The 144,179-nt window shown below is 39.8% G+C and overlaps 1 protein-coding gene and 1 long non-coding RNA gene across 2 annotated transcripts; one reads left to right on the top strand and one right to left on the bottom strand.

Annotated features, from left to right (window-relative positions):
- Positions 1-37,460: 37,460 nt before the first annotated feature.
- Positions 37,461-141,027, bottom strand: Parm1 (prostate androgen-regulated mucin-like protein 1). The gene is made up of 4 exons (XM_046458655.2): positions 140,734-141,027; positions 73,301-74,002; positions 52,144-52,222; positions 37,461-41,206 (listed from the first exon to the last, which is right to left on the bottom strand). The coding sequence occupies exons 1-4, from the start codon at positions 140,774-140,776 to the stop codon at positions 41,122-41,124; spliced, it is 909 nt and encodes a 302-aa protein (XP_046314611.1). The 5' UTR covers positions 140,777-141,027; the 3' UTR covers positions 37,461-41,121.
- LOC131424759 (uncharacterized) lies at positions 117,819-118,520 on the top strand. The gene is made up of 3 exons (XR_009228272.1): positions 117,819-117,878; positions 117,996-118,098; positions 118,360-118,520. It is a non-coding gene; the product is annotated as an uncharacterized LOC131424759 (long non-coding RNA).
- Positions 141,028-144,179: the final 3,152 nt, after the last annotated feature.

The raw sequence follows: 144,179 nt of genomic DNA, 5'->3' as shown, positions 1-144,179 counted from the left end.
GCCAGGAAGCGAAAAAGAGGAAGGAGCTGAAATCTCCATATCCCTTTCAAGGTAAAACCCCCAGTGACCTAATTTCCTTCCACTAGGCCCCACCTCTTAAAGGTTCTACCACCTCTCAAGAGAACCACAGTCTGGGGACCAACCCTTCAACAAATGGGCCTTTGGGGGAACATTCAAAACCCAAACTACAGCAGAAGGGATGAGAAGATGTGACTACATACATAGTGGGAAGAACTGTAGTTATATGCAGGGGATATGGATGCAAGGAACTCCAAACTGGGGAATTTTAATGTAATTTCATTGTATAGTTTGGGTAGGATGTGTCCCCCAAAAGCTCATATGTAAGACAATATAAGAAAGTTCATAAGTGAAATGATTGGGTTATGAGGGTTTTAACCTAATTGGTGTATTACTCCACTGATAGCGAGTCACTGAGTGGTGACTATAGGCAGGTGGGGTGTGGTTAGAGGAGATGGGTCTTTGGGCCATGCCTTTAGGGTCTGTATTCTGTTCCCTTGTGAGTAAAGCTCTCTCTCTGCTTCCTGGTGCCATATTCCCAGCTGCTTTCCTCTGCTACACTCTTCTGCCGTGATGTTCTGCCTTATCCCAGGCAAAGAATGGAGTTGGTCATCTATGAATTGAGACCTCTGAAACTGTGAGCCCCTAAATAAATGTTTTCTCCTCTAATTGTTCTTTTCAATTTGATTACAGCAGTGAAAAAGCTGACTAAAAAACTCATTGTGCTGAGTTAAGCTGACTAAAAAATTCATTGTGCTGAGTTAATACAGATTTGGGTATAAATTTTAGCTCAATTTTATAATAATTAAATGTCTTAGAGAGGTTACTTAGTGTTTTTGAATCTTTATTTACTCATCTCTGAAACCAGAATAATATTCAGATTTTGTTTGTAAAACTTATGGAATTCAAACTAACTTAGCCATGTTTGTTCTTTTCTTTATGTGTATACAGCCATATATCTGCAATCATCAACATCTTGTGGTTATGCCCATATACTACATATATATATATATCTTGCTCAGGGTTGCTTCTATGGCTTTTCAAAGACACGTTTTATACACACACACACACACACACACACACACACACACACCGACTGATGTGGAATTTCTCCCCAGTTATATGTGAAGCCCAACAATGCAAACCTAGATAGGTGGGAACATTTTTCTCTTGGCCTCGGGAATCACAATTACTACCATATTAACATATTTTTTTTCTGGCTCATGCTTTTATTTAAAATTATTAAGGATTTTCTGTGAATAATGAGGGCTTTCCTAATGTACCTCCCAATTATTAACATCAGACTAATCTTTTGTTTTTCTTTTTTAAGAAGGAAAAGCTTATTTTGGTGCTCACAATTTCAGAGATCTCAGTCCAGAAGTGGCCAGCTCCATTACTCTGGGCCCAAGGTGAGGCAGAACATCATGGCACAAGAGTGTGGGAGAGGAAAGCAGGTCAGGACATGGCCACCAAGAAGTGGGGGGAGGGGGGGACAGAGAGGGAGAGAGGGAGAGAGGGAGGGGGGAGGGAGAGAGAGTGAGTGTTAGTTCACCTCCTGGATAAAATGTAAACCCCAAGGGCACACACTCATCATCTGATGTTGACAGTGACATCTTTGTTTTGTTCTTTAGGGAGGGCATCTACAACTTCTTCATGGGGACTGCTTTATGAGGGTATCCTAGAAAGGCAATAACATGAGTTAGGAAGCTAAGTGAGTCATGTCTCTCACCTCTTTTAATCTTCACAATAGCTCTGTGAGGTGTGCACTAATATTTATCCCATTGTACAGACACCTACTTTAAGGCTTTAAACAGTTGGGTATCTTTCTCAAGGTCATGTAAATAATAAGTTGTAGAACCTGGTCTCAAATAAAGATCTAATTCTAAACTTTATATTACTAATCCTTTTTTTTCAAGAGCAAGAGAGTCATAATTGGGAATTGCATTTCTAATTTAAGATTTAGAATCAGATCATAAAATAATGGACTTAATCTTGGCTATCAAAAAATAGAAGTACAACAAAGATATCTAAAATAATTGAAAATATTTTGAGTTTTATAAAATGTATGTATATATTGTACACAGAATTCTCCTACATATTAAAGATATATATTTCAGATAGTAATTCAGGTCTACAGTATATTTGACTTGTTGCCAACCCACTAGTTATAATGAAATGTCACTTAAACATTAGATTCACAATAATTTTTGTTACTTTTAAAAATATTTAAGCTCCTTTTGTAAATTACTTGAGTGGTCTAGCTTCTTTTTTTCTAAAGCAATTTGGAAGATTCTGAATTAACATTTCCCTTTGTGCTTCCTATAGAAAGTGATGGCCCTCTACATTATTTGCTTTATCTGAGATTCTGCTCCCAATTGAGATCATTCTTTTCCAAGGTTGTCTTTGAGCATCTTAAGACTTGAGGTCTGCTTAAAGATTTTAATAATGAGAATCTAATAGAAGAGGCATCCCTCCAAACTTATTCCCTTTTTAAAAAATTATTATTACTGGGGATTGAACCTGGGGTACCACTGAGCAAGCTAAATCTTCAGTCCTTTAATTTTTTGATTTTGAGACCAGGTTTCACAAAATTGATTTGGGCCTCACTAAGTTGCTGAGGCTGGCCTCAACCTTGCCATCTTTCTGCCTGCGTCAGCTTCCCAAGTCTCTGGAATTACAGGTGTGCACCACTATGCCCAGCCAAACTTATTCATTCTTTAAATCTTTCATTCTTTGTGACTCCCCATTCAATGAAGTAAATAAATAAATAAATTTAGGGGTCTAGGTGTGAAGTTATATGAAGGCAGATTTCATGGATATGAGCTTTCTCTTAGACCTACTGGAAGTCCCTTGAGTCTTATCTCCCTTTGCTTTCCTGAACAATTCCCCAACAGGACTCATGTTGCTTGCAATACAACCAAGAAATAAGCAGGCAAAATTAGGGAAACATGAAGATTTATAGGACTGCAGAGTTCAGGGTAATATTAATATCCAGAATAAGCCAAATGTGGGGAGAGTTAACTGCCACAGTTTAGTATCTAAGTTTCCTCTAATCAAATGGGAGAGCAACTGATGTTCTTCTGGAATCTTGTGATATGACCGTCTGGTTTTCATCTATCCGAGACCACTGCCCCTCGATTTTGCATACACCTCCTTGACTCTGCCGTCTAAATGAAGATTTGGGGACTCTTTTGTGGGCTTTTTCTTTTTAGTTCACCCTGATTTTGTTAGCCTATGTTATACTCTAACAAGGCTTTGCATATTATTTATATTCCAACGATGTAAGCTTTTTTTTTTTTTTCCTATTTCTAGCTTGGGTGTCTCTTTTAAGTTTTAGATCTGTATATACAACTGCTGCCTTGACAACCCACCTTGATAGCTCTCTGGCATGGACTTGCTTTTCCCCTTTCAACGGCTCCTTTCAGACTGCACTATCTTAATAAATGCTAACTCCATCCACCTGGTTGCTCCTGTCAGAACCTCAGTGTCATTCTTTTTCTTTATTTCCTCTTTTAAACCAATAATTTAAAGTTTATTTCAGCTATAATGCAGGTTTCCCTGGCATGCTCCAGAGCCCATAGCCAAGACACTCTGTTGTAGTTGTCTGTCTGATTTATGGTTCTGTGCAATTCCTGGCACTAGGACATGATCTGAGTTTGGGCCATATAGCAGTGATAAAATGAGTAGAATAAGTTTAGAAATAGAACAAGAGAACACTGTGATTCTAAGAAAAATGCTCCCATTATTATTTAATATTTAGGTGATAAATTAGAATCATTAAAATCATCTCAATATTATTTAAAATTTAATATTATGCTAATATTGGGATGATGAATTGGTGCAGTAAATGCATTATGATGTCAAAAAGAATATACTGCCTTGATAAGAGCTGTCATTAGGGCCTGTAATTGTGATCTGCCAATCTGTTACAGGCCTAATGGTTAAGTTCCTCATTAGTGGTTTTAATACCATTGTTAGTGCTTTTTTCCCTTGACTTTTCACTCTCCCAATACAGATATCTGGCCAGACTCCAGGACCGGCAAAGAGTGTCCTTGTGCCTCACTCCATCTTTGTTGAACGTGAGTGCTAAATGGATGGCAGATTGCAGGGGAGGATGGGTAAGAGGTGGGTTAGAGCTGAGGACTGAAAAGGGGAAGAAAAATCTTTGTATTTTAGAAGTGGTTTCCCTAATCTCACCCTCCACATCCCACCCATAACTCAGTCTGGCAAAATAAAACTCAAATCTCTAGTCATCTCCATCCCACCAGCCACCATTTTCTCTTCCTGGACCACTGTAACTGCTTTCTAGAGCACCTTCCCACTTTCATTCTTTCCTACCTTGAACCCATGCTTTACAGAGCAGCCTAGGTGAGCAGGAAGCAACTTGTGTTTTCCTTTCTTAGAGCCTTTTGATGGCTTCCCCTTGGACTTATGATGAAATCCAACATTCTTCAGGTGTTTTGCCAGGCAGGCATGGGCCCACCACTTCTTCAGCCTCCTCGGCCATCACTGTCCCTTTTGCTCTTTATCCTTCAGGCATGTTTCTTTTCTTTTCTTTTTTTTTTTAAAGTACCTATTATGGAGATTTCATTCTCATGGTAGCAAACACAAACAAACGAAGAGACTCAAATTTGTGTAGCAGCACTAATTCAGTTCTATGCAATACCCATGCTTCACTTTCCTGTATGCAAAGCAAATTGTATTAATTTTTTTTAATTGATTTTATTATTTTTTTAAATACACAACAGTGGAATGCATTACAATTCTTATTATACATATAGAGCACAATTTTTTGTATCTCTGTATATAAAGTATGATCACATCAATTTATGCCATTATACATGTACTTTTTTTTGCATTACAATTCTTAATACACATATATACCACAATTTTTCATATCTATGTTTGTATATAAGGTGTGTTGACACCCAATTCAAGTCTTCATACATGTACTTTGTGTAATGATGACCATCACATTCCACCATCCTTGCAGCCTTGTTTCTTGAAATCGCAGAGAGCTTTCAACTTCATGGCCCTGGGGCTTTCTGTTCTTTCTGCCCAAAGCTGCCTCCTATGCTCTGATTCTTTCTAGCTAATTAATTCCCACTAATTCTCTAGGTGTAGGCTTCAATGTCACTTTCTCAGAGGAATGGTTTCCAAATTTATTGATCTAAATTATTGTCCTCTTATTAATTGCTTATTAAGATCTGTAACTTTATATTCATTTCCCTAATAGCTGTTTCCTCTATCAGTCAATGAACATTACAGGGCAGGAGCAGTATCCACTTTGTTATTATTAGCCCACATTTCGTATACAGTTGGTTAGCAATAAATATTTTTTGGAATAAAAGTAATATAATTTTTTTAAAGAAATTTTTTAAGTTGTATATAGACACAATGCAACTTTATTTTTATGTGGTGCTGAGGATCGAACCCAATGCCTCACACATGCTAGGCAAGTGCTCTACCTCTGAGCTACAACTCTAGCCCCCAAAGTAACATAATTTTTAATGTAAAATTTAAAATGTACTTTTTTTCTAGAAAATTGAAATTTTAGGGCTGCTAAATTTATTGAAGAATTGATCACATAAATCCTTGCATTAAAGACATCATTAGGTAGTATTACAGATAATTTATTTAAATAATAGATATGAAATATTGATATTAAAATTTAATATTGGCTTAAAATTATAAATATATGGTTAACGTATATATAACTGGCACCTTGAACAAGTACAGATCTTGGAATATATTCGTATTGATTTTTTTAATCTTCCACTATTTGTTTAAAATGCACTCAGTAGAAAAGGTATTTCCCTGTCCCTGTTTACTTCACATTATAATAATGAAAATAATTGTGTAGTTATAACTTAAGTTTTGGTTCAGAAATTAAGATAGCCAGTCTCAAGCAATAATCTAAAGTTTAAACTTGACTCAAAATGTTGCTGTTCCCCTATTTTGTAGTTTTCTCGAGGCATGAAGTCAGCTTTTAAATTCTTAAAACTGTTGTCTTTTTTTAAATTGAATTCTTATATGGACAGAACAATCCAGATGTCTGCCATTATCATTGCTACATCCTTAGCGATCAACCCTATTTAGCTTCTTGTGCACAGATTGCCATACGTTCTATCATATGGTCCACTTTTCCAATGTGGCCGCTGCTGAATGAGTCAGAGGTAGGCATCCATCTGTCCCAATCTGCATGAAACCCAAACTCTAGACTATCAGCTGATGTGCTATGAGGTGGCTTTCCATTACAGCTTTCTCCTAATTGGGAGGATGGGTCAAAGAAATACTTTTTAATAATTAGTCTTGGGATTATAAATAAAAATATGATTGGTTAGCAGTAAAAGAAGCCAAATGATAAACATTTGAGAAAATGTATATAACATTCCCAGGAGACAGAGAAAGCCATGAGAAAGCAGAAGACATGAATAAACAGAAGCTGTAGTGTTTAACCTACCTTGTCATTCTATGGTAAAAGACCCAAGACTGAGTAATTTATAAAGAATAGAAATTTTTCTCCCACAGTTCTGGAGGTTGGGAAGTCCAAGATCAAGTTGCCGGCATTTGGCCTGGTGAGGACCTTCTTGCAGAAGGTAGAAGGGCAAGCTAACTGAATGCTGCATGAAGCCTCTTCAAGAGGATCTTAATCCCACTAATGAATGAGGAGCCTCCAGGGCTTAAGCACTTCTTAAAATTCCTATCTCTTAATATTATCAGATTAGCAACACCTAAATTTCCAAACCACAGACTAGGAACCATAAAGTTCCTAGTTGGTTGATACCATCAGGAGCAAAAACCAGAATGAAATGGTGCAAGGTCATTTGCTGTAGAGTGTTGACAGTAGAATAAACTTAGACACAGAATGACCTTAGGTTGCAAATCCAAAGCCACAACAGACAGCAAGAATTCAATCAGATATCACTTTAATAAGTGTGAGAGTTGTTTGGTCCTATTAAAGAAGAAATAAAAAAATTAGGAATTTATCAAGCTTAAAGTCTTTTACAATATATGGGAATATATTTGCATGTTTCAAAATCCAGACATAGATTGAAGCCTACTGCTTGAGGGGAATGGATTCTAAGGTAACATCAATATTAATAATAACATAAGCAAATCCAGGGGATGTAGGTTATGTGGGCTTCTGCTTTAAATTAAGTAACTATCAATATAGTGACTATAAAAAGAACCCTTCCCATCTCCTAACAGACAAGAATCTGGTCTTATTAGAGACAGATGTCCTCTGGTAAAGAAACTTCAGCAAACTAAGAAGAAAATGCCCTCCCTGTCCCTAATTATTTGAGATGACATATTTACTTTCTTACTGGATGTGGTGGTATTTTCTTTTTCTCTGTTTACTTCTTAAGACTCACTCTACTCCCCTCTCCACCCTCCAGGCTCCTTTCTTCCTGGCTTCTAAAAATTCAAAGGATAAGAGAGTAGACAGAGGTGAGCTATTTATCTCCCCCACCCCCAGGCTTCACGTTGGCAAAGGCTGTACCCACTACCTAAGGCCACAGTTCCTGTTGGGTGACAATCTGATAGCTGCGGGTCTTGCTGCATTCTGATATTTGCTCCACCCCTGCAGACCTATGTAGGGCACCTTACCTACTGTTAAAAAATATATTCGTGCATTTTAGTTGTGTATGACATTAGGCTACATTTTTTAAATATTTTTTAACAGGGAGAGAGAGAGAATGAATGAGAATCTTTTAATATTTATTTTTCAGTTTTCAGCAGACACAACATCTTTATTTGTATGTGGTGCTGAGGATCGAACCCAGGCCGCACGCATGCCAGGCGAGTGCGCTACCGCTTGAGCCACATCCCCAGCCCCATTAGGCTACATTTTGACATAATTATACAAGCATGAAATAGAATTTGCTTTACTTCAGTCCCTAGTACTTTCCCTTTCCCTCACGCCTCCCTGTTCCTTTTCCTCTATTCTACCAGTTGTTCTTCTATTCCTATTTTTTAAATTATTTTTTATTTATATACAACAGCAGAATGCATTACAATTCTTATTACACATATAGAGCATAATTTCTCATATCTCTGGTTGTATACACAATACATTCACACCAATTTGTGTCTTACATGTTCTTTGGACAATAATGATCATCATGTTCCAGCATCATTTTTAACCCCATGCCTCCTCCCTTCCCCTCCAACCCCTCTGCCCTATCTAGAGTTCGTCTATTCCTCCCATTCTCCCCCTCCCTACCCTACTATAAATCAGCCTCCTTATATCAGAGAAAACATTCGGCATTTGTTTTTTTGGGATTGGCTAACTTCACTTCGCATTACCTTCTCTAACTCCATCCATTTACCTGTAAATGCCATGGTTTTATTATCTTTTATTGCTGAGTAATATTATATTGTGCGTGTGTATCTCACATTTTTTATTTCTAATTTTTTAAAAAATTAGTTCATCGTAGATATAAATAAATGCGAAATTCACCATGACATATTCACATATGTACATACGATAGTTGTGTCAGTTTTCTTCTATCCTCCTTCTCTTTCCCTGTCTATCCTTCTTTCCTTCCTCCTCAATCAGCTTCCTCTACTCCACTGATCTCTCTTATATTTTCATGGGATTCTCTCCTATACCCCCCTTATTTTGCTCTAGCTTCTGTATATGAGAGAGAACATTCAACCTTAATTTTCTGAGTTTTGCTTATTTCACTTGGCATGTTATTTCCTAGTTCCATCCATTTGCTAACAAATGCTGTAATTTCATTCTTCTTTATAATATTTTATATATATATATATATATATACACACACACACACACACACACACACGCACACACACACACACACCACATTTTCTTCATCCATTCCTCTGTTGATGGGAACCTACTCCATAATTTGACTATTGTGAATTGTGCTGCTGAAAACATTTTATGTTCTTGTATATCAATAGGATGATGATTTTAGATCTTTTGGATATATACCAGTAAGTGGGATAGCTGGTCATATGATGATTCTGTTTCTAGTTTTTTAAGGAATCTCCACACTGTTTTCCAGAGTGTGGTTCTAATTTTTAGTCCCACCAACAATGTATGAGTGTACCCTTTTTCTCTGCATCCTCACCAGCATTTATTTATTTGCATTCTTGATAATCACCATCCTGACTGAGTTAGGTGAAATCTTAAAAGAGTTTTGATTTGTATTTCCTTGATTTCTAGAGATGTTGAATACTTTTTCATATATTTGTTGACTATTTGTATTTCTTCTTTTAGTTCTTTTGCCCATGTATTAATTGAGTTATTTATTTTTTTAGTTTTGTTTTTGAGTTCTTTATATCTTCTGGATTTTAAACCCCTGTCTGAAGAGCAGGTGGCAAAGACCTTTTCCCATTCTGTAGGCTCTGTCTTCATGCTCGTAATTGTTTCCTTTGCTGTGAAGAAGCTTTTTAATTTGATGGCATCCCACTTATTGATCTAAGTTTTATTTCTTGCACTTTGAAGGTCTAGTTAAGAAAGGCAGTGCCAGCATCAATATGCTGAAGTGTTGACCATATGTTTTCTTAGCAGTTGCAAGGTTTCTGTCTAATTCCTAAGACTTTGATTCACTTTGATTTGACTTTTATGCCGGATGAGAGAGAGGTCAAATTTCGTTCTTCTCCATATGGGCCTACAGTTTTCCCAGCACCATTTATTTAAAAGACTATCTTTTCTCCAGTGTATGTTTTTGACATTTTTATCAAGTATCAGATGATTGTACCTATGTGTATTTGTCTCTGTGTTTTCTATCCCATTGGTCTTCATATCTGTTTTGGTGCCCAAAGCATGATGCTTTTGTTATGATAATTCTTTGGTATCACTTGAGGTTCAATACTGCCATGCCTCTTGCGTCACTCTTCTTGCTCAGGATTGCTTTGGCTATTCTGGGCCTTTCATTCTTCCATATGCATTCTGTTTTTTCTAGTTGTATGAAGAATGTTATTGGTATCTTGATGGGGATTGCATTAAATCTGTGTAACACTTGGTAGTATGGCCATTTTGATAATATTAATTCTGCCTATCCAAGAACATAGGTCTTTCCATATTCTAAGGTCTTTGATACCTTTCTTCAGTGTTCTATAGCTTTCATTTTAGAGGTCTTTCACCTCCTTAGTTAGATTAATCTCTCAGTATCTTATTTTTTATTGTGAATGAGATGGTTTTCCTGATTTCTTTCTCAGCAGAATCACTATTATAGAATAGGAAAGCTACTGATTTATAAATAAACTACTGATTTATAAATGTTGATCTTGTATCCTGCTACTTTGCTGAAGTTATTTATCAGCTCTAGAAATCTTGTGGTGGAGTTTTTTTGGTCTTGTAGTTACAGAAACATGGGTATCAGACCCCTTATTGCTAGCTTTGGAGTTCTTAACCATTCCTATTGGTTTCTACCACATATTTGTCAATAATCTCAACTTTTGCCCATTTCCCTATTTGAATGGTCCACTTATATACTTTCAGCTCTAATGGGTTGCCTAATTTGTACCAGGAGTAATCTCAGAAATGGCTTTTAAAATTGGAATTCTGGCATTGAATCATAATAAATGAATCACAATAAACACATGAGTAATCTTTTTTTTTTTTTTTGCTGGGGGAAACAGGATACTGGTAATTCATGGTATGCAATGACATTGTGATTATACAAATTGCAATACACAGTAGCATCATATAGAATATAAGTAGATGAAAAGTTATCCAATCTTTTACCACTGTCTATTGAATAACCCAATAATAATTTATTTCTTGCAAAATAATATTTTATTCTTTATTAAAACATTTCCTTTGTCAAAACTAAATTCTTTTATAGAGTGAAGACTATTTCTAAGTTATTTTTGTCCTATTTATTTGGATTAGTCTCACATGATTATTTTATTGACCTTTTGTGTAAGTCAGAGACAACACTGACTCATAATAATAATAGCCTCTACTTACATGGAGTTTCTCTGTACCAGGCACTGTTCTAAGTGATTCATATATATATTAACTCATTTCATCCTCACAATCCTATGAATAGAAACTCTTACTATCTATATTTTGCAGATGGGAAATGAGTCAGAGAGAAATAAAATGACTGGCCCCAGATCCCATGGCTAGAAAGCTGAAGAGCTGAGACTTGAACTTAGAAAGTCTGGGTCCAGAGTCTTTGCCATCTTCTAACATGAGACAATGGGGTTATTCCTTCTGAGGACCGAAAACATAATCATCCTGGTACATATCTCCTGATGGTCTAAATGAATCAGATAGAACTTAGATATCCTAGAAAAATTGATAGTTACTATACCCCCCTGGACTGTCTCTTTCAATTATCAGTTTCTCAAGTGACCTTCTAGTTACTGTCAGATTTTATCTGCATCAACTTAGCAAACTGAGTCCAAAACATTTTATACCTGCCCATCTTCTCGACTATTCATATTATTGAGCTAGCCAAATAAATTCAATTCTTTTTCCACTGGGAGTTTCTCACAAATTATGACTGGCATCTGCATTTCTGTGAAGGTTCTACCGTGTTGGTAGATTATCACTGTATTATTGCAGATGGACATGATAAGAAATGAAATACTGGGTCCATTTTGACCTCTTTAATTTCCTGACCTATAAAATGGGGATGAGAAAACTGCTACATAGGGTTGAGGTGAATAGTAAGTTAGAGAAGATCATGCCTGTGAGAGCAATTTGCATTGTCTGGCATGTGTGAGGCACTTAAGTAATGTTGGCCAAATCTGGTGATTGTAGGTTGTGGTTATTTGGCTACCACCAAGGTAGAGGGGAGGTGGGAACTGAGATACTCACTGAGTATTATTATTATTTTCCATTGTCTGCATACAATACTTGGTGGTGACATGCTCATAATTATATGTTGTGGAATTAATAAGTACTATTATAAGATATCATTGCTGTGTGTGGTGTAAGGCCTAAAATTAAGTTTCAATATTATTTGCCGCCTTGACATCTGGTGAAGTCAGGGGTCTCTAATTAACTACACATTCTCCTCCCCACTCTGCTCTTGTGGACAAGGTCCACAAACCAAACACTTCTCCTGATCAAACAGTCCAGGGGCAGTTCCTACTTATCCCTGAGGAGGAGGTTTCGGTCCCTGACAGCCTGCAGATTTATCCAAGGGAGTCAATTATATTCTCCTGCAGGAGTCAGAGGGCAGCTTACCTCTTGATACCACAAAGCCTGCCTGACACAGTTCTTGGTTGTCCCCTCTGTTCAGGCCTCAATGCACATGTGGATCTGAGGATCATGGGATGCCCTTCTCCCCCACTGTAAGCGAACTGGCTAAGAGGCTGTTGCAATCTCAGGGTCCAGTGTTAGACACTGTGTGTTTGCCATTCCTGTAATTCTTGGGTGGGAACCTCCTTTAAACACCAAAGTAAAATATGAGAAGAACCTGAACTGAATAAGTCTCCTCCGGATTCCCTAGATCATTATTTCTCAAATTTAATGTAGAAGGCAATTACTTGGGATCTAGTTAAAACATGTGTTCTGACTCAGTAGGGTGCAGAGTGGGGCCTAAGATGCTGAATTTCCAATAAGCTCGTGGGTGATGCAGTCACTGCTCAGACTACATGCAGAATAACAAGACCCCACAGGACAGAGTCCAAGCTGGGGAGGACTGGAATTAGTGACCTTCCAGGTACCCAAGACTCTGGCATCTCATGGAGTGACTAATGGCACTCTCCAGGAACTGGGACATTCATTCTGAGGGAGAAGAAACCCACCAGGATGTGTAAAATGCTCAGAAAAATCTGCTGGTACTAGAAGAAAGAAAATGCTTTGAGGTCACATTAGCTGGAGGAGAAACATTTAATCTACACCCTGTTTTAGCTGCTCTGTGATCAAAGAATATTACTATCTTAGAGAGAAAGGAGTCTCCATAAAGCTCATCACGGGACTTATTAGAATTGAAGAATTTTGCTTATTTTCGACTTGGTTTTTAGGAAGACTCATGGGAAAAATGACTCCAGGTAAGGATTTATTGCAAAAGCTCTAAAACAAGCAAGAGAAGAACCGGAGGAAGAGGAGAGGAGCAGAAGGTGAGGGGTTGCATGAAATCAAATCTTGTTTCCTCCAGGAAGCCTGGCCTCAGTGAAAATCCAGAGGTAGAAGCCCTGAAGCAGCCCCTGGGCTCCTAGGAGCCAGTGCATATTAGATTGGTCTTATGCCTAGCAGCCAGGCCTTCATGCTAATTTCTCTTGACCTTCTCATGTGATTCTTGTCAGCCTGGCCCTCATTTGTTAAGCTTGCTTTAATTATGTGCATAATGACTCATTATTTTTTATAAAGGAAGCAGCAAAGGAAACAATTATGCAAATGTAAGAGATTTGTTTTTCATTGAGGCCTCATAGGCTAATCTGGCACTGGCACACGTAAAGCCCTGGCCAAGCAATGCTGCGGAGAAAAGAATCCCACCAACCCTTATTTCAGATTAAGCACATCATCAGTACCTACTAGACAAATTTAAAGCCAGGTGCTGTGGCACATGCCTGTAATCTCAGCTATTCAGGAGACTGAGGTAGCAGGATCACAAGTTCAAGGCCAGACAAGGCAATTTAGCAAGACCATGTCTCAGAAAAAGAAGAAGAAGAAAGTGTGTGTGTGTGTGTGTGTTTGTGTGTGTGTGATATGCATGTGATGCATGTGTGTGGAGTGGAAAGTGGTGGATTTAAGGCATAAGAACAAAGATGAAATGTTAGAACTAAGCTGAGGCCAGCATTGTTTCTTGCTAAGGTTGAAGGCTTATTTCAATTGACCAAGGCCAACTTTTTCCAAGCAGTATCTCCTTTTTAAAAAGGATGGCTTCTGGTTGTTGCCAAATGGAAAAGATCTGTGTGTTTGAGCCTTATATTATTTTCTCTGGTCTCTCTTTTGGAATGTATCATTCATTCATTCATTTTGCCTGTTTTAGTTCTGTTTAGTTAAAAATCTTCTCCTGCGAGGCACTGTGTGAGTTGGCCCTCTCTTACCTTAACTAATGTTGCCTTGTCTGACACAGTTCCTTCATCACAGGTAGCCTTCTTTTAGCTTTAAATATTACAAATTCCTTTGGTCTTTTGTCTACTATGGACCCCCCACCATGTAATCCCCTATTGTGCTGTATTAGAGTAGATGAGGAATAGCTGTCCATGTTACCCTGTACAGCTACCGGAGGGCATTTATACTTGTAATTAGTTGCTGTTCTAAGATGACCTAAGCCAGCTTGGTCATTTACAGTTATTACATCTTCTCCAGAAATTGCCATCAGCTGGGATATTTACACTGAAGGCAAGTTTCAAAACAGATCTGCATAAAATATATCAACAAGCAAGCAGGAAAACTGTCACATAGCCTACTCGGTTAGCTCATTGAAGACCTAGCTTTGTCTTTATGTTCACCCAGAAAGGCCATTAATGAAAGGGTTCATCTGAGGCAAATGCAAAAATATTCTAGCAGCAGGCTTCAGCGAAATTTCTAATCAGGATCAAGCTATGCCTAGGTAGCATGATATAAGTCTGAAAGAAGTACCAAGGCTTAGTGCATCATTTCAAAAGATATAATGCTGTTAGGTTTTCTAGATTCCTGTATTCTTTTATGCAAGGATGGGTATGCCTATACAATATTTTCAGTCAGTCTATATAGCTCTAAGATCCAACTAAAGAAAAATCATCCATTGTAAAGTAACAAACTTACTATTGATTAGATATTAAGGTACCCATGAACTTATGGTAGCTACTCCTGGATTATGGATTTTATTGTCTTAAATGCTGACTACCGCCATGGAATGGGTATTTCTGATTAGGGTAGCTCAAATGTTAAACAACTACCTCTAGGATATAAATTAAAATGCCCACCTATATATCACACAGTCTATAGTTTGCAGACACTATAACAATTGTTAAAAATGCACATTAAAGTCTGTTGTACTTACTGAGATCTAAGCCACGTGGAGAGGGTGGAGACATATTTATATCACATACCCAGAGACTGCACAGTTCCAGACCTGGAGCATATGACTCAAGGATGTTTTTAGATAAATAGAGTCATCTGCTGACTTTCCCCCTTCCTTCTTAATTTTGCCTTTCTTTTTCTTCTATCATTCTTCCTTCTTCTTTCTGTTATTCTGTCATTTTTTCTTCTCCTTTTCTCTTCTTATTAATATATTACAGTTTGGGTGTTGAGTGTACAAGCTCATGAGTTAAAGTCTTGGGCCCCAGGGTGGTGCTGTTGGGCAGTGGTGGAAGCTCTGGAAGGTGTGGCCTTGTGGAAGGTCCTTAGGCCACTGAAGCATGCCCTCAAATGGGATTGTGTCCCCCTCTTTCTCTTTTGCTTTCTGGCCATGCGTTTTGGTTCTGCCATGTGCTCCTGCCATAATGTGATGCCTCATCACAGACCCCAGAGCAATGAGTTGATTGATCATGGACTCAAACCTCCAAAACTGTGAGTTCAAATAAAACTTTTATTTATGCAAGTTGATTATCTCAGGTGTTTCATTTTAGTGACAGAAAGCTGACTAATGCATGTGGGAAAGTTATGTGGCTTTTTTAGAATTCTGGTTCCATACTCTGCTGTTAAAAGAACTAGGAATGCTGAAGACCGACTTTATCCTGATTTAGTCACTTGGAGGCTTTATACTTTCTTTTCCTCATCTATAAAAGAGGGAGAGCAGTAATGCCAACCTCAGATGGTGGTGAGCATTTGTGGAGTGTGTCCAGCATGCTTAATTCTTCGGCTCCCTCCTCTTTAATTTAGCCCTAGACCCAGTTCACTAGTATTTGATTCATTTTCTGAGTCATGATACCACCCATTTCTTTCTCTTACTGGTCTTGAGATTGTGCCAATGGAGCATCTTCTTTGTTGGATGTGTATATATGTGTGTGGGGCAGGTGAGTGAGTAGTGGGTGGCAGGCCAAGGGAATGCTTTGCATCACTCATCTTTCTTTTCTACCTGGTTCTTTTAAAGAAGCCAGCTCACCTCCTTCAGTTTTTGTTTTCCTATCTACAAGTGGAGGTTATGATGTTAATCTCATATTGACATCATAAGGATAACATGAGTTTTTATATGTGGAAGACACTTGACCCAGGTACTGGATCTGAATTATCCTTTCTAACTAATTGTAACATCAGAGTTCAACTAGGAAGCTGACTTCTGTGAGCTGTGGAAATGAGATTTATTATAGGAATTATACTATACAGTTGCAAGAGGCTGGGAAAAACACAGGTCTGAAGGGTGAGTTAGTTGGAAGATCAGGGATAATACCAGCCTATGAATCTGAAAGTCAGGCACATTCACTCTCCAACATGAGACCAAAGGGAGAGCTGATAGTAGAAGTCTATGGGGAACCACTTATTAATGAATCTTGGAATCTCTGTTAAGCAATAGGGTGCTGTCAGGGTTTAGATGTGAGGTATCCCCCAAAAGCTCATGTGTAAGACAATTCAAGAGGATTTAGAGATGAAATGATTGGGTTTTGAAAGCCTTAATGTGATCAGTGCATTAATTTGCAGATAGTGACTAACCATAGGCAGGTAGAGCGTGGCTGGAGATGGTGAGTCACTGTGGGGTTTATATTCTTGTTGAGGAGAGTGGTCTCTCTGCTTCCTGATACCATGTCCTGAAGGGCTTTCAATGGCCACAAACTTCCACCATGATGTTTTGCCTCTTCTCAGGCATAGAGCAATGGAGTTGGCTGTGACGGATTGAGACCTCTGAAACTGTGAGCTCCCCAGATAAATATTTTCTCTTCTAAAATTGTTCTTGTCATATCATGTGGTTGTAGCAACAGAAAAGCTGACTAACACAGGTGAGCAGTCAGGAATAAGAGCCTGTTATTCTCCTCTTTGAACAGAGGAGAATGACAAAAATGTGGACCCATCTGGCCCCTGTATCTGTCACCATAGCTAAACATGACCTTCAGAGAACAATGGCTGCTATTTCATTTTGATCTTCCAGAGCCATGCAAATTCTACTTTTACCTAACTCTAAGTCTACATGAGGCATAAGGTTTCTGGGAAAATTTTAAACTTTACCAAGTGGACAAGACAACCACCATGCCAATATTTTCCATTTTAGAGTTGACTACTTTTGACTTTGATTTAATCTACTACCCACCCCCTGAAGTTTCCCAAAGACTTTTAACTATGATCTTAAATTTATGGAGTTATATAAAATAATATTTCAAAAGGGTCAGGTCCCTTATTCACACTTGAAATGCATGTAATCCTACATTGATTTCCTTACAAATGGAAAAGGGATATTTTATTGATGATAATAGATGTTTAAAATTTAAATATTTAAATGTGGGCACACCTGTAATCCCAGCAGCTGAGTCAGAAGGGTTGATTGCAAGTTCAAAGCTAGCCTCAGATAATTAGGTCCTACATAACTTACTAAGACCATGTCTCAAAATAAGAAAAAATAAAAACGGCTGGGGATGTGGTTCAGTGGTTAAGTGGCCATAGGTTCAATCTCCAGTACAAAAAAAAAAAAAAAAAAAAAGAATTACAATATACACCATCCCTTACCATATTCAGATATTCATTTATTGGTTGGTTGTCTCATCTAGAAACATTGTTTCTCTTGCCATCTCTGAGCCCCTTGGGACTGTGGTGTGTGAGAGTCCCTTTCAGGTGTAGGCCTGTCCATGCCTGTGCTTCTTGTCAGTGGGCCCAGAGTGCCCATGGCTGAAGACTGAGATAATAAGTAATGTCTCCAATGTGTTGAGGAGAAATTTAGTGTTAAGGTAATTGGGCTCTTGAGACAAAGTCCTTAAAATTTTCTTAATTTTAATAAAGTTTGATTCCCTTTCTTGAAGCTTTTAGGACAATGGTGATACTGCTTATTTCAGAATTTCAGGGTGGCTTGAGAGCATTATGAACCTGTTTGTTAAACAGTAGGGGAGGAAAGATGAATAAGATGTTGGCACTGCTTTCAAGGAATTTAAAGTTTAGTGTCTCTGTGGGGAGGGGAGACAACATTTATAACTTCACACTAGGCAGAAAACCATGGTAAATTCTTGGGGAGAAGCAGGAAGAAATCTGGGGAATCAAACTCATGGGGATGTCTTCAATTGTCAGCCTGCTAAGATTTCATTAAGCAAAGAAAGGGGGCAGGATGTTTTCCCACAGAGGACATTCAGTGGGATCTGAACATCTGATCAATCTGTTGGCAGTCCTGGTTGAATGAGATGAGAAGCTTAATTTTTATTTTAACAAGCTCAAATCTGACAAGAATAGATATTGGAGAAGATAGAGAGCAAGCAAAATAGAATGAGTTTATGATTACAAACAGGTAAATGGTTAACGGGATAAAGGTCATTTTTAGCATCTCTATCTCCTGGGGACCCTTTGCACTCAGGATCTCACTGACCTTATGCTAGTCATAGTAATTCCCTACTTCAAGGCTGTATCTGGCTTGGCAGACAATTTCTCCTGTTGAAGCTTACTTGATTTCTTAATCTGTTTTGTTTATCAAAGTACTGTAAACTAAATGGCTTATTAACAGAAGATTTATTTCTCTCTTTTCTGGGAGCTGGGAAATCCAAAATTTCTAGGCACTGGCAAATTGGGTTTCTGTTAAGGGCCCACTTTCCTCTAAGATGGTAGTCTACTTACATGATAGAAAGAGCCAGGATCTTTCTGGGACCTCTTCTATAAGGGCATTAATCCAATTCCTAAAATTCCTGCTCCCATGACCTAATCACTTCCCCAAAGCCCCAACTCCTAATACCATCATTTTGGGGTGGAGATTCTGAGACATGAATTTTGGTAGGAGTTTAAATATTCTGATCACTGCATCTGTCTTCATCTTATTCTATTGGGGCTCTGTTGTATATTGTATACATATGTGCTATCATCATTTGAATGACTAACATTCCTAGAATTCTTTCAAGTTTGCTAAGTGCTTTTAAGTATATCATGTCAATTAGTCAACTTATTAGAATGAGTTAATATGTTAATAAGTTGGTCCCTTTGAGTAACACACTGATATGTTAACTCCTGGAAATAGTACCATATTCCTCAAAATATCTGAGGTTTTCACAGTTCTTTATATTTTTCAAAGTGTTTTCATATCTTTTATTGCAGGGGCTCTAGAGTAATGGGAATTGTGTACTGGGGTAGATCGGAGGGGATGATGTCTTAAGGGAGATAGGCCGTTTGGGCCAGGGTCAACATACTATGCAGTTCCAGGGAGTCCAGTGATACTATGGATACTGGAATGGACCTGGCAGCTATGCACCTTACACCATCTGTGAGCAGCCAGACATAGCAACTCTGTTTGTGGCCATCAATTCATTCCCCTTATTCTTCTGCCCAGGGCTAGGAAGAGGGCTTAACTCTTCTACCCAGAAATAACTAGGAGGAGGCTGGACAGACACAGTGTTGATCCTAATACTTCCTAGGAAGGAATAACTAAAGGACCAACAACACACCCTTTCCCCCAGCCTAGGGGTAGTCATAATGCTATGCTCAATGGAGAAAGTCTTCTCTGAATACGCAGGATAAAAGTCCTTGGAGTTAGGATTAGAGTAGATGTGAGGTGTAGAATCATCTAAAGCATAGTAGACTGTTTTGTGGTTGTGGTTAATACACAATCCCCTCTCTAGGCAACTGCCATCACAGCTCAGTTACTCTGCTCATGCTGCTGAGGACCTGAAGGACTGCTGCAAACTTCACTTGTCCAAATGAACTCTGAAGATGCTCTGGGTTTGGGCACAGTTTGTATGTGTGCTGTTCTTATCAATCTCTGCCACCAAGATGGTACTTTGTGGACACTGTGGTTCTTCTGCTATAAACTCAGTCTCTCATAGTGATGGTTCTACTTCCAAGGCCCAGGAGAGCTGAACGGGCTCCCAAGACCTCTGGTTGTCCCACTGGTTTGTGAAGAAGTCCTTGAAAAGTGTGGCAATTTTACAGCAAAAAGCAATGACCAGTTTGTTCATATCTGTTTCACATATTTGCAATGTAAGGTTAATTACAGACTTCAGAGGAATTCTGCTGTATTTCTAACAAATCCAAATGTTTCATAAGTGTCCTTTGTATCAAAGGACCATGAGGGTCAATTGTTTGGTTTATCTTCATTACTGTATTCAAATTGGGTTGGAATTTCAAAAAGTTCATGGTGGATCTTGTAGATACAGACAAGATCCCCAACTATCCAACTATCCATGTCCCAAACTATCCATGGGAAAGAATAGATGGCAGAAACAAGATTCCTTTAAACCTGTAGATATTCTGTACTCCCCAGGCCACTATCTGCCTGGGTAAGGAATGCAAAACTTGTGACTTTCTTCAGAGTTTTGCTGGAAGTATGGAGACCCACAGTGGTAACCAACACATTTCAGTAGCCATGAGGGGCTTGTGACAAATGAATACACAAGGGGCAGAAGCTCCTCAAAAAATCTTAAGTGGAAGCTCTCCATGCCACTTTATTTTAAGGTGGTTTTGAGAATCTAAAGGGAGTAGAATCTGTGGGCCATAGGAGGTGTACCCTCCAGTCCCAGATGCCACTTTCTTGGTCCGATGGCCATTTCATCCCCCTTCTATTAGTCCACAGCTATTTTCTTTGAACTGTATCTCCACATTCAATTCCTGCCAAAGTTTAACAAATAGGTTTTGCTCAATATTATAGATTTTTAAAATAGATGGGTATTGCTGGGTGTGGTGGTGCATGCCTGTAATACCAGTGGCTCAGGAGGCAGAGGCAGGAGAATCACAAGTTCAAAGCCAGCCTGAGCAACTTGGCAAGGCCCTGAGCACCTTAGTAAGACTCTGTCTGTCTGTCTGCTCTCTCTCTCTCTCTCTCTCTCTCTCTCTCTATATATATATATATATATATATATATATATATATATATATATATGGATATGACTCAGTGGCTAAGTGACGTTGGGTTCAATCCCCAGTACCAAATATAGATGAGTTTATTTTAGCCTTCAATTTATGCTCAACATCCTGATATCATTCTTTGTCATCATTTTAGGTACTTTACAAAGACAACCTTATACGTATACACATGCATACCTTTGAATTCCCAATAACTATTTTATGGATATAAAATGTAAATCATCAAGTGATGATAGGAACTAATACTCTATCCCCTTTACACCTGAACTGGAGGTGAGGCCACTACAGGATATTGTGCATAGAAAATCTGGCAATTGGGTATTTTTCTCCAACTCTTCTCTATCATTGTATTTTATTTGATGTTATAATTTATGCTTGTTATTTTTGATTTTTTCATTGCAGGATACCCTGATTTCATCAGAATGATTTAAAACCTTAAAAGTATTTACTGAATTATAAACATAACAATAGTGACATAAGTATTTTAACTTGATTCACAAACTTCCACAGTATAGACCATGAATATGACTAAATACTGAATTTCCATGAATTGGGACAAATAAATCCACTGTATCACTAGAGTGTATAAGAAAAAATAATATTAGAAAGGATAACAATAAATACCTAAAATTTGAGTGCTATTGACTGACAACTTAATTTTTCCTAATAGTGTATTGTCTATTGTAAAATGTTGTGAAATAGAGGCATGAAGCTGTGATAGCTTTTGCAAAATACAATAACATACTCACAAGGAATAATTTCAGCTGCTTAAAAGAATTAAACCCCAAATAACAGTGACTAAAATAAGAGAGAGACTAACTTCTTTTTCTTATAGAAGTCGTGGAGAAAGGGGATCCTGGGATGGAATGTAACTCCATGGGGTCATTAGAGCCGAGGTTATTTCACTTTATTCCACCATCTTAGTGTGTAGCATCTGTTTTTCTGGTTACTTCCTGGTCAAAGGTGACTGCTGGGGTTCCAGACATCACAATCCTTCTCTAGTCATCAGGGTGAAGTAAGGGTGGACATACTCATTCTCTCAAGGAGACTTCTCAGAAGTCCCTCACAAATACCTATGAATGTATCACTGACCATAACTTTTGATGACTCTAACTGTGAAGAAAGTGAACCAGTAGTCTTCTATTTGAGCACCATAGTGTCCATCTAAATTTTGAGGTTCTGGTATTAAAGAGAAAGGGGGAAAATAATTTTTTTTTACACTATTAGCAATTTGTTCCACAAATGATCTCCATAGAAAACTAATCAGTTTTGCAGTAGTCAGACAAAATGATACCTTCTAGTAGAATAGCAACAAATTCTTTTGCTAAAGGTAAGGAAGTGTCCAAAGTAGAAGAAGAATCACTTAAAGTGGTGTTACCTATAATAAAAAATGAGTATCACACAAATCATAAAGATCTTGAAAATTAGTCACTAAGTTAATAATAAATATCACTTTTGAAGGTTACTGGGAAAGTTCCCTTATGAAATGGCTCTGTTGTGCATTGCCTAATATCAGCAAAATATAATGTGAAGGGTCAATTACTATTGCAAGTGCATAAAAGTAATAAATATTGTTCTTTGCAGTTCTAAAAAATTTACTGAGATTCAGAGTTTTAAATTAGTTCCTGACATTTGTCAAGTTCTATATAAAGGAAAATTGCTTCACAAGTGTTTACAAATTTATTCCTAAAAACCCATGATACAGGATTTCTTCATTTAGCAAATAACTTTGTAAGTCATGATGTAGATAGGAAACACATTGGAAATTAGTACTAAAGGCAAGTGTTTATAGAAAGTAAAAGAGATTCCATTGAAATGCAAAAATCACTAGCTGTTTCATTTATACAAAAAGTTGGTGGGCAAGTAGGGCTCAGGTTTTAATTTGGGAGGGAATAATGGAGGCTGTAAACACAAATAGTGGCTACTTAGTGGATTATGTTCCATGTATTATTTTAAAAAGTAGACAACAAGAGTAGTTGCTAGGTAAGTAAGTACTGATGTTGAGTATAACATAGATAGTTTGTGGCATGTGGTAGTGGTATAGTTATTAAACTTTTTACAGCGGTGAACTGCATGATTTACAGCCCACACCTTAACTTTGGCCTTGTGAGATCTTAAACAGAGAATCCAGTTGAACCCACCTAAACTTCTGACCTCTAGGACTTCGAGGTAATAAATGGGTGTGGCTTTATCTAAGTTTGTGGTAATGTTTCATGTAACAACATGTAATTAACACATTGTGTTGCAGGGGGTTGGAAATAAAGCCTACTAAGATTCAGGAGCCCACAATTCAACACAATTTTTAGTCTGGACATTCTCTCCAAAGTTAGGAGAAAATTATTGCATATTGCACTTCCTATCACCAGGAGGGAGCACTATACTTGTGTCTTTGATTTATGAAAGCAGTATATTGCTATGTTAGTTATGTGTCCTTGTGTTGAAAATACCTTACAAGAACAACTTGGAGAAGGAAAAGTTTATTTTGGCTCATAGTTTCAGAGGTTCAGACTGTGGTTGGCTGATTCCATTGCTCTGGGTCCCAAATAAGGTAGAATATCATGGCAGAAGGGCATATTAGAGGGAAACCAGTAATTGGAAAGCTGAGAAAGGGCGGGGGGGAGGGAGGGAGAAGGAGGGAGGGGAGGGGTGTGAAAAAGGCCAGCAGGGAAGAAGCGTGTTCTATGACACACTCCCAGTGAGCCACCTCTTCCAGCCACATTCCACCTGCCCATCATTAACACCAAGTCAGTCCATTCAATCTTGGATGGACTGATTAGGTTATAGTCCTCACAATCCAATCATTTCACCTCCAAACATTCTTGCATTAATTTGGGGGGACAGCTCATATCCAAACCATAACAATTGGGAATATTCCTTCAACCCTTATACTGGGTAATACATAAAACTACCTATTCTGTGGCGTCCAGGACAGAAACTGTCTGCAGGATATTGAGGCTAGGGGACCCTTTCCATCCTGGATGTGACATCTATTCCAAATATGCAGTTGCCTTTTTTTTTTTTTTTTTTTGGTTATGTTGATCTTCAGTGAACAAACTAACCAAAGCTTACAGAGAGTTTCTTCCTTAGTATGGGGTCCCCACATAAAAATGAGAGGAACCAAAAGTCTCATTATATGGCAAAGGAGGTGCAGTGGTGAGCACATGACCATGACATCCACTGATCCTATCTTATGCCCCCAAAACCTGAGGCTACTGGACCAATAGATATTGGAACAGTCTGTGGAAGGTCCAGGTGAGGTGCTATCTTGAAGAGGATGCTCTGTGTAGATGGGACACTACCTCAGGGATGTAATACTCCAAATCAATAACCTGTCTTATTATCAGTCCAGGGGATTTAAAAAATTTTTTTTGTAGTTGTAGATGAACAGTGTGCCTTTATTTTATTTGTTTACTTTTATGTGGTGCTGAGGATCAAACCTAGGGTCTCACGCCTGCTAGGCAAATGCTCTGCCACTGAGCTACAGCCCCAGCCCCACCAGGGACATTTTTAGGAAACTTATGCTTCTCTTTTCTGCAACTCAGAGTTCTGACATCTTAGTAGTCTTGGTTCATAGAGGAAGAATAGTTCTACCAACGAGCACTTCATGATTATATTAATGCAAAGTTGCTGCTCAGTCACATCAAAGCTCTTAACCAAAGACTCCAGGAGGCGAAGACGGTAATCACCATGCTGGTAGAAATCATTTGTTCTACCCAGGTAATCTTTCAGGTTGTTCTTGGTTACTATTCACCCAATTTTGACAGTAAATGCATAGGTATAGCTACCGTGACCCGAGGACTGACCCTAAGGGAGTGTGCCATCTTAGCCACCTGGACAGCAGAGACACTAGTTGAAGGCAAAGAGACTCCAGAATTGGTGATAGAAGACAGACAAGATAAGTGTCTGTTACTGCCTCAAGATTAGCTACAATGGCTGGGACTGTAGTTCTTATTAACCTTCCTCTCATAAGATTCCCCCAGAATTCTAGAGGAGCTTCTCCCAGAATGTTAGTAATATGAAGCAAGTAGATCTAAACAGTGCAAGCAGTTATGGTGCACCACCTGGATGCCCCTCAGGTCTGTACATTCATCCCCCCAGCTGGTGGGAGTGTTGGTGACAGAAAACTCCCAGTCGAATCCTCTTTCTAGAGTTGCCATGGGCTGGACAGTGCTGCCTTGCCCAAAGGTATGGCCCTGCAGGGTGAGGAGGCAGGGGCACCTGCAATACTCACCAATTTGAGCATGAAGAAGGGCCACAGCCCCAGAGCTCCTTGCAAGCTTGGCTGAGGCTTTTGCTGCAACTGTATTGCAATACCAATACTACTTCCTTCCCTCCCTCTCAGGTGTTAATTCCCAAATCACTCCTGGATAAGCCTCTTGCACACAAATCTCTTATTTTGGAGTATAATTCTCAGGTTTCTTACCTGTAGCAGATTTGTGCCAGTTTATATCCCACTAGAAATATATGAAGTTTCTTTGGCATTGGATATCTTAGTTTCTAAAATTGGGTATTTATTTTTGGTTGTCTAAACTTATTATGCAAAATGGTACATCAGTTATATTTAAACTTTTAAACATTACTAGCAGGGTTGAAAATAGTTTTACATGTCTATTTATTAGTTGTACTTTTTCTTTTAAAAAATGTCTGTAGGCATTTTTGGACCTAGCTACATTTTTTTTCCTCCAGACCAATGACTACTTTTTTCATCTAGACTAATACCTATTTATTTTTCACCCTTCCTACTTCTTTCACATGAATAACAGCAGAAAATTTTGAAGTAGGCTGGTCTAGTTTACTGTCAGAGTTTAAGGCATTATTCTGTCCACCAATCTCCCAAATTCCTAGAAGGACTAATTAATGAAATGGGGCAGAGTATTTGGTTGGAAATATTCTCAGTATGAATTGGTTTTTATTAGGGGCTATAAACATACTTCATGACTCCTCTTTGTTTGTTTAAGCTTTTCAAGCGTGTGACTTCAGCTTTTCCAAGGCTGGTCTATTTTCCCTGGGTGCAGAGCTTCCTGTTTCAGGACTAAATGTGCAGACATAACTTCAGCTTCCATGGCCCTGCTTTGGGATCCTCTTCAAGTGATGAAAACTGACAAAAAGCTCCAGCTTTTATTTGACTTCTTAGAAAAGATTAAACAGACTTAAATGTATTTGGAAGCCTTTCAAAATCTAGAAACTTTAATATCACTCCAAACTACTACTGACATTTTAAAACTTGATTATGCAAAGAACTTCATCTCTGGGACATGGAATTACCTACTGCCAAAAATAACTCAACTGAGACCTGGAATCTTTTTCTAACTCTGAGAGATTTGATGTGAGTCTAATTAGTTAACAAGCCAGAATTCCTATCTTAAGCAAAGACATGATACATGATTTATGATATATTTGGAATTAGGCCCCACCTGAATTGATGTTTAACTTGAGAAGAAAGTTTTTCATCAGTAGGACTTTAACCTTAAAATGAATAAACTTTGTATTGTTACCTCCCCGCTTGGACAAATGTGCTCTTAGAATGAAGTCAATGTGAGTTAGTGATAAGACAATATGATGACTGATTTGAGAGGTGAAAAAATATTTATATCAAACTAAGGTATACATTTTGGCAAAGATGTTAATTGCCTCTTACAAATAGAGCTTGGGAAACTATCAAGAAAAGATCATAAGAGAAGTAAAGGATGGTTCAATCTTCAATCCTTCAGACAGAGAATTTGTAGGCAGATTGTCAGATTCCAGGGGGAAGCTAAAAGGTGAAGGCTACTGTTGTGTTCAAGATGGGTCCTTAATGTTTTTGAAAAGGGAGCATATCATTCTATGAGAAGCCACCTTTGAAACTCTTCCCATGAAATTAATCAATTTGCTTGCTCACGGGCTCATCAGTGGAAAATTTCAGGTGCTCCAAATATTGAACATGTCCAGATTCCTTGAGCAATGAAAATGGCTGACTCATCTGAACATACCAGGAAACAAAAACATCTTTAATCCACTGGACTCACATTTTCAGGAACCAAACAATTAGCCAAGACCCACAACCCCCATTCCAAATATTTTTAAATGTAGATTTTTATATTACATGTCTGCTTTTACATATTATAAATATGAATCTGTCAAAGTATGTATTGAAATGTGGGGGTTTTCTTTTCATGATCATTTGGCATCTTAATTGTGTGAAGAAATCAAACTCCAATTTGTAAAACATCAAGTCTTCTAGCTGACATGCAGAAACATTATTGTAAATCACGTGTCAACATTATCTGCATTTCTAGTACCAGTTTCTCATTCTTCTAAGCCCAGTGAAAGGAAAAGAGGAGCCAAGGTTAATGCTTACTGAGCACTGTGCAAAAAAGATCTTATTTAGTCTTTATAAACAATATTGCTGAGTGTGTGTTACTATCTACTTTTTTTTTTAAGTGAGAAATCTGAGACCGAGGGAGCTTCTATAATGTACCCAAGGTCATCAGTACTAGTGATTGGCAGAACTGAGACTTAACTACAGGTTTATTTTCACATGCTACTTTGCCAAAAATCTATCCAACCAGAAAACAAGACATGGCAGGAAATTAGAAATTTGAAAATAAACAATGTGATTCTTTTTTTTTTAATTCTAAAGTCTGCCTTTCTCAGTGCTAGGCACATAGTTGGGGATCCAACAAGTAAGGAAATGGATAGGCAAGGCATGAACTTTGCAATGGTAGCACACTGGATCCATGCCAAACCTTCTGGCTCAAATCCTGGATTCACTACTAACTAAATACATGACCTCAGGTTAGTCTCTGTTACTTTCTCATTATTTCTCAGTTTCCACATATGGTAAAGTTGCAATGATAATATGTATCTTTTAGGGTAATTGTGAGAGTCAGGTTGATACTAATAAAACAATTAGAACAGCATCTAACACATGATAAGTGCTGAGTGAATATTAGTTTCTATTATGATTGATCAAACAGATTTCACCATATATAGCTATATCCTACTTGAGTAAGCCTCAGTTTTTTCTCTAAAATGGTGAAATAATTTATCTTACATGGCTATTTTACTTAGCAATAACATACTTTTATAGTCTTTGTTCTGTGACAGCTACTGTTTCTAAGCATTCTGCAGGTATTAATTTTTTAAACCTTTGTAGTACTCTCATAATGGAGGTACATTCTGATTCCATTTGATAAATGAAAAAAACTGAGAAACTGAGAAGTTAATTAAATTTTTCAGGGTCACACAACTAGTGATGAGTTAAGCTCATATTCAAACCCAGACACAAATAGACCAACCCCAGAGACTAGGTGTATGATAACTACTCCCTGCAATAGATCCAATGAAATAATATTTGTGAAGAATTTGTCGAGTTCCTGACACATAACTGAAGCTTCGAAGATGTCAGCTCTTCTTCCATCTTACCAATAAAATCCTTTTGATGTTCTCATGGAATGCAAAATGATAGAAATTTATCAGCTGGCCTGCAGGCATTCCTAAATAACCCAAGTTTGTGTGATAGCAAACATCCTTGTCTCTCTGAGAGCACCAAGAAATCGGTGAACACACCTTTCTGTGATTAGGCCCGTCTTGGATCATCTTTTCTGTTGATACCTTGCAGTTCCCCGGAGCAAGACATCAACATGCACTCATGTGAGCACAGTGATATCCTATGAAGCAGCTGTCAGCGATGACAGTTGGGAGCAGAACAGCTGGAGGGCAGAGCTGATGTTTCTAATGATTGAGAACAAGTAACAGAAGAAAGGCAGCCAAGAGGAAGACAACTGGCAGCCGTGTGCACCTCCCCGAGCTACTGTGCTGAGTTCCTTGACAGGTTGCTGAAGGATTTTAGGTGGCGCAGTTCTTGCTGTGCAAGGCTGTCCTGAGTAACTCAACCTGGACTATTTCATACACTGTAAAATTTGCAGCATTCTCAATTCGTAGATACTGAAGGCCAGTGACTCTACTATCACAGCAACAAGTAAAAAAAGAAAATCAAAATATGTTGCCACATTTTGCTGCTCTGGAGGAAAAGGTGGTGACATCATCTGTTGAGTACTGGGCCCTTGGGGGGCCTTTGAGTTTTCCTTAGGCTTACGAGAAGAAGGTTGTATTACTACTCAAAATCTGAGATAGAGAGTGGAACTCGGCATCAGCAACATCTGGAAGCATATTACAAATGCAGAATCTCAGTCCCCACTGAGACCTATGAATTAAAATTTGTGTTTTAGTAAGATCCTAAGTGATTTGAATGTGTACTGAAGCTTAAGAAGTATTTCCACGGGAGAGAAAATGGGGTTTAGAGTACAAAGGTCCAGGGTTCAGATCCAGACTGCCTCCTACTAGCTGTGTAACCACAGGAAAGTCATTTAACCTTTTTGAGCCTCAGTTTATTGCTCTCTAAAAAGATCTTTGTACCATCCTCATGGAGTAGGCATTTGTCAAATGCCATTTCCCTTCTCCTCTTCAACATTGTCAGAAAAATCGGTTTAGTTCTTTGGATATCATTAGGGAATTATAACCATAGGAGAGTATGGCAAGATAAAGAGAAATGATGCCCCCCTTCCTCCACATTTAGAGGTATAATACATATCAAGTTCCATTCAGGGCATTGCTGGGGCATGACAAATAGTGGAAGAGGAGTGGTTAGATTCAATTCAAACAGGGCAGTTAGGAGGAATAAATCAAATTTCCAAGATGAAATCTGCGACTGATGACAAAGAATGGATGTATATTGGGACAGCCCAGCAAGCAAGTTCAGACCCAGCAGGTTGATTAAGAAGAACGTGATGGTAGGAGAATCAAAGATGTCTGGGAGTATGGAAGAGGGATGGAAACTTGTCACTGCCTGGCACTCTGGCCACATCCTGTGCTCTTCGAGTGTCCTGCACATTGCTTCACCTGGGTGCCTATCCCTCTACAGACTCATAGATTAGGCTGCTTTGGTTTTAGACTGAAAACATTTTTGAGGATGGAGACTCTCTGAGGGGTTATATCTCATTTCACTGTTTCTAGAATGTATAAATGAATGCTGTTTGTTGAGTGGATAGATAGATGGATAGATAAACAAATGAATAAATGTTTTGCTTCCAATGCTATAATTTCTGGTTGACTTTGAGGTTCTCTGTGAGCAAATGACCCCTGTGGGTTTCAGTTCCCATATGCCTCTAATCAGGTAGAATTTTGGATTTCCTATTCCTCTTCTCTTCTTTCCTCTAGTGTCTCTAGCATAGAGAAGGAACCAAGGGGGAAGGGATATAAAGCTGTCAGAATTTGCAGCCTACTAGTTCTCCTTTGCTCATGGTTTGACTATAGTTAGATTGACAGCTTGTTACTTTCCAAGGAACCAGCTGACTCATTTTCTAAGAGATCAGGAGGTTTAGGAAAGAATGACTATGCACTCCCCCCAGATTTTTTTTTTAAAACCAAAGAGCCACCTGCTAGCTTCTTGAAATGGCTGAGGAGGTCAGTGCCCAAGAATCTAGGCTCAAGGATTTACCTGATTTCTGGTGGATGAAGCATTAAATCTTACCTATGGGAGACAGACATAAAATCCAGCCTGTGCACACTGGAAGAGAAAAGGCTAACATCCAGGTTATGCTGAGAACCCTTAAAAGGGACACGCAAGACCTACGTCTGTGACCCTTTGAGTGGGGTGCTTGATGAGTTTGGCTGCTTTCCAGGAATGGATTTTCAGGGAGGAAATGGGACAATCCCTCCAATAGTCCCTAAGCCTCAGGACCTGAGATTAATTGCCACTGGGGATTACTCATCCTATCACAGTTAAACGTATTTGATTCAACCGCACATCAGCACCAGAGCAGGTTATCAGCAGCTCAGCAAAACCATCTGCAACCCAGAATTTCCTCACGAGAAGAAATGACGGGGGATTTGTGGGATGTGGTGGGGGTGTGTGGAATGGTTCATGGCACTTCTAAGTTGAAAGTGAATAAATTAAAGGAAACCCTGCTCTTGCTCTGCCCCTGCTCTCCCTAGAAACTCTTCTCCTTCTTTTCACTTTCTCCTCTTTCTTCTTCCTCTCCATCCTCTCCTTCAAGTGAAGTCAAATCAAAGTCCAATTCTGGCTTTCTGAAGAATGCATAGTTCTCCCCAGAGGCCTAAGAGCAGAGATGGGGGGAACGGAGAAGGTTTTGTGGGAGCACGAGAGAGTGGAATGAACCACAGCTCTGCACATAGCACACTAAATGCTGAGAATGGTTTTGAACCTATTCTTTATTTTCACTTCTCACATATTTTTTAGGGGAGAGTGAGGTGGGCTAGATCCTGGGGGAGGAGAGAGAGAAGAACAAGGAAAACAGAGAGGAGAGAGTATTTGGCACATTATGCACAATGTGAGCTGGCCCCTTTTCAAATTTCTTTTTCTTTTGATCAATTTTTTTTTAAAAAACTTCAATAATTGGAACCTTATTCAGCTCAGCAGCTCCCTCTCTCTTTTCCTGTCCCTAGGTTTTCCTTTAGCTGTTTGAGTCACTCTACCAAGGAAAGAGCCATGGCCAGGTGAGATGTTGACCTAGGTCAAGAGGGTCCTGCAGTGGTTACTGGAAGAGAAAAGGTATAATTAGCAATATAGTCATATGACTGAGACAAAAAGGAAAATTTCAGTAACTGTGTATGTTCTCCTCCATGCTTTGATATACATGTTTGTACATATACCTATATAGGTATATATGGTCTGTCTTTTCTCATTCCCCTGTATTTGATATAAAGGTGTGTTACAGTAGTTAACCCTATCATTTGGAATCAAAGGAACATTAAACTAGGAAAGCAACATATATTCCCAGAGATTCAGAGACACATGGAGCAATGAAGTCTTTTGTTGCATACTTAGTCATGTAAGGGACAATTGTGTCCTGGTAGGGCTAACATATTGCTGTTATTGAATTTCTTGGGAAGTTCTAATCTGGGATAAGAGGGATGGGATTGTGATTGCTTTGAGCTCAGCACTGTTATCACTATTTTCTAAGATCTCCCTTGCAATACAGAAGAGAAACTATAAACAACATTTCTTGAGATCCCCTTTCCTGTGTGGTTCTGGCTGGAGTTTATAAGAGGTTCTGAGACAAAACATGGAACTGAAAAAAGGCAAAGCCATTCCTCTTTAGAAAGGGTTGTGTTGGATGTGTGGGCAGCAGAAGCTACTTAGTGGTTTCTTGAGAACCAGTTGCTTTCCTGTTGCAGCCTGAGATGGTGGCAAATCCCCAGAAACCCTAGGATTTGAGCACTTACCAGCTGGTGGCTTTTCTAACCATTTCTCTCCTGTTCTTTTAAAGTCTGTGTAAGACTCTAAGGTCTACATGAAATCCTTTGTTAAATGTTGAACACATGCTGGGCATGATGGTGCACACCTGTAATTCCAGAGGCTTGGGAGGCTGAGGCAGGAGGATAAGCAAAACTGAGGTGCTAAACAACTCAGTGAGACCCTGTCTCTAAATAAAATATAAAACAGGGCTAGGGATGAGACTCAGTGGTCAAGTGCCCCTGAGTTCAATCCCTAGTACCAAAAAAAAAAAGTTTAACACACATTCAAGGAGTAAATGGGATGAGAAGGCTTGTCTCTCACACTTCCTTACAACAGCTCACTTACATCTGACTTGAACTTTTAGATTCTCTGCTCAGCATTGTTGCAGTGAATTCTATCCAAATGCCTATGATTAGTCATGTAAGGGACAATTTCATGACAGCTACTGTGTGGATCTGGTAACAAGGGAAAGGTCAGCCTGGGGGAAACCTCTGATGTTGAGTTGGCAGGGATTGAGTGGGTGAATCCTATAGTTTGACTATGGGTCATTCTCCTGTGTTAGTCAGATTTCTAGTACTGTAATGAAATACCTGAGATAATCAACTTACAAGAGAAAAGGTTTGTTTTGGCTCACAGTATGGAAGGTTCCTGACCATGACTGGTTGGCCCCATTGCTTTGGGCCTATGGCAAGGTAGCACATCACGGTGTGAATACATAGTAGAGCAAAACCATTCACCTCACAGGAGCAAAGAAGAGAAGAAGGAGGCCAGAGTTCCATGATTCTGCTCAAAAACATGCCCCCAGTGACCTCTCTCTCACTAGGCCTTACCTCTTAAAGGATCTACCATCTCTCAGTAGTGCCACTCTGGTGAATAAGCCTTTAACATGTGGGCTTCTGACATTCAATATCCAATATGATTTGTACCCCAAACTCATGCTAAAATTGAGTGCTCACTGTGAAGTATAAAGAGGGTAAAAACACTCAATCTTATAGTGTTTAGAGGTGGGACTTTTGGGAAGTGATTGGGAATAGTTAATTTTATTAGGATAAAGCCGCAGTGATTGAAGACTGGTGGTTTTTTTAAGAAGAAACCAGAACACACACACACACACACACACACACACACTCTCTCTCTCTCTCTCTCTCTCTCTCTCTCCCTCCCTCCCTCCCTCCCTGTCTCTGGCCATGTGATACCCTGTGTCACCTTGGAATTCTGTCAGCAAGAAGTTCATCACCAGACATAGGCCCCTGACCTATAAGCAAAAACTATAAGCAAAAATAAACTTCCTTTATCTATAACTTACCCAGTTGATGGTATTGTATTATTAGCAGCAGAAAATGGACTAATACAGTGATTTGTAAGTACCAGGATTTAGATAGAAGCTGCTCACAGCTTGCCAGTTCTGGGCCCCTGCTATTTCCAAAACATTACAAACTATTGCAATGATAAGCCTTACTACACAGGTATTTGTCCACAGATCTACCCAGTTGTGGACACCATTAGAGTGGGTCACTCTAGGACCTTCCTTTAGCAAAGACATTTTAATCAGTTTTCTCATTGCTGCAACCAAAAGACCCAACAAGAAGTATTAGAGGAGGAAAATTTTATTTTGGGGCTCACAGTTTCAGAGATCTAAGTCTATAGATGGCTGATTCCATTCTTTGGCGTCTGAGGTAAGGCAGGACATCATGGCAGAAGTGTGTGGCAGAATAAAGAAGCTGGGGATGTGGCACCAGGAAGAGAGGGGAGAGGGAGGGACACACTCTAGCTCATCATGGACACATTGTAAACTTCAAGAACACACCTCCAGCTACCCACCTTCCTCTAGCCACATCCTACCTGTCTATACTTACCACTCAGTTAATCACTATTAGAGGATTAATCCACTGATTAGGTTAAGACTTTCATAACACAATCATTTCACCTCTAAACTTTCTTGCATTTTCTTACACAAGAGCTTTGGGGGGACATCTAATATCTAAGCCATAACAGAAGACCTCATCTCTGCATTGAGTGCCTCAGATTGTCCCATATGGATGGTCCTGTCTGATGGCTGTAGAGTATATGTGGTAGGGATTTCTAGCACGGAGTAAGTATTCTCCAAAGCATAGACCTTGGAGACCAACTGTTGGCATTTGAATTCTACCCTTGACCCAGTTTGTGACCTTGGGCAAATCTCTTACCACTTTTAGCCCTTAATTCCTCATCTATGCTATAGAAATATCAATAATATGTAACTCATGTAAGGTACTTGGAATAGTATCTGGCTCATAGTAGGTGCTATGTGAGAGTTAGCTATGATCATTACTACTCCAAGGAAAGTCAAGGTGGCCCAATGATGGAGCCTCAGGGTAATAGCATGGAATGATTCCCAGGGGAGCATCTCTAGGCTGCTGTGGTCATTTGATTCCTATGAAGAGCAAGGAGATCACAAGCAGAAACTAAGAGTGGTTTTCACTGAAATTCCATGAGACCATGGGGCCCTGTGCTGATGTCCTAACAGGAAAGGAGGGAAGACAGTCTCCCTCTTGGTAGTGTACACAGCCCAGCAGCAGCAGGAGTCAGCAGAAAGGTAACAGTGCCTAGCAAGGAACATGTGCTTGGGAGCTGACTGGGCTTGCTCAGCTACATGCCAGACACCCTTGAGACTGCCTGAAATAGCTGAGGGGGCCTTTGCAAGGGGTGGAAAGTCCCATATTAGCAGGAGGTGGGAGGGTCTTACGATCCAGGATATATTTTCATCAGATCCCAGTCCCTTGGGTGGAAAAAGACTAAGGGCTCTGATGACAGATAGAGTCCCACCCTTGCCACTTACTAAACTGAAAATACTTGGAGATTTATTCATCTTATTCATTTTTGGGTACATAGGTTCAGCATGCAGATGAATGAATTTAATATCCTAGAACCTCAGCTTCCACATCTGTAAGATGGAAGGCACCTAAGCTTCCTAATGAATATTTGGTTCATTTCTTTTTATAGCAAATTAAATTAAAATATTTAATTTCTTGTTTAAGGTAGAAACTCAATACATTTGTTGACTCCACTTGATGAATGGTGCTTTAGTGAAGTCAATAGAGTCCATTCTACATTTCTTAGACTACATCCTTTAAGGAAGAGATCCTGTCTCTTAATAAATATTCTTCAATTTCAAGAGTTATTTTTGATTCACTGCTTTTTGTCAAAGAACAAAATATTAGCTAGGTATTGGTGAGTGGTATTGAATTTTAGGAGAGTTAGAGATCTCAGGTCACTAAATAATTGAAACAGATAATCATCTGACACAGAAAAGCTATACTATAGGAAAAATGTTGAATTGAACCTAAGAATTTATAATGTGTTAACACCACACATTCCTATTAAGTCTTTTGTTTATGTGCACATTTAAAGTGCTTTCTGACCAATTCTGTTCATGCAAAGTTGAAATAATGTGGTCTTTGTGACATGACCTGCATGGCTGAACCCTATAAACCAGTGAGGGGTGATGGTTGATTAAGAAAGACACACACACACATAGAAAAGCGGGATCAGGTGGGACACTGATCTCTGATAGAAAAACAGTGACCCAGAGCTGGCTCCACATGTTTATTATATATGGTCTCACAACTAGGAAGTTAAAGACTATAGAAGGATTGTTCTTTGTGCACTAGAAAGTTATAGGACTAGAAACATTTTTGTAGCTATTCCACCATTGCAATGCTAGGAGCTTCCTGTGGCACCCAGGAAGCCAATTGTCCAAAGTTTCTATTAAGCAGGCAGGCTTGGAGGTCATAGCATTGGTAAAACATTGTGGTTATCTGGCTATGCTCAGAATCCTCTCTCCCTGGGAGCTGGTATCTGAGATCAAGGCCAATACTGATACAGCTTCTGTGCTTTACACAGAGCCTTCATGGGCAGGGTATCACCACATAAACTGGGCAATCTTGACCTGTACTTTTTGCATAGGAAGTTCCCAGCATTTGCAGGTGCACCACAACCACAAGAAAATCACTAACTCGGATCTAGATCACTGCACTCTATTTTAGTTCTTTTTGTGTCCATAGCTGGTCCTCAAGAAATAGCTGAATGTATCAGTCAACTTTCTGTTACTGTGACAAAGTACTTGAGATAATAAACTTATAAGGAGACAAGATTTATTTTGACTGCAAGTTTCAGAAGTTTCAGTCCATGGTCAGTTTGCCTGTTGCTCTTGAGCCTGTTGGTGAGGCAACGTACCAGGGCAGAAGCAAGTAGCAGAGGAAGTTGCTCACCTCACAGAAGCTAGGAAATAATGAGAGGAAAGAGGAGGGGCCAGAGTCCTAATATCTCCTTTAAGGGTATTCCCCCCAAAACTTAACTTCTTTTCATCATGCCCCATCTCCTAATGATTCCACCATCTCTCACTAGCAGGACAGTAAATGGTGACCAAATTTTAACACATGAGCCAGTGGTGGATCCTTATCCAAACTATAGCACTGGAAAATCAATTGAAAGTTCTCCTTTCATGCTTGGTCCTCCTTTTTTTTTTCTTCTTCTATTTTTGTTACTGGGGACTGAACCCAGGGGCATTTTACCACTGAACTATGTCCTTAATCCAATCTTAGTTTTTACTTTGAGACAAGGTCTCACTCAATCATCAAGTCTGGCCTTGAACTTGTGATCCTCATGCCTCAGCCTCCCAAGATGCTGGGATTACAAGTGTGGGCCACCCGTGCTCTGATTTGTCCTCATTCTTTATCTTCACTTTTCCCAGTCAGTCTTCCATGCGATGTCACTGGAAGCTAGGTAATTAAACTTACTAAACCTGGCTTTAACTTTACATCCATCATTTAATCAACAATTTCTAGTTTGCAGGTGGTCCATTACCATACAGCAAAATGATGGATATGCTGTTGCTGTTTTCTTCAAAATCAGAATAATATTTGGTTAGCTTCTTGGAGTTACAATTTTATTTTGGATGGCTGAGGCTGCTCAATACTTACATGTCAGGTGAGAATGAATATTCTGAATTTAATTTTTTAAAGGGGAATGAAGGAAGTATCACATGTATTGCTAATGCCAATATTCCTTAATATGACTTGATTATGTATTGCCATTCAACTCAGTGAATCAAAGCACTTATTTTTACATCTATTTTATAAGGCATGCAGAATATTTGAGCATGAAATCACTGCTTGGAAAGTTTCTTCAATGCTGACATGCTTCAATTCTGTTTTAAGATCAGAGAGAACTTCCTGCCCTGCAGAAAATATAATTTATTGATGATGGATAAATTTTCTTTAAGAACAAGTTAGAGCTTCTTAATATGAGCAGCATTAAGCCTGTCAACTGAATAACTCAAATAACAAAATCTATCAAAATGTCAATCACTCCAACCAGACACAAGCTTTTAACAACTTTAATTGATATAATTGGTATGCAATATGTCTTACAACAAATGTAGATACAATGACATCAAATATCAAAGAAGTTGCACATCTTTCCATCTTTCAATTATGTGGGTTAACTTACCCCAAGAAAGAAATCTGGCAATGTACTCTTGGTTAGCACTAATACCCATACCAACTAGCACTTTCAAGATCAAAGTTGAAATGGTACATTCATTTGCCCTCCCCTCCAAGGGAAAAAATAAAAGGGCAAAGGCAAAGAAGGTGAATCAACGTGCAAATTAGCATCTGGCCCAGTTGCAAAATTCATTTCCCAGATGCGAGGGATTGAACCATGCACCTTTGCAAGCAAGATGAAGAGCAAACAGATTACATCAAACCACAATTGACCCCCACAAAGAATCCAGAAGACCTTGGGATAGTGAAGGACAGAGGTCTACTGCTGCTAGAGCTCAGGTATACATTCTGTGTTACCCTAACCTCATGGATCCTGACTCAAGAATCTGTGAGACCTATGTCCTGGGTTGTCCCTTCTTTTAGAGATGGAAACCATCATTTTTGATCCCAGGCACAGTTAACCCTGCTGACTTTCAGCTGCACTGGGGCAGCAGAGCTATAATCACTGTCTGATGTGGCTATGACATAATTGCAGTTTTACAGAATATGTAAAACAACACATCAGTATAACAGCAAACAGGAAACTGAGATCACTTATATATCTATGTAATACTTAAAATGTCTATAAATATTTTTTTCTCCAGAAACTGAAAACACTGTAGACATGATTTCATTGATCCTCACAACACATCTGTGAGGTAGTATGGGGTGAGGTCAATATGAAAGCATCAACCCCATTTCAGAAACGAAGACGCAGACGTGCAGGGAGGGCAGGAGACTTCATTAGGGCTATAGGAAAAAAAAATACCAAGTTGAATCACACTCTTTGATCATTTGCAATCCATCAAAGAGAGGCTGCTTGTCTCCCTCCTGCTCTGACATTCTCTTTAAAGCATTAGGACCAGTCCTACCTACAGATGGGATGTGGTTGTATAAGATCTACTGGGGCCATTTCCTTTGAGTGGACCTGAACAGACTCTCCCTGAGGTGAAAGACATTAGTTATTGGCATATATTTCAGATATGTTATGTGTGTGTTTTCAATAACATTTTTAGAATAAACTTGCTAAAATATTTTGGCCAATTCAAAAGCAGAAAGTATACATTTGGCAAAATAAGTTTCTACCTTTGGGCATTTCACACTGAGTGTTCTGGATTAAAAGGGAAGTTGTCATCTTGCTGAATTCATCTGCTTTAGGCCCTGTCTTTGCTAGAAGCATTTGGAAGTAATCAGTTAGTTGTGCAGGTGCTCTTCTTGCATGACAGCAGCTTTCAGTGTGGAAAAATGCTTGTTGCTTCAGTGACTTATAATAGGCCAGGGTACCAGGGAAGAGGCTGGTGCCTCTGACCCAGTGCATATGACAAAAGCAAGGTCCAGAAGTATACTTCTCCAAAGTTGTTTCATGGACATTGTGTCAAAATGTTTTTGGTTGAGGGGGGAAAAATAATATGGAATATCTGTTTTTTATGGGCTTGTTCTTTGCCAAACTGAAAGCCCTGTCATGGGATTGGAAGTGGGAAGAGGGACAATTATTCAGGCCAAATACAGTCAGAGGGGAGGCTATTGCTCTTGGTCATTCTTTGCCATTTTTCTGAGAAGGTCCATGTCTTTTTGTTTTTTTTATGTTTAATGTTCAGAGAACTTGAATTCCTGGAAGCTTAATACTCATCTGGTCATAGAAGACCTTTAGGGTTGCCCCTTTGGCACCTAAAGAGTTCAGGAACAGATTTTTTTTTTTTCAGAGAGTAGGTTGTGGGAAGTGGCACTGCTCTTGGTCTCTGACACCTGAGGGGGTCAGAAAAGCACAGCAATAGTGGTTTTCCTAAAAAGAGCCATGGTGTCAAGGTCCATATTGAGAAATATGAATCGATGCAGTTTTGAGTTTTCTATGATGTTATGGGATGACACATTTTGAAATGTATGTTTTCTGCTACATGAAATCAGGACAGAAGATGCCAATTGCTAATATCAGATGTTAGAGGAGGACATAGGTGGAGCCCTGAAATAAAACTCTCCAGAAACACAAAAAAATAAAAAGGTAACCATCATGCCAAGAAATTATCAGCCAACAGACACAACATTTTGAAGATAAAAATGATACATTGCTTCATTTTGTTGAAAATAAAAGAGCATTACTAATCTGTGAGTGTCTCCTTCTGCCACGGGGTGATTTTAATACATCAGGGCTTTCCAATCACAACACTACTGATGTTTTGGGTCAGTTCATTCTTTGTTGTAAAGGGTTGTCCTGTGCACGGTAGGAGGTTTAGCTGTGTCCCTGGCTTCTACCCACTGGTGGTACTCCCAAATCATGGCAATAAAAAATGTCAGCAGACATTTTCAAATGTCCCTAGGGTGGGGAGGCAAAGTCACCTGCTGGTTGAGAATGACTGAAATAAATGGGTACCTTCAAAGATGACCAATAGTTCCCCCAAATATGTTGAGCAGGATTTTAGGACTAGATAACCAATAGGCGGGTGTTCATATTAAAGAGAAGAAGAACTAAGGTAAGTAAATGGGACAATAAATGAATTTGTCGTGTCTATTACCTATGGTAATGCTTCATAATGCAACTGTGGAGAGAACAGTGCCTCTTTAAAAAAAAATTTTTTTTTTAAAGTTTGCAGTCATTATGTAAAAGACAGTAAGGCAGTGAACCAGTTGCTTTATGGGCATGAGGCAAGGACCATATGGGTTCCTCCAAGCCTTAGTGGATATTTCTGACAATTATGGAGACCTGATTCCCCCTTATCCCAAGGAAGTCCTCAATGATGCTGGCTCCCCCCACCTGCACATGCCTCTCCTTTCTCTTCTTTAACTAAGCTCATCTCATAGCCTTCTCTTTTGGAACACATCTTGTCTGAGAGCTTGTGAGCTGGGATCCCAGGTGCATTTGAGCCACCTGGAAGAGAACAGGTAGAAGGCATGCTGACATCCAACAGCAGCCTGCTACTTTGCCTCTAGACCCCCTGACCTCCTCTGGGGAACTTCCCATTTTCATTGTTCATTAATGCAGCTAAGAATCAGCTAGCCAGCTTGTAGAGACAACTAGAAAAAAGAGAGATTAAAAAGAATCTGAGAAACCCCTGCTTCCTCACATTAGGGTGAAATCCTCCTAGGACTTCTTTCTTTTTTCCACATTGATACATAATGTAGAGAAAGTAAAGGAATAACCCAAAAAGTTCCCCTAAACATAACCCCAACAAAACAGCTCACTCCCTCTTCCTTCATCCTTCTTGAAGTAGGTCCTCAGTGGTGCTGAAGCCTCCACCATGGTGGTCTACCCTGGCCAGTGCAAGTCTGGCCCATTTTTGGTGGCAAACTGGCCTCCACTCACTTTTAAATCATGGTTCTTTTGTACCAAAAAAAGGGGGAAGTTGTAGCAGCCAGAGGAGAGGGATAAAAACAAAACAACCATACCAACAAAACAGGGCTTAAGATTGTCGTTCAGTGTGCATCAGGTACTTGTTATGAATTCTACTGGATAAGCACTTATAAATAAAGAACAGTTAGTCCTCAGCCCAGGTCACAGTCCTTTGTTAGGAGTCGTCATAGAGAGGGTTGTTGTAGTTTCCCCAGGACCCGTAGTCATGGTCATCCAAAAGCCTTCCATAGGAGGAATGCCTGGTGAGAAAGAAGACAGGGTTATGGTCACTTGGAGAAGTCACCCACCTAAGGACAGCCTAATATCATGCCACCTGAACCTGAGAGGCCTATATGCCAGCTACAGGGAGAGACATGATGTTCCCACTAAGACAGCACCTTGGCAATGGACCAATCCACTACCTAAGACTGGGAAGGCCCCAATTTACCAACACCCTGTAAGTTACGACCGGTCCACCTGGGAGCCTAATTAGCACTTTCTGTTGAGATCAACTGGGTCCTTGTCTTTCTCCTCTACCTCCAATACAGGAGAAGGAGGAGGAAGTGCCATTTCCATAGCTATTTCATAAGAAGCAATGGGAGAGGGAAGCTTGCATCCGGCCTTTTGATTTAGTCCTTGCAGTTAATTTTCCCTGAAATAATATTGACTACCATTGTTGTCATCACCCCTCCTGACATCTATATTGTGTTTTATAATTTCACAAAGTGCTTCCATGTTCAGGTTTTACTTGACCTTCAAAATAAAGCCAAAGGGAAAGGAATAGTTTATCCTTATTCCTCTAATGAGGCGTATGGGGTTCATAAATGACTGTGATGTGCTCACAGTCATTTGACTGAGCTGTGAGTCAAACCCCTGCCTCCTGGATCTAAGTCCAGTGCTTAGAGCTCAGGTCCCCAGGGTATGATGAGCACTTGAGTTCTATGGCAGTGAGGGTTAAACAGGCTTTGGTGGGTCATTCTGGAAAGCCATCACGCAGTCATTATTTCTATAAGAAACCAAAGTCATATGCTGTCACTCTTCTATACAAAAGCCTTTGAATGGCTCCTCATTTCACACAGAATAAAGGCCAGAGTTATTACAATGGTTTGAAAAGCCCTAAAGGATCTGACCCTTGATGGGATCTTTAGCCAGGCACTGTGGTGTACAACTGTAATCCCAGCACCTTGGGAGGCTGAGGCAGGAGGATCGAAAGTTCAAAGCCAGCCTCAGCAAAAGTGAAGCATTAAGCAACTAACTCAGTGAGATCCTGTCTCTAAATAAAATACAAAATAGGGCTGGGGGGCAAATCAGTGGTGGAGTGCTCTGCGTTCTATCCCCGGCAAACAGCCCCCCCCCCACACACAAAGAGGTCTTCAATACTAGCTCAACTCCAACCATAGCGGCCTCCTCTTCATTCCCATGCCCAGGAGAGCCTTGTGTCAGGGCGTCATATACTGTTCCCTAGCTTGTTCTCTAACATACTGATTATTTGGTTTGCCATCGCCCCTTTTTTTCTCACCAGACTATGAGCTCCACAGAGTTCTGTTTATTCTTTGCTCTGTCTCAAGCACCACAAAGAATACCTGGCATATAGTAAATCATCAGTAAATACTGGTAGAAGAAGCAGTGTTTGGAAAAAATACATCCTCAGTTCTCCAAAAAGCTAATTTGTCCACAAGATGGGAGCTTCCTGATGAGGGATATGGTCATTTTAAGACTAAAATTAATAATAGGATTGGAAGTACACCACAAAATGAGCATCTGGTGCCTCAGAGGTTCATGCTAGCAGGTGAATTATTGTATTTTGTGACTGGAAACCACATATCCTAGAGTGCAGAAAAGCATGCTAACTCCTCCTAATCTTTCTCTTAGCTAGATATGAAAATTAAACAACTAACATTTGCCAATAAATGGTTGGAGTTGGAGAATATTATGCTAAGCAAAATAAGCCAATCCCACAAAACCAAGGGCTGAATGTTTTCTCTAATATGCAGATGCTAATTCACAATAAGGCGAGGGGCACTAGGGAAGAATAGCATTACCTTAGATTAGATAGAGGGAAGTGATGGGAGGGAGGGATGTGGGGATAGGAAAGACAGCAGAATGAAACAGACATTATTACTGTATGTATATATGTGACTGCATGACCAATATGATTCTGCAACATGTACACTCAGAAAAATGAGAAATTACATCCCATCTATGTATGATATATAAAAGTGAATAAATGCATTCTACTGTCATGTAAAACTAATTAAAACAAATAAAAATATTAAAATACAATCTGATACACACAAAAATATTTGCTCTACTTATATCTATTGCTAAAATAATTGCTTTTGCTTTTCTGAGGTTCAGTTTCATTGGCCAGGGATTTGCAGAGATGACTTCCTGCAAAGGATCAGGCCCTTGCTGTGCTCATTTCAAACTCTTTGCCTTCAAAATTCTGATTTATGCTCAATCTATATACCTGGAAACCTGGAGACGTTCCACAATAGACGCTGCCCAGCACAACTGAGTTGCTGATACTGACCAAGCCAACTCCAAGTACACTATTCATATGCTACTAGATATAAACAGTTAAATATCATAAAATTATAAAATAGCCTTTGCATCAAGAGCAAAATATTAAGTGTTTAGATAGAAGAAAAGGACTTAAGGACCTACACTCAAATTCTTTGGATGTGGGAAGGCAGAGGCACCACAAACAGCAACCCAGACACTTGATCTATAGGAATAGGGGAAGTAGTTTTGATAAATGAAGGTCAGTGGATTATCTATGGCTGGCACTCCCCCAGACTGAAACCTCCAGCTCCAAACAGTCCTTTAACAGGATAGTTGAGAAATGGAAGCTGTAGGATGCGCGAGTGAAATCCTGAGCATTATAACATTGGAGCCCAGCCCAAATTTTCCGCATGACAAACCTGGCAAACATTTATCTGATAAACATGCTCTTTTATTGATGAGGCACTACAGCTTCACCTTTATAAGGGAACTTAATTTATCATAGCATTTTTATTTCTATCATATCAATTTACTCCCATAAAATGTCAGTTCAGTCATAGATATATGTCTTGAATGTGTTTTTAAATCCCTTTTCCTTCATCTATAAAATGGAGAATTAAAAAAAATCGCATTAGGGTTATTGGGAGAATTAAATGAGGTAATGCATATTAAAAGGCTTGGCACACAGTAAATACACAGAAAGTACTGGCCAATACTGCTTCTTAATTTTTATTATAAGGAAACTTGTACAAGAACATGCTAAATCTGAAAACAGTAAGAAGAGAACTCTGAATGAAAAGTGACTCTCCTTCCCACCAGGAATGCCTAAAACTATACCCCAGGCACAGTTATAAAATCAGCTTCTTATATTATTGTTATTTGAATTTTACAAATTATTATTATATGAAAGTGGGATCAGAGGATTAAATACCTTCTGGCTATCAGGTTTTGTTTTTTTATGGTTATTTTAGGCAAGATTATTTGGTCAATACTGTACCTGAGTCTGTTGTATTGTCATAATAGTAATCTACTATGCAAATACTAGTAAAATAAAAAGACTGATCTTTGCTTTTATTTTTCTTTTCCTTCCCACTTGAATGAACAGTGAGTTGAGAAAATGCTGACAAACGAGGAAAAAATTGCAAGAGATATAGATAAACCAAAATAGGGAGTTGCTGAAATTGTAGGGCTTGTTTTAATACATTCATGAGCTTAATCAAGAAGAATTGGGTGTGTTGGGATTCAAGCCAGGTTTGGATAAATCCAATACTACTGTAGAAATAGGAAGACTTTTGTGCATATGTGATGAAGGGAAAATAAATAGAAAGTGAACTTCTCTCTCTAGGTCAGAACTTCTTAAAACATGGCACATTTTGGATGAAAATGAGAAGGTTTTCAGATTGGCATTTGGAGAGTCTAAGAAGTTAGAACAACATAACAAACAAAAACCCCTCCCACTCCCAATTTTAAGAAAGTGGAACCCAAGAAATTTAGATTTTGTCAGTGTTATTTAATGGTATAACTGCTACTGAAACCAAGGTTTCCTGACTCTATAAGGCAGCATTACTTCATCTAATTTTAATCTGAACAACAAGCTGTAGAAATGATGTCATTGTCAGGTCAAGGCAATCTTGTCTACTTGTTTTCTTAATAGTGACTGGCACCCCTCCAACACAGCTAGGTTTTCTGTCACTGTGTCTTGCTCTTCTTGGATGGCAAAGTCTTGGGGGGAGAGTAGGTGTTGCTTTTCTTTTATGTGAACACCTACTATTTTGCTCTTGGTGCAATGGCTATTTTATAATTTTTATGTTATGTTAATTTTTATGATAACATAAAATTATAAAATACAAATAGTGTATTTGGAATTGGCTTTGTCAGTATCAGTGGCAATTCATATGTCCGTAGCAACTCGTTGTACAATATAACTAGAGTGAAGTGAAAAAAATTCATTAAAGAATGGCAAAGGTCAAAGCCACCATTATGACTTTAAGGTTAGAAAGGGGAAAAATAATTAGGGTTAAATTCCCATGTGATGGTGTGGTTTTAAAGCACTCAGCCAGTGTCCATGGTCCCCATCAATGGCACTGCACTTCTCAGTTTGTGATTCTACTCTATTAGTTAGCTAAAAGCAGAACCTGAGAGGGTAAAATAAGAATGGTTCCTTTTCCACCCTTCCCTCTGTTCTCCCCTTCTCTATTAGCTTTTCTCTAATGAACAGCAACACTCCCACTCCTAGCCCTAATTGGTGACACTTTGCTGGTGACAAATGGTAAATGTGGTAACATCTGTTTGAGGCCTCCTCCACTGCTGTAAAAACAGCACCTATGTTAAGATAATGATAATATTAATACTTAATTGTCCTTAAAAATGAGAGAGATGTTTCACCTGTGTTGAAACAATGTATTTTAGAAAACATCTCCTTTACTAGGGTTTAACCTCAGTTCTCTGAGTCTCTACCTCAGATGGCTACCACCACTCCCCCACTCCACCTTGGAAGTCCTCTCCTTTTTCATCAAGCAAGTCTTGCCTTTCAGTCATGAGTGCTTGTCATGGCCTAAGAAGGAGGGATGCAGAGATGATTAAGACATGGCTTAGTGCTGGGAAAACACAGCTGAACTTGCAACTCATTAGCCATTAGTAATTAGCCTTAGACTCTTATCATCCATTAGCAAAGCTGTTTGGTGCAGCTGTCACTGTCTCCTCTTTGTTTTCATTGGTGGCTCTCTCTTCCTGATTGTCATTTCCCTGCCTGGCTCCTTTCATGTAACTGTTCACTGAAAACTTACCATCTAAGAAGGAAGCTCTATTCTGGGACTTTGGAACTAAAGAGACCCAAATCCCCATCCTCAGGAAGCTTAGATCCTAGCTGGCGGGGGAGGGGGGGGACACAAAATATAAGTGACCAATATGAATAATATGGTGGATGGTAATAAGGGTGGTGGAAAAGAATTAAAGCAAGGAAAGGGGTTGAGGAATTCCAAATGGGAGGGAGGGATTGTGATTTTGAATATGGTGACCAGGGAAGGTGTCATGAAGATGTCATTTGAGTGGACCTAGAGGAGATGGAGGGATGAGCCACATGGATATCTGAGATACATCCTACAGACAGAGGAAGCAGCAGGAGCAAAGGCCTGTGCCAGGGGCAGACAACACATCTGTGTCACAACTCAGGATCCTATTGATTTCGTTTCCAAAATCACAATGATGGACACATATCCAAACATTATTTTCAAAATCCTCTTGCCATAGTGTGGGTTTTTTTTTTCAAGCTATTACATTTACACTGATGTTTAAATAAGCAACTTTACTCTAAAGAGCAAAAATGTTTATTTTAAAAAAAATTATCTGCCAGATTCCACACTACAGGCAGACACTTATCACAGAGGGGTCTGCACACTGGCTCATCTACCTATCTGTAAACAACTCCCGAGTCACGTGGTGACCAGTGAATGTGTGTGGTATAATAGATGCCCATGGCTTCCCCTTCCCCAAACCTGTTTCTTCATGATTTGAAATAAATATTCACCCCCATACTTCCCTACCCAGAATCATTCTCTCATCCAATAAGTGTTTAAAGGAACTATGAAATGTCAGGTAGTTCCAGGGATTTGTACTGTTCTAGTGGAGGACACTGGCAGAGAGTGCACGGGTTCAAGAACAGGGAAGTAAGTGGAATCAAGGAGGCCTGTGCGTGCAGCAAGGAGCTCCTTGTGGAGAGGTGTGAGGAGGCTCCCCAAAGAGATTTCCAGACAACTTGGAATCAGATCAAAAGGGGTGAATCAAATACCTCTGACAGGTGGGACAGCATGTCCGTAGTTACAGAGGCATGAAACAACAGGGCAGTTTTCTGGGAAACTCAACAGCACAGTGGCCGTTAAGAGTGTCAGGAGATGAGGATGAAGCAGGGGAATCCAGAGTGTGCACTCTGGGCCAGCAGCATCGGCATCCCCTGTGTGCTGGTTAGACATGCAGATGCATGGGCCTTGCCTGAATCTACTAAATTGGAGTCTAGGGAGAGAAGATCCAGGAAACTGTGTTGTCTCATAAGGTCTCCCCCTAATTCTCAGGTACAAAAAACCTTGAGAGCTGTTGAATTTGAAAATTAAACTACGTCTACAGAACTCCAAAAGCTGATCTGAGAAAAGCCTGTGGATAACACGTTCTAGAAGATCTTAGTTTTTGTGGCTGGCTGGGCCTACTTTCTAAACACAGCAACAATCAGAAGGAATCAGTTGTATGAAATGTAATCACTATAAGGCATAAAGCGAAACAGGTGACTTTTCACAAAAATGCCTTAAAGGCTAGGCCCTGTTGTGTCTATAAATCAAGATCACATTTATTTTTGTGAAGGGAACAGCTGTGCTGTCTGTCTGGGTTACTGGCATACCTAATTATAGCAGGGTCCACTTCTCTGGCCACGGCAGACTTAGTCTGTTGCACAGGGAGATTATCTCGTGGACAAACACTTTTGAACCAACTTCAACAAAATGGACTTACCTCATTCTTTAATCATGGCTAATTAAAGACACCCTTCTGGAACAGATAGGCAGGAACTTTGCTTTCTTTTAAAGTTGCAAACAAGCCCTAGAATAAACACTTCCCAGAGAACGTTTCTATTTATGAACATATAACATGAATGCAACTGTGCAGGCATTTCAGAACCTCCCCACTGCCAAAGTGGAACATGGAAGCCTGCCACGCCAATACACAATTAGAAAACCGGGCTGCTGTGCCATCTTCTTCCTCCTTCTCTCCCCCTCTTTGAATCCCTGATACCTACTGAATGCAAATGACAAGGATGGGGTTGTTCTTCCAAACCCATGAGCCACAACTGGCAGCCTCCGTCTCATAGGGCACCTATGTGCCAAGTGGTTCTGACAGCAGTCACTGTGCCATAACGTCAGCCAGTCCTTCCACCACTCACATCACACCAGGCACTAAACGTGTGTGTGTCATAATTTAATCCACTATTTTGAGTTAGACATTGTTATTGTGCTAGTGCCATTTTTACAGAAGAAGAAACTGGGCACAGAGTCATTAAGACCTCAGGGTTCACGCTATGGTCTTTCCATGTTCTCTACATCCATTACTTCCTTTCACCTCGAAACAACCTTGAAAGAGATGTACTATTAGCTCTATTTTTGTACTTCGTAAAAATCGAGGATGGGGGGGGATGATAATTTGCCCAAGGCTACCTAAGGAATCAGTAGGAAGGTCAGTGCAGCACTGAATTTGACTTCAAAGCTCACTTTCCTCCGTCTACACCATACTGCTATTGGCTAAAAGAAGGATTACTGGCACAGGAGGGCTCTGGTAGGTTTAGGGCAGTTCAATTTTATAAGCCACATCCTAAAGTGTCTCAGGCTATAAAAAGATACAGTTCTCCTGGCAGGGGACACTGGAACAAAACTAGAGGTCAAAGGTCCCTGGAGAACAGGAGTGTGAAAATCATGGTTAATGAGTCTACCAAAGCCTTTGGAAGAAATGAGATGGGGAGAAAGGTAAAAGGACTGAGCCATGGTTGGCAGGTCGTGCAAGGAGCATGGTGTCCTGGTGGTGAGGCCGCCTTTTCCAGTGGCCTCTCCCCTTGCATTTTCAGGGACATTGGCTGGGTCAGGGCCATAGCCCATGGTTGTAGCCAGAAGCTAATGTGTTCCCTTATGAGATGTGATCTCAGTCACTTGTTGCTCCGGCCAAGTGAGCTAAAAGACCATAGATAATAGAACCCTTGTCATGTTGTTTTCCTCAGAATTCTGGGATGAAAGAAAAAGGTAAATTAGAAAACCGGGCTGCTGTGCCATCTTCAGCCAAGGTAAAGCCTAACCTTGTGCGCGCGCGCGCGCGCACACACACACACACACACACACACACACACACACACACACACACACACACACACACCACATACAGCACATACACAACAATGAAGCCAACTATATTTTTGATGAATGCTTGGTGGGGTTTTCCAAGAATCTGACAAAATAACACTTGAAAGGGGTTTAGCATAGCCTTAAGATTCATGAGAACTATTAATCTCCCCATGCTATCATTTCACCAAATTAATTAACAGAGGTGCAGAAAGGGGGTTTCCTTAGGGGGTTTCCAAACCAGGGGTGTGATTATCCATCCTTAAGTTTATAGTGACACACTTAAATAGCACAGTAGATAAACAGCAACCTTATATTTAAACCATGTGGAGCTTTCTATTTTTAGGAGAGAGAACCTACATGGGGGAAAGAAACAATGATTAATTCAATTTAATAATTCATTGAGGGGCTGGGGTTGTGGCTAGCATGTGTGAGGCACTGGGTTCGATTCTCAGCACCACATATAAATAAATACATAAAAAAATAAAAACCCATCTACAACTGTATATATATATATATATATATATATATATATATATATATATATATTTTTTTTTTTTTTTTTTTTTTTTATTGAATTTTCTGGCGTTAGGGCCTTGGGGAAAGGTAGTTTAAAATAAAATTTTACGTAATTTTAATCAGCCATCATTAGAACAGGTTTGTAATGGCCTGCTAATAACATTTCCTAAGTGCAGTAAGTTTTATGATGGCAGGACTGTGTCTCATCAGTCAAGTGGTCAGTGTTTAAAGAAATGCCCAGCCCATGCTCAACATCCACCTGTCTGTGTCTGTCTGTCTATCTGTCTATCTATCTATCTATGCTTATGGTTCCTCCCTGTTTACTGTTATGATATTGATGGTGATGATGATGTTGGTGGCAGTGCTATGTACTTGGGAAACGATATCCATTATTCTCTCAATAATGCTACCAGGTAGTAACCTTATTTCACAGGAGAGGGAAATCAGGATTAGTGACTCACTGTAACATGGTCAGGCCACACTGCTAGAAAGTGATAGAGCTGGGATTCAAACTAAAGTCTCCCTGCTTCTGGAGTCTGAACCTTTATTGCTGTTCCAGACTGCCTGCCTATAGCCAGTGTTGGATTGCTATGGAAAATTTGAATTCTTGCCTCAAGTCAAGAGAACACATTTTTGTAGGGGAAAAGAAACTATAAACCAGCCAACAAATAAATGAAAAAGAAAACATAATAGTAGACATTGATAACAGCCAGGATGAAAATAATAAAGATACCATGAGAATAAATAACATCCAGGTGTGGTGGTGCTTGCCTGTAATCCCAGTGGCTCAGGAGGCTGAGACAGGAGAACCACAAGCTCAAAGCCAGCCTCAGCAATGTCAAGGCACTAAGCAACTCAGTGAGACCCTGTCTCTACATAAAATACAAAATAGGGCTGGGGGTGTGGCTCAGTGGTTGAATGCCCCTAAGTTCAATCCCTGGTACCATGCCCCGCTCCCCCCAAAAAGAATAAATAACAGAGGCATCAAACTGGAAAGAAGTCTGTCAGAGATTTAAGTCGACATTTGCCATGTGAGAAAGAGCTAGAAGCAAAGCAGTTCAGGGTGGGGGCTAGGGAGAGCTAAGGGCCTTGGAAGGCAAGAACCCGGTGAGTCCTAAGAATTGGGAAGGGAGCCAGTCTGCAAAGCTCAGTGGTCTGGAGGGAGGCATTGGTGTGCTGAGCCAGAACAGGTAGGCAGGGGAAGGTCTGTGAATGACCTCTAGGGCCACTGTGAGAGTTGAAATTCAATTCTGAATGCAGAAGGGAGCCAGCTGCTGGGGGATTTTAAGGGAAGGAGTGATGGGTTAGAGCAGCTTCCATAAAGATGGTACCTGTGGCTGGGAGGGGAATGTGTTCGAGGTCACTGAGTGGCTGTGTTCACCATGGCAAAACATGTCCTTCTGTCCCTTGTTACAGGCACTGAACAGACTGGCAAATAAGACTGCCACTTGCCATCTGGTGTTTTACAGCTGGAAGGACACTCAGAGAGTGTGAATAATGTGGTTTTGAGACTTTTGGATTTCACAGAGCAATAGAAAAAATGATGGATTCACAGTACAGCAGCTTTCAGTTAGAGATGGAAAGTAAAATCTCAGCTGTCATTGATGATCATCTTCATTTTGTGGAAGAAAACGCTTTTTAGAACTAAAAATGTAAGGACATAATCTTAGAGAAACAAAAAAGCCCAGTTCTGGGGGGTCATACCAGGGATTGAACTCAAGGGCACTTGACCGCTGAGCCACATCCCCAGCCCTATTTTGTATTTTATTTAGAGACAGGGTCTCACTGAGTTGCTTGCTTTTGCTAAAGCTGCTTTGAACTCATGATCCTCCTGCCTCAGCCTCCCAAGCTGCTGGGATTACAGGTGAATGATGGAAAATGCTACACTTTCCCTTCATTTTCCACATTTTGCTCTAAAACCAGTGAACACCTCATTAACAGATCAGGTACAAATCCACAGATGAGTGTGTAGAGCATCATACTTAGGAACCACTGATCCCACTCCCGCAGCATGTAGCTCCCCTAGGGTGGTGACAAGGTTGAAAGGCAGAGACTGCAGGTTCATCTCATCCCATGACACCATCAGGCTGCATATTTCAGCTTATTAGCTTTGCTTTGCAAGCTTCAGACACTGGACTGACTGCTCTTGACTAGTGTGGTATACACCACCGCATTTATCTCTCTGCCCATGTTTCTGAGCACTATGACATCAATTAAGAAAAAAGACCTCAGTGAAACAGTTCTTGGCCTGGAGCCCCACAAAATGGAATCATCTTCTTTTTAAAGAGGATTGAGGTGTATCTCACCTGATCTTCAGATACGCTGCAACCCCAAACACCAACAACACCACGGCAATGACGGTCACTGTAATGGCGGCAATGCTGCCTGCAAAGGAGGAAAGGCAGAGAACAGAAAATAAAGGGAGAACATGATGACCACGGTGGCTAATACCCACTTTCACCTGACCCCATTTTTCCTCTTTAATACCCACCCTTACCTGACTCCATTTTTTCCTTTGGAAGAGAAAAGAGTTATTTACTTGAATCATTCTTAAGGGAAGTCAGAACTGGGACAAAACCCAAGATCTTTATTTTTCTTTTCAGTTGTAGATAGACAAAATACCTTTATTTCTGTTTGTTTATTTTTATGTGGTGCTGAGGATTGTACCCAGTGCCTCACACATGCTAGGCAAGTGCTCTACCACTGAGCCACAACCCCAGCCCCCAAAACTCAAGATCTTAATTCTGTTACTAGAATACTTTTTTTAAATACCAACTGAAGTTTGGTAAATGGTCTATATTATTTTGGTATTTATTAAGAACTTCTGGTTAGCTTGGAATTCAGAGAACAGTATACAGCTATATTTGATTATTTTTTTAAGAATGACAGTGGTCAGCTACTGCTGCTGTTGTTCACAGGGACAGTGGATTTTAAATCTCTTGATGTCTTCTTTTATAGGCTCTGGCTCATCTTCCATCATTTTTGAGATATTGGAAGATAGGATGTTTTATTCAAAGGTCACTACAAGTAATCTGATTGTTTCTTTAAATAAACCAAAACCATGAAGTTATATTTTTAGTGTCCACTTTAAAGGGTCACTTTGATATGAGATGCACCCATTTGAATGATGCCAGCATATCAAAATGTTTTGTAAAACTTCCTTTTGGGAAGGGTGTCCAGCTTTCAGCCTTAAACAGTAAGAAAAAGTCCAGTTTGGTGGACAAAATAAGGTCAAGCCTAGTAAGTAACACAATTTTTTTGTTGTTTGTTTAAGTAACCAGATACAATTATAAAGTAACATGAATGCTTTATTCTGTAGTTTGAAATCTGGTTCCAAAAGCAACTATTAATGGGCAGTTAAAAAAAATCCTTTGAGCACATTGCCTTGTAAGAATAACCATACTGCCTCTGAATACTACTCCAGAGCACAATACCCCCTTTGTGTGAGCCTTGGCCTAATGTATAAACTGCAGTTTTATTCCACCTTAGAAATGCCAAGAATCAGGCTTTTGTCCCTAATACTTCAAGTAACAGTTTGGCATTAAAGCTAGTGTTAGGGACCCACTGATTATTTCAGTCCACTGGGAAATCATTTACTACTTCAACCAATGAATGGGAGCATAAGAGATTTGAAGTCGGACATGTGGATTGATGTGTGGTCCAGCCATAATTAGCTGTGTGACCATAACTGTTTACTTAACCCTACCTGCTTTTGCATTACTCACCTGCAGGAAGAGAGAAATGAGAGTGTTCTACTTACCTCACATAGCTTTAAGGGAATTGAATGAGATGTCACAACTACCCAAATGCACAATCCCAGGCCAACTCCTGACTCTCACATATTAGGTAGGTCTCAAAGGTGATGGCACTCCTCCACATTTCTAGAGGTTTATCATTCTAGGTTGTTTTGCCATCCATCCTTTTATTTTTTTCCCTTGATATGAATGGTTTTATTTATTGTTCTTTTCATTATCCCTTCCACCAAAAGATTTAGAGTATAGTTAAGAAGCAAAGCTACTTATTAGCACTTTAGTAACTCCCCAAAAGCTTTTGATGGAAGAAGGCTATATCAGGCACCCATATTTTCAGTGGTTCATAATTTCTTAAGGAGAACCAAAGGGGATCATTGCTAACATAAAGCCAAAGACTAGCTCTTGATGTCTCTATGGAGACTGACCACATTCAACCATTGCAATGAGTAAGACCCTTCTGGACACTCATGTATTTATTTCTTTGCTCCTGAAGTCCTTTTGAGTTAGATTAGTATAATTATCAGTATAATTCTCTTTACCTTTTTATTATGTAAAGAAAAAATAATGGCACTGAATGCTCAGCTGTGCAGATGGTGTCAAGCAGAGAAAGTCTGAGGTCGGATCCTTTTATGAAACCTCCATTCCTACTTTGTGAGGCGGCTCTTAGCTTCTTGGCCTCCAAACTGTGCTGAAATCGGAACAATTCAAAGTTCACTGAAGCCTCATAAGAGCTCTTTTAAGAGCTTGTGAAAGGATTATAACCACAAGGTAAAGTAATGGGGGTATTTTAAGATTGAAAAAAATACAGTCATTGCAATTAGGAGCAGTAAAGAAATTGACCTTTTAATTTCTCCCTTTTAGAAAAAGGGAGAAGAGAAGGAATACAGTTGATTTGCCTATAAGACTTTTCTTTCTTGCCCCAGGGATAGTTTCATACAGGAAATCCTGGGGTTGACCTTTTTCAAAGTTTCTTCCCTAACTCTATGCAGTTGGGTCTCCTCCAACTCTTGAGATTTACTGGATTTATTTATATACCACTTCTAACTAAAGATAAATCGGGCAGTTTCTAACTCCAGCACTGTTTTTTTTTTTGTTGTTGTTGAGACAGCAAGTGATAAAGTGACCTGCTTCTCCTTCATGTGACATGGGACTTTCTAACTCTGGGTGTAACCTGTCTTTCAAATGGGGCTCAGCAAGGCTACCCTTCCTTGTCCATAGAGGACATCATCGAGTATGAACAGAGCTGGAAATTGCAAGTGACTGCCCACCTGATAAGCACTTGGGGGCAGCTGGGCAAAGGGACACTTCTGAGAGTTGATATGAAGCCAAAAGGTCTGAGGTAAAATAGTTCAAATATTTGGACTTCTTTTTTAAGCATTCTGCCATCCACTGGCTTGTCTGAGAGGGTGCTAGCCATGGGAGCCAGAATCTTCTGGAAGTAGACCTTTGCCAGCCCTGAGTCTAGAAGATCCTGTGTCCTGAACTTGCTCCCAGTTCCTCAGCAGCTGATGCCTCAGAAGTTTCTGGTAACCTCAGCTCTGGGAAGTTCCACACCTGAGGGCTTCATGATTTGAGCATAAGAGGGTTGCTGAGCCAAGATTAGCAACGGTAACTGAAAAGGCTTTATTTCCTCCTTGTGAAAACAAATGTCATTTCCCCTGAGTTTTGTTTAAACTAATCTGGAATTTCCCTTGTCCTCCTCCTCTCTCTTTTTTCAAGGTGTGGCAGGGACAAGAAAAATGAAGATAGTGTGGCTGGAGGCAGGGGAGGCTTTGCCCCAAGAGGAAGGTGTTGAGTCCTTGGTGGGCTGTGTCCTGGGAGTGGAAGGATGGGACAGGTGGCTGGCATTTCAGTTCTTCCTCATTGGGGTTTGTGAGTTACAGGCTGGATATGACTCATGGTGCACAGCTCTGGAATGAACAGAAACTAACAGAGAATTGGAGACACTTTTCTTTCTATTTTATAAGCCAAGATACAAGAATATTACACTGTGCTAGAACATTCCATTGTGCCAACATGTTCTGCCTCACTGAAGAGCTGTTAAAGATCCATAAACCAAAGCCTCCTTGAATTTTGTGCTTCCTGGAAGCCTGGCATCTCTCTATGTGCCTTTCTGCCACTTTCCAAATGGCTCAGAACAAGAATAAATGGGTTCAAGAATAACCATAACTGCTTACATGTTACAGGTGATTACTTTGGACTGGCACTGTGCCAAAAGCTTTACAGCTCTTCCCTTGTTTAATATTCTTTATGAGATGAGGGGACTTATTCCCATTTTATAGATGAGGAAGTTAAGGGCCAGGGTGTTTAAAATTTGATTGAGGTTTTCCATCTGGTAAATGATTGATCTAGCAACTGAACCTAGCACTATGCATCCAGCGTTTGCATTTTAAACATCAGTACACTTCCCTCCTCTGGCCCTTCCTCAGCTTGTTAGCTCTTACTCTTACTTCAAGACCTATCTATCAGTGCTTCTGAGAAGCGTTCTCTTACCCTCCCAGGCAAGCAACAGAGCTGCTGTGTTCTCCAGCCTGTTTCCTTCTTCATCCATCTTGTGGCTCTTTCCATCTCTTTGTATGCTGTTAGCACCAGGCACAGTGTCTATATAATGTCTTTTATTTAATATTAAACAAATGAATGTATTGGTGGGAAAAAGTGATAACTTGAACTTTTCTGACCCCAGTCACTGTGCTAAGAAAGTTCTCAAGCAGCAGGCTCTCTACCTGTTCATTTTGGAATCCTCTGTTCCAGGTCTTGTCTGAGTCTTTAGTCCTGTGATTATATCTGTGGTTCTACCATACCAGTCCCTTCCCCGCCACACTGTACCTGTGAGTCCCCAGGGATGAATGGAGGGGTATTAATTTAGGAATATCCAAGTGGAGTCAGATGGTACCCAGGAAGCAGCCCCAGCAAACTCCAAGAAGGCCTTGTTGCTAGTCAGATCCGGTCAAGCACCACACTGAGGCACTGCTGGGATAAGCTGCAGGATCATCTTAAGGAGCCTCTCTCCCCATGTCTACAACTCACCCAGAGACAGGTATGCCTTCTCTTTATCACACCCTCAGAGAGACTCTGCTCCTGTCCACTCAATATCCCCCACACTCACTGAATGTGCTCTCTGGTCTTTAGGGGCTTAGCAATATTCCCAAGTTCCTCTGGGGACTCTTCTCATTGAGGGATTTCTTCCCTGCCCTCACCTTTAAACATGAAAGTAATATTGCATCTGAACTCTTTGGCAGAAATGCTTGCAATAATATCCAAAATGAATATATTTAGGATGTTCTGGGGTGAAGCTAAATAGCCTGTGAAAGAAAGAACATAACTAGACTCTTTTTTTTTTAAGCTGTTGCTTTTTCTGTGAGAACTGGGAGCAAAGGAGGTGCTGGTAGAGTTTCCAGGGTGAATAAAAGGTGTGTGCCTTACTCTTGCCCATAGTTCCTAGTCCTGACCTGCATGCTGCTGGTGAATTCATCAGATCAACATGCATGCCAGTGCTTGACCAAGGTCGTGGGTGCATGTGCACGCCTCTGTGATCTATTTTGAGAAGAGTGTTGAACAAACCTCTTGACTGTTCATCATTATTCTTGCTCTTTTCTTCCTTATTCCTGGTCCAGATATTCAGGAAAAAAAATGGAGAAAAGGAGCAGGTGGCCACTTCAGAGTGTGCAGCGGCTCTTTCAGTCAAGGTCACCAAGAGGAAAGGAATATTTGTCTCAAAGGAATTCTTTCCCTTTCAAAGTCTGTCTGTCAATATGCTGGAGGATGGAAGTGGGTGACTAGTAAGGAAAGGGGCTTGATAGACTTTGTGTGCCTGAAACTCTATTATTATGCGAGGCTTTTCCATATTTAACACAATACTGTCCTTCCTTCCAAGAACGACAATGATAATAACAGTAATAATCAACAAGAAATCTCTATTTCTCACCATCACTCAACTCAAAGTGGATCAAGGACCTAGGAACTGACCAGAGACCTTGCACCTAATGGAAGAAAAAGTAGGACCAAATATCCATCATGTTGGTTTTGGCCCCAACTTTCTTCATAAAACTCCTGTAGCACAAGAATTAAAACCAAGAATCAATAAATGGGATGGATTCAAACTGAAAAGCTTCTTTTCAGCAAAAGAAACAATCTGTGAGGTGAATGGAGAGCCTACAGGACAGGAGTAGATCTTTACCACAAGCACATCAGATAGAGCACTGATCTCTAGGGTATATAAAGCACTCAAAAACCTTAACACTAAAAAAAAACCCAAAAAAACAAAAATCAAAAAACAAATAACCTAGTCACTAAATGGGCCAAGGAACTGAACAGGCACTTCTCAGAAGAGGATATACAATCAATCAACAAACATATGAAAAAAATGTTCAACATCTTTAGCAATTAGAGAAATGCAAAACTACTCTAAGATTTCATCTCACTCCAGTCAGAATGGTAGCTATTATGAAGACAAACAACAATAAGTGTTGGCGAGGATATGAGGAAAAAGGTACACTCATAAATTGCTGGTGGGTCTGCAAATTGGTGCAGCCAATATGGAAAGCAGTATGGAGATTCCTTGGAAAACTGGGAATGGAACCACATTTGACTGAGCTATTCCTCTTCTCGGACTAGACCCAAAGGACCTAAAAACAGCATACTACAGGGACACAGCCACATCAATGTTTATAGCAGCACAATTCACAATAGCTAAATTATGGAACCAACCTAGATGTCCTTCAGTAGATGAATGGATAGGGAAACTTTGGTATATATACACAATGGAACATTACTCAGCAATAAAATAAAATAAAATCATGACATTTGCAGGTAAATGGATAAAGTTGGAGAATATAATGCTAAGTGAAGAAAGCCAATCCCAACAAAACAAAAGCTGAATGTTTTCTTTGATATGAGGACAAAGACTCATAATGGTGATTAGTGGTGGTGGGGGGATGGATGGAATGGAGGAACTTTAGATGGGGCATAGGGGTGGGAGGGGAAAGGAGGGAGCAAGAGGGTAGGAATGATGGTGAAATGAGTTAGACATCATTACCCTAAGTACATGAAGAAGACATGAATGGTGTGCAAATATTCTGTGTACAATCAGTGTCTTGAAAAATTGTGTTCTATATGTATAATATGAAATGAATTGTATTCTGCCATCATGTACAATAAATCAGAATATTATATATATATATATATATATATATATATATATATATATATATATATAAAATATAAGGATATTAAAAGAATAACAATAGTAACTAACACTTTCTTGTTGCTTACTCTATGCAGGGATTTTCTATGGGCTTCACGTAATCTAACTCATTTAAATCTCCCAAGCACTGAAGTGTTCTCCTTACAGAATCCTGCTATCTCCATTTTACAGCTGGGGAAACTGAGGCATGGAGATGGGAAGGGTCAAACTACACAGCTGGTACTTAGAAGGGCAGGGGTGCAAGTGCTGTTTAGAGTCTGTGCTGCTGCCCACTGGGCTCTCCCACTCCTTTGGGCTTTAGTGCTTGATCCAGGTGCACTTTGAGATAAAACCGCAGCTCTGGTCATCCTGTCTGCTTTTCGTTGGATGTTCAGGAGTCAAGGCCTGAGTGGTGGTTGGGGTCCTCTTGTAGGAACGACTGAAGGTGGGTCAGAGCTGAACAATTGAAGTTCATTGAGAAGAGGACTAATTAGAACCAGACAGAAGTCACAGAACAGCCACCTAAACAAGGTCCACGTCATTGTTTCTAGAATGTATTGTGGCCTGAAAGAGCTGCTTAGAGTGCTGCCAGAGGCAGTTCAGTCGTTCCTCTGTTCTACAAGCGATTGGTTCTAAAACTCCCTGTGGAGACCCACACCCAAGGATGCTAAAGTCCCTTATTAAAAAAATGGCATGGTATTTACATACAACTATTTATATGCTTTAAATCATCTTTGGATTACTTATAATATCCAATGCCTTATAAATGCTATACAAATTCTTGTAGTACTGTTTTATTTGGGACATAATAACAGGAAAATGTCTGTACATATTTAGTACACATGTAATTTATTTTGTTCAAATATTTTTGATGGGAGATGAGAGAATACAGAGGACTAAGTAACTCAGGATATATGGTAACTGATGGTGATGGTGTGTGTGTGTGTGTGTGTGTGTGTATGTTTTTCTCCCCAGTCTTATGACTGGGGAGAAAAGGTGAAAAAAGAAAACTTTAGTTCTCAAATACTACCACCTAGGCAAATACTGATTTTTCTATTATTGAAGGTGCTTTGACTTTTGGCCTTGGGTTCTGCTTGAATTTCACTTCTGTTCTTCCTCCTTCTCTATTCCAAGCCAAGGAAAGCTAAATTTGTCTCCTCCTCTTTTTAAGCCCAGTCAATCCCACAAGCCTGTTCTAAATGAGCTCATGGGCTCCTCTTGAGCTGGGACAGTATGTGATACAGAGAATAACAGGCCATAGCTCTGAGGTTTCCCTACCCCAATGCAGTGACAAGCATCAGACCCTGGGAGCCAAATAGGAGAATGTAGGATTGGATGGAAAGACATACAGGAAGATAAGTAGAGACATGGGTGGCACCAAACTGTATTTCTATTGGTAACAGAAGTAAAGCTAAGGGTGTATTAAAACTGGGTCTTGGGAAGAGATAGGAGTGAACTGTTCAGACAACAACGAAGGCTCCAGTGGCAAGCGGCTAGGAGAAGAGACACCTGATGTTTCTGGGCTTGAAGCATCAGCACTGGGCATGGAAACTGAAACACCTTGACAGGAGTCCTTATCTTAAAAATGGGCTAATCCCTGCCCTTTCCAGTTCCTAGGGATACTGGGAGGAGCAGATGAGATGGAGTGCTTTGTGAACTAGCACAAATGTTGATTGTAGGGTGGAGGCGTGTTGACATCTTTGTATAGCTCAGCCTCTTTACTTTATGGATTAACAGAATGAAATACCAAAGGAATGACTTAGTGACTTTCCAAAGTTCACATGTTTTACAGAAATGACAGAGTTAGAACCAAAGTCTACATAAGAAGGTATCAAAAAAATGAATAGGGAGCATGAAAAGGGTTGGGTCTTCAGGTCCAAGTCACAGGGAACTCTGAGAGCCAGTCATTGTGTTGGGTCTTGACAGTGTGGGGAGCAGGATCTATGGATGTGATTTGGGGAGAGAGATGCACCATTTTTTTTTTTTTTTTGCAGAACCTTCTATAGTACAACTATCTCTGAGAGATCATTCCTGATGATAGATGAACGCTGCTACTTTGAGTCTTCTTTTTCTAGATGTTTGCTTTTACTCTGTATGGCACAATTTAGTGAATTTATTCTAGAATACAACTGATACTGACATCTGTAGCTGTTGGTAGTTATGCATACCATGCATACAAGATAGAGATGTATGAAATACACTGTTAAACTAATGATTTCATGTGAACACATTTGGCCTGCTTTCCAGATTGGAAGTCCCTGAAAGTTACAAATACCAAATTATGCTTCTTTATTTATCTAGGCTCAAAATAAGTAATTCATAAAAAAAACTCATGTCTTCTGAAATGCAGCTATTTTTAAAAATTGAACTTTACTAGTAGCTATGATGTAAGGGGAAAACAACTTCTTTTGAAGCATATAGCTTGCAATTCAAATATGCTACAGAAGTGTTTTTAATTAACACAACCTAAGCCTGTCTCTCTCTTTTTTTTTATTTTTTAGTTATAGATGGACACAATATCTTCATTTCACCTTCATGTGGAGCTGAGGCTCAAACCCAGCACCACATATGTGCTAGATGAGCACTCTACCACTGAGCCACAACCCCAGCCTCTAAGCCTGTCTCTTTAAGTTATACCCTTTCCCAAAAAAAAGTCTTCCCTAAAAATAAATCATTAAAAACTATTTAGTCATTTCTTCACACAGAATGTAAGAGGCAAACTTTATCAATTAGCCAAATGTTATCACAATTGGAATCTTTTGCTTCATGTTTCTACTCTGACTAGAAGCTAGTTAGTGGGAAAGATTGGTTAGTGGGCAGAATTGGGATCCAAACTTTGGGCTAGGATCAATATCCGGTTCTATTTCATGTAACCAGAAGACCTAATTTGGAGACTGGCTTTAGTTTTATCTAAAAAGCACTTGGCTTATTTAAAGCTCATGATGGGCAGAATAGAAATATTAATCTTGGTTGAGATAATGAAAGATGTGCACTCATAGAAGCCAAGTGCTTACCTCCTCTTCCTTCATATCCTTCTCTTGAGGACACATCAGCTGTACTTTAAGGAGTTGGCGGGGAGGGTATGGAGCACAGGTTTGCAACTAATGCAGACCAGGGTACACACAGTCAGGACAGATCTCAGTTACCATGGTTTTTAAAGTTTCTCAACACGAATGAGATCGTTTTCTCACTTGGAATTGATTTTAAGTACCTCTTTAGGTCACCTAGCATCAGTTCTCCTTTGACATGTGTAATGCAGTCTATATGAGGTTTCCAAGAATGGCAGATGTTCCTCATCCCCTTTCTCAAAGCACAGTGACTGTCTTTCATGTTGCACAAGCTGGGTATCCCACAGCAGCTCCTGCTCGGTGGTACCTGGGAGCATTGATCTTACCCAGTTGGCCTGAGGTCTCTCTGCACCAAAACTACAGGGAAGTAGGGACGTTAGGGCCGGGTTAGGTATCTCAACTCCTCAATCATCTTTTGTGAATGACGCCTGGGGGAGAATAATGTATTACCAAAAGTTTGCCTTTGTCATGAGCTGTCATTTATCTCCACGGATGCCAAGAGAGAAGTTTTTGTCATTGTTACCTCCTTCTCCATCTCTTTATTACTTCAGTGATGAAAATCCTATTATCTCAATGATTACTTCAAAGTCTGACTATAGATAAAACAATTCTGAGGAAAGAAATAAGCCAGATTTTTAAAATAAGGATGATATTTTTTTGGATTGCTCTCCATTTATTATTTCATTATTTTCTACCCATTTTTTATTGGTTCTTTTTAGTTATACATGACAGTGGAATCCATTTTGATATAATTATATAAGCATGGAATATATCTTACTCTAATTAGTACCCCATTCTTTTTTTTTAAAGATATTTTTTTAGTTGTAGATGGACACAATATCTTTATCATTTTTTAATCTATTTTTATGTGGTGCTGAGGATCAAACCCAGGGCCTTATGCATGCAAGGCAAGGGTGCTACGGTTGAGCCACAACCCCAGCCGCACCCCCCACCCCCATTCTTGTGGATATGCATGATGGTGGGATTCATTGTGGAGTATTTATATATGTATGTAAGACAGTAATGTCAGATTCATTACACTGTCTTTCCAATAAGGATGACTTTTGAGAATCATCCAGTCCATAGGGGAAGGCCCATTTTCTCTGGGGCTAGGCAGCCTTACAAGCAAGACCTTCTACACTGCCTGCCTCTCTTGGTTCAAAGAACATAAGCAAGAAGGAAGGGTGGAACTCTCAGAGGTAGAGTATTTACTCTGTTTGCCAAATAATGTACAAAGTATTATTTTTATCATGGAATCTGGGTGGGGAGCAGAGAGTTACAGTTTCAGGTCACCTGTCCCAACACTTTCTTGGAAGCAACTTTGGTATATTTACTATAGTCCCAAGGACTGGAGAATCTCCTAGGAACTATTAGCTAAATTTAGCCTTGTCCTCATGTAATAATCACAAAGGCCATGTAGGAACCTGCTTTTGGACACTGTATTTACCAAATTTTAATTTCTCCCAGATTCCGACCCTGAAAGTTTAAGAGATAAAATACTGGAAAGAAAAAAAAAATCCAAATTCTAATGCAAGTTTTGGGAAGAGTACAATTTCTAGGTCTTAATTGTTGACTCTTGGAAGCAGGTGGGGCCTAGACTCAATTCTTCTGCTCAGCTTTATTTGCCTCAGGTCCCGCAGACCATTTTTATTTCCAGTTAGAAATCTCTAGTTGTTCCAACTTTCTAGCCCTTGCCTTTGAATTTCCCAAGTTTTCTGAAAGTGTTACTGTTCCAAACATGAACAGAGTTATTTTTCTCCTTCACACTTTTTGGATTATCCTTTTCTGTATTGTGCTGTTGGTAGGTACTTAAATGGACTTTTATTGCCTAATATGCACAGTAAGTATCCTTTTGGGAGTCTTAAAGTGTTTTACAAACATTCTAAGTTTTCAAGTTAAGAAAATCAAAGTCTAGAGGAGTCAAAGCTCTTGCTAGTATCCACCTGAGGATTAAGGACCCAACTGTAATAACAATAGCTAACATTTATTTAGTGCTAACTATGTAAGAGGGACTTTATATACTTGTCTAATTTAATCCTAATAAGAATCCTGTAGAACAGGTACAGTATTATACTTGTACCCTCATCTTATAGATTAAGGAAACATGATACCCAATGATAAATGAACTTGCCCTTTGGCCTCCCAACTAGCAAATGGCTCTGGTGAGATTTGAGCCAGGCAGTCTGATACAGAGCCTGCCTTTGGAATTACTCCACAATTTCTCCAAATGGAAATATGATAAAGTATTTCTGATGCCCATGCTCATGAATACACTGAGATTTTATGATTTAATATAAGTTCACCTTCATTTTTGAGCCTGTGGTCTATCCCTGTAGGCTATGAGTTTAACAGTGAAAGCAAGATACTACAAAATAAAAGGCCATCTTTTATTGGCCAACGTTTTTCTTTCCTGAGAAAGAAGTCATGCTAAGGACAGTATCAATTTAGTATTTTTTTAATGTGATTTCCTGATATACTACTCTTCACTCAATTCTCTGGGGTGGGATTTTTAGACCCTTTTTTTGATAAGTTGAGGGCTTGTTGTTGATCTGTTCTCACTTCTCTGACCAGTTACCTTGTAACTAAAAAAGGCATGCTTTTTGAGTTGGAAGGTGATGGTAAAGTTTTGCTCTGTATGTGGAATCCAGCACATTCCAATCAATTTTCCCAATGAGCCAATAAGCTGTAGATTCATTGACATTATTAGCTGTGCTTGTAAGCTAAACCTCTCTTTCTCAGGAAGCATTTCCAAAATCACTTTAGTCATATATTATTGGTGAAAGTATTTGAAAAAGAAAAATTGTTCCAGGGGGACAGAAACTCTCCAAATGTAATAAAAGGTGACATTGGTACAATTAAAATGTATGATGGAGTTGTCTTGCTGCTAGATGACAACATAAATGGTAAATAGTTGACTTTATTACCTTGACATATATTTTTCAAAGGGCATTCTGGAAATATTTCAAAAGTAGATGAAGATTTAGGTAGTAAAAGTAAGCCATAGGAGAAATATAAGTACAGAGAAGAATTCAGAATAATTTTTAACTAAAATAAAACCTGACAGTTGGAGTTCCTTATAGGAGTTTGCTTTGCTTTCGCTAGCTTTATGGTTTAGCATAAGTTTAAAGAATTGGGCAAAAAAGAAAAAAAAATGTGACTGCAGGCTTATAACAGTAACCATGGCAGCCCATGGGAAAGCCAAAAGTAGGAATCAGAATGATGGGAACAGAAAGGTGTGATGGGAAATGGGGAGCGAGGGGAGAAGCCCAGTGTGGCTGCAAAAATCCCTTGACACTCTCTACAGTGATGAGTGTCAGAGGAGTCTTTGTATGCATAGTGGGACACTTCAATTTTTCTTTATTTTCAATTTAAAGGTCAGGATTTATTAGGCTAAGAAAATAAGTGGGTTTATGACCTTACTCTTGATATTTCATCACCAAAATTCACTCATTTATTGACTGATTGATTTATTGAACATTTATTGAGCACCTACTGAGCTAGACACTCTTGAGTGCTGAGAACACATTTGTGAGCCCAAACAGACAAAGGCCCATCCTTGAAAATCAGTTGAAGGTGTGAACCAGGAGCCACACTGCTAGGTATATAAGCACACACCATGAAGAAGAGATGTGACTGAAGTGTGGCAGTGTATAACAGAGAGGCCAGAGATAGATCGGGAGGCCCACAGGAAACAACCAGAGCAAGTGACGTTTGAGCTGAGATCTGAGGAATGAATCGGAATTAACCAGGCAAAGTGCTGGGTCATGAGAGGATTTCAGGCAGAAGCATCCCAACAAATGAAGGCCTTAAGTCAGAGAGCAGCAGGTGGGTGAACCAGAGAGGCAGCCAGCATGGGTGGTGCTGAGAGGGAGAGGCAGGAGTGTGGCTGACCCAGGGTTGGCAGATAGAGGCCAACTAGAGGCTGAGGGCTTCACCCTAACAGCAGGGGATACCCTCAAGGGGCTGGGATGTAGGTGATGGCATGTTATGTATGATCTGATCAGAGTTGTATTTTATCATCATTCTGGCTGCTGTATGGAGAATGTCAGACTGGGGAGACCGGTGCAGAGGAGGAGAGGAGGGCCTGGTTAAGGGGTTGATGCTGTGGGATTATGGGAGTTTTGACTTGAGAATGAGCGTAAAGAGAAGTGAATGAGAGTGGTACCTACTAACAATTCAAAATCAATAGACCTAGTGATAGAAAGGGGATAGGAAGTGGAACAGAGAGACCTGGAAAGATGTGTCATTCACTGTAAGAGGCCCAGGCCTGAACATGTACAATGATGCGGTATTTGTAAACCAGAGCCTACCGATTATTGCTTTCTGATACATTCTGGGCTTTTACATGATCTTCTTACAACTATATTTTATATGAGATCATTGTTTATGCCATGTTTAACTTATTTTTTAATGTTTTTAAATATGATCATTAACTCACTAGAATACAATTTTTTCACTCCTAAACATTTTCTAGGCATACTTTAAAACTATTCTTTCTTCTTTCCTATCATCTTATTCTTTTATCAAATCTATATTTGTCATGAATGATATGGATGTATGGTTGAGCAAATGTCCCTCACAGGTGCAGAGAGGTGTTTTGATGTCTGTGATGCTCAATGACCTTGATTTAAGGTACTTACTTATTAGCATAGTTCATACTAAATAAATGCTGGAGTTCAACCAGCAATTCAAAGTTCAAAGATTTCACCAATTCCCACAACTGCATATCCTCTTTGTAATGGAAAACACAGGGCTGTATAAGACCAGTGGACACATGGATCTTATGAACAAAAGAGAACATACACTTCGCAGAGAGAAGATTGGATATAATTTTAAAGTTTGCATGTGTCAGAACTGATGACATTTTGAAAGTAACTTGATTTGCAATGTCAGCTCATCCTTCAAGTAAGCATTCACTGAGTCCTGAACTATGCTCAGAACCACTCAATTTCATTCACGGGATAAAAAGCAAACTGGAGTCATAGTTTCCACACATGAAGAGTTCTCATTTAATAACACAAGATCACCCACATTTAACTCATCATGTCTTTCTGTCATCCTTTAAAAGTCAAAGGCTGAAAAATAAAAACCAATCAAAACTAGTTTCTTCTGCTATGGCCACCTGCTTCTCCTCCCATGGAGCAGCTCTACCCCTTAGACCCAGCTGGTGACATCTGACAATATCCCATATAACTCATTTGCATAGTAATGCTAGGGGCTGTAAGTCCTTCCTTGACTTTGTATCTCTACTGCTTCACGCAAGATAGGTACAGTGGGGCAAAACGACTTAGCATTAGTGGATCCCGGCCTGATCACTTATCGGAGAATATAAGACATTTAAACTCTTTGGATCTATTCTATCACCTGCAGAATAGACACTACTGAGTTCCCCTCAATGGATGATTCCATGGATCAGATGAAGGGCTACCTGTTAGGGATGAGCCCAATTTTCAAGTAAGCCTCTTATGAATATAACTGCCATTTCTTCACAGGATAAATGTTGTAGGCAATTGTCATAGTTTGATAAGCCCAAAGGACTTGAAAGATTGCTGTTTTATTCAGTTTACATCTGAGAGTCCTTAATGTTAGAGTAGTTAAGTGACATAGCCTGTCATCGACAATGACAAATCAGAAACCAGGTATAAACTGCTCTATGTGTTTTAAGTCCTGAATTGTCTGCAACTTGCCCTAGCTATTTCTCCTGTCTGTTGAAGGCAATTAAGACAGACTCAGAAAATCAGGGATTGAACGTTTTATCTCATATGTGGAAGTTAAAGCAAAATACAAAAGTTAAAGCAAAATAAAGCAAAGAAGGAAGTGGACTAGGGGTGGGGGATTGGATCATAAATATACAGGGAAGATCAGTGGAGTAGAAGGTAGAAAATGAGAGGGGGAGAGGAAGGATGGGAAAGGGGAGGAAATAATGTTATATGCATATATAAATATACCAAAGGGAATTTCAACTTTGTGCCTATGTAAAAAGTACCAATTAAAATTAAATAAATAAAGGAGTGAAAGGAAGATCAGTAGAGCAGAGAGAGGAGAACAGGAAGGGTGGAAAAAGTGGGGATTTAAATAAAATTCCTTGTAGGTACTGGTAATAAACCCAACTATTATGTATAACTATAATTATTTAATTTAAAAATATATAGATATATAATTCTTAGCAAGTCCTGATTCAAAGCTTTTGGTGACTATCAGTGGCTTGCTGAGTGTAGCTCATTACCTTATCCTACTCTTTCTCTATTTTTTTAAAAAGATGGTAGAATGAGATGGACATCATTACCTTATCATACTCCCAATGGTTCTCCAGCACAAGTCGTGAGGTCTTCCTTCCTGCTATATTTGCAATGTCTCCCTCCATGCAGCCTGGGTCTGTCAAACTATGCTACTTTCTATGCCCTGTACATGCTACACTGCAAACTCCAGGAGAGAAGTGACTGTATTATTCATGGCTATACCCCTACTACTTAGCCAGATGCTCAGCTCATAGTGAAAGTTCAGTGTTAAAGATGGAGGGTATTTCTCTTCATGGTGAATATAATAATGATGATAACTGCTACAACAAAATAGCAGCAACAATAATAACAGTGAATAGTAGTAAAATATGAATCACAGTCATTGATTAAACCACTGCTTAATAGTGAAATTTATTATCTCATCCAAACCTTAGAATAACTCCATCATGCTGATGCTGGCCCTATTCTGTCTGACTGATAAAATAGGTTCAGAGAGATTAAACAACTTCCCTGATACTAGCTGATAGATTCTTCAATTCATTGATTCAACGAATGTTACTGAAAGCCTACCGTGGGTCAGGCTGTGTTCTAGAAGCTGAGGATATAAGTTACATCTTCCTCTTTGTGAACAGGCCACTGCTTTCATGGACCTGACAGTCCAGTGATAGAAAACAGGCACTTATCTTATAAAGGAGATGAAGTCAGAAAATAGCAAGCAATTAAAAGATAAATAAAATGAGGCAGAGGGACCAACAATGATGGGGTTCCTATTTCAGATAAGGAAGTGAATAAAGGCTTGTTAAACAGAGTCCTGACAATGAATAGGAGAGAGCCATTAAAGGCCTGGAGAGACAGAATGTTTAAGGCAGGGGCAACAATAAATGCAAAGGCCCAGGCAGGAGTATTATTTGTATGTTCAATAAACAGAAAGATTGCCAGCATGTTTGAGAGTGGAAGAAGAGGCCATGCAGGTTCAGATCATGCTGAGCATTGTGGGCACAAAACAGACTTTGCCCTTTACTCTGATTCAGAGGGGAAGCAATTATAGAAGTTATAGCCAAGGAGCAGCAGAATCTGTTCTGAGTTTTTTATTAAAAAAAAGTTTTTATTTACCCCAATGTTATTATTTCAACATGCAACCAATCTAAAAATTATTGTTTCCATTCTTCTTTTAGTACTAGGTCTTGGAAATCCAGTGTGTATTTTCCTATTACAGAACATCTCAAATGGGACTACACATTTCATATGTTCAAAAGCCACATCTGGATATTGGCTGCTGAATTGGCCACACAGGCATCAGCCTAACAAGGCAGCCCTCCCTTCACTTTTGACCTTGTAGAGCTCAGATATGAAGATTGACATGAGTACCAGCCACATCCTTGGAAAAAGAGGTCAAGGTCAGAGGAGCATTTGGATTCTGAACTCTTCCTCTGACTAGGAGGCAGCTGAGGCTGGTTATCAGACAGCAATGCAGAGTTCAGGACAAACATCAAACAGACCCTAAAGTCCTGTGAGTTTTAAAAGGCTCTCTCTGACAGGGTGTGGTGAGTGGTGAGACCAGTTACAGGAATGATAGAGTAATCCACTTGAGAGATAATGGAAGGGTGAGGAGTGATCCGTGCAGAGCTGATGGGTTAGATGGGGAGTATGTGAGAAAGAAAGGAGTCTAGGATCACTGCCAGGGTTTTGGCCTAAGGAACTGAAAGAAAAAAGGGCAAGAGAGAGGGAGGAGCACACTGAGAGGTGAGGAACTCATTTCATATGATTTCAATGATATAAAACAGGGAATCAGCATACAGATGTCATTTAAAGTCATGGACCAGGGTGCAATCATCTCAAGAATGAGTGTGGAGAGAGGAGAGGGAGGGAAACTCTAAGATGAAGAGATCGTGGAGGGAAGAAGACAGTGGTGGCCCTGGACTGCTCAACCTGGACGGTGCAGCAGGGTGAGGGGGAGAAGTGAGGCAGAGGTCAGAATAGGTAAAGGACCAAGACAGAACTTGTCCAGGACTTTAGTGGAGGCAGTGCTTTAAAGATGAGGGCAGTCACCATAACTGTCCTGGTCCATGGCTGCTGACAGGTCTGCTGAAACCAGGCCTGAGAATTAACCACCGGAACTGGAAATGTGGAAGGCATTGATTCCTCACCAAGGGTGGTTACAGGCTGACAACTGGCAGGGGGCGGGGGTGGTGGATTCTCTGTAGCACTGTGTGTGCAGAATTACCTGTCATGCCCCTGAGCCTCACCTTCACACACAAGCACAAGAAATACCCTTGCTAAAATCCCCTTTTGCTCTCCTTAAGCCCTAATTCCCTTTATCTCCTGCAGCTCAGCTCCTAGCTCCCTCCACTAGGGAGCCTTCCCAATCCCTGTAGTCAGGCTTAGCATCCAAAGCATTTGTCTTGCTTCAAAATTATTCACTGATGACCATGTTCTGGTATTTGTTGAGAAGATGAGTCCTTGGTTAAGAGAAATATGTTGTGTGAACCCACTTGGAATAAGCCAGATGATCATGCAAAAGTTTGGTCTTACGCTGCCCCTACCAGAGACAGCACTCAAGTCACTGAATAAGAACATCCCCAGATCCTGGAGGCAGATTCTCAGGGGGAGCAGTGCAGCAATGCTGCGTGGTGACAGTGACTTGACTGTGGGTTAGGGATCTGGCTCTAGGGCCATCTCTGCCACTGAACTGTGTGACCTTGAACAAGACACTTCAGACTTCCGGGACACAGTTTGAAGAAACTTTGAAATGAACAGATTGTACCACTTTGTCCCAAAGATCCTTCCACCCATCTCAGTTCATTGTCAGAAACTAAGGAAGTGTCAAGAGTTCCTTGTGCTTGTGTCCTTTCTCTCCTTAAACTATGGAAAACTCAAAAACTCAAAGATCAGGACTTATACTCTGCATCAAGCACAATAAGCTTTCTTTTCTTTACTATATCATAAGGGATAAATCTTCTCTGGGCTGTGAAATGCACACTGATCCATGCTCAGTTATCTCCCCTTCACCTGCCATGATGATCTCTTTCCCATCCATGCAAGCATTCCTTTATTCATTTTCTCTGGAGTTCCTGCTGTGTGCAAGTTCTCTAGAACTACAGAGATTCCTGGCCCAATCCTGCCACTAAGTTTGTGCCTCATGACCCAGCTGAGTTGGAGATATCAAGATGTGTGGCCTAAAAATCAAGATGAAATATTAGAACAGAGCTCTTAAAAAAAATTCAAGAAACCAGAGTACTTGTAGAAAGGAATGGATGTGTCAGATTATGAGGATTTGAATATGCCAAGCTCAGACTTTTTGTTCAGGACTATTGATCTTCCATGTCTAGACTATGTTGGAGGGGACAGAGAGTGGAACGAGGGAGAGGGAGACCAGTTGGAAAATGGAAGTAGTACACACAGGTGGTAGTAGAAGACTGAACCAGGAAAGAGAATAGCGATGGGGAGGAGCATGTCTACAAGGCCATACTTGGATGCCCACTTTGTTAGAGTCTTTAAGACTCCCACTCTGCTCCAGGCACCCCTCTAAGCCACAGATGTTACTGGCATGATGAGAGGGAGGGTGGGGGTGGGGTCATGGTGGTGGGGGTTGGGGGTAGGATAGAGACAGAGACGGAAGGCACACATTCATGGTAGTGCTCTAAGTGCTGGCCTGCAGGTATAAACAGGGTACCAAGGGGATGGGAACTAGATGACCTCCTTTGGCCTCTGCAGTTCTACCCCCAACCCTTCTGTGAGCAGTCATCTAGGAGGCTGACCTGTTGGGACTACTAATAGCTTTCTTGGTTTCTGTATCCAAATCAGAGAGGGAGAGGGAGAGCAGAGTGCTCCCTTCACAGGCAGTTGACCTTGGAACAGAGGTGTCCTTCAACCAGGAGTCACTGCTCCCATCAAGACAGTCTTCTACAGGCCTCTCCCCTTCTGGGTTCTGGTCACTACTCCCTTCTTCCCTCTCAGGCCTGATTGTCCTGTGATCAAGACCCCCTGTGGGTCCCTTGTTCCCCTGCCAGATTTTGTAATTCGTTCCTTTATCTCAGTTTGAGTGTCTCTCTTGTTGGGACCCTCACTGATATTCTGAGCCTTTTGAAATACGAATTTACAATTCTTTGGGACTTTTCCCTTACCGCAGTGTGGACTCTTCCAGGAGGAATCAGGTCTTTGTTAATCTTAGTTCTGTCTTCATGCCACACTGTCTAGCTTGGTTTTTATTCATAGTGCTCATTTATTGTTAAAAGCTGTGGATTTCTTCTCAGTGACAGCCTTTCATTTGACCCTCGCCTGTCCAGAATATTCTGGGTAGCTGTGCCTGTTACGGGCCCACCCAGGGGAAGCTGCTGCTCCATTGCCCCCTTCACCTTCTGGCTGTTCTCGCCTCACTCTATCTCAGCCAAACAACCAAGCCCTTGCTCCCATGAAAGCCTTTTCCCATCCCACACCCTAAAATTTACAGTTTCACATTGGTGGCAGATACATGTAGCCTCAGAAAAGACCCTAAATATTGCTCATCAGAATTTCCAAGATTGCAAAATGAAGATAAAAATAATAACTTTACAGTGTTGCTGGGAGAACAAAAACAAATGTGATTCCCTGTAAAATTTATTGCCTTTCCCATGAACTACATCAGTGACAATAAAGAATAAGCAAGTTCTCTCCATCTCTACCCTACTTCGACTCGTTTCCAAGAGGTAAACAGTTCTTTAAAACACTGAGCGGAATAATAACTGATATTTCCTGAGCACTTACTCCCTGCCAGGAACTATTCTAAGCACTTTATATGTCAAAAACTCATTTTATCTCCTCAAGAACATTATGCAGTAGAATCTATTCTGTGCCCATTTTACATGTGAGAAAAGACAAAGGCACAAAGAGATGAAGTCACTTGCTCAAGGTCCAGAGTCAGAGTGGAAATCTAGGAAGCTTGACCCAAGGTCATGTCGTTAATCCTCTCTACAGCGTCACTCATTTATAATCTCTGTGACATTGTAAGAAGACAAGAAGACAAAACAGGTAGGTGACCATCAGCTCTAATGCATAATATGTCATGTGGAAATTATCAAGTGACAAAAATTAACATTTGCATTCTTGTGGAAATTCTTGCAAGTTATCATTACCTTCAGGTGTCACACTCCAAAACTCCAATGGAGTCATGTTTGGGTAACAGAATGGGTTCTTAACATCTCAGCATGGGCAAGAACACTTGTGTTTTCTAGATGGAGACTCACCTGAACTTAACGCATGTTCTACCTCCTGCATGATCAGGAAGGTGGTGGTAGTCTCGGACTCGCATATCACTGTTTTGGGCTCAGTTTCCTGCTGTGTTTTCTCCTTGGGCACTGGCTCCATTGTGGCCCCGGAAGTAGGTGTGTGACCAGAGCTGTGCTCCTCTGTTGGGGACTCTGATGTAGCTGGAGCTCCTGTGGTCTGGATGCTGGTCACAGTGGTGCTGTGGTTGGAGGTGACAGAGGCAGAAAGGATCTCAGGTGGTAAGGTGGATGAGGAGGAGGAGGGTGAAGAGGCCAGAGTTTGAGGGGAGAGGGATGTAGGGGACTGTGACCCTTCAGCTGGCACGCTTACTTCAGGACTGCTGGAGTTGTGTTCCTCGGGCGTGGGTGTCACGTGTACCACACTGCTGGTTGATAAGAACCCAGGAAGCGAGGGGCCTGGGTTTGTGCCTTCCCAGCTCGAGGATGGGCTGGTGATTGCTTCTTCTGTGGGTTCAATGGACACATGCTTGGGCAGTGCAGATGTCGGGGCTATGTCTGTGACTGGGAATACCAAGGTATTGTGAACGCCACTGGCTAGGGACGCAGTGAGGGCCACAGGGTTCTGTGCAGAGCTGGTCCAGGTGGAGGCCGGTGGGGTTATTTTTGCCGGAAGAGAAACAGGTAAGGAGGTTGATGTAGGCAGGCTCTGTACCCTCAAACCTGTGAAAGAGCCAGTACAAAAGCAGTTAATATGTGAAAACCACATAATATGTGAAATAGCAGTGAGGTGCTTGCCCCACAGCTGTTTTACAGTACTGCCACAGGTATTTCTCATTTTACACTGTGCCCTCCATGATTGTGAAGGTGACTTTTAAAAAGTATTCTTCCCACTAATTGCTCTCCTCTTGCTTTGTGACTCTCTGTAGGAACCAGCCTGAAGGCTCTGTAAGAGCAATTAGTGGGTCAGTCAGCTCAAGTAAGTGGAGTGAACTAGTCTCATCCCCTTCTTGCTTAAACCAGTGTTCTTCAGGGGTGAGACTGTCCCTCCCAGTCAGCTGACTTGCTGGAATTTATCTGGATGGCTGGGGCATTGGCTTCACAACAACTGGAGGGATGCTGAGGTGCATATAGTGGGAAGAGAGGTGCGGTCAGACCTGTGTGCTGACTGGCAGTAAAGGAAGCTGTGTCTGCAGAGGGACTTCAGTTCTGCCCCACCTGCAGCAAAAGTAGAGGACCTCCCTGATTGGCTGTTCGCTGGTCCTTGGCACTTAGCACAGGGAAGCAGAACCTGGTGTCTGTGATGAATACATATGTGAGCACTTTTCCAACAGAGGAGGAAAGAGGCGGGAGGTCCCAGAACAGAAGCTAGCAGGAGTGATCTGAGGTTTGGAAATATATTCTGAGCCTGGAACCCAGTTTGTTGAAATCCGAGCCTGGGGTTTTCACCATCATATCATTCTGCCAAGTGTTCTTCGTATTTTATAGAATTTTAAATTCCTTTTCTGTCTCTCCCTTCCATCCTTCATTTACCCATCTGTTTTATCCATTCATTTATTGTTTAATGAGCGGCTTCTATGTGCTAGTTAATACTCTGGTAGACACAGGTTTAGGATCTCACCTTCTAGGTAATACTTCTCTTGCTTGCCTCCCCACCTCCTTTTCCTCCCCCAAGTAGCTTTTCCCTACTCATTTCCATCTTGGTAGGTGGGACCCCCATTCACAAATTTACTCATTAAAAACTGGGACACCATCCTTCATGCCTCTCTGTCCCTCACACACCACATCAAATCCAGTAGTGAGATCTGAGGACACTACTCTGGAAATATCTGGTGCTATCAGAGGGTAAGTTTCTTGTCTAACTAACTCTTTGTTATTTCACCATGACATATGCCCACTGCTGATGTCTTGTTAGGTTTCAACTATTTAACCTTACATACCCCTGGGAGATTTCCTTGAAGCATGCACATAGATAAAGGCCAACCAAGATCAAGACTCAGAAGGAGGAGAACATAGGCTAGATATCAGAATAGAAGAACAGATAAAAGACCAATGGGGAAGCATTCACATAAAATCTGCTGACTTATCATTCTACCCCATGCAACAGATTTGGGAGTTGATAGAAAACTGTGCTACAGAGTCTATATTCAACTTAACATTTGGATTTTCATCAAAATAATAGATTTTATTTAAAAGGAGTTGGTGGATGTTGGGGTATAACTCAGTGGTAGAGTACTTGGAGTACTTGCATTGCATGTGTGTGGCCCTGAGTTCAATAACCCACACTGATTAAAGATTCTAAGGGCAAAAAGATGACTCTGTTTAACTTCTGTTCATTAGAATCATATATGGGCAGATGGAGGCAGAGACCCTCTGTCTGGTATCCCAGTCAAAGTATCTCTGGAAGTCTGAGACAAACAAGAGATCTTTAAAGAAGCATCTATTCATTCATTCATTCAAGTTTTTATTGAGCAGATTCTATGTCCATGGCTTTGCCATTGGGGAGTTCTCCATCTAGCAGGACAGAAAGGATATTCAACTTCCTATAGCATGATGTGGAAAGTACTTTATAAAAGTAAAACTGACTTGCAATGAGAGCCCTGAGAAAAGATTAATAAATTCTATTAGGAGAATACAGAATGTAAAATATACAAATGTCCTTTTCAAATGACATTTAAAAAAGTCATTAGAAGAGGTGACATTTGAATCGGTTCTGAAAGGAGAAGAATGTACATGATGCTGCTTCAGATCTATGTTGTTCAGGGTGACACTTACACTGTCATTTCCAGTGGAGCTAAAAACTTCACTATGGAAATCCTTACAGTACTACAGATGACATGCTCCAAGAATGAGTTTTGTTGCTGCAGACTCCCATTTTCTGGTTTAATTCTTATTAATATACTTTCATACTCTACCTTGCCTTCTTTCAAAGAGGACTGGAAATGGTCATTCATTTCCCATGATTACCTACTATGTAATTATTTAGAGTATTTTGTGGTCTAGTTCAGGCAGTTTCTACTCCTAACAAACCAATGATGCATGAAATTGTGTGACAGTATAGGTTATTATCACTTGAATGAGACACTCGAATCCTCTGCTTTGCCATCTTTGATGGGACCTTCCATGCTGCCCTGACTGCCTGGGGGTAAGTCCTCCTTCTGCATGAAGACAGCCAAGGCTAAGACACCATGGATCTCCTAGAAAATGCTGGCTGTCGCAGTCCACTTGGACGACTATAACTAAGTACTGCAGATTGAGTGCTTAACAATAAACTTATTTCTTACAATTCTGGAGGCTTGAAAATCCAAGATCAAGGTGCTAGTCAATTCAGTTTCTGGCACGGGTCCACTTCCAGGCTTGAAGATGGTCACCTGCCAGCTATTTCTCTCATAGCCTTTCCTTGGGAAAGTTGGATGTGGGGAGGAAGGGAAGAGAAAGAGACAGTACAGATGCTCTGGTGTGTTTTATGAGGGCAATGATCCCATCATGAGGGCCCCACTCTCATTACCTCATCAAAATGTAATTACCTCCCAAAGGCCACATCTCTAAACCATCACTCGCAGGCTAAGGCTTCAACATTTCAAAACCCTAAGACATTCTGAAATATGGTTTCTGCTTTCTTATATGTACAGCTTGTGTTTCCTGAAGGATATAAAACTTAATAAGTCTAACAGGGAAGAATAAATGTTTTCTTAGGATTTCCAAAAACAATTTCCGGGCTGGAGAGGGCCTAAGGGATAAGTGGGTATAACCTTTTATTCGCAAATAGGGGGACAGATGCAGCAAGGAAAAGTGATGTGAACAGGCAGTGTCTGCCTAGAAAGAACTGTGTAAAGACAGAGTCAGAACTGGACCTTCCACCTTCTGCCCCCATGAACATATTGTGCCCCAGCCTCAAGAAGGCTGGTAAATCTTACTGCAGCAGGCTTCATTACAGAGTAAGCAAGTGGGAGCCCATGGAAGACTGAAAACTGAAGGAGGTAAAACAAATATAGTGCCCCCATACTCCTTCCCACCCACAGGAAAGCCATTTTCCTTTGGGCTGGGGTGGGGGGAATAATCAGTTTTAATATTTCCTTAAGAAAAATGGCAGTTAATAGAATGAAGAGATCAAACCCATGAATTTCTCATGTAGAGGTGAATAAGCATTGTTTAAAAAACAGGATGACAATGCTGGGCATGGTGGGCCCTGCCTAGCCATGGACAGGCCCACATACATGAAATGGAATGATTCCAGAAAGATATCTCTTGAGAATTAGCCCAATGTGAGGTCAAAGGGCATGAGTGCAACCCAATCTGAAGTTCCTCCTTGGGGGTTTACAAATGGTGATCTTGGCTGGAGTTCACTCTGACTCAAGCCTCCATGTTGCAGGAACTGCTGACAGATTGTTGCTCTGAAGAAAAGGCATCCAGATTCTTAGTTGGATAGAAAATTATTTGTTTCTATGTGCATTGTCTTTTATGGGGGAGACCAATAGCATTGTTTACATCTCTCTGTATTTGAAAGAGCTTCATTTTGGCTTCCTCCCTGTTTCTGGCCTTATTAGGAATAGGGATGTAGGGGCTGAGGGCTGGGACATGCAGGCAAATCCTCCTAGTGCTGAGAGGAGTTACACGACACTCCAGGCTGGAGAGTCTGCATTCTGCACCTCCTGACCCACCTGAGTATCAGGAATGCAGGTCAGTGAATGGCCTGAACTCTGTCACCTTTCCTGGATTCCATGAACAGCAACCTGGGCCAGTGTCAAAGTCCTAGGCTGCCTGATTATCTGCACTGCTCACTCTATTTCTTTTTTCCCTTTATGCCTTCTCCTTTCTTGCCCCAGGCTTGTCAAGTACCTGATAAAACATGTGACAAAGCTTTTTGCCAATTTGGTGAAACTTGATTGAAACACAGTTAAGCCCTCCCCTGCTGTTGCCAAGTCAGCCAGGTGTTGCCTGTGCCCTCCTGGCTGAGGCCCTAAGGCTGCTGGAGGTCTGCGTGCTGAGTGATTGCTAACAGTGACTCCACACAGCACCACAGGGGACTTCTGAAAAGGCCAAGGGGACACACACACACACACACACACACAGTGAGTAAAGGAGCTGAATGCTCTATTGAGTGCTTTACGAGTGTCACCTCATTTTGTCGTCACATAACCTCTACAAGGTAGGCACCTTTGTTATCTCAGTTTCACAGATAATTAGACGCTCAAAAATGTTAAACCATTCCTAAGTTTACCTGGCTAATAGGCAGCACAGCTGAAGCTTGAACCCCAAATTGTCTTGCTCCAGGTCCAGCCTGCCAATCATTCTGTGGTATTGAACTGGGAAATGTAAGGGTGTTTTTGAAGTCTAGGCCCTATGTTTGCAAGGTAATCAACCCTCAATTTTCATCAGTCTCCCCTAATAAAGTCTATAATAAGGACCCGTGGAGTGATCTTAAGAACACTGTCTGGCTGTAGGAACCTTCCCTTCTCTTAATCCTATCACAGGATTGTACATGTCCTGGGGATAAATCCTGAGCTCTCTGGCACAACACAACACTTTTTGTGGTCTCTCCACTCCACCCCCATGGGCCCTGAGATCTTGTCAATCTGAATCACGGTGAATGCTTGAAATATTCTAGAACCATCTGCCTCCCTGCTTTTGCACCTGCTGCTCTTCCTATCCTGACTGTTCCTCCCTGACTCCCCTTTTGCCATTCCAGTTCTGAGTAATGACAACTGGATGGAGCCCTTCTCGGTGTGGATGCAGCACTTGACTCACTGTGGCGCACAGTATCATGAAGCATCATTTCTTGCTGCACTTGTTTCGGATCACGTCGGGAGCCCTGATAACAAGGGCTGTGACTTGCCTTTCTTGCCTTAGTGCCTGGCATAGAGAAGGTGCTTGATACATATTGAGTGAAAACATGGATTTTCTACCCCTTGAAAAACAGGAATGTTGTTTGGCTTATATGCTGAGTCACCATCGCAGGAATAAATCCTCTCTTGGATTAACTTTTAAGTTCCATAAAAATGATCAACTAACATGCAATTTTGGATGGGCCTCCAAATAGGCTGTTATTTTTATTTGCTTTCTTCCAGAGACTGCAGTCATTTCTTGTCTTTATGCATGTTATAGAGTCATCAGCTCTTGAAATACTGTGTGTGTGTGTGTATACACTTTTTTTTTTTTTCAATATCAAAGCTGGGTCTTAGTGTCTAAAAGGTAGAGTGAGACATGCCCCCACAAGTTTCCCATGTTGTCTGCTTGGGGATGCTGAGGACACCCAATACTCTAGAAAGTTCATCTAACATCTGCAAAAGCATTACTCATCAGAGTGTGGTCCAACCATATGGTATCTGAAAGCATATGTCTAGACAGAATGTGTATGCCCCAAAGTCATCCAACTGTGTTTAAGAAGATACTTGTTTCAAGTAGAAAAGCTGTATTCTCCGGAGTGTTTTGTTTATGGAAATGAGATATAATTCATTCCAAAAAGAGGAAAGAGCTTCTGTTTTCTGGCCACCAAATCAGAACCTGCAGACCTGGCATATGACTCAATTTCTCCATCCTTTAAATCAGTACTAATGATATTACCAGGCTCCCTGTGGGTGCTATGAATGCTAATGAGAAAATAACATTGTGAATAATCTTGTGCTTCCTGGGGAAAAAAAATATGCCATTTTCTTTCTTTTTCTTAGGAGCAACATCTGTCTTTGTCAGTCAAATGCTTCCCAATACTTGCTGCTGCATCCAGGCTGGGTGGTTGGCCCCTGGGGAGGCTGTGTGAGCAAGGATGCTGACAGATTCCTAAAATTCTGAGGGTGCCATATTGAAGCTTTTCAGATGGGACAGTGGAGAGAAGGAATGGCAATGGAGGAGGGTGAATAACTTTTTAGAAATCATGGTTGACAGGGAATATAGCCTCCTGTAGTGGGTAGTAGCAAGGGAGAAAGGCCATGTTCAGTTATTGGGGGATTTCCTGAAGGACAATGTCATGATCTCTGTTTCTTCCCTTTCATAGGCTCAACCCTAATATTTGTGGGGTCCAGAGAAAGAGTATACACAGAATCCCACACAGAAAATATCAAATATGCAACTGTTATACATTAAGATGTGGCTGTAGCCATGGCCTGGTCTGTGCCCCATCCAGGTCTCTGAAGACCATTAACAAGGGATCTCTGGGGATTCTGAAGCTAAGGGACCAGGATCTGCTAGGGCAGTGGAAGCCAAAACTGCACCTCAGTCCACCCAAACCCAGGATGGAGGTGACTTGGACAGGTTGCCCTAAGCATCTTTATGTGCAGTTTCTTCTTCCCCATGCCTCACTTTTCTCAGGAGGATATTTAGACATTCCCATGCAGAAGGGAAGGAGCAGATGCAGGCCACACTTCAGGTGATTTGCCAGTGACCAGCTTTTAACAGAGGCAGCGGCTATGGTTCACAGAGTGATTCTCTCCTTCCTCCCCTCCCTGTGTGCTGCAGGCCACGCCCTCTGCCCTGCCAGCCCAGGTCACCTCCCAGGTCCCTTTCCTGTTTGCTCAATGACTTCCCTAAACTTAAAATGCCTCATGGGATTAAAAAGAAACATGCTTTTGTGTGTGGATGTTTGTAAAATTCAGGGGTCTCTTGCGGAGTTGAGGAGTGGTAATCTGTTTCACTCACCCACCTCTTTCAATCCCAAGTCCCAATCTAGTCATTTCTTATCCCTGAGACCCTGTAAATAATCAGAATTTAACAAAGCCCATACAATCACTCTGCACTGAGTTTCTTTCTTCAAGGGTCTTTTTTTCAGGCTTCCGATGGCCCAGATAGCTGAGGTGGCCCACAGGCACTTGTCCACTTCTTTTCCCATATGGCTTCCAGCTCAACTGCCGGCACCCTCCATGACTTCTTGATTCACAGAGAACAGGAACCCACTGAGTGGTCAGCTCCCTGCAATCTGCCTTTAGAGGGGAAGGTCTCTGGGACACCCAGGCAGATGCACTCCAACATTTTTGTTGGTGAGTTAGCAGGCAATCTGACTGCTCACAGAATGACATCTATGAAGTAAGCCAGGCCTTGTATTGCTGTTGGCTTCACCTCCAAAGTCCACACTGGCCATCAATGGGCAGGCAAGAGACTGGGGATGGCTTCAGGGCAAAAACTAAGAAAATGACTGAGGATGTTTTCTCTGATCCTGGAGAGGGCAGCAGGGACCTTCTGAAAGAAGATCAATAGCTTGTGACACTGGTATGTCCCTTTCTCTCTCTGCAACCAATTCTTCTAAGGTTTTCTATTAAAGAGGCCAGTCATGAATGTTTCATGGTTTCTTTCTTTATTTTTAAAATGAAAATAGAACTTACATGTGATAAAATGCCTACATCTTAAGTATCCAGCTCAATAAAGTTTTATATGTGTCCACACCTGTGTTACCACCACCCAGATTGGGACTCAGAATCCTTCCAGAACCCCAGAAAGTTCCCAGTGTCCTCTCATAATGTGCCTCTATGACTCTTGTCACTTAGCTTTGTTTTGCCTGCACTTGAACTCTACATAAGTGGAAGCTTTCAGTGTGTGCTCTTTATATCTCTGTTCTTTCAGTCATTCTGAGACTCACTTATGTTGTGTGTATTTCCAGCTCAGCCTTTTTTCACCAAAGGACTGTGCTCAATTGTATTGTAAATGTGTTCAAATATACCACAATTTCTTTGTCCATTCCACTAATGATGGAAACTTGGGCTGTTTTCAGATTAGGGCTATTACAAATAAAGCTTCTTGCTTCATAGCTTCTCACTGAACATTTTTTAAATGTGCCATATTCTGTGCAATTTGCAAGTATTGAATCATTAATCTTCACAATATACTTAGGGTGAGTGTTATTGATATTTTCTTTTCATAAGTGAGCAAACAGAGACATGAAGGATTTAAACAGCTTTGCAGGATATACAATTAGAAAAGAATACACCTAGGATTCAAACTCTAGAAAGAAAGTAGGCTACCTTTAGACTTGCCCTCTTAACTACCATGCTATACAGTCACCTGCAATGATTAAAACTAGAAGCCAAACCATTTATTTTCTGTGTGACCTTGCATAAGTTTCTTAATCACTCTGCTTCCTCATCTACAAACTTGGGATAATAATACTATCTTTATTCAAAGAGTTATTGTGAAGATTAAATAAATAATTCATGTAAGGATAATGCTATTGTTTGGCTAGTCCAGCAGCCATTTCCAATCCCTTCTTGCTATCTTTAAATAGAGAATATGAAAGCTAAATGCTACCTTCTTACAGTCCTTTGCAGCTAAAGGGTATCAATGTACTTCAGTTCTATGCAATAAAATTGTTAGAATATTAGGCTAAGAGACTCCTGGAAAAGTTCTGTCTCCTTATAAAAGGAATATGTAGGAAGGGGAACTCTCTCGAGCTTATCTTTAATGCTTGTCTGTCCTGCTCGTCTTTAAAGCAGATGTGATGTCTGGCACAGTGGCACTCATCTTGTGAAGACAAGGATGAAAGTCAATCCACTAAGGATAAAGAAAATGAAAGAGAAAAAGAGCCTTTCCCCTTAACCTGAAAAGTCTATGTCTAGACTTCCTATTAAATAGACAGTATATACTTGGGAATTAAGATACTGCTGATCAGGTTTTCCATTGCATGGAATATCAACAGTATAAAGTAAAAAGTTTATCACAATGTTTGCCACAAAATAAGAGCTCATCAAATATTAGGCTATTATGTTGACTTCTATTGGAACCTGAGCCCAAATGCCTTCACCTCTTTAATTAGTTAATGATTTTCAAAAGGCATTTTTAGGCATTATTGGAGGGATGCTCCTGATGGCATTAGCTGTGAGCCTCAGGGATGCAGTAGTTTCACACATCCTTCAACAAAGTAATGGGCAGCTGGACCCGTCAGTCCCCAAGGTACTCTCTGGGCTGTTGCCTAATGAAAGCCAAGCTGCCTCACACACCACAGAACATACCAAAAAGACAAAACAACAACAACAACAAAAAAAACACTAGCTAAATGTAATTTGTATTTTTCTACCTCATTAAAAGAAAAATTCAGAAACTTCTGGGGCAGTTTTCAAAATGAGTCTTGATATGACATGCATCATGTTGAGTGCCTCCAGGCACGGAAGAAGCAGAGAAAGAGCACTCAACAGCCACCAGGGACCAGGCCTTGTTATTTTTAGGCAAGCTGGCCTGCCTTTATCAGTGCTATGAGGTACAAGCTAGAACACACTCACCAGAATGCCATCCTACTATCATTTCTAAATTTTAAGCATCGCTTTGCAGTTTATGTTTTTAAAATTCTATTCAATCTTTGTTCAGGTCCAATCTGACAACTAGGTACCAGGTTCCTGCTCTGAGCAGGGCACCTAGGCATCTGAATGGGATGGAGGAAGGCATTCTGGAAGAGGCTTGCATTCACTCATATTTCACAGTCTGACCTTTGACCGCTGCAAGTCAGCTCTGTCTCCTCCTCATGTATGGGGACACTTATTATCTCCTGGACTTGGCCTGATATTGGGAGAGTGATGTTTCCTCCTCTACCACCTTTTCTTTACATAGATTATTTATTTGGTCAAATATGCTGAGAGGACAGGGATAAACAAATAGGTAAAAGGCATTAGTAAGTGATTAAGTAAAACACCAATGAAAGATACTCAGAGAAATTAGGATTTCTCTCCTTCAGTTGTTTTTTTCTGCTTCCTAAACTGCGTCCTAAACTGCAAGTTCTAGAACTTACTGGTCAGGATCTAGTTCTTGGAACCTGGAGATTACTGTCCCTTACAGATGTTTAGATGAGAATGAGGTTTGTCACTCACTGGTGTGTTCCGGGCTGGTAGGGCTTGGGTTTCAAGGACAAACCTCTAGGATGAGTAGATTCCTCTAAGACATCTGGTTCCCTTCATAATTAACCCTCTTTCCCATCAGGGCCCCTCACTATTGTACTTGATTTCTCTGTTGTGAGGGGTCATTTTGGAAAGTAAACTTGGTTGGAGGATGGACGCCACGGACAGAACCACACTATACAGTAGACCCAGCCCATCACCAGAGACTCCAGAAGAAGGCTTTGTGGTTTTTTTTCCCCTCATGGAATGTTTCGAAGTCCTGACATGCTGTTAAAGACAGGCAGACCATCCTAGGGAAGCAGGGATATTGTACCCCTGCTTTCCCTGAATGAAGAGAGGAGCTGGGGATCAGAAACTCAGTCATTGAGAGGTTACAGGAGCATGCACATGTTTGTGGCTCACATCAAAGTACCAAGGACATAAAGTAGGGAAAATGTGACTTCCGGTTTAGGTGTGCTATGGTTTGAATGTGGCTCCTGAAGTCCATGTGTTGTAACCTAATCCCTAGTGCAAGAGTTGTGAGGTGGGGTCATTAAAAGCTGATGAGGTCGTGGGGGCTCTGCCTCCATGAATGGTCTGTTAATGCTGTCATTTCAGGAGTGAGTTAGTTACTGTGGGGGTGCGGGCCCTGAGGAAAGGGTGAGTCTGGTTCCCTTCTCATGTGCTTTCTCCCTCTTGTATGCAGGCACGCTATCTTGCCATACCACCTTCTGCCATGGGATAATGTAGCAGGAAGGCCCTTGCCAGATGCCAACCCCTTCATTGTAGACTTCCTAGCCTCCAGAACTGTCAGAAATAAATCTCTACTCTTCATACAATGCCTAGTCTGTGGTATTCAGTTATAGTAGTACAAAACAGAGTAAGATAAGGTAGTATTAAGGTCACATATTAATTTTGTAGGAGAGAACCCCTCTACAAAAATGAACTAAATCAGATGAAATCAACACAACGAATCATGCTTTATGCAAGAGATGTTGTGGGTAATAAATTTTAATCACATACTTTAAGTGGCAAGGGGAAATGGCTGTGTGAAGAAATTCCATGACAAATCCTCATTTGATGTGATTAATTATCTCCCAATTTGTCACCCTGGAAGACACTTTCAGAGTTTTAATTTGCCTAAAATTCTAGACCTGTGCTTTTGCTACCTAACACATTCACTACTCCAGAAAGATGGAGCTTGTTCTTCTTACTCACCAGACTTTGCATCTCTGCTTAAAATAACTTAAATCCCTACTGGGACACACATAGCCACACAAATATCTTCAGCGCCCCATTTGTTAAACAGCCCCCAACTGCTGCTACCCCCAGCATCTCATGAATGCCTGCAGCAGAGCCACCTATGCTAAGGGGAGTGTCAGCAACGCCATCTGGGGAGGTGTCTCTGGCACTGTGATTGGAGTACATCATATTCTGATGAAAATCTTTGGGATCCATTAAAATGCTACTCTGCAGCCATTGCTGACAGATACTATTAAATATACCAGTTTGGAAGGACAGGATCTGGCACTGTGAGCTAACTCAGGAGAATTATGGAAACTGTAGAAAAAATGGCTCTGTTGATAGTGCAATGCAAAGAATAATTTTGCTTTTGGTAGACTTCTTTAGAATAAATGTAAATTGTTGCTTAGAAAAAATTATTCCAAAAATAACTACCCATTTTAAATCTCATAAACCATTTCTTTGATATATTCCTACGTTCTCTCTGGCAGTGCTTGTATTACACAGTGACACCCCCAAACACACAAGTGTAATTTAAAGCCGAGTCCACTCTACTTCATGGCTGTCTTTTAAAGGTGACCCCCAGATCTAAATATCCAGCTTTGTGTTATCTCTTGCATTCTAGTCCTCTAACTCCAAATGCCTTTTGGGTTTTATACCCTAAGTCAGTAGGTCTAATATATGGTTTATCTTTACTCATCAAACCAGCTCCTCTGGGCTTCCCTTCTTTACATAATTGCCCTCCCTACTTACTGAAGTTCTAATCCAAAGTCAAATAGTTTGTAAGAGGCAAAGCTGGGTTTGGGCCCAGATATATCAGACTATTGTGTGTAATAAATCCTGTAGGTCTTTTTGTAATGAGGAATATAGATACGGAAGCTACTAAGGGGAAATCATTTGTTTGTAGTAGAGTGAAATATTATACACTTTAACACCCAATACACACAACTTTTTTTGCCCAGCCAAACATACAAATTCCTCACATAATTACCCAGAAATAAAGCAGTGGGTCATTCTTTAGGCCATAGAATAGATGCTCACCTGTCCTTTGGCAGGAATACTTGCCAGCCATGCTATTGACATGCCTCTGCTCTAGTTCAGAGGCTGCTTTTAGCACCACAGATTCACATTTTGCTCTAAAAGCACTTAATAACTATTAGTCAGGACTCTGCAGGCTGAAGCTCAAGCGCTCCAGCGTGGTATGGCTATGGGACTGTAATTGCATTCACAAGTCTTCATGCAGAAAATGTACCTTTTACTAAGTCCTTATCAAATAATGATGTATGGAAAAGCCAAAATTATTCTTTGCAAGATAAGAAATAGCATTTCTACTCGCTGTATAATTGAATCAAGAGTATTTTAGCTTTGGCTCCTATCACAAACCAACCTTCATTCACTATCTAAGCAAGAAACAGCACACTATAAGACATACAAGCAAACTTTCTGAAAGATGCAGAGAAAATTAATTCTCCTTCCATGTAATGATTGCACACATAACATGGAAAGGAGTATGTCTGGTAATAATTTTTATTTGTTTTGCTGTAACAATCTAGGTAAATGCAATTGAGCAAGGGGAGGAAAAAAGAATTCTCTAAAGGAAAAGTGGTAAAATCACTAGGAATTAACATGTCTAGATCTCCAACCTCATCCTCAAATAAGCCCAGATCCTATCACTCCTGCTGCACACAGGGCATTTCTTTTTGAATGACATCTTAGCACCATATTCAACAGGTCAATCTAAACTGAGTGATTTCTTGCCACCTTTGTGCCTCAAAAACACGTTTCCTAAGTGCTGGTTGATTCTGTCACTAGTACTAGTCAGATTTAAAGTATTCTAAGAAAGTTTGATTTCTTTCTCACTTTTGTTTTCTATAACCTATCAAAACCAATCCTTATTTATTCTTTAATTTAAAAACTAACTAGAGCCCACCAAGTACTGTATACTATGCTAATGTTTGGAACAAAAATCACAAAATCACCACCCTCATGCAACCACTATGGAAAGCAGTATGGAGAGTCTTCAGAAAAATTGGAATAGAACCACCATTTGACCCAGCTATCCCACTCCTTGGTTTATACCCAAAGGACTCAAAATCAGCATACTACAGTAATACAGTAATGATGTTTATAGAAGCTCAATTTACAATAGCTAAACTATGGAACCATCCTAGATGTCCTTCAATAGATGAATGAATAAAGAAAATATGGTATATATAGTCAATGGAATATTACTTCAGTTTTAAAGAAGAATGAAATTATGGCATTTGCCAGTAAATGGATGGAGCCAGAGAATATCATGCTAAGCAAAATAAGCCAATCCCCCAAAACCAAAACCGAATGTTTTCTCTAATATGTGGATGCTAATTCATAATAAAGTGGGAGGCACTAGAGAAGAATAACATTATCTTAATTAGGTAGAGGGAAGTGAAGGGAGGAGAGAGGAGGGGATGTGGGGATAGGAAAGACAGTAGAACAAAACAGACATTATTAGTTTATGTATATATGTAAATGCATGAGCAATGTGACTCTGCAACATGTACACTCAGAAAAATGAGAAATTACATCTCATCTATGTATATCAAAGTGCATAAATGCATTCTACTGTCATGTATAACCAATTAAAACAAGTTTAAAAATTATATAATTAACTTTTTAAAAAATCACCACCTAAGAGAGTTTAATATTCAATGGAACAAACCAATTATTAAGTTCAGGGCTAGAATGCAGTGTATTTAATGATGGCACTGTCCAGGCACATTGGAGGGGCCTAAGGCAGGTGCAGGATAGGGTATCAGAGAAGATTTTCTGAAAGAAGTCACCTTTCAGATTAGATGTGGGAGGTGGGTCAAAGTTAGTTCATGAAGAATGAAGAGTGGGGTGTGGACAGAGGGAGAACAACATTTCCAACTTCAAGAGGGCTGTGTCACAAACCCCAGAATTGAGAGAGGATTCAGTCTTATGTCTGGAAACTAGAATGTAAAATGAGAAGAGCAAGAGAGAAGAGGCTAGAGAAATCCTCAGGGACTGGATCGTAGAGGATCTTGTAAGGTACATATAATAGCTTTGGACTTTATCCCAGTGATTTTGAATGGCTGGGAGGTATGATCATCTCTATGCTCTTGGAAGATCACTCTGGTAAGAGTGGAGAATCAACTGGAGGTTGGTATGGCTGGAGGCAGAGAAAGTGGCTAGAAGCTCATGCAGAGGGAAGACACCTTCTAGGACTAGGAGCTGAGTAAATGCACTCAGGATCTCTCTCTTGGGGTTGGCTGTTTCTTTAACAGCGCTCCCAGTGGCTTATCACAAGGCCCATCTGCAGTGAATGCTAGAGGGACTGCAGAGGTCATGCAGAATTCTGGAGCAAGACTGCCCCATTGGAACCCCGACTCTGCTCTTCACTAGCTCTGGGACCATGGACAAGCTATGGAATCTCTTTGTGCCTCTGTTTTCTAGGATACAATATATGGGCAATATGGTATACATTCCACCATAAATATATAGCAATTAGATAGTCACCACATGTAAGCACTCAGATCAGTGCTAGCCATGTGAGAAGCATTCTGCACATGTTATTATGTTATATTAAATATGTTTGGAATTATACTGCCATTTCTTTTCTTCACAGTCTAATCACATCTTACCCAATCTATTCCATGATGGCAACTTAAATATCCTTCCCATCTCACTCTTTTCCAGCCCAATTTTACACTGCATATGATTTCTAGGTTAATACTTTTGTAGATCTTAAAAGCTTCCTCGTTAAGTTCAAAATCCTTAATTAACGTTCAAAAAACCCTTCTTTCACTTGATCTTATTTACTCTTCTCAAAATTTATTTCTCATCACAGCTATGTCTTAAGGTATGCCCTTTTAGTTTCCAAGAACTTAAATTTTAAAAAGGTTTCAGGTAATATCTGCATTGGCTTATGAGAGCTATTTTGGATTGTGTTGTATTGTGTGTACTTCTCAAATATCTGAGCACCAGGAAATGATAGGTCCTAGGAGGTCAGCTTCTGAGGGGTGAAGAATTCCCAGTATTTTTGATTAGCATGTTTATAATAGTGGCAATCTTATGCATCATTTGCATTGCTTTTATTGATTTATTTTATCTTTTGTGGGCTAAAAAGGAACAGCAAAGGTTTAAGTATATAATATGCAGTAGCCAATGATGAATAGAACTAAAGCATTTGGTCTTGTCTTAGAAAAATTAATGTAGGGAAACTGCCTTGGAAAGCTAAACCCTGACAATTAGTGTCACCTACTAAAGGGATAGTGTCCATTTTAAGAAGATTTGGTGTTTTTTTGGTAGAAGTGGCTTAATTTTAGAGCTCAGGATGCATCAACATCTCTTGAAACTAATAGCAATTATGTTTTAGATTTATAGGATTTTGCTTCATCAGTTTTCAATAAGAAATTACCCTTGAAAGGCAGAGGAAGAACATTTCTCTGCTCAGTCAGTTGGGCACTGACTTCCTCATCCCTTCCACACACCAGAACAATTCCTGCTTCTTGGCTCTCCAGTGCTCTGCCCTCTGCATTAATTACCTCTCCACATTTCTCTGCCATTTCATCAAAGCCTAACCTAATTGCTAGGTCCCCTGTGCAGTCTTTGTAATAATTACAACCCTCTCTGAACTTTCTCTTCTCTAAAACTCTGCTATTTGTTCTTTATACTTTTCCCTTTTTGAAGTATAATTGACATAATAAGCAACATGTACTCAAAGTGCACAAAACTGCTAAAAGTTGACATTTGCGTGCTCCCATGAAACCATGACCAATTACCAACTGAGAGAACCAACAGACCCTTCACCCCAGATGTTTCCTTCTGCCCCTTTGTAATCCCTCCCTTCACACCCAGCCCAGTCTCCAGACAACCACTGGTCTTCCTGTCATTAAAAATCAAAAACTGTCATACATTTCACTTCTTCATTTGCTATAAAATCACAATTGATTGTTGTTATTTTTCAACACTTTTTACATATATTTTGAAGAAACATAAAAAATAAGGAAAAAGGGTATTTTATATTTATTACCACACATACTTCCATTTCCTCTTCCTGTTGTAGCAATAATACGTTGCTGCATAACAACCCCCCCAAACCAAACAGCTTAAAAATAACAATATTCCTCAGTTTCTGTGGGTAAAGAGTTTGGATGCAGCTTAGCTGGGTCCTTTCTCCACATCTCTCATAATGCTGCAAGTAAGGTGCTGGCCAGGGGGCCAGGCATCTCAAGACTCAACCAGGGAAGGAACTACTTCACAGCATACTCACATGGAGGTTGGTAGGATTCAAGTCCTGGAGCGCTTTTGAACTGGAGACTTCTCTTTCTCTATGGCTCTTGGCTAGTCTACTCTCAGTTCTTTGTCCTATGGGGCTTCCCCATAGGGCAACACAAGACATGACAGACAGTTTTTTTCTGAGTAAGCAAGTGAGGACAAAGAGCGAGCAAGATGGAAGTCAGTGTGTACAAACTCATCCCTGGATGCCATCCTATCTGTCTTGCTGTATTGTATCCATTAGTATCAAGTCTCTGGGGCTCTCCTCTTACAAGGCCAAGGGATTGCACCAGGAAGTGTGGATCAGTCAGCTATTCAGATACAAATAAGATGGTATCATATCTTATTGTTACAAAGCTCATAACACCATGTTATTATTTCTGTTTTAAAAAGAAAACCTAATTCCTAGAGCCCTTCATTCCTTTGTTTAGATTCAGATTCAGATTTCTATCTGGTACCATTTTCTTCTGCCTGAAGGAACTCTTATTTATTGGTGGAACATTCTGATTTTTCTGTCTGAAGAAGTCTTTACTGTGCCTTTGTTTTCTAAAAGATAATTTTTTGCTGGGTACAGAATTCTAAATTGAACATTTCTTTTCTTTCAGTGCTATAAAGATGCTATTTTATTGTCTTCTCACTCATTTTTTTCCAATGAGAATTTTGTTACTATTTTGATCTTTGTTGATGGCCACTAATTGTGTTTCTTTTTCCTTCTGGATGTTTTAAAGTCTTTTTAAAAAATTTTTCATTGATGTTAAACAATTTGATTAACATGTGCTTTGATGTTCTTCATGTTCTTTTGTTTGGATTTATTGAGCTTTTTGGATTTCCAAGTTTATAGTTTTCCACACATTTGGAAAAATTTTAGACATTAGGTCTTCAAATATTTTATCGGTACTCCTCCTTTACTTTGTGGTACTTAGCTCTACCACAACTCATTGTTCCTCTGTCAGTTTATTTATTTATTTATTTTGCCCTGCCTCCCCCCCCCCCCCCCATTTTATTTTGAAATTTTCTATTGCTTTGTCTTCAAATTCACTATTTTTGATGATATATATATATATATATATATATATATATATATATATAGAGAGAGAGAGAGAGAGAGAGAGAGAGAGAGAGAGAGAGAGAGATATTGTACTGAATGTATCTAACAGACCATATCTATATCTATATCTATATATCTATATCTATATATAGTCTGTTAGTTACATTTAGTGCATTTTTTTTCTTTTTTACTAGACAATGTAATTTTCTTCTCTAGAGCTTTGATTTGGCTCTTTAAAAAAATCTTCTACACCTTGTACTTAACATGTTCCTACTTTATCTCCTTGAACATATGGAGTATATTTATCATAGTTACTTTAATGTTCTTTTCTACTGATTCTATCATGTTTATCATTTCTGGATCAGGCTCCACTGTCTGAGTTTTCTTCTCATTATGAGTCAATTTTTATTGCTTCTTTACATGCCTGGTAATTTTTAATTAGGTTGTAGACATTGTGATGATTGACGCCATTCGGGTGTTGTTATTATTTTTGCATTATTTTTTAAACTTTGTCCTGGGAAATAGTTAAATTATTTGGAAACATTTTGATACTTTCAGCTTGCATTTGAGCTGTGCTATGGTTACTTTGGCTCTGGAGCTCCCTTGCTATGAAGCTCTAGTACCCTGCCTGGGGACTCCTAGAAGTTTGGTCTTCCTCTGAAATTCTCAATTCTGCTCTCTCAGTTCAGGGATACTGCCTGGATCTACTTAAGTTCTAGTAAACTCAGTCTAGGTAGCAAGCTGAAGAAGTGCAGGACTTACTTTGGTTGCTTCCCTTCTCCTACAGATTACTGCTCATTTTCCAATGTCAAAAAGCTATTGATTGATTTAGTTTGTTTTTCTAGTTTTTTTTTTTTTAACCATGGAAAGTTAAATCTGTTATCACTCCATGTTCAGAAGTGGAAATCTGTTCTACCTGCTTCAATAATATTTAAGAGTTGACTCCCATAACTTTTCATATATCCCTTATGTTAGTGAGAAAGTGCCCTTGGAGGTCAGACTCAGATTAGCTGACTTCTTTTACACCTAGCACAGTGCTATGATGTGCATGTTGAAAAATATGCAACACTGTTCACATGATCTCTTGGAAAAGTTACATGTGAAGTCTTCCCTTTGCCTGCAAAATGGTATATTCTTTTGATCCTTTCCTAGCTCAGTCTTTTCTGTATCTAACTTCTCAGACCACTCTATAAATACAGGAGATTCCCTTCATGACATCCAATCTGATGGCTTCAGTTATTATCTTTGTTAAAATCTGAGTGGCATCTTTGCAATACCAGATGGCTTCAAACCTGCATTTATGTGCCAAATATTTTAAAGGTGAACTCAGGTGAAAAATTCTGCCATCTGGCAAAATTAATCTGATTATCTTAATTATAGTACTAAGCTTGGTTGACAATCGCTGTTTTGACCCACTTCTTACCTCCTGATCCTAGTCTTCTATTCCCCACTTAGGTTCTTGGTCCAGTAGCAGTTTGTAACTTTCTAAGACTTTCCCTGGATGGTCCTAAGTCCTTGTGTTTTGGATCACAAACAGAACCTGAACTATATTTGCTGTTTCTGATACTGTGTTGAGGCCAACAGTATTTTGGAGGAACTCACTAATCCCTATTTATACTGTAGCTACAAAACTCTTTCTCCTTCCAGCTGGAAAAACTGATTTTATAGATGAAGATGTCAATGAAATAATTTCACATATGAAAGTCTCTCTCTCTCTCTCTCTCTCTCTCTCTCTCTCTCTCTCTCTCTCTCACACACACACACACACACACACACACACACACACACTTTGCTCTCACTTCAAGGAGAGCATATCCAAAATTCATCTTCCCTGCCAATCTGATCCTTCTCTGTGGTCCCTGTTTTCATTAGTTATGCCTTCTATCTCCTAATGAGGTAAACTCGAACTAGAGTTATCTTTGACATCTTGATTTTTTACTCTTTTCATCTTGTGTGCTTACAAGTTCCAAATGTTCCCCTTCTTCTGCAATCTTACATGTACTATGTCACAAGAATGTTACAGATTTTAATATTCTGATATTTTTCATATTTGTCTTTTCCTCTGCATTCCCATTATTACTCCCTTGCTACTAGACTTTATCCACCATGCACCTGCTTCTAGCACCACTAATCCATCCTACACAGCATGGCTATGTGAATCTTTCTGTGATATTATAAGACATATAATATCTTATAATATTGGTTTTTCATTTCTTGACATTCAGTTCCTAAAGCCTTTGGAATCTCTAGAGCGATAAGAATATCTTTGTTATTTTAAATGTATGCTTGGTAGCTGATGGGGCCTGGTCACCAGAAAGACAAAGGTACTATTAAAAGGTTGAGAGTTTCAGCTCTATCCCTCAACCCCCAACTTCCAGGGCTGAAGGTTGAGTTGATCACCAATGGTCAATGATTTAATTAATCATGTCTACATAACAAAGCCTCCATAAATACTCAGAAAGGACAGATAAGTTCTCAGATAAGTGAACATGTGGAGGTCTCTAGAGGGTGGTATGCCCAGAGAGGGCCTAAAGGTGACTCTCTGTGACCATTCCCACTTGACTTGTTCAATGCATCTTTTTCATTTTGCTGTTCATCTGCCTTTTTTTTTTTTTTTTTTTTTTTTTTGGTACAAGAGATTGAATCCAGGGCTACATAACTGGTGGGCCACACCTCCAGCTCTTTTTACATTTTATTTTGAGACAGGATGTCTCTAAATTGCTTAGGCCTTGCTAAATTGTGAGGCTGGTTTGAACTCCCCATCCTCTTGCCTCAGCCTTCCAAGCTGCTGGGATTACAGGGATGCACCATCATTTAAGCCATCTACATCTTCTGTAATAAACTTTGTAATAACCTGATGACTTTACGTGTTTCCCTGAGTTCTGTGAGCCACTCTAGCAAATTAATCAAACCTGAAGAGGTAATCATGAGAACTCCCAACAGATAGCCAGTTGGTCAGACGTGTAAGTGACAACCCTCTTCTTGAAACTGGTGTCTGAAGCAGAATGGAGTCCTGTTAGACCTAGCTCATAGCCTGTGGAACCTGGCACTTCTTCCAGGAAGATGATATCAGAGTTGAACTGAACTGATTCCACCCAGCTGGGGTAAGGCTATTCTCTCACAGTCACAGTGAGTAAGTCTCCTATATCAGTAAAGGTCTGCACTGCTTGTGGCCATTTCTCTCACCATTGTATAAATGTGCCACTTCTCCAACAACAAGGTCTTCAAGGAAACAGACCACATCTCACTCCTCCTGACTTTACTCTCTGATTCTGGCCCAGGATCTCACATGACACACAGTAAATGCTGAATTGAGCAGAGATGAATTCTTCTCTGATTTAATGAAATAATACAATCAAGCAAGAATCAGAAGGATACTTATGATCTGTTTATGTCTTGAATAATTGAAAGGAGGGCATAGATCTTTTAATATCCCCAGAAGTAGGTGTTGTCTTGCTTCTTCGTATTTGACCTTAATACTTCTCAAAGCAGAAACTAATTCTTTTCTTATTGATCAACCACAAAAGTACAGAATCCAACAAGTTTGGTTTCTTCAAAACGTAATCAAGCTGAGTGGCAAACTTTAATAAAACTTCACACTTTCATCTATTGACCCTGTCTTAACACCTCAAATACTTTAATTTTCAATAAACAATATGAATATTTAATGTACCTATTATTTCAAATCTAAAAGAAGTCTTTACAAGAGATTTTACTTCATAATTCCATTTAACAACAAAATAGGGTTTGGTTTACATTCATCCTTCCTTAATAAAACTGTTTACAGATATGACTGTTAAAATATTCAGTTTCTCATTCACAACTATTTTATTTATAATTAGTAAAATATTATGATTGTGCTAAGTCATCTTTGAGAACTCACACTTCAGACTAGTAAAAGAATGGGTCTCTGTGGTCACACCCAGACACTGATCCCGTCCTCCAACAACACTTGATTGGACCAGAGGTGAATATCTTACTCAAGATTGGCCAATCAGGTTTCTTTTTAGAAGAAATCATATTTGGGACTGAAACACTAGGGCATCAGTAGGAATTAAAATTCTTACTGATTTGTAAAGAATGTCTTTAAGTTGTAAGGGCATCTTTCCATGTGCATAGAGAATGAAGGATGCAAATTTGCAGATGGGAATAAAGGAAGCAAATATGAAAGAGAAGCCCAAAGAATTTCAAGAATTTAGTGTTAGGTACTACCTCATTAAATTCTCACAGATTTCAAATCACTCAAGTGTTTGTAGTTAAGGAAACTGAGGCAAAGAGAGATTAATGGAAGAGGCACAGGAAGGATGTGAATCCAGCAGTCCAACTCCAGAGCCCAGCTTATTAATCATGGCATGGTCTTCCCCTGGAGCAGCTGAGCAGGGGTGAGAGAACACATTATTCCAGAGTGTAGAAATGGCGAGGCTTCCTTAGTGAAATGTTCTGATTGTGCCTGGGACTTATCTGAATTCTCTGTTCTTGGATATTATGAGAAAGACCACTTTCTTGCTTTTAATTCTTCCACATTTGCATAAACCATTTCAGGGATTTAGTTACCTACATCGTTAACATCCCTATAACTGCCCTGACCCTTCATGTTAGGGCTATCAATGGCCACTGCTGTTGAGCTTCATGTGCAAGCTCACACTCCTATTTCCAGCAGTCTCTTCTCTTGTTTGTGTTCATTTTCCACACATATGCACACTGTATACAACACATCTTGCACCTGCTTCTATGCTATCCATAGAAATCAGTCCTTTGTAACATGGAGAGAATAATGCAAAGGGTTTGGAGGAAAATGTTTGGGACTTTCTTTCATGGATGAGCCTGGTTAAATCATGAGGTAATATTTTATTATGAGCTGCTTTTCGTAATATCTACAATTAATGCTTTTAGTGTAATTAGGCAGTTCAAACATTAGCTAGAGGAAGATAATTGAATCTGTGTTTCATGTTTCATACTGCAAAGGAAACTTTTTTCAAGATAACTGGGAAAGGTAAAACTTAAGCCAAATCCATTTTTTTAATCAGGGAAAGTCTTGGCAGGCTTTGCTGGCATTGAAACCTAACATAAATCTTAAAATGGGTTATTATGCATCATAGGCCCTATGCACTCTAAAAAAATGCCATCTCTTGGAATTATTGTTATTAAAAAGAGGGCAAAACAATGAATTGCTTTCTCGGGTATATTAAGTCTAGTCCTGTAGTTCTTGACTTCCTGCTAAATGAACTGAAGCAATCGTATGTTGTTTGTGCTCTGCAGACAGATCAGGATTAAGTCACTGCTCCCCTCATACTGATTTTGCAACCTTAGGCAAGTTACTTTTGACCTTAAGCAAGTTATTCTGTTACTTTCCTTTCTCTGAATCTGTCTCCAATCACAAGATAGGGTAATAGTAGTACCTCCTTCTCAGGACTGTAATGTGGATGAAAGGGACAACTTTGTTGATCAGGAAAGTCTGCCAGGGGCCCAGGCATCTGTGCCTGTCCTTGCTGAGTGTGCCAGGTGGTTCTAGATGCCAAGCCACTTCTGTAGCCAGTCACATAGTCAGCAAAGCAGGTTGAGGTGACACAGGTCACAATGGTATGACTATGAACTCCCCAGGGGATGGAGTCTGGGTTGCTCCCTACTCACTGTAAAAGGTGCTGAGCCCCTGGTCCTAGATTCTTAAGCACAACTGCTTGCACAGCTGCCAGCTGGGCCTCCACATCATGGGGAATTAGTGGCTGAGGAACCAGCACTATCATCTGATGCTCCTGCACTTTCTGTGCTGTAAACTGCCTTGTTCTATCTGCGGACTCTTACTGTCTCCTTCTGCACTGTCTGGACTTGGGCAGGCCAGCCTACTCATGTCTTTGGGATCTTTTCTGGAGTCCTCTTGCCATCCTCTGGTCACGGGTTGGCAACCTTTTTCTTTGAAGAGCCAGATAGTAAGTATCTTAAGCTTTGGGGTCACATAAGGTCTCCACTGCATATTCTTCCTTGTGCATTTTTTTTCTTTAAAAACCTTTAAAAAGGTAAGAACTACTTTCAACTAATGGGTTGAGCACAACTAGACTGAATTTGACCTTAAGTCTCATGAGGCTGGGGTTCTTTCCTGGTATGCATGTAAAGAACTTAAAACAGTATGTACTATATTAATGAAAGATTTTTAAATTATCAATTTTTGTTTTGTTAATCTCTAAGCCCAAGGAAACTCCACTAAAACTCCAAGGAATGCTTTCAAATAATAAGGGAATTTTCTGGTATACATAAAATGCAGTGTTCTTCCTACTCCTCCAAGTGAGTTCTGTTTCTTTGGAAACAGGACAGTCTTTTTTTTTTTATATATGTATATACCTTTATTTTATTCATTTATTTTTATGTGGTGCTGAGGATTGAACCCAGTACCTCACATGTGCTAGGCAAGCACTCTACCACTGAGCCTACAACCTCAACCCCAGAACAGTCTTTTATGTCAGGCTTCTCAACACAGTGCCCGGAGTAGGTTTCGGGTGTAAGTGTAGACATTGAACCCCCAGCCTCCAGGGTAGCTGGTCTTCCTCATCTCTTTACTCCAGTGTGCTGCACAAATGTGATAATTTTCTATGTGTGCCAAGGTATGAAGAAGGTTGTTAAACCTGGCTTCAGGTCATTAAGCTACTGTTCATTAAAGTAAAGCTTTGGTCTATAATACAAGGTGGTTTTCAGTTTTTACATCATCATTTTCAAATATACTGTGGTTGGTATGGAAGCCAAAGGGGCACACAGATCCTCTACTGATCCCAGATGACTGCAGAATGGTTTTTTCCTCAAAGGACAAGAGACACTAATAATTCATACTAAGTGGTTAACTGCACAAATATGATAATTTTTGGTCCAAGACATTTCTGAGGAGATGAACAAAAATAGCCAAGAAGACATTAGGGACAAAAGGGAATGAAGGGAAGGAAGGAGGAAGGGAATAGGAAAGACAGAATGAATCGGACATAGCTTTCCTATGTTCATATATGAATACAGGACCAACGTAATACTACATCACGTACAACCAGAAGAATGGGAAGTTGTACTCTCTGTATAACATGTCAATACCTTCTACTGTCATGTATAACTAAAAAGAACAAGTTAAAAAAAGGAAAAAATACATCAATGACATAACAAATAAAGACTACAAGAGGTCTCCCAAGTACTGCTTTACTGGGAGATGAAGGGGTGAGGGAGAAAGGGAACTGATAATTGAATGTCCACAAGTGCCCAGTATGGGTTAGAGTTGAAAAGCAAACTCTCCAGGACCAACCTGAGAAGAAAAGTAGTGGGATAGAGAAGTAAATGGTGGGAGTCGGGGAAGGGGAGTGTGACATCATTGCATCATGGAAGTTCTGTGATCGTGACCTCAAGTCATCCTGAAAATCAAGAATGATGTAGTCTGTTTTATTTTCTGAGTCGGGAAAGTACATGTTTCAAAGATATCCCTCAAATACAGTTTTGAGCTATGATTTTTTAAAAATCCCTCAGGAAAAGGAATAAAGATTTTAGTTTTCCATAAAACCTTATTCTCAGACTGAAGTCAGTGACCAAAGCCACAAGAGTCTACCATGTACTGAGATCTACAATGGATATAAAGGTGTGAGGGGGCAGAGAAGACTAATGCTCTGGATGGACCTGGTGACACCTCTCCTGGTCCTGGGCTGTAGGAAATTCCTCTGGTTTCCCCTCTAACTTAGTGTAAGATTCTGAGTTATTATTGTAGATACATGGCATTGTCTAGTCCCTGGATTTTTTTTTTAAATGGTGTCAGTGGTGAGGTATGGCATTGAGGACCTGAGGTTAATTTTTTCCTTTACAGGGAAAGGAAACCTTTACAGAGACCCCTTACAGGGTTAATGGAAAAGTCAGACAAGGAATGCATGAGACTAACAACTGTACTTTATAGGGTCAGAACAGAATCCTCTGAATAGTGAGCTGATTGACTCAAGGGGTGATAGTGATTTTCTGTATGAAGGGAATTAGAACTAAACTGTATGTGTCTCAGAATAATGGCAACTTAATTCAGGCATATCTTTGGAGAAATTGCTTTGGATTTTTTTTTCCTTTAAAGTTAGACTGAAGTTCTCTAAAAATGTTCCCAGAGGGAACTGTTTCTGAAAGTTATCCTGTAAATGCAGGGCCGTTGCCTCTAGAGCAAATTCACATTTGCCAATGGTAGCAGGCTTCAAACCTTAATTTCAGGAGTCATTGACTTCATTTGAAAAATATACTCAAGAATTAGTGTTGAACAGTGATGATCTTTGGGTAGTGGGAAGAGGAAGTTTCTATTAGATTCGTGCTTGTCTGAGTCTTCCAATTTTCTACAATTCCTACATATTGCAAATAAATAGAACCACCATTTGATCCAGCTACCCTACTCCTTGGTCTATACCCAAAGGACTTAAAAACAGCATACTATAGGGACACAGCCAATTCAATGTTTATAGCAGCATAATTCACAATAGCTAAACAGTGGAACCAACCTAGATGCCCGTCAGTAGATGAATGAATAAAGAAAATGTGGTATATATACACAATGGAATATTATTCAGAATTAATAGAGAATAAGATTGTGGCACTTGCAGGTAAATGGATGGCGTTGGAGAAGATAATGCTAAGTGAAGTTAGCCAATTTCAAAAAACCAAATGCAGAATGTTTTTTCTGATATAAGGAAGATGATTCATAATGGGGTTTGGGGGGGCACAGGAGGATTAGATAAATTCAAGATAGGGCAAGGGGTGGGAGGGGTAGGGAGGGGCCTGGGGGTAGGAAAGACAGTGGAATGAGATGGACATCATTACCCTAAATACATGTATAAAGACAGGAATGGTGTGACTATACTTTGTGTACAACCAGAGACATGAAAAATTATGTTCTATATGTGTAATATAAACTGTAATGCATTCTACTGTCATATATAACAAATTAGAATTTAAAAAATTAATTAGGAAAAATAAAAATGGAAAATTTATTTAAAAAAATAATACTTAGCCATTGGGAGGACTAATTATATGATAATACAGAGTTTGCTGAATTACTAATTTACTTGTCTAATCTAACCAAGACAAGGAACTAATTAACTGACACAATTAAAGGAATTAAAGGCAAGTCATTGTGAGTCTTTTACAAACTTCTCTGGAACTTAGATTCCTGTAAAGTTTCAGGAAATGTTAAAACCTAGCAAGGAATATGCTTTCCCTTGTGTTTACAGCTACTATTATATATATCTTTTGACTCCTCCAAAACTCATAAAGTCAATGAAGGAAACTGAGACCATTAAACTGCTTCTGGGTGGAACTTCACGTTGCATGCTTTTGTTTTGTTTAAAAAAAAGTCACAATGTAGCATGACTAGGAAATGCAAAATTCTCATTAACTAAATTCTCTGGTTGTGTGTCATCAGAACTTTTAACTCCAATATTCCGCTAACTAATCAGGTGTTTCCTATGTTTGTTTTAAAAATGATACATAAGAATTTAAGGTATCAAACAGGGACAACAATTCTCAGTGACCCATCCTTCCCAGTATCTTTGCTGTATCAGAAGGGAGCTGGTGATCTGTGATGACTAATTTTATGTGTCAAGAACCCATTGTTTGTGGGTGGGTCTGTAAGGGTTCTTCCAGGTGAAATTAATATTTGGATCCGTGGACTCAGTAAAATAGATTGCCTTCCTCAAAGTGGGGAGGCATCATACAATCCACTGACATCCAAAGAGAACAAAAACTAGAGGAAGAAAGAATTCACCCCTTCGTTTTCTGCCTCACTGCTTAATCTGAGACATCTCATCTTCTCCAGGCCTTAAACTGAATTATATGATTGACTTTCCTGATTGTGAGGCTTCAGATTTGGACTGAATTACACCACTGGTTCTCAAGTTTCTCAAGCTCTCAGTGGCAGATGGTGGGATTACTTAGCTTCCATAATCTCATGAACCAATTCTTCGTTACAAATCCCCCCTCTACACACACACACACACACACACACACACACACACAATCTATTGTTTTCCTAATACAGAAGCCCAGTATCCTGAAATCTGAGGGTGATGACCTGGATTTCCCTGCCAACACCATCAGAACTTGTGTCAGGAGAGAGGACAGAGTTGGGAATCTGCATAGTGTGGATAATATGGTCACTATCTCTGAAGAATGTACATTCAACTTCATGCCCATCCTGAGGCCTGTGCAAGAATGTTCCTAGGGACGATCAGAGGTTATCCATATCCTCAGGACACAATGCTGTATTCAGTTTGGACATTTCCAGAAACTACATGCAGACAAGGAACCTGACTCTCCAGTAACCTCCACAAGGCAGATGGCCCCAGTCTGCCCCTGGAATGTGCTGTAATCCTAGGGGACAGTGAGAATCCTTGGCTGTTTATAAGATGCTGAAATCTTTATAAATCATATAAAAGTGCTTTATATGCTGAGATTGTTTATTCTTTTGAATATTTTGAAAGTCTGTTCATATTTTGGGGGAAGAAATGTGACTCTCTTCCACATATATTCTCCAGCACTTCCTAGATGAGAGGTTTCATTAATTTTTCTATTTAAAGTTTGTGTTCTGTACAATTTGTATATGTGAAAACATTTTACACTTTGTTGGTTGAAAAAAAAACAAAAAACCTAAAACCAAAATTCAAACCAAGAAAAAATTTAAGGCTTCCAAAAGTAGTATAGAAATGGGAAGGAGTAAATTTAAATACCTATTATGTGATGGGATTTTAGAATGCACATTTTATATTATTTTGTATAATTTTCAGAATAATACTTCAAGATATGATTGTCTCCTTATTTACAAATGAGGAAAAAAGAGGTTCCAAGAACTAGAGATCATATGGCACTTCAGGGACAAAGCTTATGACTTGATTTGTCATTTGACTGAAACAAAACCCATACCTTGTTTACCATACTGTGAGCTTCTAGCTGTCCTTAGACTTCTAGTTCCCAAATTATAAATTTTCATCTCACCTTACTTCTGGGTACATGAGAGCACCATCAAGGCAGACACCATCAAGGACTTAATACTTCAAATAAAAGAACCTTGAGAATTTAGAGTTACCTGTTAGATTGTGCCTAGACCATGTTCTTCGGGTCTCTGCTGATCCTAAGAAGTGGTGGAGTACTACTTTTTGTATTTGCCAGGAGAATTTTCACAAGTGTGTTAAAGTAAATGACAAGCCTCTCAAATATAACTCTTGATTCTAAGAAGCTATTTATGGCAGAATGCCAGAGCTTGCATAATGCTACTGAAGAACTGCACTAAAAGACAGAATTTTGAGATCATTCAGAGTCATTGGTGAATGTTTAAAAAAGGCAAAGGTTTCAGAAAGGTTTTAATTGAGACTTGTGCTTCTTTATGAAGCCTCCTTATTGCTATGAAACATAAAAATATACAACTCAGTGGTAAGTGGAGGTTCTGAAGGAACAAAGAGAGGTTCCAAAGCCAAATGAAGAATATGGTTGAAAGGAGAGGGATGTCACAGACATTTAAAAATATTGTTAAAAACAAAATTAAATAAATCTAATGTTTAGGGCAACAAGCAGTGACCCCCAGATCAAGAGCTTGCAGATACTCAGGTGATTCCAGAGCCATGTGGCGCTGTCTCCAGCTCATGTTTGCTCGGTCTCTCTGATCCATGGGAAGGTGATGCAGGCAGAATTGCCCCACCAGGGACAACTTGGGAATTTAGTGTTTTCATCCCTGCTCTGCTCGGAGACAGGGCCCACATGTCTACATTCTTGCTCACCCTTGTACAACCCCAGTCACATCCTTCCAGTGACCTTGAGAATCACTACCAGTGACCTTAAGGTACTACCTGGGAATGAAAAAGTATCTATGACAGAAAATCATTATGTTTGTGGCTATAAAATATGTCCTGGGTCCCCTGGTATGGGCAGATGCCACTCAGCAAATTGGAGCTGGAGAAAGAATGTGTTTCAATACCTCAGACTTTTCAAAAACTCTGAGAATTATCTCCTGGAAAGAAGAGTCTAGACTAGGTTGGGAGATTAGGATCAGAGGCAAGGTCATTTGAAGGTTAAGTCAGCTCTTCATTTGCCCCACCACAGAAGGAGGTGATGGAATAGACAGTTCAGCAAATCAGAATTCAGAACATCAAAGAGAAAAGAGGCCTGGGAACTTGCTTAGCTCACCTGCTTTCCTTTCTGATTAGCAATCCCGGTTCAGAAAACAAATCTAAAAAGTGCCTATTATCAGACACACTGTTATTTTATGTATCATTAAGAACAGAGACAAAAGGCTTCTCATAAACTATAATCTATGGTGTTGTGAGTTGCATCTTAGTTCCAAGGGGTGGTGGATGTAAAAACAAAGATAAAAAAAAAAGAAAAGAAGAAGAAGAAAAAAAGAAAAGATGAAAAGAACGAACAGGCTTAGAATTGATGAGCTATACGCTATCATAAGCAACTTGCCCCCAAATGCTCATTACTCAGTTGTTAGGTCTCTTTTTGTATCCCACTACTATGCAGTTTTATTTCACAGGTGAGAAACCTGAAGTCCAGCAGTTGGATGACTTACTCCAATTCACACAGCTAATAATTAGGATCAGAGCCAGGGATCGGATGAGGCCCCTGCCTTCTGTGAACTGGCTCCCACAACTCTATATGGCCTCTCACTCCAAGGGATTTATCTCTGGCTCTGAAAAACAGAACGAAATTAGTCTGTGGAACATTTGCCTCCTGATTAGGTTTTGCTTAGGATAACATAAAAATTAAATTGCTGCTCTGCACACACGCAGGCAGGTTGGAAGCCGCTTGGGTAGCTGTCTGCCAATCTGAGATCTAGCATCTTTAGATTGGAAATGTGCTCAGTAAAACATATAAAGTAGGCAATCCATGAGCCAGGCAGTGGGATAGCTTTGTCATGGTTGGATTTAATGTTTTACTACCTCTACACCTACTGGAATGTTGGGACGGGATGAAGATGATCTTATTTTTCCCATAAGCCTGGCCTTTCTTTCTACCACATAGCAAGAACTTTAAGATTCCTCAACAACTCCTAAGCCACTGCTGAAATGGTGGAAGTCTGCCATGCTCAGAATTATGTCCCTTAATGGCTGACATGAGTCCCGGTTGGCCCAGAAACCCCTCAGACTTGAGAAGAGGGACAGAGTCACACAAAGGGCAGTTCCCTCTATAGTCCTTCCTCTGTCCAGGGTGGCATCGAGTCACAAGTTATGCTTGGAAGAGAATGATCTGGAATGTCTCATCTGGCTGAGGTCCCAGAAAATTCCAGATAAAGTATCTTTCCTGTTCACACATTATCACTTCAAAGTCTAGCTTGGGAGGTATGACCTCTAACTCTTCATATGGAATATACTTCCTTAAACTCAGAGCAGTAGCATACATGCATAGAAACATTGTCACTGCCTACTCCGCTATGCTGCTCATCTGGCTATAAATTGCCTTTATTTTTTCTGAATGAGCCCTTGACTTTGACAACAACTAAGGTGGCCCCCAGACTCACTGGGCCCCTGTGAGGAGGCCTGGCAGCTCAGCTGACCTTAAAATGAGAGTGCTCTGCACATCCATTTTTATTATCTCAAAAACAGAAGCAAACAACACTCTTGCTGCTCCTGGGCTACTTTATTGCGGCCTGCTGGCTGATAACAAGCTATTGAAGGGCAACCAAAGGAGAAGGAGTCGCCACGTTGCCCATGCTGGGACAGGAACAAAGGCATCCACCTTTTCATGAGGGATTCGGTTCCATCACGCGGCCACTTAGTGTTTTGACCTTTCTTTTCTTCGCCTTCCTGGTGAAAAAAGGACAGCCTCAGAACTGTGTCCAGACCAGTGCTTGAGAAACACCTCATTCCTCTGGAGACACTGTTTCTGCAGCAGGATAGCACTTGAGCCCTCATGATGAAACATGAGGACATGCCTCCTCTCTGTTTCCTCTGGCTGTAGAGGGCCACCATGTGAGTCTGCATAGCAGGACACACATGCTAGCATTGAGAAAGAGGGAGGGCAACTGCACCCACATTGGGTGTTTGCTTGCCTGCAACTTGCAGGTTACAACATTCTCAGTGCTGCGCTGTCTGCCTGGTATTTAAGTCCGTTCTTACATGTTAAGTAGGAGTTCAGGTTTGTTCTTTCCCTCTGTGTGCCTGCAAACCCTCCTTAAACACCAGCAACCAGGAGGGGTTCTCGGATCCCCCAACACCACTGCCAGGGTCCTGTGAGCTTGGCTCCTAGGAAACTTCTAAAAGGGACAGAGAGCAGCAGGAGGACCCCAGTGGCTCCTCCTCACTCATCATTAGGAGAAGCCCTTCATTCTCACCATGATCTGTACTCACCATAGTCAACCACAAGGAGTGACTGGCCACCAAGCATGCTTACCTGCCTGCCTATATTCAGCCCAGAATGGTTTTCTGTCTGAAAGGTTGTTTCTATTTTTGAACATGAACCACTTTGGCAAACCAGCAGCCCATAATCTATTATTGTCTTTCAAAGCATTTCTTCAGTGTGGGAACATACCACAATTCTCAGAATGACTAGAAATAAAAAATCGTATAGATTTGCCTGTATTTTTAGAATTCTGTATTGATAGCTTCGCCAAATCAAGCTTCATTTAATTTTTTCCCAAAGAAATTATACCATGTATTTTTCTACTTTTGGGTAATGAGGAAACAGAAGTAAATGATTAAGAAGGAAATGTTCCTCCTTCTAGAACAAACCAATGAATAAATAAACAAGATGATTACTGACCAAAGAAAACACAATAGACAACTGAGCCAAACTTCTTTTTCTGCAGTCAATAGGCTCATGTCAGGGGATCATGGCTAATTTCACAGTTAATTTCTGTTTCAATTAATTCACAAGCTAGCATTATATTTTCTTCCTCTTCAAACTTTTATGAACACCAACAAATAATCTGGGTGTGGTCTATAAACATATCAAATTTTATTTGAAGTTAAGATGGCATAGAATTCAGGAAAGGCTAAGGACTTATTATTAAATTCATCACCCACACAAAGGGTAAAACTTAAAACCAGAATAAATCAACTTTCTTATTTCCTGACCTGTATAAACTCAATTATCTAGACCTGATATTTTAGTAATCTAATTTTCAAATGATACAATGTTCTTTTCTCTTAATTTTGTCTTGAGACAAATGTTTATAATTTTATTTGCTGTGGTTGGGGGAAAGCAAAGTTCAATGTCTAATTTCTCTGATATATTTAGATCTCTTTTCCACTGCTTTCCAGGAGACAAATAGGGAAACAGAAATGGGATCAAATTCTATAAATAAATTATAGTTGGCTTGTCCTTAAATATTATAAACTGCTGAAGTGAAATGAAGTCATAGACATACATTAATTTTATTTTGAAAGCTGGCTAAGAGATGGTGTTAAAATTAAAGAGCTTTGTAAGGAGAAAAATGAAAGGAGGGGAGAAAACCTATAGTACTTCAGAAATAATGAAACACCTATATTTTCTTGACAGTCTCTTCCAAGACAACAGAATTCTGTGTTTGGGGCTTTATCCTCTTAAGTAATTCACCAAAGCACTGGGGTAGTGGCTGACAATCTGTCCATATGTTGCTTGTTAATAATGGTTACATTTTGCCCGATATTCTGGCCACAGTTTCACCTTCTCCTTCTCCATATATTAAAGTAGCCCCTAGGGAAAAATCACAAGTTAAATAACAGTAGAACAAGAAGACCTCACAGGTAGACATGTATTTGGTTGGATTTTAAGACCTTCTTTCATGTCCCTTCAGAATATTTATGAAGTTGGAAGAGTCAGACTGTGTTAGAGTATGAATTTTTTTTTGAACTGAAACTGAGAGAGAGAGAGAGAGAGAGAGAGAGAGAGAGAGAGAGAGAGAGAGAGAGAGAGGTGTGTGTGTGTGTGGGGGGGGAGAACCACCTTCAAATTTGATTTTTCAGCAGCCAATGTCAACCTATGCTGGCCTGCTGGCCCTCCCTAACAAGCCTTAATGCTCCTGGTGATACAATCCATCTCTTTGCAGACAGGATCCTAGGGTATCTCCACAGCCAAAGCTAGGCTCAGAAATGGGGCTATTATGCACATGCTTTTAGGTCAGAATACAGGGTGAAATCAAAACTGGTTCTGTTTGGAATTGCCTGACTGTTCTCATTTAATCTTTTTGGCTTTGCATGGCAGGCACTGCTCCAGGAATTACCCAAATGACAAACAACCCATGACATTCTGCCCCAAGAGAAATGCAAAGCAGAGACTGAATTGATCAATTTTGTTTTTAAGCTCTCCACACCTGGATATGTTAATTTGAATGGATGTATTAGACTGGCATAGAAGAAAATCAAAGTCCTCCTGTTGTTTATCTTCTTTACCTAAAGTGGCAGATTTATGAAGAATTTGTTTGTACTAAATATAAAATTCTTACATCTAAGAAAGCATCTTTGGACTAGAAATATCAGCATCTTTCAAGGCTTTTGGCCCCAGGAGAGGACTACTTGGGGGATGCTAGGTACCAAGTCATCTGCAAAATCATATGCCTAATCCCAAAGTTTGCCGCCTCCAGGCCCCCAAACCAATCATTTTGGGAGGAAATTGACCAACCCTACAATCCCAATAGCCAAGATCTAGACTCTGGATGTGAAGTCACAGGTGGAATCTGCTTCCAGGCTGTATCATGCCAAGACTACGATTGCAACTAAATCATATGGAGAGGAGTCAAGCTATCAGGTAAATGCTGGTAGGCGCCACTCAAATTGGAGTCAGAGGGTATTAATGTGACTGACCATGAAATAGACTGTCTCTTCCACCCAAATTTAGTCAGGCTTCTCTCAGCCATCTTCTCAATAGGCCTCTGCCTGGGGCCCTGTCCTGCTTGGCTCAAGTCTTATCATGAATTCTCCTAAGTCAGTTTAGTGAGAATCCCTCTCAAGTTTTTCTAGCAAATCGCACTCACCTCCTCTCCCCACCACCAGCTCCCTTTGCTGTGTAAGTCATTGGACTGCCTTGAAGACAAATTCTGTTAAGTTGATTTGGCAAGAATCTTCCTAATCTTGATGTCAGCTCTCAGTGATTTTTCCATCCACCAACACACATATTGACTATAAATCCCCACTTTTCCTTATTGCTATATCCAGAGTTACGCTTGATCTTTTCCCTATTATGGTTACCTTGACACAATTGCAATAATCCTGAATAAAGTCTTCCTAATCATTTTAACAAATGTCAGAACAGTTCTATCTTTAACAATTATGACCTTGCTACAATAGCAAAGGTTCAAGGCACTTTGGTGACAATAAATGTCATTATCCACTAGCAGGGACCTTAATTTAAAATGTAAGCTATTTTTAAACTTTGATTATTTATTTTACTTATTTCTGCTACTAGTTTAACCAGGGGCCACATTGACTATTTAAAACTACTATAAGTTTTAAGGTTTTATTTATTTTATTGATATTGGGAATTGAACTCAGGAGTGCTTAACCACTGAACTACATCTCTAGAACTTTTTTATTTTTAAATTTTGAAATAGGGTCTTGCTAAACATCTTAGGACCTCACTAAATTTCTGAGGCTAGCCTTGAACTTGCACCCCTCTTGCCTCAGCCTCCCGAGTCTCTGGGATTGCAGTATGTGCCAGTATGCCTGGCTAAGTTTTGACCTATAAATGATCTATTTCTTTTGGAATAATCTTATATCTACAGAGAAGTTATAGCTATAATACAGAGAGTTACTGTTTTTTTCTCCATTGTTAATACCTTATTTTTCTCAAAACTAAAAAAAAAAGTGGATTTTATTTGGACTTCATTAATTTTTCAACTATTCTCTTTCTGTTCTAAGATTCAATCTAGGTACCACATTGCATTCATCTGTCATGCCAGTCTCCTCTGGTCTGTGACAATTTTCTAATTTTTCCTTGTTTTTATCACTTGTCAGTCCTGAGAATACTGGGAGGTATCTAGGAGAATGTCACCCAATATGGGATAGTTTGATGTCCTCTTAATTCGACTGGGTGTATAGTTTTTGGAAAGAACACTGTGGAAGTGCAGGGACCTTCTTATCACATGATCATGTTTCCGTGGTGACTTGTGATTGTTGTGCACATTGCAAATGTGGCAGACTTTGCTCACTAATCTCAGAGGCATGACTCCTCATATCCCATCACTGTCCAAAGTGAAACCCAGTACCCAAGACATTAGGGAGGAATTTTACCAATAATTTCATGGTGGAAGGGAGGGGAGGGGAGGGGAAGGAGGAAACAGTTACATTGCATGTATTATAACACAGATTAATGGAATTTCCTGTTAAAAGTTATTTCCCCTTTAAAAAAAAAATCAGCCCTTGTATTCTCCACTCGCCTAGCTTCTAAAATCCACCATCTCCAAACCACAGGCACCTCATTACCTAACCTCCCAACTCTTTTTTGCACCTGCACAACAATTATCCAGTTCAAAAAGGCCCTTCTAAAATCATCTACCCAGAAGGCACATAGGGACAGTAAACAAGAAATATTCTTTCAATCATAAAAAAACTTATTTATTTAACATAAAGTGAGGTTGATTTTTAAAAAAAGTTTTGTACCCACAATATGTTAGTGAGAAGTGACTCTGAGATGGTGTCCACTCATCCAAAATGAACTAGAGGATTGAGGCCAATTGTTTTTCTCCTAGTTTCTGAGTAGTGGAATTGGTAAGAGCTTACTTTGTCCAAATGTTTAGCATTGTACATTCTTTTTTTTTTTAATAGACACATTTGTTAAGTGTAGGTAATCACAAATTCACTAATAACTTTGCTTTAGCTGTTTGCCACTTATTCCTTATCTGTGTGTCCTAAGTTGTCTTTAGTCAAAACCAGCCCTAGACTTCTCAGAGAAGTAGAGTTAACCTAGAATTCTCAGAAGAAAAGCCAAGGTATTCATTCACTCACTCAACTAAAAATAATTCCTTGTATTTAGCTCTAAGTAGCTAGTTTCTGCCCATTAATAGTTATTCTCTTATTGAATTATATTTTAATTGAACCAGTATTTACTAAGTTCTACTAAGTATCTGGGACTGAACAAGATCCTAGGGATAGGGTAGTAAATGAAACAGACCCAATCTCTACTCTCATAGAATCTGTAGTCTAAGTAGGAGATAGATGGATACTAAACACTGAATTATAAAGTATCATCACCCACTGTGATGAAAGTCATAAAGAAAACATGAAAGAAGAATTCAGTGAGTCTATTTGTGTGTGTGTGTGTGTGTGTGTGTTTTGTGGGGTAGGAGGAAACTGATTTTCTTGAGTGGGGTTAGGGAATACTTATCCCAGGAACAATATTTGCAAGAGACCTGAAGAATAAATAACAGCTTAACTAGCCAACAAAGAAAGTGAAAGCAAGGCCTCCTTGAATATTCTGGGAACAATAGACCACAGCAGGTTTGGTGTGGAGAGACTGAAGTGACCTCAGCAATTATGCAGGGCCAGGTTAAGATCAAGTTCAAGATGGTGAATGTCGTCCTTCATGCAGGGCACAGTGGGAAGTGTTCAGGAAAGCAAAAGTTAAGTACTTCCTTGATGTCATAGAATAGTGCTGTTTGTACTATGAACAAAATGCTAACTGACTTGTCCTTACTTCCCCTAGCCACCAATCCTTGCTCCTTCTACACCAATACCTCTGTTGAGGAAAGGAGGGGAATGAGTCAGCAAATCTGAAGTACCTACTCAAAGTCCCTGACACCACCTGCCACATCTTAACTAGGGTCTTTTGCAACTAACGGTTGAGATTTCTATCTGCAGAAGGAAACAAATACATTTATGTAGATTAGATACAACAATAGTGCCATCAGCACCTCTGCCTCTTAGTTCAAGGATAATTAACTACATGGGATGCTTCGAAGACTTATGTTTGTATTTGGTTACCTCTCTGTCTCTATTTTTGGTGGAAAGATATACTATATATATATAAAATATACTTTGGGGAAATAAAAAAACATTTAAATATATATGTATACACACACATAGTATGAATGTATACATACATACTATAAGATTTGCCAATTTAGCCATTTATAAGTGTGAAATTTGGTAATAATATTTATATTCACAATGCTGTTCTACCATCGCCACTATTTCCATAATTTTTCACCTCTCCAAATAGAAATTCTGAACCCAGTAAGCAATCACTCACATCCCCTGGCAATAACAAATCCGCTTTCTGCCTTTATGGATTTGACTACCCCAGATACCTTTTATAGGAGGAATCATTCAGTATTTGTCTTTTTGTGGCTGACTTAATTATAGACACCTCTGTTCTCTTCTCGGGACCACTTGCTTGGAATATCTTTTCCCATTCTTTCATGTTCAATCTATTTGTGTCTTTAATAAATCTAAAGTAAGTGTCTTTGTAGTTAGCATATAGTTGAATCATTTTTCAAAGTCCATTCTTTCAATCTCTGTCTTTTGTTTGGACAGTTTAATCCATTTACATTTAAAGTAATTACTAGTAAAGGGTCCTTTACTTCTGTCATTTTGCTTTTTTAAAAAAAAATATTTATTTTTTAGGTGTAGATGGACACAACACAATGCCTTTATTTTTATGTGGTGCTGAGGATTGAACCCAGGTCCCACCCGTGCTAGGCGAGCGCTCTACCGCTGGCTGAGCCACAATCCCAGCCCCTCATTTTGCTTTTTCTTTTCTATATGCTTTAGAGCTTTTTGTCCCTTATTTCCTGCATTATAGTTTTCTTTTGTGTTATTTGATTTTTTATTTTTGTCCCCAGTTATTTAGTTCCTTTAATGAGGTACCACCTCCCAGTAGCCCACTCAGCCATCAAAGGATTAATCCACAGATGAGATCAGAGGCTTCATGATCTAATCACTTCCCAAAATTGACTTTCCGGACATTCCAGATCCAAACTACAACAGTGTCCCAAAGCAAAACTAACAACTTTATACACAAATCTCTTAAATATGTAGAGGACTAAATGTGAAGTTACAAGCCAAAGTTACAAGAATATTAGCTGCTATTCTCTGGATGTTGAATGTTGCCCAAAGTGCAAGATGTTAAAGGGTTGGTCCCCAGGGTTGTGATTTTGGGAGGTTTGTGTAATTTTAGAAGGTAGGGCTTTATAAGAGATACTTAGGTTACTAGGAGTGTGTCCTTAAAGGGGACTATAGGATTTCCCCTCTTCCTCCCTCTCTTTCTGCTTCCTGGGTTATGATGCAAGCAGTTTGCTTTGGCACATGATCCTACCATGATATGCTGCCTTTACCAGAGACCCAAAGCAAAGGGGCACTTATTTTGAACTGAAATCTCCAGAACTGTGAGATCAAATCAACCTTTCCTTGCTGAAAGTTAATTGCCTCAAGAATTTCATTATAGTGATGAAAAGCTGACTAATACATAATAATATTAATATTTAAAAATTAGTATTTTTAAGTCTCTTAAATAACGTAGAATGCAAAAAGTAAAGTTAAAATCAAAGTTAATATGATACTAACTTTTAAATTGTCCATGTATTTATCTATACTGGGATCTTTATCTCTTCATATGGTTTCAAGTTACTATCTAATATTCTTTCATTTCAGCTCAGAGAACTCTCAGTACTCAGAGTAGATTTAATGAACTTCCTTGTTAGAGTCTGTAAACAAGTCAGGATGGCGCCTGTCAAAATGCCAGAGGGAGTGGTTTGTGAAGTAATGCCAGCAAGCCATTAAGTGTGGAGATTCCTTATTGGTTGACTGCTGTATCTAGTTTATGTTAATTAAGATAAGCTGTGTGGAATGTATAAATACCCCTCCTGTCCTACAATAAACGGCTCCCACTCCTGCTGTATCAATATACACAAGTTGTTCGTCACCCCCCGGCTAGTTTGCTGTAGCCGGACTGCGGCACTTCCTCAGATTTTTGTTTATTTGGGAATGTCTTAATTTCTGCTTCATTTTGGAGGTTTAGTTTTTCTGCATATAATCTTTTGTTTGTTTTTGTTTTTCTTTCAGCACTCTGTATATATCAGACCACTGCCTTCTGATCTCCAAATTTTCTGATGAAAATCTTATGACATTCCCTGCATGTAATGAGACACTTCTCTCATTGCTTTTAAGATTCTCTTATCTTTGTCGCTTACAGTTTAATTACAATCTTTTTTTTTTTTTTTTTGGTGTGGGCTTCTCTTGAGTTCATCCTACTTGGAGTTCAGTGAGGTTCTTGAATGTTTATGTTCATATTTTTTCATCAAATTTGGGTAGTTTGGGGCCATTACTTTCTTGAATAATATCTTTTTTCATCTTTGTCTCCCATCTCCTCCGGAGACTCCCATAATATGTATGTTGGTCTACTAGATGGAGGTCTCACAAATCCATTATACTCTCTGCTTTTCTTCAGTATTTTTCTATCTTTCTCAGTTTGAATAATTTCTATTGTTTGAACTTCAAGGTCACTGATTCTTTATTCATTATGCCTTAAACTGCCTTTGAATCCCTGAAGTTTTCACTTCAATTATCTTCTTTTCAGCTCCAAACTTTTTGTTTATTTTTAGGCTTTCTTTCTCTTTATTGCTATTATCATTTTGCTCATACTTTATTTCTTTGACTTTCTACACATCTTCCTTAGTTCATTGAGCATCATTAAGATTGTCATTTTAAAGTCTTTGTCTAATAAAGCCTTTATCAGGTCTTTTTTCAGGGACAGTTTCTGTCGTTTTATTTTTCCTTTGACTATGACATATTTTCCTGTTTCTTTGTATGTCTTGTGACCTTTATTTTACTGTTGTTGAAAACTGTATATTCAAATCTAGGAATGTAATAATTTTGGTGATTAGAGCTTTCCCTTCTTCAGGTTTACTAATTTTTAATTTTGATTTTAGATACTGTAGACCATATCCATGGTGGTGGTCACAACCACAAGGTCTCCTCAGGTCTTTTATAAGCCTGTGCCTTTTCCTGAGCATGTGCTGTGACTTTCTAAAATACCTGCATATATGTGGTAGCTTTTATTTTTTTCTTGGAATCCATTCTACTGCTAAGCTGTTGCCTCAACCCTATGTGATTGCTTTTAAATGTTTCATATTCTCTAGATGTTTGCCTCCTGTAAGGGGGAAGGAGAAAATGAATGGGAGTGGGAGGGAGGCAGAAAAAAATAAGACAAAAATTTTGCTGGCCTGTTGGCTACTCTGGAAGTTACCTTGGTCAATGGGGAAGGGGCCTGAAACAGTGAGAAGAGGTGCAATAATAGTTCCTCCACCATATGTCCTCACTTCCAAGAAGCAGCAACCTGTAATAAGGAGATAGATCCCCAAGTTTTTGGAGGACAGATTCATTTTTTGTTCATCCTAGCTCCCATGACCTGCCTGCAAGTTACTGCTGAGTAGCTAATACCCATAATAGAAGCTGTGAGCTGAAATTAAAATTTATCACAATTTTTCATTCAATCCTTTCCCTGGAAGTTGTAATCCTTCTAGAAGATTCCAGCATTCAAAAGTAATTAAGTCAGAGAGATTCTTCCAGTGTAATTATTTTCTAGATGGGGATACAGATTCCTGGTGTTTCTTATTCCACCATCTTCCCCCCAACTCCTGATCATCCTTTCTTGACCACTGACTTTGCTAAATGACTTGATAACCTCAGTTTTCTAATAATGAACAATTTGTACTCATGTTTTATAAATTATTTAAGATCTATATTTTTGCTGACATGCATTTAGCACTCAGGTACAGTAATAAAAATTAATAATAGCCCAACAGTAGCAAAAACATGAACTAGTTATGAACACAATAGTATTGGGTATTTCATACTAAATGAGCTGCTACCAATACATAGTGTTCCTATTAGCACTTGTCAAAACAAGGAACTAAATATCTGTCAGTGAGTTATGAATTATTCCATATCTACAGGGTGCAGCTTGTGTATTATATTAGAAAAAAAGGAACAGAAATGTGCTCAGTGGAGGAAGGAGAGGTGGCTGAGAGGGATGTCAGAGGACATTATGCTTGGGCAATAGCACCTTCTAAAGTGGAAAAATCACAATTTAATCAGATCTCATTATAATAAGAGCCAGTAGAGCTGCTGGAGTCTAGGACTAGGTCTGTTGTTAACTAATTATGTGAACTGGGCAAGTCAATTTCCCTCCCTGACCCTCCATTTTCATATTTGTAGACTTGTTTTAGGAGGAGAGGATAAGAGCTTTGTTTCAATCTCTAATGTCTTTTACAAGTAAAATATTTAATGAGTTCATGACTCTAGACCTCCACTGTCTTAATAGAGTAGTAATTAGAGCACATGTGGCTATTTAACTTCGACAAAATGAAAATTTAAGTTCCTTGGGTACACTAGTCACATTTCAAAAGCTCAGTAGCCAGACTGAGCTGGACAACACACAGAGAAAAAACTTCCAACATAATAGAAAGTTTAATTGGCCATCCCCGGTTTAGATCTTTCTTCAAAAAGACCCTTGAGAAGTCTAATGTGAATATCATTTAAGTTCTTATGCAATATTGTTGATTTTATTCTAAAAGTAACAATTGCTCTTATGGATACTACTGAGACGTGACGTCTATTGAGCATGATTGCCTGTGAGAATTTTTTAAAGGCCATTTTGACTTAATTCTCACAACCAGTCTATGAGATCGGAATGGCACTATACCCATCTTATAAAGGAGGGAAGCAAGATTCATAGTGTCTGAGTTGTTCAGAGCCACACCATAGAAGTGGCAGAACTAGGGATTGAGCCCACGTGACTGTCCTAATCCAGATCCCACACGTTTTACTCTGGCCCCCGGCTTGGTCTCTGATCCCACTGTCTTATGGTCATGGCTTACAAATTCCTCACAATACCCCTTGTGGATATTGATCCTGTATACATGTTTTCTTTAGAATGCACACCCTATTCTCCTTTTCTTTGCTTGTCAACTTCTTATTTATCCTGTAAAAACTGACTATCTTCTCTATCAGGCAAAATAGTTACCTAGTCTGTTTTGGGGCTTCTGCCACACTCCACTCACACCTCAAATACAAAGCCTACTAGAATGCATTATGGTATCTGTTTACAGGTCTAGTCTTCTATCAGACTGTTTTCTTCAAGATGAAGCAAGTGCCTAATTTGTGTGTGTGTGTGTGTGTGTGTGTGTGTCTATCCCCAGTTCGTAGAAGGTTCTGAGTCAATGAAAGCACAATGGAATATTACTCAGCAATAAAAGAGAATAAAATCATGGCATTTGCAGGTAAATGGATGGAGTTGGAGAAGATAATGCTAACTGAAGTTATCCAATCCCAAAAAAACAAACGCTGAATGTTTTCTGTGATATAAGGAGTCTGATTCATAGTGGGTTTGGGAGAGGGAGCATGGGAGGATTAAAGGAACTCTAGATAGGGCAGAGGGGTGGGAGGGGAAGGGAAGGGGCAGGGGGTTAGCAATGATGGTGGAATGTGATAGTCATCATTATCCAAAATACATATATGAAGACATGAATTGGTGTGAATATACTTTATATACAAAAATTGTGCTCTATATGTGTAATAAGAATTATAATGCATTCCACTGTCATGTAATTAAAAAATAAAAATCAATTAAAAAATATTTTTCTAAGATGAAGAGTCATCACTCTTTGCAACCACTAGAGCTCATCAATATGCTTTCTATTGTTCTTGGAATGCCCACTTTAGATTCCATTCATTACCTGCAAGCAGAGGGCTCCAGTACCTTTAAGAGCAAAGTAAAACAAACAACAACAACAAACAAAATATTTCTCAGATGAAATAGTTCTTCCTAAGCATCTCTCCAAGTAGTCTATCACCTCCTACTGCTGCCTACTTCTACCAATGCTGGTGACCTTCTGTCCACATTTTCTACCATGCACCAGGCTTTGACAACACTCTAGGCTACCTGCCTACAAAGACAGGGACTACTTGGAAATACACAGTTCTGCTGTCTTGCTTCCACTCCTCCCTAGAGCAACTGGACTGCAGCTGATTAATATAAATGCTATTTGCAGAGAGAGACTTGGGTGCACAGTTAAAAGACACCTGGCAGTCCCACACATTCTCCCAGGGAACAGCACCACCCTATTCTCCACCCTGCTCTTTGCAGCTCTTCACCCCAAACAGATAACGAAAGAACAAAATGTTACTCTGGCTTTCCCTGTCCTCAAGAGTCATGGAGGCACTACTATTTTGAGCTATCTTTGTGCTTCTGCATTTTAGAGAAAGCTGAGGTAGGCTCAAATTTTAAAACAAAACAAAAACTCTCATCAACCTAGAAGACAAATCAAACAGCAAAATCAGAGCTATTACCAGAACAAAATGTAGGAAGAAAAATACCATTTATCAAAGATGCCCTGCATATCAGAATTATTCTGGGTAAATTAATCTCCTGTAATCCTATAATTCTAAAAGGTATGCTTAATCATCTCATTTTACAGATGGAGATACTGAAGCCCAGAAAATACCACTGAAAAATAGAACAAGCATGGACTTCATGGAAGAGAGATCTGAGTTCAGATTTGGGAGCCACTAGCTCTACTTGTAAGCTGCTAGGCAGGAGCTCTTAGGAGCAAGTAGTTGTACTTGCTGGTAGTGGGCTGTGTGTGTGGATGCGGGGGGCTGGTGCTCCTTGAAATGGCTGTTAACATTCCTTCAGGTTTTTTGTTTATTTGTTTGTTTGTTTTGTTTTTTTAATTTCAGATAAGGCTCTCCAGAAAGAAGTAGCTAAAATCACACTTTGGAGTGAACTAGAGTAAGCTTTGCTCATTATAATCTCATTTTAATGCTAAATTCTCTGCCCAGGAACCATTCCGGTCCACCATTTTTGAACAAGCAATGAATGAAGAAGAACTGAGCAAGCTCAGGAGTGTGTCCATATCTGCATGTGAGGATGAATCTTTCTAGTATGAATATGTATGAGTCACCCCTCCTTGTTTCTTTGTTCAGGGAGACTTTGTTTTGGGAGTGCTTTTGTTACTTGTTCTAGTAATAAATTTCTCTTCATTCTTTATTTCCTGGTTGTGTTTATTGGTTTACCCTTACCAAAGGGTGGACCTGTTGTGTTTGGTTGTTAGAGTCTGTAAACAAGTCAAGATGGTGCCTGGCATTTTGCAGAGGGAGTGGTTTGTGAAGTAACGCCAGCGAGCCATTAAGTGTGGAGATTCCTTATTGGTTGACTGCTGTATCTAGTTTATGTTAATTAATATAAGCTGTGTGTAGTGTATATATATATACCCTTCTGGTCCTACAATAAACGGCTCCCATTCCAGCTGTATCAATCTACACAAGTTGCTCGTCACCCCCCGGTTATTTTGCTGCAGCCGGACTGTGGCATTTGGTTATAGCTTTGGACAAATTTTGAGCCTCATTAAATCTGTTTTGAAACTTAGAAATAGTAACAAATAATACCAACCTTCCAGGGCTGTTGTAGAGTCAAATATGAAAATGTCTGCAAAGTATCTAATGTAAATGGTTGGCATCTTATTAGATTTAATAAATATTGGTTTCCTCTTACCTGTCTGTTACATATCAGAGTTATAATTCAAAAGCAGTGTCATGTACTCCCAAATCTAAGTTCTTTGCAGATTTGTAATAAGGACTTGTCTAAGCTGCTCCTCCATCACCGTGGTGATACAATCATACTGGCTGAAATTGAATGATTCCTTTATACTGGCAAACCACTATCTGTTATTTCATGTATCTATGCCCAGATATAAATCTCTTAGAAGTCAAACTCAAAATGCATAAATCATGCATTTCCCAGTGTACTTTAATGTACCTCGAGGCCAGACTGATCATAAAAACATCTTGCCAGACAATGTCATAGACCTATTTGGGAAAAAGGCTTGAAGTTGGCAAAATAATAGTGATGATGATGATGATGATGATGATGATGATAATTACTGTGCTCCAGCTTCTATGGCATTTGCAAAAAGCCAGTAAGATAGAGGGAGTAGCAATAGCTTTACTCGTCCTAAATCTTTTTTGCCATCCTCTTGTTTTGAATCAGGCTGCATTTTCTTCTGGAAAGAGAAAAGTGCAAGTCCACAATAAATATTCTTATAAAAAGTTGTAGGCTGCATTTCCAGCTGGGAGAGATTTCATTCTCAGTAGTTTTCTTGCTGGTCATAGGTATATTGTCTTTTGTTTGCTTGATATGGAGAAAGATTCCATACTTTAAAAAAAGTTTTCACCTTAGACTCTAGAGAATGCACTGTTTGTCTTACTATGGAATTTCTTTTGCAGATAGCTCTCACTGCAATACTTGAACCTAAAAAATGGTCTCAACAGGCAACATACCTCCCAGCCTGTGCACCCTTCCCCTATGCCTAATGTCCCAGAAACACTGTAGAGATAGCTGAGATGTGATGAACAAGTGCAAACTTGTAGTTATGGAGTCATCATTGAGTTCTAGTTCTGCCCTTTAATCTCTGACTGTGTATATGTCACCATAACTTGATGTCTCAATTTTTCTCATCTCTGCAATGGGAGCATTAGCTGACTGCCAAAAGCTTTTGAGGACTGAATACCATGCTGCATCTAAAGCTTCTGAGGAAGCCACGGGCGTTCCATGAAAACAACAACAACAAAGACGTAATTAGAATCTAAAGAACAGGAACCTGAAGAACTCTATTCTCTGAGTATTATTTTCAATTAAAATTCAAACTTGCCAGTAGTCTGACTTCTTTGGATCAGTTCTTAGGGCGCCTAACCCTTAGAGGCCTCTGCTAATATAAATGGCTTCCAAAATACTAAGTTTTGTGCATTAAATTGCCTTTATTATAATCTACATAATGGACTGTAATGGAAAGCACACCAGACCAAGAAGCCAGAACACCCTGACTGCCTGCCATGCCCAGGGACACACCTCAGAGACTTTCTGTGCTCCATTTCCTCATTTGTAACTTGAGAGGTCATTCTCTGCCTTCAAAGGTGACCTGAGGGCAAGATGAATGCATGTAAGAGCAACCTGTACAGGGAGCTACCGCACTGATTCAAGATTATTCAAGTACCAGAACATCCAGAGGAGGCTTATGAATTTTCAAAGAAGGCCTAAATCATTTAATAGTCAAATTTAATCACAAATGGATGTTAGATGGTCTTAACCTACTGGGAGCACAGATCTCAGGTATTAAAGAAAATCCATGGATCTTCTCCCAAGGGGGAAAAACAATGCACATAAGTACATAAACATGATGTTTGATACAATTTCAGGAAATTCACAGACTTCCTGATACTCCTTGCTAGGTCACAGAAGGAACTTATCAGTGATCTTACCACAATGATTAAATATAGTTTTAAACTAGGTTTTATTTCCCATTTTCAAAATCTGCAACTTACATTATATAGAATAAGTTGTTATTTGGAATACTTCAGGTACCAGAATATTTCCATTTTCCATAATATAAACTGAATTTGTACACAAAATGATGCTGTTTAGCAAGAAAGTAGATTTAATTAATCTAGTGCTCCTCTGAAAACCACACTGTCCAAGGCTATTAAGGAAAATTTATCCATGTAGCATATATCTCAATTCTCAGATAAATTTTTTGTTTAACAGTTAACAGAGTCTTCTGAATTTACATGGCTCCTAACTAGTTGCCTATGTTCTGGCAAATTCATTGTCACAAGAAAAACTAAGTGTTACTTAGGTCTGATGCTAAGGGAAAAAAGATGCATTTTTATAAAAATGAAATGAAGGAAATGCTTATCTGTATAAGCACACAGGAACCTGGATGATGAGGGACATCATTGCCATTACAGATGGGTTTTAGGACTTACTACCTTTCCTTTGTCATCACCACTAGGGGAAACTGCTCTCCTGCAGGGCAGCATTAGTGGGTGTCTTCTGACCATGACACTAGAAGGGACCATCAGCACCACAAAGTGAAAAGAAAGCGAGCAGGTAGAGGCACTGAGTGTACCGCAAGGTTGGAGCTACACATTGTGCTCTGTGTAATTTCAAAACACTAGCAGCATGTTTTTGTTTGGCATTATGAGTGGAACACAGGTCAAATTTATGTTGTTAAAAACCTTGTAGTTAATGCTCAGCAAAGAAAAACAGCCACACTTCCAAATATAAGCTGCCACTGCTGGAAAAGATTGACCAGAATAGACCCAGCTTAAGAAAGAACATAAACAATGACACTTTCACTAGCAAGTGAAGTGTCAAATGGCACATGCCAAACAACCATTCCCCTTCTGTTCCAGAGTTCTGTGCCTTCCCACTGTCCTAACATCCAAGTCAAGGAGAAATCAAATCTTGCCCCAGAACTCCTGACCCTTCACACATCATCTCAGAAGGCTTTTGGTTCTCCCTGGGAAGTTCCTGCTTCAATAGGAAATGTTCTTTTCCTACTAGTCTCAAGAATTTCTCATGATGCTAAGCCTTAGAGCTTCAGAGGATTACATTTCAGATTCACTCTCAGTTTTGGATTCACATTCATGTCAAGTCTCAAGCTACAACCCATGCCACCCTGAAGGAGGTGGCCAGGCCAGCCACAGGAGCAACCCGGGCTGCCAAGAGAGACAGCTGCTCTGCCAGACGTGACCCACTTCCCTCCCTGTCCTGTCCAGCCCTTTGGGATGGGCCCAGCTGGTCCTCGGCTTCCCTCAGTCAGGTATCTCTGGAGAGGCCAAGGGGTTCTCAGATGTCAGTGGCAGCGGGGATTGCTTTTCAAACTTTAATGTTTCTTCCCACTTCTTTCATTCTGGAAGAATTATCATAAAGTACAATCTTCCATGGAAATGTTTGCTCATCCTAAGCATGTGCCCTGAACCAGATATACGAGCTGGTTGACTTGCTCACCCCTTACATAACCTCAGATTTCCCGATTAACTTCTTTAATCGTAATTGTTTTAGGAGGAAAAAAAGAAAGAAAGAAACAACCCTCAAAGCCTCTAAAACTCTTTATTCCTGGTCTCCTGGGCACCAACTTTGGGTCCCAGGCTGCTTTACCACATTGCTTTGGCAACACAATGACTCTCCCTGGGATTTTAAAATATAATGAAGCCGACTTTTTATCTCAGCATGAACTCCGTTCTCTTCAAGGAGCTTTGTTTATAGTATCAGAGCTTTAAATTGTTTTATCTTTTACAGAATAATTCAAATAAGTAAAGGTTTAGACAGCAGACCTCTCACTTTGTTTTTAGAATATTTCTCTTACCTATATAAGCAAACTCTCTAAGTAATGAAGCCTCCTATGAGTGACATTATATTTTTTAGAGTTTCAAATGCTGATTTTCACTCTGACTTAAAAGAAAATCTAAGAGAACATCAAATAGATAGCTACAGAACCAAAAAAAAAAAATGCTCATGTTCACCTAATACACATCTTAGTTATTCAATCAGAAGAAATTGATGGATATCATTATGGCTCTTAAATATATAAAATATTCCACATGTTTTGGGGGAGGAAAATAAATTTTTTATAGTATCGAAAATGTCTGAATCCATTATATATTAATATTCCCTTAAAAATTCTAATGTAAACTTGATGTCTCCATTTTAAAATTCTTCTAATTATTTTAGTAAGGTGGGAAAAAATGCATTCTACTCATCACACACACACACACACACACACACACACACACACACTTCACACCAGCAAACAGAAAGCCACTGTTCTAGAATGTCACAATATATACATTTTGTCACAATGAAAGATTATGGATTATGTTCCCTCATCTAATAATACATTACATAGGACAATAGTAACAAAAAGATCCTTTTTTAAAAGTGGATCCTTCCCCATACCAACAGAGGAAATGTTCCGTTTCTATATTGCTACTACCTAAACTAAAACAGAGAAGAAGGCTAGTTTCATTGCCTATATCTTTAAACTTTACCATATTCTATACACTTCCTAATTCAATGCAGGCACAGTTTTGTTTTTGTTTTTTTGGTACTGGTGATTGAACCCAGGGGCCCTTAACCATTGGGTCACATTCCTGGCCCTTTTTAGTTTTTATTTTGAGGGAAGGTCACACTAAGTTACTTAGGGCCTTGGTAAGTTGCTGAGGCTGGCTTTTAATTCGTGATCCTCCTGCCTCAGTCTCTGGAGCTGCTGGGATCACAGCCATGTGCCACCTTGCCCAGCCAGGCAGTTTTGTAAGCAACAACATAGTATTAAATGTGGCAGAGAAGAACTGAAATGGTGCTCAAAACTTGCCATATGCATCCAAAATAGTATTCAGGCTGCCACTAACCTTGCTCAAATCAGAATGTTCTTGAATCCTCTAGAGGCCTCTCACATTTGGCAGGCTGGCAGGGTAACCAGAGCTGTCATTGCTTAGTATAATCCACTCTGCTGGAGCTCTAAGGAGGGACATTAAACCCCTCATTAGTTTAGGTTATTGGTTTTCAATGAGTCTGATATTTTCAAAGTGTTTGAAAGTATTTCCTCCCTCCTTTTCTTCTTTCTTTCCTTTTTTTCCCTCCGCTTTTTTTTTTTTTTTAAATTTGTGCCTGCAGGGTGCTACAGTTATTTAATGATCAGTTATTTAATGATCACAAATCCATGATGGTTGGAGAAATATTGCCCTTCAAATGCCTGCAGAACTCAAGTTGAGAAATATCTCATTTAAATAGTATTAAATCAGCCTTCTACCATCAAGAACAACAAAGAAGTAAACGAAAAAACAAAAGTACTTCAAGCGATAGCAACTGCTCTCTTGAGTAGAACTGATTAACACTTGATTAAGTTATCAGCTATTTTTTACTTGTGGGGAGGGTCTTTCATGAACATGGTTAGTTGTAAAAATAATGTAACTGTTATAGGTTGGACTGTGTTCCCCGAAAAGATATGTGAAGCCCTAAGCCCTAATAGTTGTGAAAGTGACTTTGTTTTGAAATATGGTTTTTGCAGATGTCATCAAGTTAAGATAGGGTCACAGTGAATTAGGGTGGGTCCTAATCCAGTATGACTGGTTTACGTCCTTCTCAGAAGGAAATGTGAGCACAGACAGGAAAAAACAGGAGAAAGGCCATGTGAAGTCAGAGGCACAGATTGAAATCTTACTGCCATCATTGTGCCCAGGAATGCCTATGGCTATCAGAAACTGGGAGAAGTAAGGAGAGATCGTTTCCTAAAGCTTCAGAGAGAGTGTGACTCAGACGAAGACTTGATTTCAGACTTTGAACTTCTAGAACTGTGATGGAACAGAGGCCTGTTGTTTTAAGCCGTCCAAGTCTATGCTAATTTATTATGGTAGCTCTTGGAAACTCAGACAATAGATAATCTATATTTATCCCAAGTATGACTGGTTGGCATAGTTCAAGGGGATAAGTAGCTCATAGTGGTTTTAGGGAGTGATGTTCAGGGATAAGACACTTAACTTCTGGCAACCTGTGCGGCTGGATAACTGAAAAGATAGCAAAAGTATATCCTCTTCTGTCAGGAGGGCACACTTACATTCCAAATTCCTCTAGTCTTGGTTGATGACACCAGGATGGATTTCTAGAGTCCCAAGTTCAAAGGAAGAGAAGTGACATAAAAACCCAGAGAATAAATGAAACTCCCTCTTTGTCACTCTGTTTTCTGTTGAAAACGCAGATCCTGTTAACAAGGAGAAAGGGGCCATGGGCAAGTATCTCTTCTTCATTTCTATAGGACATGTTGGCCATCATGAATTCAGGTTTATGGGCCTCATCTAGGCTCTGTTTTGCCAACACATTTCAAAGGTTAAACTGGATTGCAATGTTAAAATGAAAAGACCTTCCTATACAGAAACACAGCTCATATTCTTTTCCCACTGAGTACAGAAACCAACAAATAGATGCATTTTTCAGAGGACATATACACACTGTCTCTTTCCCTCTGAAAATCTCCCCTGAGATTTAGCACTGGCTAGTTCTGTCTGTGGATCTTTTAAAAGATAATCTTTATTGCCTTCACTAGTCTAGAGTGAAGTTTTATTTTATAAGGATGTGCATGTGAGGGTGGTTGCCCAAATGTAACAAGTTTGTCCAGCAAGTGGTTGTGATTCCTTTCCAAATTTCATTTGATTTGCAATCATAGGAAACAGGTGACCTGGGTCTCCACAACCTCTTGCTTCTCCTTTCTGTGCTTCCTCTGAGGCCTTCTGGTTTTCCTTGCATTCATAACGCCCCTCTGTGAAACTCCTGATCCAGGTGGTGTCACAGTTCCTGGGTCACTTTCTCTACCAAGATACACTTTTTCCTATAGATGACTCCCTTGAGGCGGTGCTCTCTGCATGCCGGTACAAGGCAACAGGTAATAACTTTCAGCTACTCTAAGTTGATATATTACTTCTCTCAGAGACCATCAGTGCCTTAAATCTTAATTCTTAAGGAGAGAAGAACAAGGTTAAAGGGACTCTGGAGTCCCTGCAGTCAGGGGACACAGATTTTCATGAGCTTTGTAGTCTAAAGTCAGCTACTCTCACGACCCTGGGCTCCACATCTCTGATCCTTCATCTCTTTAGTTAAATTTGACAAACTCTGAGTACCCACCACATATAAGTTCATACAAGGAAGGAAGAAACAGGAAGCTATGACATGATTCCTGCTCTCATAAGAACAGGAAAACACTAGGAGTGCCAACATGTGCAAATAACCTAAGGAGAACAGATATGGCATTCTAGAATGGCATTCCAGAATGGCCTAAGAGCCTGATTGATTGCTAAAGGTATGCAGCAGGTGTTCTCTGGTTGGGGAACCTTTCCAAACAAGATTGGCCTATCTGATTCTGTGGCCTCTCATGCCATGCTTACCTCTACCACCTTTTTTGGTTCTGACTCTGATTCAGATCCTAAGCCATTTGACTAAGTGTTTGGACTTGTTTCTGTAAACAATTGGGAGATCTGTTTGTCACTCCTTTAAAAAACTTTTTATAATGGAGAAATGTATTCATCTACAAAGCAGGAGAGAAGAGTATAATGAACACCCTATATTCCCTTCAATTTGTTTCAGCAACTACTAACCCACAGTTTTGTTTTTTTCCTATAACATTCCCTCCTATTTTCACACTCTTTATTATTTCAAGGGATCTCAGCATTTCTTCTATAAATATAATGATATGTGTCCATAAAAGATATAGGTTGTTGAAAACCTAAGGACCACACCATTATCATAGTTAAAATATTAAAACCTATAAATCATAGAATATCTAGTCAATGTTCAGACTCATAATTGTTTCATAAATGTCATCATTTATTTTTACAGTCTTGATTTGACTGAGAGTCCAAATAAGGTCCACAACTGTGATTGATTGCTATTTCCCTTAAGTCTCTTATTTTATAAATTTTCCCCTCCTCCACCCATCTCCCTATCAATCTCTTTTTTTCCCTTTGCAGTGTACTTACTGGACAAACTAGTTTGCTCATCCCATAGAATTTTTCATTGCCTTGGATTTTCTGATTTCATTCTCTAGGTGTTGTTGAACATCTTCCTCAGTCCTCTATGTTTCTTGAAACTTAATTGTTGGATGTAGAGGCTTGTTCAGATGTAGGTTCCTTTTCATTTGACAAAACTGTTTCAAAGAGAATGGCATACGCTTCCATTGGGAGATATAGTTCTGGTTATAACATACTCATGACGTTGGCAGTCACTGATGATCACTGACAAGATTCACTAGCTCATTAGTCTATGTGATAATGGTGGTGATACTCTGTTTCTAGTGCACTTTTTTTCACTTATAAGCTAAAATACTGCCAAAGACAATCAATTAGTATTATTATACTCATTATACTCTTCATTATACTCTTCTCTCCTGCTTTGTAGATGAATACATTTCTCCATTATAAAAAGTTTTTTAAAGCATCTAACAGATCTCCCGATTATTTACAGAAACAAGCCCAATCAGCCTATCATTTAGTATTTGATCACCTAGTGGTACCCTTCACAAAATAAAGGCAAAATAAAATTCTTTCTAGTTATCTGCCATTTTTCTAAGTAATGTATTGGTTTATTAGCATACACCAATGAAGATCAATAAAGATTGCATCACATTATTATCTTGTTTCTGGCATCATTTTGAACTTAGGAGTAAATGTATTCCATGTGCTGCAATGGTTGCTACCCCCATCAACTCCCCTCTTCAGTCTGGGAGCCTCAGGAATTGGTTCCGAGTTCTTCTGAAAGGATCTTAGCAGTCTTCAAAAATATCTTTGTTCCTGGTTTAATAAGATATTCTACTCATACATTTCCTAAAAGAGATCTGCCTGGAATTAGTCACTTCTCCAAGGAGCCTTCATTCCTGCTAGTAGAAACGGAATTTAGGAACCAAAATATGAGCACCCAGAAGAGTATTAAGCAGATTGGGGTCTGTATCTCCTCCTTTAGAGAGGAGCTGACAACTCAACATGAACTGAATGGATCCAAAGGATTTGTGTAAGGGTCTATGTGAAGACAGAGGGTGACCAGTTAGGAGTTACTGCCTTTACTTAGAAAGAGATACTAAGGTTCCCAAAAAACACTGTATCTGTGGGGATGGAGAAAAAATCAGAGTGGGTGACACAAAAGGAGTTAGAAACTAATTTGGCAGTTCAAGGCCATGGGGGAAGAGGTGGGTAAAGATGAGAGATGTAGGTTATAAACTCTGTTCTGCTACCTATTAGCTGTATTCTCCACAGTTCTTTTCCCATTTTGCAGTGACCTGATCTGCAAAATGGGAACAGTATTGCCTACCCCAGAGGGTTGTTGGGAGGATTAGGTGAGGTTGCAGATGAAACCAATGTAGAATAATGTGTGACACCTAGTAAGACTAAAATCTTAAAAACATGACTCCCCTACCCAAGCCATGAGTCTAGTTTTATCAATTACAGAGGGTTGGCCTAGCTTATGCCAAAGCTTTTCCCTGTCCTATCTGCTCAGCTGTCTTCCCTGGTCACACCTACATGTGTTCTTTGATAATGCCATGGAGGATTAATAATGGATCTTCTAGCATTTGCCCAAACCACATTTTATTGATTACTTTATGGAAAAGATGATATAAGAAATTTAATGTTGCCAAGAGAAAAACAAATTACATATTCTTCTGAGTGCTGTTTTTCTTATTTAATATCTAAGTTGCCAACTTTCATTTTGAGAAACTTAGAATAATGTATTCAGAAACTGCTTCTCTAAGTGACAAAATCTGAAGAGATTAAATGAAAGATATAAACCTAACAATGTACCTTAAATACTGATAAGTTAGCTCAGAGCCCCTTAAAATACTATCCAAGCTGGTCATCCCAATCAATGATTTATAAAGTACTCTAGTTTTAAAAAATGTAATGTTACCTTAGGTCAATTCCTTCCCAGAATCTTCCCTGCTCATTACATCAGCAATGCCCTGAAACCTATCTGAGGTTATTTGCTTCTCTAAGACCTTATTTTTGATAGCTCGTCAGACTGCTTTTTGAGTCAAGAGTTGGAGGATTAAAACAGTCACCTAGTAGTTACTATGGCCACATTAAAAGTTGTCAAAATATTCATAATATCTTCTTTAAAAAATTCATGGGGTGGGGAGAGAGAGAGAGAGAGAGAGAGAGAGAGAGAGAGAGAGAGAGAGAGAGAGAGAGAGAAGCAGAGACAGTGACAGAAACTGAAAAAGAAAGAGAAAAGCAAAACTGACCCAAAACTCACTTGCCAGAGATAACCACTACATCATTCCAAACTCTTCTCTGCAGGCACACACATATAAGCATAATGCGTTAAATGTTTCATCAGAAGGTCATTTTATTCATTTTATTTATATTTCCCAATATTGATTTTTCAATATTGGGAAATATAAAGTTACCATATATTGATTTAATATATTGTAACCATTTTTTACATGCTGGTACACAATGAACCACCCCATTTACTTAAGCAGTTGCTTATTGTTGCTCAATGTGAATGCTAAATGTATGTTGGTTGATCTGACTAGCTTTTTGAGTGAGGTAGTTATTTTTGTTCTTTCTACACCACATTTGTCTTTGAGCTTTTGGGCATCATGAGCTTTCTCTTGTTGATGTGTGCTCCTTTTCCTGCCTGCCAAATATTAGGCCCTGCTTTTTATATCACTTAGGGAACATGGTATCACCCAGGGGAAGAGAGGTGATGGAATGGCCACTCCAGTGCCATGGTCGCAATATCAGACACAAATTCTGGGGCCTCCAGTAAAAGGTCAGGGTTCCTCTCCTTTGCACAACTCTGCTTACTGCCAGGGCTGCTGAACTTCAAGAGGATGGAGAGCCTGCCCTCCTCAAGAATGGGCAATGGACCTCAAGGAACCAGCAAGGCCAATGTTTTTAATAGTTTCATCTTTTCCCTTCTTTGCTCTATTTATAAGTTGCTCCTCAAGTTGATATAATCAAGACAAGTATGTTGTTATGTTTTTAAAGCTCACATTCCTTTTGGCAGCTACTAAATAACTAATCATTCCTATTTTCAGTAAGCCAAAAAGTATCAGGAGTACAGCATGATGAAGCTGGGGTATATGCCAACCTGGGTGACTTTAATAACAGCCATGTCAAGAGGTGTCATCCCGCCAGGATAGATGATGTCTCCTCCCTCCACCCCCAGGAAACAGGTTTGATTTGAATGAGAACTTCAGCATTACTTCTGTTGCTTAGTCTGAGACACAATTCATATTTCAGAATCACTAAAGGAAGGTGGGATATCGAAGCCCAAGAAAACTCCCTTTAGGTTCTTGAGTTTATTAGTTACTAACTTACACTTCCAACACTCAGCAGCTAAATTTACTTAACTTTCTCAAACTTTACTGGAAAATTGCCAACTGAGCTTCCTTTAGAATCGAATCACTTTTCATCATCAGGCTATTTTTAGTTATTCAGAAAACTCTCGGAAATGTTCAAATGGTGGAGATAACATTACCCTCCCTAGCTGAGCTCAAAGGTGACATTTTAATTGGCCACAGAGTTGAAGAATATGTCCATGGCAAAAAAAAAAAAGCTTAAAGCTTACATTTTAAAAAGAGTTTTGTATGTGCATAGCTAAAAATATAGCTGATTTTTTAAATTTTAGTTTTTGTAATCCTCAGTGAAGACTAAAGGCCTGACCATTGCTTTTTTAAAAGCTATTTAGAATCACTAGACATAAGCAAGTCTGCCAGTGTCTTGTTTTTGGGTGATCTAAGGAAAAATTTGAATTAAGTTTTCATTTTGCCAGACCCCCCAAATATATTAAATTCAATAAATAGATTTTGAGCACCCACTGTATACCACACAGTGTTCTTGCACTGAGGAATACAACAGCAAACAAAAGAGAAGAAAGCCTAGGCCTTCTGAAGCTGTGTTTTATTCAGAACTAAGGGGGAGGGTTGGAGGGAGACAGACATTAATGATAGAGAAGAGGCAAGCATCAGACAATGGGCACTGGGAACATGGTGTTGGCAGGGGGCACAGTCTGCAATTTTAAGATGTTGATCAGGGTAGGTCTTATTTAGAAGTTGGTGTTTGAGCAAAGTTGCTATAGTTAGGATCTAGAATGTCCCCCTAAAGGCTCAGATGTTTAAGGCTTGGCTCTCAACTTGGCACTATGAAAGGTGGTAGAAACCTTTAAGAGATAGGGCCTACAGGGAGGTTTGAAGTCATTGGGGGCCATGCCCTTGAAGGGGATTCTGGGATGCTGGTCTCTTTCTCTCTTTTTTCCCCTGAACCCTGACATAAGCCAGTCCTTCTAGGTCATGTGTTCCCACCATGATGCCCTGTGCTGCCACAGGCCTAAAGCAATGGGGCCAGTCAGTTTTGGACTGAAACCTCCAAATTAACCCTTTCCTCTTTTTAAGTGGATTATCTCAGGTTTCTTGTTGTAGTACTGCCAAGCTCTAACAGAAAAGGTTTTTTTAAGAAGGTGAGGGAATTAGCCACAATGATATCTAGAGAAAGTATATTCCAGACAGAGGAACCAGCCTCTGCATACTATAAGGAAGCCAGTGTTTCTACACAGTGCGCAAAGGAGAGAGTAGAAGACTGGGTTGGAAAACAAATGTAACAGCAGCTCATGCACATCTTGATGGTCACTGTAAAGACTTTGACTTTGACATCCCATCTATTTCCAATGGATAAAATGTTGCTATGTAGAAAACAGACCTTGGGAAGGAAAAGGTGAGAGCTGGCAGATCTGGAGTGGGACACTGAGGTAGTCCAGGAGAAAGACGATGGTAGCTCAGACCAGGGCAAGGGCAAGGGCCTCTGCATATATTTTTAATGTAGAGCAAACAGATTGTCTTGAAGCATTGGGTGAGGGGTGTTGAAAGAGAAAGAGGACCTAAAGATGACACGTGAATATCAGTATGAGCATCTGGAAAGTTGGAGTTGTCATTCCCTGAGATGATCAAGGTTTCAGGTGGAGCCTCTGGGTGAAGAAAAGAAGTCTAGGAACTCAGTTGTGACATGTTGGGTTTGAGATGCTATTAGATGTTCAACTGTTGATTTTCTTTTGTCTACACTAAAATTTCTCATCCACAAAGAATGTGAATTCCCTAAGGGTAAAATTCTATTTCATTTGTTAGTGTGTCTACAGATACTTGGATACTGTTTAGCACAAGTAGAGTCTCAATAAAAACTGATAGAATGAATACTTATTAAGCACCCACTTGGTGTCTCACTCTCCTGGGGATACAGCCTCAGATCAAACAGCTAAAGTTTCTGTTTTTATTTACACTACAATCTAGTAGTGGGAGGCAGCCATGGAAAGAAAGCAAAATAAAAAATATCTTCTATCATTTGTTGTGGGTGCTTAGTAGACACTGGTTAAATGTTTATCCACATGGCACTCTATGCATAGTATCATAATACTATGAAGGAGAAAACCGAGATTCTAGAGGTGGCATTTCATGCTAGCCTGTGTCACTCCAAAGCCCCCTTCTACATACCATGCTGCCTCTCATATATAATAACACAAATTCCATCTTCACCTGATAAAATATCAGGGCTGTGTTTCTCTTCATGTAAGCATTTAAAGGAGAATATTCATAATAGGACTATTTTTAAAGTACAGCCTAGGAAAGATGCCTGACAATGAGCAACCCAGGCCACTCAGCCCTCCTTAATTGACCCAAACCATGCAGTTGAATTCATTTTGACATCTCAGGGCATTTCTTGCTTTCTTTTTTAGCACACATTTTACCAGTGAGCTACACCATCAGTCATTGAGGATTTATTGATTTATTTAGACCAGGTCTCACCCCATTCTCCAGGCTGGTCTTGAACTCCTGGGCTCAAGTCTTCAAAGTGCTGGCATTTAGACATTGACCACTGTGGCTGGTAGAAGATATTTTCTTATTCTATACTCTGCTTCATAATGCTGAAGATAATTACCTGCCACAAGGACTGCCATGTTGTTTAATCTGACTCAATTTGCAACCTTTCACAGAACTAAAATGATCCAGTAATATAAACTTTATATTCATATACATTTGAGGAAGTATTACTTATCTCCCAGCTTTTATTACTTTTTCATTCCCAGCACTAGCAGCAGTAGCAGCAGCAGTAAGAGGTAGTTTGGGCCTTTGTACTACCAAATAATTTTAATTATCATCCCCCTCTTATCTAGGCTTCTTATATTTTCTGAGTCTCATGCAATCTTGATTAGATTGATAACAATCTATACAGCCTATGCAGAAATGCTGAAATAGCCCCTTCCCACAACATTTTCCTACAATGTGAATGATGAATGATCCTTTATCCCAAAAATGATAGTCTTTTTTCCTGCTCTGACCTGTTTGATTAGCTTTTCAAAAAGAGAGCAAGGGAGAGAGAGAATGTCATTGAATATTATCTCCATCAACAGTTTAATTTTTTTTAATCAGGGATTGAACTCAGGGGCACTCAACCACTGAGCCACATCTCCAGACCTATTTTGTATTTTATTTAGAGACAGGGTTTCACTGAGTTGCTTAGCCCCTCGCTGTTGGTGAGGCTGACTTTGAACTGGTGATCTTCCTGAGACATAGGATTATAGGCGTGTGTCACCTCACGGGGCAACAGTTTAATTTTGAATACAAAATATCCAGGGTTTACTTTTAGTTGAATGTGATGATGGCACATGTTTTGGTGCTGCCCCTCAGACAGCAGAGCCCATCAACAGCAAGAATTCCCATGATTGGCAGAGTGTGCGATCCACTAGGAAGTTGTCTCTTTCCCATGCCAAGAAATAGATGTCCCCAGATTGTTTTAAGGTTCTCTGATAAACAAGTGGCAGAAAGGTCTCTCTCATGTTGTAATTTTGAGATACACTGAGATTCTCTCATAATAAAACATTTTAATTCAACAGAACAATTGGGATCTCGAACATTTCCCTAGACACATATAGACAGTGCACTGTAACTATTAAATAACACATAAAAAGAATGCCCTTTTATTCTTGCAATAATTGCTACTGTTCTTCCTAACGAATCCAAATTGCAATACAAAACAAGGGTCATATAGTATAGAGTGTTTAACAATCAAATAAATATTCAACACTTGTTTCATGGTATCTGTCTCTTGTCTACCTGTGGGGTCATGCTATGGTCTAAATGCTTTTATGCCCCCAAAATTCATATGTTAAAAACCTACCCCCAAGGTGATATGAGGAGATGGAGCCCTCAGGAGATGATTAGGTCATGAGGGTGGAGTCCTCATGAATGGGATTAATGCCTTTATAGGAGAGGCCCCAGAGAGCAGCCTTGCCTTTTCTACCTTGACAACACAATGAAAAAGCACCATCTACAAACCAGAAAGGGAGGCCTCACTAGACACAGGATCAGCCAGCACCTTGCTCTTGAACTTCTCAGCTTCTAGAATTATAATACATAAATGTATGCTGCTTATAAGCTACTCAGTTTATAGAACCAGGCTTTTATAGCAGCCTGAATGGACTAAGAGATCATAAAAATCTTTTCCAATGAAACTGAAAACATTTCAGGAGAGATAAACAACACCAATAACCTATCTGTAATAAGGTTATGCTCTGGACTACATGAAGTTGGTAAGAATATCACAATGTAAAACATGACATATATTTTATTAACACTATATAAAGAAATATAATGTGATCTAAGTGGAAGTCTGCATGGTAGCTCTAAGTTTACAACCACAGCCAAATAAAAAATGAAACTGTCTCTCATCTAAATCCTTTCATGTTCAACACCTGGACTAAAGTTCCCGTATCCAGATTTCCTTGTTCATGGAAGAGAAAATCAGGTGTCAAATTTGAAATGTAAGTGAAAGATATTATCATCAAAGATATACTCTACTCACCTTTTGAACTGAATAGACATATTTTCTAAATATCACACATGGTAATTTTCTGTAAGTTTTTAAATAATGAACAGTTGGCAATTCACAGATTTCAGCTTAGGTATAAAGGGTGCACATTTCCAACACAGTTCAATTGCTTAAGAGATTTTTTTAAAAAAACATCTGCCTTAAAATTCTGTCTAATATATTGCTTCAGGCTCTGAACAGCCACAGCTTTTAAGTGATACCAATAAACCTACCCAGCAGGGCTTATAAAACTTATATAATTAATATTTGTAAGATGTCTTAAGATCTTGGCACAAAAGAGAGCACTAAAATGCAAAGCTATTCTATAATTTTCTTTTTTAATCAGTTGCCAGACATATTCTAGAAGGTTTCTAGTTCCAGTTCTTAGGCAAAAACATTGCAATTATGAGAAATATATTTTTTTAAAGGAAGGGTTAGAGGGGATCATTAATGTAGGTCAAGGAGGCCATAGAAATTCCACCAATTGTTCAGAAGCACACAACAATGTTCAGTTAACAAATATGCTATCAGGGGGCTGGGGATGTGGCTCAAGCGGTAGCGCGCTCGCCTGGCATGCGCGCGGCCCGGGTTCGATCCCAGCACCACATACAAAAGATGTTGTGTCCGCCGAAAAAACTGAAAAATAAATATTAAAATTCTCTCTTTCTCTCTCTATCTCTCTCTCTTAAAAAAAAAAAAAAAAAAAAAAAAAAAAAAAAAAAATATGCTATCAGAATCAAAATAATTCACTGGAGTGAAAGCTTCCCCTGAATCCTAATCCACGTGGTTGCTAACCAAGACAGCTGCTCTTAAATCTCCATGTTTCCCACAAGCAGATTATATTTAATGAAATGGTACAGGGCAACCAAAGCTCTATCAGGCAAGATTCAAACTAAAGCTGATCTTACATCAAACCCATTGCATAGATGAACTGCAGATGAAAGGCCAAATTCAGGTTGCCAGACAAAATATGGGACACTCATTAGAATTTGATTTCAACATTCTATAGAACATACTTAGAATCGTAGTTTATTTGAAATTCACATTTGACTGGGCAACCTGTATCTTTATTAGCCAAATTCAGCAACATGATCCAAAAGAAAATTAAGATAATATATTTTTAATTGCCATTATACCTCTCTGCACCAATGGAAAGCAGATGAAAAGATTTCATAATTCTCTATTTTATTTTAAAGATTTTTATTACTTATAAAATGGCAGAGATCCCTAAACAATGGTAAGGCAGGTGAAGAAAATGGGCTTGCTGGTATGAAGGGCTGTGACGAGCATTTAAAAGTTCACATATCAGAAAACCTGATGTGACAGCAATTCCTGCCCCTTGAATAATTTAAGATGCAACTAAAAAAAGAAATGTTATAAACTACATACACAAACCAGCCTTAACTGATAGTCACCTGGCTTGCCCATTAACCTACTAGCTTTGCATTTCCAAGAAAAAAGCAAACGTTAACTTAACTCCCTGACCACTTCTAAGAACTACTATTGACTTCTACATGAAACTAACTTTTCCAAGTGTCAGCTTCATTTGATATCTTATAAGCAAGGCAAATATCTGATTCCTAACTAACATTTTTTTAAATTTCAGTGACAGATATTTTCAAAAAGAAGCACACTGTTGTAACTACTATTGCAAAATTCCTTTCATTTGATACAGATTGCTTTTAGGAGATAAGATAGCCAATCCCTTCTGAAACATTTAAAACATGTCACTTTCCACCATTTCCAGTGCGTGCAATTGACCCAAAGGAGAAATTATTGTTTGAGAAAATCTGCTCAAACAGTCTAAATAGTTAACCAATATTTTCTTTAAGAAAACACAAGCACAAGTAGGCCAGGTCCAAATGCTGAAGTTAAATTAGGGATCTGGCAATTACTGATGATTCTGGGTTCTGGAGAGAACCATTCTGAAAAATGTCAGAAAAAAATGACCTGTCTTTTTCTAAGTTGTTTTATCTGCATTGCCCAGAATTTTGTGGCACTGAGTGCCCGACCTTTAAGGTTTAGCTGACTTGGGAGTTTGAAACACAGTAGTTTGCAAAAGTCCTTCTAGAAGAAATAGTGAGACTTTACTTCTATTTGTTACTGCATACTTTTTGGATTATTATGCTAAATCTGAGCTGGCACATTATTAACCTTTTCAAATTAGGCATTTAGTAGACAGCTGAATATTTTCTTAATTTGACATTGGGTTTGCTGGAACAGCTAGCATTGAAATATTAGTTGAGATTTTTGATTTACACAGCCCAAGTGCAAACATATACTTTGCTTTTGAAGAGGATAGCCTGCCTAGACTATAGCAAATTTTATAAATACGAATTGCAACAATAAGAGCTAACACTGCACATTACTATGTCCCTAGCACTTTCTATTTGCAGGTGTGTTCATATATTTAACCTTCCATATCTTATGAGGTCTTATTTCCCCAATTTTGTAAATGTAAAAATTGAAGATTAGTTAAGATATTTGTCCTAAATTACACAATTAATAAGTAGTAAAGCTTAGTTTTGTACCCAAGCAACCTAGCTGCAGAATCTGATGCTTCTGTAAAGTGAACAATGAAGAACTTCCACCATCTCAGAGCAGGGTTCCTATGAAGGAGGTGACCTGTCTTTGACTGTAACCACAAATTTCAGGGGAATAGTGGTTAACTGAGCCAAAAGAATGAAAACAACTCTTTTCTACCACCCATAACAAACCAAAGGCAACTTTCTGTTCCTTTAAATGTGTATGCAATTTTTGTTTAATATATTTTTGAAAAGGTTACTGAACTGGTACATATCAGGACTGGTAGTATGCACAGAGCCATAACCCTGTAGGGAGAGAGGTTCCTTCAAGGATATGGACATTCTAAGTATTAGAAGAGCTATCTGACATATTTAGAATCCACAAAAGATCCCTTGCTGAGTGGCAGACTGGGAATCTACTGTGCTGTTCTTTACAAGTGATCAATAAGTATGCCTAGAGTGTTTGGCAATGGTGTGGAATGTACTCTTCCAGAGGGAGACCAGGGCCAGACTTCTCTGAGGGCAGGAAAAGTAGGATCATAGGATTTGTACCTCTCTTACCTATTAGGTGTTTCTCTTTCATTATCCTTGAGTATTTAAAAATAATTGAAAGCTCCAGTATATCTCAGTGAAGGAGTTTTTTTTTTTTTTTTTTTTTTTAAACTTGGGACATAGAATATTAAAGGGGAGCAATGGTTGTGGGAATGAAGGAAGATAATCTACAAGTGAGCAGGAAAAGTCTGAAGACGAAAGTTACCCAATGACAGGCTATCTTCCCTTCCTGCTTGGTTCTGGGGCCAAACCTTGGAGGTTCCAGATTGTATTTTAATTTAAAAGCAGTTCTCCTATATACCTTGTACTGGCATAATATAAGAGGTGTTTTTTTTTTTTAAAATAGTTTTTAACACAGCAGTGCTTGTGTCCTACCATAATAAGGACTGAAGAGAGAACTGAAGTTCATCCAAGGTGTTTTTGTTCCTACTATTTAAAATACAGGTGGGTAAATGTAGAGATCTACCTGGGCTGGGTTGTTGACAATGCACAGGTTATCCTCAAATGCCCATTATAAATCCTGGAGGAAAGGCTATGTGTATATTGAGAGGATTTATTAGGATAAAAATAGGCTCTTGCCCAACCCTTTTCCTGGCTCAAGAAGGTATCATTTTGAGGATTGTACAAAAAAATGTTGAATCCTCTAAAGCTGGAGGAAAAAAGGTAGAAAACAGAAAAGAAACAACAGCCTGGGGGAAGTTCTTAATAGAAGTGTGCGGGGGAGCTCTAGGATAGGTGTGGAAACATACCTGCCACTCTGGAGAACCCTTTCCCCCTTGCCTCTTTGCAATACATCAGGTTTTTTTTTTTTTTTTTCTCCTAGAAAAATAATATTTTAGATTCTGAAAACATCTTACTTTTGAATGCAAAGAATTTCAGGAGGTATTTACAACGATCTTTGTATTATTTTCCTGACAATATATTGCAAGTAACTCTTTAACAATGAACTGAAACTAAAGAGATTCTTTCAGAGGCACAAGCTTCAGAGGTAAGAACAAAGCTTCCATTAGTTCCATGGCTCTCTGGGATAGGTCCATAGAGACCAAATAGGGGAAAGAGGCAGTGTGCCTTCCTGACTCCCAGGAGCCCAGGAACTATCCTGATCTTATTGGCTCTGATCCCTGCAGATGTAGGTGGGGGCATGGATGGGGCTGGCCCACCAGCCCTCTCTCTGGGGCAGGGGATGAAGACAATATTCCTTCTCTCATAATAACCAGGTAAACTGTAAGACTGGATTAAAAAAAAAGAAGAAAATCTTGAGCTTAGGAAAATAATGCTACAATCAACTGCTTGCTAGGATTAATTTCGGTTTTGTCAATTGCCTGGGCTGTTCAAAATATAAAAATATAAAATAAATAAAGAAGCAGCTACAAATCAAATTAGCAAACAAGCCCATCTACTGGCTCGCTTAAGGTTTTCTGAGCCTCCTGAAAAGATTTTAAGGTAAAAGTAAAAATGCATTCCATTTCATTTCCTAAACATCTCTTGGTTTGAAGACTGTGGAATTACCATGCGAGGCCATCCAAGAGCTGCGGACCAATAACAGATTACACCTTCCAGATCCACTCTTTCATCCCAGCCTGAGGCTGCACAAGCCAAAGAGCCCGGAGTGTTCCGGAATCGTCAGCAGATGAGTCTCCAAACCGTGCAAACGCCAAAACAGACAGCAAGTAGAGAAAACACCACACTGTACCTCGACTTTGGAAACTTTTTCTTAAATCTGTCTTTTGTAAGCTGCCAGGGAACCAGTAGTTTCTTTTCGAGGGACAGTAATGACTCAGGGCCACAATTACAGGAACCTTAAGGAACTCACAGGGGAGCACGAACTAAAGCTTCAGTCCAACGGGCTTGCACTATGTGTCTTTGGATCGGTCTGAACAGACCAGTGGTCGCGCACTCGGGTTACTTTTATCCACCCGTGCTGTGCCGTATCCACAATTGTCTCTAGTCAGGATGCATTTTCTGGAGAAACTGGATACCCAACTCTAGACTCAGTATTGTCTGTCTGTCTCTCCAGCCCCTACCAAGACGAACTCTGTCTGCCTGCTCTACTCTCCCTAGAACCCCCGCCTGAGGTCGTGGCTGTTGGTAGTCCTAAGACCTGAGAGGCGCGCTCATGGGGACGTGGCCCGGAGCCTGTGTGAGGGGTGGGAATGGGGAAATGGGTGGAATTGGGGTGAGGGGAATGCTAGCTTTAATCAAGATTCTAGTTTCTTCCCAAAGGTACATTTTTTAAAGGCTCCTGGACACAAGAAATACCTGCAAAAAAAAAAAAAAAAAAAAAAAAAAAAAAAAAACCCTGATGTGAATTCGCGAGCTTGACTCCAGCCGGGTCCACTGTCCCTAGGACCCCTTGAGCCATATCATCCCTAAGCATAACTAAAAAGGGACCTTGGAGACCCCGAGATCGCCAACCCGGAAAGAAGACCAGCCCCACCTGGGCAGGCAGTCACCTCCTAAACCTTTCGAGATGCGACTACCCCGGAACCCCACTCGTTCCCCTGCTTTTGAATCCCTCCCCAGGCGGAACCGCGACCAGAAGTCTGATCCGGGCTCTGGCGGGTGCGCTCAGGGAACACGGCGAAGAAAGCGAAGGAGGAGCAGACAGTATAGCCCTTGGGGGTTTCAAATGTGCTGTGCCAGCCAGCCACCTGTTCCACAAAGCAGAGTTTGTGCGGGCTCGGGCTGCAGTAGGAAGGCTTCATCATCCCTTCCTTCCGCACCGCTCAAGATTGTCAAATCTAAGTGCGCACACACCTGCGCGCAGCCCCGGAGGTTCGCACCAGTCAGGATCCCGCAAGCCGCGACTTACTTCCCAGTCTCCCGGCTTCAGGTGGAGCCCCAGCTATGTCCGCGGGGGCCACACCGAGCCTGGCCCCTCCTTGAGGTCTGCGCTAAGTACCTGCTGTGAAGATGCACAGAGCGAGGAGAGTCTTGCAGACCATGATATCCCGGTGCTCAGTGCCGAGCCTGGTGCCGGCGGGAGGAGTTTGCTGGGGCCGACCAAGCACTCCGAGCGCGGGAGACTCCTTTTCTGACCAGCGGGCTGCGGTAGGAGCTGGGAAGTGCAGACGGCTGGGCGCGTTTGGCTGGGGCAGCTCAGGTGGACGGCGGCGGGACAAGCAAAGCTGCGCGGCTCAGTCAGCTGCGTGCCCTCGGGCTCCCAGCGCACTTCTGCTCCATCCTAGCAGCCAGAGGCCGGGCCTCCTCCGCCGCCAAACCCCTCCCACCAGGGCCCCAAGGCGTTGACAGGGCCTCCCCCCCGCTGGTTTCCCGCCTCGCAGCTCTCAGGCCCCAGGAGCTACGGCCCAGGGCGGCCTCTGCTGGACAGTCAGTATGGGAGACCCTAGGTTTTTTTTTTTTATTATTATTTTTAAATTTTTATATATGACAGCAGAATGCATTACAACTCTTATCACACGTATAGAGCACAATTTTTCTTATCTCTGATTGTATACAAAGTATATTCACACCAATTCGCGTCTTTATACATGTACTTTGGATTATACTGTCCATCATAGACCCTTGGTTTAAGTGGATTCTAAATGCTTAGAGCGCCTTGCACTGTGTTAAGGGGATGCAAAGTGTGAGCAGATCTCTGTCTTCAAGAATCCATCTCAGCTTTTCTTACATGAGCTTATAGTCTTTAAAGAGATGAACCATTTCTTTCCAACTATGAAGAAACTGATCCTCGTTCCTCCAGATATTCTTGAGTGTACGTTAAATCTTCACCCACATTCGACTCTACTGCACTTCCTCCTCTCAGAGGTAGGGTGTCTTTCGCTTCCTATTTAGCTTCCTATCTATCAGAAGAAATAATACTGTCAGAATATCCATCATGAGATAAGTGAGCAAGGTGCTATTGAAAGTGTTGTATCTCCTTTTAAAACAATAAGGCATGAAAATGATTACCACTCCATTTCTCAGATGAGAAAACAGATGCTGAGAAGAAAAATAACATGCTCAAGATTACATAGCTGGTAAGGATAGTTTGTGCACCAGGCCCATAATAACAAAAGCCGGCATTTCCTGAATGATTGCTGTGGGCTAGGCACTGGACAAGCAGCTGTACAGGTCTTAATCAAGGCATTTATTCCCCTTGACAATCCCTGGAGATGGGCGCTGATGTATATTCATCTTCAGGGAAGGAAGTGGCAGCACAGAGAGGTTTAAATTAAGGTTTAAGACTTGCCCAAGATCACACAACTAGTAAAGGTAATAATAAGTTACCCAAGTAGGCACCCTGGCTCATTTTCTGTACTCTGCTGCCTCTCCAAAGCCCACAGCTTCTCTGACTAACAGATCAAAACTGTCCTTTCATTTTATTCCCTGCCCCCCTTTCTTATGTCTTAGACTTACTTAGTTCTTACCCCTCAAATAAGATTTCAGATCCTCCTGATACTTGTGTTTATGAGTCTGACAGTCCCCTAGTCACCAGAACTGGGAGCTCCAGGAGTTAGTTGAGGAACCTTCCTAAATAAGTGGATTTCCTGGTACCATTAGCAGCTCTGGAGAACACCTTTAATCTGAGACTTCTTTCTCATACACAGGGCTCTTTCCTCGCTCTCTGGGGTATCATCACTTTTTTTCTGTGGCAAGGTCAATTTTCTGTCTGATCCCACCATTGCCCCTCACAGATCTTGCTTTCACTTCTACAATGAGTATACACTGGGCTCATATTTTTCTTTTCTTTTGGCCAATTTATTGATTTCTGTTGAAATGAGAACCAAAAGATACCACAAACAAATGCCCATCCCCCTTACCTCCTCCCTGGTGGTAGAAACTGCAAATTCAATTTGTTAAACATGTTCTTTGAATCATTTTTGACCTCAACGTCCTTCTGGTTTCTAGTGTAATCTAAGTGATTATGAAGAATTTCTGCATCTGGGTTTTGGTTGTCATGGAGGCAGGGACCACACACACAGATGGAGCTTTGCAGGGACATTCTATGAGGCACTGGTGCCTTCAAATGGGAGTGATTTAAGTAAGTGAATAAAGGTTTCAAAGACCAAGTCACAGAAAAGTTTATTCAATTGAAATTCAACAAAACACAAAATTTTAATGGGGTCCCCTGGAGTGCCAAGCATGTGTGACTCTATCAAAGATAATGGTTTGATATTTAAAGGATAGTGATCCCTATGTATTAATCAGTTAAAATTTCCAAGACTTTTGATTGTACACAGAATCAAGTTGAAATAATTTCTTTAATTAAAATCATTCATTTTAATTGCTGATTAAAACTTTTTAATTTATTAATTTAATCAAAGCACATTTAATCACTTTAGTATATGCCAGACTTTATGATACACTGTGGAAATGTAATGGTTACAAAATCCAGGGTAGGCTAGATTATACTACTGATATAAGTCAACCCAAAGTCTCCGAGGCTTAAGCAATAGCAGTTTGTTTCTTGCTTATCAAAGTCTACTATGGATCCAGTTTACTTCCCAGAGTAGCTGTCCTGTATGTCAGGACTCAGTGTTATATCATTAGATCAAACACTATTTCCACATTCAGTGAGGTGGGAGAAGAGAGAAGTGAAGAATAAAGAGTAGCATTTGAAAATAGAACCAGACATGACACTTCTGTATGTATTTCATTGACTAAAGTAAGTCAATGGCCATGCCCAACTTTGAGAAGGCAAGGAAGCACAATCTCCTTCTGGTTCCTACTGGAGAGAAGAAATGGATAGCAGGGAAGAATTGTGATGTGTGCCACAGTGTTTAATTTCTTCTGCCATCAGGAAACTCATATTCTAGCGGAGAGTCAAATATTGAATGAATAGTCACGAAACTATGTGCAGCAAAATTATGTTAAATGCTGTAAACAATAATATCCACCAATATTTACTGAGCTTATACCATGTGTTAGGAATTATTCTAAGCAATATATATATATATATATATATATTCATCTATTTAAATTTTACACTTTTTATGATAGATAGTATAAGCAGAATATGTCGTCTATGCTACTTTTGTAAAGGGAATTTAAATTTATGAAGGAAACCTATATTTGTAAAGGTGTTTTTATGGTTTGGGTATGAGGCATCCCCCCAAAGCCCCTGTTAATTCAGGAATATTCAGAGGTGAAATCATTAGAGTATAAGAGCTGTAACCTAATCAGTTCAGCCTAGTTTGGGTGGTAACTGTAGGAGGGCGGGGCAGGGTTGGAGAAGGTGGGTTACTGGCAGCATGCCCTGAAAGGAAAGGGTGCATCTTCCCTGTGCCCACACTGTTTCATGACCCTGCCATATGAGCTAAGCATCTTTTCTCTAGTGGTTCCTTCCCACATGTTGTGTTGCTTCACTCTGGGCTCAGAGCAATGGAGTTGGCCATCTATGGACTG

This window comes from Marmota monax, unplaced genomic scaffold (genome assembly GCF_021218885.2).
Source record: "Marmota monax isolate L192 unplaced genomic scaffold, Marmota_monax_Labrador192_F-V1.1 WCK01_AAM20220418_F8-fsc00112, whole genome shotgun sequence".
NCBI lineage: Eukaryota > Metazoa > Chordata > Mammalia > Rodentia > Sciuridae > Marmota > Marmota monax.
The sequence above is the reverse complement of the archived record's forward strand: the minus strand, read 5'-3'. Positions and strand labels throughout refer to the sequence as shown.

Bases quoted from the DNA above. Each gene is read 5' to 3' on its own strand.
- Parm1 (XM_046458655.2), bottom strand. From the start codon at position 140,776: ATGGTCTGCAAGACTCTCCTCGCTCTGTGCATCTTCACAGCAG. The intron at 52,223-73,300 runs GTGAGTCTCCAT...CCTCCTTTGCAG, and splicing joins AGAACATGCGTTAAGTTCAG to GCAGCATTGCCGCCATTACA. The intron at 41,207-52,143 runs GTGAGATACACC...CTTTCTCACCAG, and splicing joins GCAGCGTATCTGAAGATCAG to GCATTCCTCCTATGGAAGGC.